Source organism: Balaenoptera musculus, chromosome 3 (genome assembly GCF_009873245.2).
Source record: "Balaenoptera musculus isolate JJ_BM4_2016_0621 chromosome 3, mBalMus1.pri.v3, whole genome shotgun sequence".
Classification (NCBI taxonomy): Eukaryota; Metazoa; Chordata; class Mammalia; order Artiodactyla; family Balaenopteridae; genus Balaenoptera; species Balaenoptera musculus.
In genome coordinates, this window is record NC_045787.1 from 111,747,521 (window position 1) to 111,891,699 (window position 144,179).

A 144,179-nucleotide genomic window follows, 5' to 3' on the forward strand; every position below is an offset into this window, starting at 1 on the left:
TTTGTCTTTGGGGTTATACAGTTTCACTGTAGTAGGTCTAAGTGTGAGTTTCTTTTCTTCTATCCTACTTGGGATTCATTGGGCTTCCTAAATCTGAGGGTTGATACCTTTTACCAATTCTGGAAAAGCATCTGCTGTTATCTATTTCCCCTCTCTCATTCTATTATCTTCAGAGAATTTGATGAGATATATAATAAATAAACTTTCTCAATCTATCTTCCATTAAATTTTGCAGGGAAGAACTTATAACAGAAACATTTACTTTTTGCTTACAGATTTGTAGGTTGGCTCTGGTGGCTCCACTCCATACTGAGGGTTGGGTTTGGGTCTGATCCACATGTTGTCATCCCAGGGATGACAGAAGGGACAGCAGTTACCTGCATGTGAGAGGCCAAGGAAAACCACAGGAGTACATTTAACCTCAGTATACATCGTGTCCACTCACATTCCATTTGCCAAAGAAAATCACATGGCTAAGCCCAAAACAGTAGGTGGGAAGTCTCATTCACTTATGGAGGGGACTAAGGAAAGGTGATTATTTGCTGAGCGATAATGCATTGTACTGCAGTCTGTCCACTTAGTCACAAATATTCACCTTAAGCCTTAAGCAAAACACACTTCCTGTCTCCCCAAGACTGTCCAACATTCTATCCAGTGATAGAATCAGGCTCAGAATCTTGTAATCTCCATCAGTTCTCTTGGCCCAGAGGCCTGTGAACTAAAGAGACAAGTATTTGCTCCCTAGCCCCACCCCCTTCCCCTGCAAAAATAAAAACTACACAATATGCAATTGAAGAATGGGGACAAAGTAACTACAATTATTATTCCCATTGAATCGGGGAAGAATGGGAGGCACAAAGCAGCGGTCCACAGTACATTCCTCCTTCTGGGAAAATACGATGAGATCCTCTTCTGCTGAGGGTAGGCAATATTCCTTCATTATTCCTTGAATATTCCTTGATTCCCTGATTCTTGGAGTAGCACCCACATCCATTGTTCTCTGTGACCCCTGGTTTCACCCCCTGGGAGTTTCTCCCTCTTCCATTGTCCTCCTTGCCTCCCTCCAAAGAAAGTGTTAAAAAATATGCCTTCCTTCACTGGCTGAGAAACTTTCTCAGCCTCCTCCCCTGTCTGTGGAAAGTTGGGGGGGCCACGGGCTTTTTTAATGGCAATATTTCTGGTAATATAATACTCTCAAATCATGTTTAAAAATGTATTTGACTTTATTATAGTTTTATTACATACCTCTAAAAATGTTTTTGAGTTCCAACTCCATATGCCACAAGCCAGTCTCACAATTCTTTTGAGGCCTGCCCCTCCCCCTCTCCTTCCCTTTCCCTCTCCCTCTTTCTCTCTCACTTTAATTATAGGTATTCTGAGTTAATCAGGCTTCCATGAGAGGAAAGCCTGACTTTGTCCTTGATCTACCGGGTATGATCTTAATCCCTTCAGATGTGAACAAATGCTGTGTGATGACCACATCTGTGGTTTGATCTCTGTTCTGAGACAGTGTCTTAAAGGCTGTGCCCTTGATTTGGTCTTTGACCTAAGACTGAGTCTTATGGCTACACCCTCAATTTGGTGGGAAAATATTTCCATTTTGCAGCTTTGCAAGTCCAGGGACTTTAGAACCCCCTCCATTCTGCTTGCAAACTGGTCAGTTCTTCCCTGAGCTCATTTCTCTCCTGTAGCACCCTATGAAATGCAGCTAGTAACATCTGACTCACCCAAGGAATCATCTTTTCTGACTCTTCTTCACTGGAAGCCATAAATACATTACGTGTATGTCCGGCTTTCCAGGTCTCATGGGCGGCAGTTTTACCACCACATAACCCAAGTGCCATTTCTCTAGCCCTGTTTAGGTTTCCTTACCACTTGCTGCCCAGTCCCAAAGCCAGTGCCACATATTTTAGGTTGTGATAGCAGCCCACTTCTAGGTACCAATTTCTGTGTTAGTTCTAGCAGCAGTAGTACTTTCTAATAACTCCAGGGCTTACAGCAAAAAAAAAAAAAAAAAAGCAACAACAACAAAACTTACTTTTTACCCAGGGATCTGCAGGGCTTCTGTTCTGCTCCAGGCTGTGGGTCAGGTTCAGGTCCACTCGACTCTGGATATTCTGGGCTCCAGGCTGAAGCACCAACCGCTATGTAGGGCATGCTCTTCTCATGGCACATCACAGAGCGTGAGCACTAGCTTATTTTTACACGTTTCTTTCATTTTCTCCCCCATCACATTCTGTCTTTGTGCCAATTTCCAAGTTGTTTCTTTAGATCTTTTCCAGCTAATTTATTCTCACGTCAGCTCTATTTAACTGTTCGTTGGGCTTCTAATTTCATTTTTCATTTCTGGAAATTCTAGTTGATTCTTTTTCAGGTATGCCTGGTCAGTTTTGAAATATTCTTTTCCCATTATGTTTAAGCTTACAGGTCTTAATTTATATTTCATATCTGCAAATTTAATATCTGGTCCTTGGGGCCCAGTTTTCCCACCGTTGTTCTTGCTGACTCTCACTCCTGGTGCCTTCCTTCTCTCCTTGGGTATTTGGTAATTTTTCATGGTGAGTTTATAGCTAACCGATTGTAATCTGCAAAATTCTTAGGGGGCCGGGGGTGAGCGTGCATCCCTTCAGAGAGATTTTGTGAAGGCTTCTTCCTGGTGCCCAGGGATGCTACCTCTCTGAAATCACTTTAAATCAATGTATCTTCCTGGAGTTTCCCAGACTGAGAAGGTGTTGTAAATTCATACCCAAACCCGAGTGAAGGCAGGCTTGGGCTATGATCTCCTATGACATGTTTCTGGGGTATTTCTCATTCAGAGCCAAGGCTCGAGATGGCCATATTTCCTGGTGGTCTCCTTTTCCAGTGACTGGATTGGAGGAGGTATATCTCTTAGAGAGCCCTGGATCCGGGCAGAGATCTCAGTTCAGACCTCCCTCTTTTGTGGGCCAAAGGCTTTATCTGTTTCTGGGATTGGCAGATGTCCCGGGGGCAGCCCATGGCTTTAGTGTTCACATGGCCTTGACCTCCTTCTAGCACTGCTGGTTTCCCATATCTGTTCCCTTCCTCTCTTCCTTCCCTCTTTGCTTCCTTTGCTTAGCCTTTACATTTAAATTTATGTTTATCATGTCTTATCCAGCCTTTCTGGATGTTTATGGTGGGAAGGTGGCCTGGCACATTGCCAGGAGCAGAAGGTCTCCCCTCCGTAGGACACTTGCTCCTGGGGTGCACAGTGGGCCCTGTTTCTCAAGAGGCCTCAGGGGGCACAGCCCTGGACTCAGCCCAGGGAACATCCAGAGGAAGGAAAAGACTCACTTTGCCCTTATGAAGTTCTTGTCCAAGGACAGGGTGGAGAGACACAAGGAGGTGGAAGAGGACTAATGACCGTGCATTTATTGAGCACCTACTGTGTGCAAGATCCTGTGTTGGTGCCTCTCCAATATACTCATATCATCTTATTTAATCCTCACGACAACCTTTTGAAAGGCTCAGAAATGGCAAGTGATGTACCCAAGGTCACACATGTAGTAGGTGGCCAGGCTGAGAAGCCAAATCCACCCCCTTTTCACTGTCCTGTGCTTCTTTAGAAAACAAGGCACAGGTGGACCTGGCTGTCAGGGACGGGCTGCAGAGGAAGCAGTGTGACCCTTCATGTACCACTGCGCAGCTGGGTCTGAGTGTGTGTGTACAAGCTGACATTGGGCACCGATGGCGGGGTGGGCCTTTCCCCCTCTTCCCTTTTCATGATGGTTGTAGAAATTCGAAAGGAACCAACAAGTCAACTTTTTAAACGAGGTGAGGGGATGCTGTGTACTGTCTGTGAGGGCAGAGGGCTGTGAGCTGGCAGGGCTGCCAAAGCACTGTCTTCTTCAAAGTCGCCACCTGGAGCCGCTGGTGACTTGAGCGTGGATGCTTCAGATCGAGAGACAGGGGTGCGTGTGGACGGGGCTTGGCCATGTGGGGCTACCTCTGCAGAAGTCCTAGTGGCCGCGTTGTTGAGTTGCTCCCGAAACATTCTCCAGCCAGGACTCATCGGGCCCAGGATCCTCAGATGTTTTATTATTTTTTTAAATCAGGGTTCATTCCCAAGGATCACAGCAGCTTTAACACACAAGTCTGGACTTAGATCTTCTCCCCCCACCCAGCAGTGTCTGCTTACACCTATGCCACCGAGAAAGTCACAGTTCGGCTCCCCTCCCTGGCACTGCGCCAGCCCCCATGCAGTCTGTTCCTCTGCATCAGGAGGTCCCTGTCACCGAGAGGTAAGGCTCCAGCAGATGTTAGTGGCAGAGCAGAAGGAAGCTAGCCCTCAGGGAATACAGGGCCCTGTGTGGCGTGTTCACTTGGGTTTTCCCGGGCCAGCAGGGGCAGGGTGCTCTGCTTGGGCAGGTGGGTGGCCTGGCGGCGCTCAGCTGCTGCACGCAGTACCCTGAGCTGGCTGTAGGTTCACAAAGGCTTCCTAGGCACAGCAGCTTGGAAGCTGGGGCCTCTGGACGGAGTTCAGCGATGGGATGGGAAACGCCAGGACAGGGAGGGAAGCAGAGTGGTTCAGAAAAGAGACTCTGGTGTCAGACCTGGATTCAAGTCCTGGCTCTGTCACTTGCTGTGTGACCTTGGGCAAGTTCCTTAACTTCTCAGTTGCCACGCCCAGCCCCCACCTTGAGAATGAGAGTCATGGTAGTGCCCCCCTCTGTGCTGCTGCTGCTGCTGCAGAGCCTTTTGCACAGGGCCTGACCCGTGCTAAGCCATCGGTAGACGCTCCCTGTTGTCGGTGTCACCATTGCAGATGTTGCGGGACCCTGGGGTCTGAGGCTCTGACTTCCATTGGCTCTGGTCTGAGTGGTAAGAGGAAAGCCCAGACCACAGAGCCCAATAATTCAGAGCACCAGTGTAGAAAGTGAGTTGCCAGTATTGGCGAGGTGGCAGCCCCCAGCTCCGGGAGGAGGGCGTCTGAAAGGCCGAGTGGGGTGAGCAGGTGGTTGAAGGGGGAGGGTCCCTCCCCGTAGTTTCTCCAAGGAGCCTGGCAGGTGAGGCCTCTGCTCCCCTCTCAGACGGGGCTGGTCTACCCCGCCTGACTCCCTGAGTCCTCCTGGGAGACCAGGGGACGAGGGCCTTTCCTAGATGAAGGCTGCGGAGAAGCCTGGGTTGCCGGGGATGGGGATCTGGAGAGAAAGGAGGCAGTCTAGGACCCCAGAGAGAATTAAGAGAAAGCCACCAAGCCTGACGATTGGAGAAGGGTAGATACTTACCCACTAGGCTGCACTATGCCTGTGACTGTGGTCGTGTCAGGGCCCGCGGGCTCAGCCAGCTGCAGAAGTAGGCATCAAACCGGGGTTCATGGGCTCCAGAGCTCCGTTCTCAACCTGTTGGCTGTGTACATCGTGTGGGAGCTGCTGTGTATAGCTGGTACAGGGGTGCTCAGAGCCCGCTCCCTGGGCCCTCTGTGACTCTGCATCCACCCCTATTTCACCCCCTGCCAGGACTTCACAGGCTCGAAAACTGATCGAAAACCAAGTGGCTGGAGCCCACATTTGGAGCTTTATTAGGTGATGCCATGAAAGATTTGAGTGGGGTATGGCAGCCAGGTGGGGGAAGGTTTGGGTTAAGTAGTGGAGGGCCCAGGTCCTAGTTCCCACAAGGGCCAAGGGCATGCCTGACCCTGGAGACAGCCCAGGCACAGGAGAGGGGGCCTTGTGCCCCCTGGGCCAGCAGAGGCCCTCAAAGTCACGTTCATCAGGTGACACCGGGAGAAAGAGCACTTTGTAGGCAAAGATGTGTATCATCTACTGGATTTCCTTCCCTCGGTGACACATAGATTCTGCTAACCCTTTTCTGATGGCGAGTGCATCTTTCCCTGTTCTTCGTGGTGTGAGGACCACTTATGCCCCAAGAGTCTATGAAGACACTGTTGTAGATAGAATAACACCTCCCAAAGATGTCCAATCCTAATCCCCTTTACATGGCACAGGAGACTTTGTAGATGTGATTAAGTTAAAGATTTTGAGATGGGGAGGTTATCTTGGATTGCACGGTTGGGTCAATGTAATAACCATAAGGGCCCTTATAAGTGAGAGAGGAAGGCAGGAGTGTCAGAGTCAGAAAAGGAGATGTGATGACAGAAGCAGAGGTCAGAGAGGGTCAGAGAGAAGTCAGAAGGTGCTACACAGCCGGCTTTGCAGATGAAAGAAGGGGCGCAAGCCAAACACTGTAGGCTGCCTCTAGGTGCTGGAAGAGGCAAAGAAACAGATTCTCGCTTCAAGCCCAGAAGGAACACAGCCTGGTGACACCTTGATTTTTAGTGCAGTGGACCTATTGTGGACTTCTGACCTATAGAACTGTAGGATAACTTGTGTTGTTTTAAGCCACTAAGTTCAAGATAATTCATTACAGCAGCAGTGGGAAACTAATACAGACACTAAGACCTGAGCTTGGGCTGAATGAGATGATGAGCAGAGGGCCTGTCCTAGATCTGCTCCAGAGCTTCTACCTGAAGTGGCCCCCAGCCACTGTTGTGCACCAGTTCTTCTGCATGGGTTTCCTGTTCTTCCCTTGCTACTACCCGACACTCCGCTGGTGTGTCTCTGTGAGCATTCTCTATCCTCTCAGTGTTCATTTCCTTCAGAGTTGCATCCAACAGCAGATTAGGAGCAAACAGAAAGAATATCAGGCCACTGAAGGAAGATCAGTCTCACTGATGTGGAATGGAGCCCCTTTTTCCACATGAGTCACAACTGTGAGCTTTGCGACAACAGTTTCTCCATCCGGCTGCATTTCTTCTACAATCTCTGGCTTTATAGCAGTGTTCCAGAGGGCAGAGCTCCCAGAAGGCTGAGTGCCAGCCAAAAGATGGGTTCCGGGTGCTTTCAGTGAACACAGGAGCACTCACTCCACTTTCTTGCACGTATAGAAAGCCAGCACAGCAGTAGAATCTGTGAGCTTTTGCAGAAATACCTTTGGCTTTGGCGTACTCAGAGAGCAAGCACTAACCCAACATCCTCACCACGGCTTAAAGAAGACAGCGTGCGGTTGGCAATTGGCTTTGTTAGAGGAACCATCAGGCTGTGTTGATGGACAGGGGGTGGGATGGGGGAGGTGCATCAACTTCGGTGTTTTGCCTTTTCTAAGGCCTCTGGAATCTTCCATGAATAGGCCAGCCTTTGCTCCTGGTGGGCCCCTTCCTAGAACCTGATTGATCTACACATTTCTGGACCTTTTAGCAACTTGGAAAAACAAATCAGCTCTTTATCCAAAGAGGAATTTAGCACAGACAATTACCATGGGATTTGGGCGTTTCAAGGCTGTTATAAAGGAGGGTGAGGCAAAGACAGAAAGGCAGACAGACCAAGACAGTGACGCTTACCTCCCCAGCACTGATGCAAAGCTGGTAACTGGGTCTTGAGTGGTCCCTCTGCACTGGGGCCTCACTTTCCCCACCTGCTATCCAGGTGTTCCCCATGGATCCAGCCACTTACTTCTGCCTTGTACCACTGGTTGATTCTAAGCCTGAGCATCGCCAGACACCTATGTTTTACCTGACTTTACACTGAGGAGGTCTTGCTCCATTCAGAAACAAGGAGAAACTATTTCGTGAATGATTCCAAGAAATTCTCCTAGAAGGTAAGAATTCCGCAAAGGTGGTTAGCAGACAGTCCTCAGAATTTGCAAAGAGATATCAATTTTCCAGGTATGTCCAGACTAGGATGTGGTGGAGAGATGCCAGCTCTTTGAGGGGGATGCCAGGCAGCCTTGACTCCTACCTGCAATCCCTCCCCACCCCTCCCACCTGAGCGCACAGCCAGAGGACTTCTGTCGGCCTGGCCTCCACGGCTGGGATGCTGCAGGGCCTGGCCTCTCGGAGCTGTGGTTAGTTAACTGCCCGTGGAGTAAGGGTTTGATTTTCTGCAGCAGATATTAAACTGGCCCCCCACACTAGACTGACTCCCTTAAGCACTGAAAACATTATAATACCACCACTACCCCCCCACCATCGCCAGCTCAAACTAAGAAACAGAATTAAACCATGGGGCTGAAATGAAAATGATTCCTTTGTAGAGTTGCTGATTACAAAATTCCAGCTAAGTTTCTTGATTTCTCACTGATTGAAGGGCCTGCTTGGCTCTCAAGCCTAGGGTGTTTTGTAGTAAAGAGTTCATGGTCGTGGCCTTCGGAGTCTGAAAGACCTGAGACTTAAACGCAGTTCTGTCTCTTTCTCCCATGGGACTTTGGGTACATCGATTAACCTTCTCACTTCCCTCGTTCTCCAGAAGGGGAGACTGGTGTCTTCCTCTCAGAGCTGTTAGGCTCTAAGCTACCATTTATGGAGTGCTTGCACCATGGCATTTAATATTCACAGCAACCTCATGGTGGGTGTGTGTGTGTTTGGGGCAGGGGGTATCACTGTTCCTATTTTAGAGATTAGTTATAGACTCAGAGAAGCTAAGTGACCCACCCAAGGTTACAGCTAATAAGTGGCACAGCTGGGACTTGAACCCAGGAATTGACTCAAATGTCTGCTTTCTTAACCACTGAGCTAATGCCCACCAAGTGCCCAGGAGGCCTTGCACACATGCAAATGCTCATGCAAATGAGTGAATAGAGAGACAGCTGTGCACATGTCTGCAAACCTGACCCAAGATGTGTCCTGTCTCAGGCGTGAAACCTTGGTTCCTGTGACCTTGGCGTGATGGCAGGCAGGCAGACGGCATCCTTGGGGATTGTTCCAGGGCGAGGCTGGGCAGGAGAAGGCCTTCTGGGATGCCCAAGCTCTCTCGTCCTCTTCCTCCTGGGCGGGCATCTCTGGAGTCTGAGGCTGGATCCTGGATCCTGGAGGCAGGCACAGGGGTGCTTAGATTTAAGGGGTAAGTTCAAAGCAGAAAGGAAGCTCTCTTAAAAGTGAAGGGCAGCATGAGTGTCAGGGCCAAAGGAGGATGGTTGAGAATTCCTAGTAAAACTTTACAGCTTCCGCATTTTCCCTCCTCTAAATCTTCTCATGAAAACCGTGCGTCTGGGGGGCCGTCTTGGCTGAGTGAGGGCAGGAGCCACCCATTAGCCCAGCCAGGGAGGGCTTTCCGGAATCACGAGTGCCCGCCCATGGTCTGGTGGACAGCGGCCTGCTAATTGGGGGCCATGCTCCAGTCCCGGAGTGAGGAGAAGCAGCCGCATTTGCCTGCAGTAGCTGGTGGCACCCATGCTACCCTCCAGCCCTGCTGGACCTCATTTGCGCAGAGGAAGCTCAGCTGTTGTCCCTTTCATGCGTATTGACTTAGTGGAGTGCAAACATGTTAAAAGTTCACTTTCTCCTTTATAGGAATCTATAAAAAGGCTCTTAAACCAGAGTCCTAGGTCTTCAGCAAGACACATGTAGGCTCGGGCCCTGGGGAGGGCATGGTCCATCGCTCGGCCTCCAGCACGGGGATGTGATCCCATTTAGGATGTTGCTTCAGCTCGAAGCCTGGAAGCCCTGGTTTAGCTGGCATGACTGCAGTGGACACATGCCAGCAGGCAGAGGGTCCCGACGCGGGGGCTGCCTGAGGCCCGCAGGCTGTTTGAGCCCAGTGCCTGGCGTTCATTTGTTCAATGGACCATAGACAAGTGACTGAAGGTGCTGGGGCTCACTCCAAGGGCCTGGCTGCCGTCACCCCGTCCTGCTCTCCGTGCCTTGGTGTGCGCCACAGCTAGGGCTTGGAGCAGGAGCACCGCCTGCTCAGAGGTGCATACACTGGGCTGTCCACCTGACACCTGGTGTCCCTTTTAACCCTGCTGACCTGACCCTGAAGAAGCCCACGCTCCCTGAAGGGGGTTGGCAGCACAGCTGGGGCCTTCATCCATGGGCTGCCCCCATGGTAGCTGGCCCTGGGTGGGCCCAGTGAGCAGGTCCCTCTAGGAACTAGGGTGGCTGATGGGGCCAGGGCAGCCCCAGTGGCCAGGAGGGGCCTTCACAAACAAGTCTGAGCTTTCCTGAGAGGAAGAAAAGTTCAGAGCTAAGTGAAAGGCAGGAAGAGAACTGGCACCTTTTGGAAAGAGCAAGCATCCCTCTGGGTGCAACTCTAGTCAAAGCACAGGAGAAGGTGTGACTGAGATCTGCACCTGAGGGGAGGCTGGCTTTGAAGTTGGAGCTAGTTTTGCCACTACACCTTGCTTGAGTTCCTGAGTCCATTTTGTCTTGAGTAAAATGGAGATATGTCACCAACTGTAGAGGATTTAGAAGGTGGGGTTAAATGTGATAATGAGTGTGAGATATGCAGCACAGTGCCTGGAACCTAGAAACGATCAGTACATGGATATTACTGTTTCCACCATGCTGATCAGTCACTGTCATTGTCATTATTGGTAACATAGAAGCATTTGCTGGTGGAAATGCCCTGGCCATGGTTTTTGCTCCATACACTAAGTTAAATGGTATGAAAACCTTGAGGTGTTGCTCAGAAGGGCTCCCTGGACTGATGTTCTAGAACAGAGCTGCCCAATGTGGTGGCTGCTGAGTACTTACAATGTGACCGTGAAAATGAGGAACTGAATTCCTAATTTTATTTAGTCTTAATTAATTTAAATTTAAATAGCCACATGTAGCTAATGGCTACTGTATTGGACAGCACAGTTCTAGAAGGTTCCCTCCAAACTGGGCATTGCCCAGCTCCTCTCTGAGCTGTGATAGCACAGGGTGGGGAAGGGCTCGCCGATGACTCCAGCCTCTCAGCCGCATACAATCAATGTTGGGTTAGAATGGTCCACGGTATTGATAACCACCCAGCCGGGTTCCCTTGAACTTGGCTCACATGGAGATGAGCTATCTGGCTACCATCAAACATTGACCATAGCCAGAGTTTGGATTCTAGCCATGACAGGTACATAGCTTCTAACCTTTATGGGAATCAGAGCAATAGCAAGAAGTAGGTCACTTTGATTAAGCACTTGTCCCTGACCACTGTGCTGCCAACTCTATTTGAACAGATGAGACCACGCCCACAAGAGGTGGGGTGACTTGTCAGCGCTTCATCCCCTAGCAGTTCCTCAGACCACAAAGATAAAGGACCAGCCAGGTTTTGTACTAACGGGACACCAAAGTACAGAGGCTCAAGGTCATGGGCTGCAGAGCAGTGCTTTCCCGGCCAGGACAAGGTGTAGCTTCCCATCGCACAGCCGTAGGGATGGAGGGTTGGAGGGGTCAAGGGACCACAGGGCGGTGGTCAGTCGCTGAAGCCAGGACGGTGCTCAGGGCCGCTGTCTCTGATCCCACTTCTCCCACCACCCAAGTCCTCCCTGCCCTGCTTCGACTTCCTGCGGCCACTCTCGGCGCCCACACACCCCCGGAGTGGACAGGCCCCACCATGGGGTCACCTCCGCGTGAACTGGAGGGTGGGCAGGGCCCGGAGTGGGGTGGTCCTGACGCGGCAGGGCGGGGTGTATCGGTGGGGGGCTGACAGCTGACAGCCTAATGGGCACATTTTCCCCTCGCAGCGAGAGCGCTGCCAGCCACTTCCTCACACACCGTGCGCTGGATGAGCTCATGTCTGGGCTGCGGGCGGTGCCGCGCGGCCGAGCTCGGCTGCAGGGAGGCCCGGCAGCCGCGAAGCCCGAGCGGCTGGGGCGGAGGAGTCGTGAAGCGGAACGCTGTAATGAGCGACGCTGGCTGGATTTATGGGGCTGCGCACGTGCGCCTGGCCTTCCTGCGAGGGCCTCGCCTGGGAACAAAGACAAGTCCTGGCCCAGGAACGGCGCGACTTGGTCTTAACTAAGCCCACTAATTACTGGAAGGCCCCGGCCGGGTCCCCAGCCTGCGGAGGAGCAGAGCTCGGTGCTGCTTCCTGCGTCAGTTCAGGCTTCGCCAGAGCCCTGGACCTCTACCCGGGAGGCCCAGGAGGACGTCCAAGGCTGGCCTCTCCCTGGCTCTGTGGCATCGTGTAAGGCGCTGATCCCCTCCTCACTTTTCCTCATCTGTGAAATGGGATAGTTTACCTTTTGCGGCCACCGGGAGGCAGTGTACTAGAATGAGCAAGAGTTGACTTCAGAGTGACTCATTCCTGGTTTTGAATCCTGTTCTGCCAGGTTCATGCTCTGTGGCCTGGCCAGGTCACTTCACCTCTCTGATCCAAGCTCTCTCACCTAGAGAGGGGATAATCATGTTCATTTTCAGGGTCATTAGGAAGGGTTGATAGAGAACGCATGCAGGCTTCTTGGCGTTCCTAGCATTCACGCCGCTCCCACTTCTCAACGCATGGTCGCGTCTCTGGCTGTGTTGTTATTGTGGTTTTCCACCTGAGTGTGGAGGTGGCAGACAGGGTCTCAAAGGTTCTACATCACTGTGATTCTGCCCTGTGCTATGGTCGTCTGGGCAGCACAGGGTCGGACACACATCCCCTCCGGGGCACGTTGGAGACTCACCAGGGCCAACATGTGCCATGTGCTTGTGATCACAGCCTCTCTCTCCCTGTGGCGGAGCCAGAATCTAGGCCTTGGACTGAGCTGGCAGCAGGACCTGGTCCTCCTGTTACGGGGCTGGGGCTGTGAGAAGCTTCCTGACTCAGACTTGTATGTCGGGTCACCAGGAAATGCTGCCAGTGGCCCATCAAGGACACCTGCCCTGGGGTTAATACCCTGGCCTGTAAAATGTGTGCCCCCAGCCTCACTGGTACACAGGCAAGGGCTCTCGGCTGCCATAATGCAGAGGTTTCTCCTGCACACATTTTCCACTATTTTCCCTTTTTATTGATACTGTGGATTTAGCATCTAGCCGGAAAGGTTCCATGTCCACACCCTTTTCAAATCAAGAGCCAGGGGAAGCGGAAGCACCAGATGCCATGAGATCCAGGCTGTGGTTAGCAGTGTGGCAAGCTGGTGCCAAGCTGAGGCTTAGTGCCAACATCAGACTTCACTCTGAAGCCTCTCTGTACCCACACGAAGCCAGAGAGCCAGCGGGTGTTACCCCTTGGCTGACTTCTACAGAACCAGAGTGTCAGGAATGGCCACGTTCGCCCCGTTCTTCCCACTGCCTCCTCTGAGTCAGGCGCTCTGCCTGATGACTGGCCTTCGAGGTCCCAGCAGGCTCGGCTTGACCAGTGATTCACGCAGCCCTGAGAGCGAGCCCCTCTTCTGTCCCAGACCCTCTGGGCGAGGCACCGAGGGTGCTGCAGGGTGCAGGGGCCCTGGTCCCTGGCCTCATGGAGGGTGGGGTCTTCTCTACTTTCTCACTGCTGTACATCCAGAGCTTAGCACAGTGTTTGGCCCAGAGGCTCAGGGGATGTGTGAGAATGAACGGCACTTGCTATCTGATGGGGAGACAGCCACGTCAGCACATGAGAGCTGTCCAGTAGGTACAGTGCTGTGACTGGTGGGTGTGCAGGCTACACTGAGGGAAGATACCTGGCTGGACAGCGGGGTCAGGGAGGGCTTCCTGGAGGCGGTGGAAGGGAGGTCTAAGAGCAGAGACCTGAAGGATTGAGCAGGATTACAAAAAGGCGGCAGTAGCGTGTTCCAGGCTGAGGAACTGACACATGCAAAATCTTGAAAGCAAGATAGGAGTGGCCTGAAACAGAGTCGGCACAGATGGGAAGGGGAGGCTGGAGAGGACGACCAGCCTTCCTCGATTCCCAGGCCTTTGTAGACTTTGAAGGCAGCTTCTAAACTTCCATGGGTCCCATTTCCTTATCCCTTTTATAAATAGAGACACTGACCATCACCCCGGGCACTGTGAGGACTGAACCAGCAGTGTGCGTGCAGGTCTTGCATGCTAGAAAGGACTGAGTGGGGTGTGGTGATGGTTTCAGCGTGCTGTCCTCTGAGAAGCCCTAGGGGTGGCTGGGGACACATAAGGCAGTGGAGGGTTCAGGAGAGGGCCCCCTGGGAAGCGAGGTCCCCGGGTGTCATCTCAAAGGATGCTGGCAGCATCCTCCCAGGTGTTTGGATTTGCCCATAATTAAATCCTGAAGGGGCCGTCAGTGGCTGTTGACACGCATATCGTACGTACTTGGCTAAGTCAAAGTTCCCTGAAGTGGGCCACCCCCTTGCCCAAGGCGACATTTCCCTCCAGAGGATGTGTAGCAGCGCCAAGTAAGTGCGTCCTCTCCTGGGGCTCGGAGGCCGCCTCAAGGTGGGAATCCGTAGCCAGGACCTGCGGGGACCCTAATAAGGAGCTGCCAGGGTTCAATTACGCGCCCGGCCCGGCTCTGCACTGTTTGACTGACAGCCCATTACCCTGCTGCCATTTTGGGGCAGTGGAATTTAATCTCCCAGATGGGAAGCAAATCAATTTGCCCATCGGCTGCAGCTGAGCCTACTTGAACTCAACTCTAATTTATTCTCCTAAGCTTAGGAAGCTTTGTCGTTTCAAGGTACAGAAATATCAGGTTTCCCAGCCAGACTGGGCATGGGGTGCATAGGTGGATGTGTCGAGAAGGTCGAGCCTGGGGACCCACCTGGGCCAGCTACGGTGGTGGCCTGCCCAAGAGCTCAGGCCTGGAAGGGACTCCTGCCAGCAAGGCACACATGACCTGCTTACATGCGTTCTAGGGCCGTGTTCCTCTGTGTAGAGGTTGTAGCTCTGGTTTCTGGGCTTTGGACACAAGAAGCTTTGGGGGGTATCATTCTGGGACTGTGAGCTTTCTACCCTCCCTGCAGTGTCGTCATAAACCCACAGCCCAGACCGTGACCTTTAACTGGTAACACCGGGACAGATTTCAGGACCATCTGTGGCCTCTTCCCCGGTGATTACGTTACCTGCGGCATGTGCTCCAGGGCACATGACGGTGTCCCCTCTGCTGTGGGTGCTGGACCCCAGCGGGCTCTGGAGGGCAGTCTGGGTGCCCCCGCTAAGCACGCTCAAGGGAGTGTTAGCGGAAGATGAACATTCAGAGGGCGAAACAGGCCAGGGAGGGCCTCTCTGAGCAGAAATTTTAGCTGTTTTACAGAAAACTGAGTCCTGGCGGATTCTGTTCAAGTTAGCTGTCTCTCTGCATGGCCCTTGATTCTGCCTCTGCTGGCACAGAGGGTCTGGAGTCTCCCTCCCTAGGTGAATGAGAGCGTGTGTGTGTGCGTGAGCGTGGGTGTGGGAGGGTGTGTGTGTGTGTGCACGTGTGAGCGTGAGTATGGGTGAGTGTGTGTGTGGATGTGGGCCAGTTTGGTGGGAGAATGGGAGTGAGGGGAAAGTGCCATCTATGGAGAGAATATTTCTGAGACTCTTTCTCTGAGTTTGACAAAGGAGCCCCTGGCTGGGTTGGTTTTTAGGGGTCAGGGAAAGGCCAGTCTATTTACACACCTTTGCTGAGGAGTATGGAGGGGCGGTGATGGGGGCCGGGATTAATGAGCAGTTTTATTGCCTTGCCTGTCAGGAGGGTCATGCGATATTATTTTGATATCGGGGCCCCCAGAAGCAAACACAACGGGCCAGGTTATAAATGGAAGAAAAGCCAAAGAAAAGGCGGCCTCACCCCTTGCCATTGAGCGTTTCCCTTTCTTCTCGGCCAGGGTTGGGCCCCAGACCTTCCTCCCGCCCCCAGTGCCTTCAGGTGGATCGCTTCAAGGCGGCACCAAGGCCAGCTCCCAAGATAACACTGGCCAGTGGCGCCTGGCCGTGAAAATTAAACATCGCATTTGCTAATGAATAAATGGGCCATGCCATCCCCCAGCCACCAGGGCCTCTGATGAGAGCTGGGCCAATCAGGGTGATTGACAATGCAGCCTGAGTGACACATAAGGAAACAAAGGGATTACCTGCCCTCCGAATTGACTGGCCCAGGCTTCCACCTTCCCCAGAAAGGCAAGACTTAAGAACAGACCTGCCCAGCCGTGGGACCTCAGGATTTCCAGGGGTTGTGAGGGGATGAGAGAGGGAAATTACTGCCCATCTCTTGTTTCCTCCCCTCCCCTTCCCTTCCCCCTCCCCTCCCCTCCCCTCCCCCTTCCCCCTCCCCTCCCCTCCCCCTTCCCCCTCCCCTCCCCCTCCCTTTCCCCCTCCCCTCCCCCTCCCTTTCCCCTCCCCTCCCCCCTTCCCCCTCCCCTCTCCTCCCCTTCCCCTTTTCTCTTCTCTTTTCTTGCTTCTTGCCCCCTTTTCTCTGTCAGGGCTAACTAGCTGTGACCAAACACAGCCACCTGACCCTGAACGGGAAGGAGGAATTCTGCCAGATAAACACATCCACAGATGGACAGCTCCACATGCCAGGGGCAGGGCTGGGGGCAGAGGCAGGGCTGACATGGCTGCCTGGCTGCAAGTGGGGTGCAGCCCTGGGCTTCCCAGCACAGGGACACAGAGAGCTTCCCCGGCTGAGGCCGAGATGCCTGTGCACCATCCTGCTACTTGTCACCTATCACCTTGCTCTCTTGGCCTAGAAGATTCCAACCTTTCCCACAAAGTCTGGCTCTAGGTTATCTGCTCCAAGAAAGCCTCCCTGAGCACTCTCAGAGTGCCCATGGGTACAGCTCCCCACACTGAGCCCCTGCCAATATAGCAGCTGAGTCTGTGGGTCACCCACTCTGCTGGACAGAAGCAGGGTCTCACCTGCCTTTGCAAGAGGCCCTGATCTGAGGCTTCATTCATAGTAGGCACCCAATAAGTCCTTTCTCGGCCACTGGATTGCTTTAAGTACTCGTTTCTATCCACCTATCATCCAACAGGTTCTGTGTATGCCCCCAGGGCCAGCTGCACAGGACCTGTCAGTGAATAGGCAAGAAGCCCTGCCTCACTGGAGCAAAATTTGTGGGTACATATACCAAAGGAGAGGTCAGTCCCAGGGGGAGAAGGGGGGGAGCTCTATTTGTAGAGTGAGACAGCTGGGTTCAAAGCCCATTCCACCACTGATAGCTGTGTGACCTTTCTAATCTGTAAAATAGGGATAGTATGGTTAACCTCATAGGGTTGTCATGAGAAGTAGATGAAATGATGGATGTAGAGGACCCGTGTACACGTACGCATGCGCCTGTGTGCACACAGACGCCGTGCGCACACACACACACAGTAGTTATTATTGTCAGTGTGGTCCCAGTTGGAGCCATGGCGCTGTGTTAGATCTCACATGTCATTTAAGGGAGCTCATGAGGCACGCTGACGAAATCGTCTGGATTTTTCAGGGCAGAGCCCAGCTGCCGAGGGCAAAGGTTGATCCTCAGAAATAAGCGGGAGGGGGTGTTTCTGCCGCTTCCACCATCACAGGCTGCATCGCGGGCCCGGAGGAGTGGCTCCGCTCCACAGCCCTCACTGCAAGCCTGCCTCTGACACAGCTCAAGGCAAAGGGGAGGGCGGGACAGCTGTTACCTCTCCAGAACCTGCAGTTTTCCCCCTTCACAGAATAATTTCACTTCTGGTAAATTTTGCTAACTGCAAACTTGTCTTCATTTGAGGTATGTGTATATTTCAAGTGGTTCCTTGCAGTTATACCTTTTTTTTTTTTTATTTTAAAGTAATGAGCTGTTTTCTTTCTTCCCTGAAAACATGAGGCTGACATCAGAGAACAATTTTTGATCCCAGTTTTAAAAACAGACTGGGTGGTTTAGAGATGGTGGGGCTCCCAGGCCGGGGGTTGGCTCTCTTTCCCTCAGTTTCATTGGAAACAATTTCTTCAGTGAGCCCACATCTCAGGGGCACAGCGCACTCTGGATTATTGAAAGTTTAGAAACATTTAGCTGATTATGGTAAATAATTCACGCAAATCCTGACAAATGCAATCTATTCTTTTGTGCAAGCTCAAGGAAGAGCAGAAACCTGCTGCCCTTTCCTCTCTTGACTTCCCAATCCTTTTAGCGACATCTAGTGGACGATCTCCACTAAACACAGGATTGGCTTCTAAGGTGTTCCTTCTCCAGAGTGAAGGAAATGAACGCCATTTACCTAGAAGCCATTTAAACCTCCGTTCCATCTGTGTTTTGGTTTCTGCGTTGGAAATGGCACCAAGGCCAAATGGACTCTCTTTGCTGCTGATTAGAGTGTGCCGTCCGGGGCCCTATCACGGTGGTCAGCATTTCTGTGTTTGAATCTGGTTGTCACATTAGCAGTGTGATCACAAGTTACTCAATCTCTGGCAGCCTCGGTGTTCTCAGCTGTAAAATGGCTCTAACAAAAGGACCCTGCCCTCCAGGGTTATCACAAGGACAGAATGAATGGTACCCACAAGAGACTCAACACAGTGCCAGGCAGACAATAAATAATCAGTATCACGAACTCACAGTAACCACAGCGTACTTCTCATCACCCTACACGCTGCAGATTCCACCTGCAGAAACAACGCTCTTGGGTGAATAGCTACTCGGTATGGTTTGTCCAGGCAGACAGTTTGCAGATATTATTTATGGAGTGATATCATTTTTAAGATGCATCTTCTTTTTCTTCTCATTGTTTTTGTTTTTATTTTCATATTGGAGTATAGTTGGCTTACAATGTTGTGTTAGTTTCAGGTGTACAGCAAAGTGATTCAGTTATACATATACACGTATCTATTCTTTTTCAGATTCTTTTCCCATTTAGGTTATTAGAGAATATTGAGTATAGTTCCCTGTGCTATACAGTAGGTCCTTTTTAATTATCTATTTTATATATAGTAGTGTGTATATGTTAATCCCAAGATGCATCTTCTTGAAAAGACAATGATAAACTTTCTCTCTTTTTGCCAAAATCTAATCAATAAGTAGGGATATGTCATCTATACCCAGTAAAGATCTTGGGAAAAAAATGTGAAGATTTTTTACACTGAAAAGATTGGTTGTGTGATGGCTTAGGAATTCTATTTTGATTTCATTAAGCACAGTTTGGAAAGGAAAAACGATCCTTTACATTCATCCGTGATGTGCAGTGTGCTGTGTATTTCCTCCTGGGTAAAGTCTGCTTTAGAATCAGGCACGTTTCTTTTTAAAGCGACAAGAGCAGTCTTCTGTGCATTTTAAGCAAATTTAGATTAAGGTGAGAAAGTACCTTCTAAAGCAAATAATGTGTGCGTTTTTCTAACAAGTTTAATTTTTATTTATTTTTGGCTGCGTTGGGTCTTTGTTGACACGCGGGGTTTCTCTAGTTGCAGCAAGCGGCTACTCTTCGTTGCGGTGCGTGCGCTTCTCATTGTGGTGGCTTCTCTTGTTGCGGAGCATGGGCTCTAGGTAAGTGGGCTTCAACAGTTGCAGCACGCGGGCTCAGTAGTTGCGGGGTGCAGGCTTCAGTAGCTGTGGCACGCGGGCTCAGTAGTTGTGGTTCACGGGCTCTAGAGCGCAGGCTCAGTAGTTGTGGCGCACGGGCTTAGTTGCTCCACGGCATGTGGGATCTTCCTGGACCAGGGCTCGAACCCGTGTCCCCTGCATTGGCAGGCGGATTCTTAACCACTGCGCCACCAGGGAAGTCCTTGCTAACAAGTTTAGGTAACCAGCATTAAGCTACTCTGGTGCAGCTGGGATCATCCCTAAACACCCACGGCTGCAAGAAGGCATGTAAAGGTGACAGCATGTCTTGGGGGCCTTGGTGGTGGCACCTTGCCTTTGGAAAGCTCCTGGCAACAGGGGCCTCACCCTGCAGGAACAATAGGCCCGACACAGCCCCAGCAGAGGGCTCAAGGCTTCTGTAGCTCCATCTGGCAAGTGGCCCAGGGGCTCTGGGTCCAGCCATGAGCCAGAGAGATCGTTGGGAGGGGGCAGACAGCAGGAGAGAGCTGGCCTAGAGATCTGGGCTGGAGTACCAGCCGCCCAGTTGCCACCCACATGGCTTTTGGTGCATCTGCTTCCTCATCCATGAAACGGGGATCACACCCTTGCCCAAGTGCTCCTTTCAGAAGGATGAAAGGAGAGACTTTATATGAACTCCCTTTATCAGGGCCTGAAGATGCTCTCCCCACCCCGGGAGTGCGATGGCCACTGTGGTGCTTCCTGGGGGTGGGCTGCCCCACCCAAGGTGCCCCATCCTGTGACGAGAGAAACCGACTTAGGACTCAAGGGCACAATAACTTGGAACACACCAGTCGCAACAGTTTAACATTTTACTAAATCAATTCACACGAATTCCAAATTGCAAATATAATTAAGGACAACAGATTCTGTTCTGCCTTTTAAATCTTTCATTTTCAAATCCATCATTAAGACAAAAAGTAAACAAAAATTAAGTCTGCTGCAAATTCATGATTTTTCTTCTTGAGGGGAAAAAAAGGAACATTATAGTAAAAAGAATGCCACTGGGTGTACAATAAAGCACCACGACACACGGTTACAAAATGGGCTTCCTGGACTCTGCCCCACGTAGAAGACACTGCTCTCCCCGCTGCTCTGCGTCAAGCAGGATTTCATTAAAATAAAACTATAAAATCTCCTAGGTTACACTAAAGTCAGACACGGTCTGGAACACAGTGCTTAACAACAGTAATGTCAACTATCAGTGCTAACGTAAAAACATTTTAGAAGGTCAAAAACAATTAAACTGGAAACCAAAACCTTATTTTCCCTAGATGAGCAAAACTGAAAAAAATGAAAGGGTTCCCGCCTCCCACTAGGAGTGGAGGGAATCTTTTTTTTTTTTTCTTTTCTTTCTTTCAAATTGGAGGCGGGGGCACGGTGCAGGCTGGTTCTGCAGTTCCTCAGCCTAGTTGGCGTCCAGCTTGGCCATTTCCTGAACGTAGATGCCTATACTCTCGCTGTCAAAAAGCACAAAATACACCGTTTTGATGGAAGAGGACATTGTTGACACGAAGTAACTGGAGATGGCCTTCAGGATCAGCTGAGCTGCCGTCTGCTTCGGAAAACCGTTCCTGCAAGAGAGAGAACGACGGCTCAGCAACTAGGGGGCCGTGGCGGCCACAGGCCCCCGTCCCCGGCCACCTCCTCCCCCCGGGAGCCCCTCGAGGCCCTCTGTGCTGCAGTGGCCTCGTGTTGGGTCAGGGTCCACAAGTGGTACTCGACCTCTGGCTGCTTGTACACAGGCGTGAGAGAGCCCAGTGCCACCAGACAGGGGAAGAACGAGGAGACAGAGAACTATGACCCGCGGGAGAACGTGCTGTGCTCTGAGAGGCGGCATGCCAGCAAGGCGACAGAATCTGTGGTTCGCGGCGTGTGGGCTGAGTGTAGTCTCCCGCAGGCAGTGTGAGCGCCCACGGTTCTTTTCCCAACATCACCGGGACTAGCACGAGGCTTGAGACACAGCCCAGGCTCCCAAAGGCCCCCCGGGGGTCTCAGCCTCAGGGACGGCTGGAGGCTGGAGCTTCTCCAGGAAGCACCAGCCTCCCTCCATGCAAGTAGAGGGTTACATCCTTCACACTGGCCTTCAGATTTCATGGGCAGCAGGAATCCACCTCCCGGCACACACCAGCTTGGACACCCCCTAGGCCCAGGCCTCGGGGAGCTGTGAGCAGCGAACGACCCTGGGACAAGTAGGCTCTTCATCTCAAGGGACAGCATCCCAGTCTCCAAGCCAAACTGGTGTGAATTCCCATACAATTCCATTTAAAGTAAACGTCACGTGGCAATTCTGGAGGCAGGGGCTCAGAACTCGGGCAAGAATCTGAAAGCGGGACTAGAAGGACGGGCGCTCCTTGCTCCATGTGTGCTGGGGCTGTTCCTGGTCAGCACTGCAGGTGCAGGAGGACCCAGGTGGCCCAGGAGGACCATGGCAGGAATGTGTCAACTTGCCTAGTCTGGGGGAAATGACATGGACTTTGGAGCCAGTGGCCCTGGATTCAAATCCCTACTGACCCCGGTTTACAGTCCAGGATACTGAGGGTGAGAGTGAGGGGCTGGTCTCCATGGGGATTTCTTTGTTCCTAAGCAGATCTAGTCTTCAGTCTGCCCTGAGCCTGCAGGTCCAGTGGAGTCCGAAGTGCTGGGTCAACCTGCCAGTTTCGGCTGGGGCTTTCCTTCGGATGGGGTACTTGCTGCCAGGTGAGAGGTTTTCAAATGTGTCAGGTGCGGGATTTCTCCTAGGCTCACTCGCTAAGTGCCATGAGTTGTGGACCACCTCAGCGGCTTCTTTTGGAGGGTCACACTTACTCTATTGTCAGCACTCAGGGCTTTTCAGAGCCTTTCAGAGCCAAGGAGAAAACCATTCTTGCGACTTGTTTTTGATCAAACAGGGCTTCAGCCAGCTTGACAATGGACCCCTAGCAACTCGTGGATGCTTTAGAAGTGAAGTTCCTTTTTAGAGGACAAGAGTGTCACCCCAGGCCGTTCCTAGCCTGTGCAGAGGAGCCTGCGGCAGTAGGTAGGGTGTGACCTGGAGTTGGGGCTCCCTCATGTGCAGGTGCCTCCCCCACCCCCAGGCACAAGGCACTCCTGCCTGGCCGCCAGCACACACGAGCCTGTGAACCAGACCAGAGTCAGAGTCTGAGAGAGCTGCAGCGGCGTTCCAGCCAGGACAGGGCTGCCGGACAGGCGGCTTCCTCCTGAGGAGACCCTGGGGCTCCGTCCACCAGCAGAGTTGGGGTGACCAAAAGGCGGGCTGGGATGGAGGGTGGTGGGGAGAGGGGCTGTGCTGGAAGTGGGGAGGGTGGGGACCCCGCAGGGCAGGTGACACCCCTCGCACCCATCCCCACTTGGGGCCTGCAGGCTCAGTCTGGGAAGAAGCTGTCCTCACAACACCTGGCTCGGCTGCCTTGACTATTTTCACAGGAGTCGAGGAGCACAAAGGCTACACTGTCCGGAACAAGACACGCGCTGGAAAGCGCTGGATGGAGTGAACCCGACCTTCTGCTTTGAGGGCCCCTCTCCAGTGAGTGTGTCGTGGGGCACTCAGCTCGCACCCTTATAGGGGCCGCCCTTCCTCCAGGCAACCCTACTCCTGAGGCAGGGGCCAGGCCAGCCATGGCGGAGCGCAGGCACAGGGTCACCCGAATGAGGGCCCATTTTAAACATCTCACAAAGAGCAAGTGTTTATTCTCCTGCTGTAAATACAGGAGCTGCCCTAAGGACTCGTTTCGTTCCTGGTGAGGAAAGCCTGAGGAGGCGGCAGCCCCTGGGCAGACAGGCGGGAGTGGGCAGGGCTGGGAGGCTACGGCAGGACAGCGGGGCCCGGCCCGCCACTGGAAGCAGCTGCGCTCAGGCCAGGGACTCCGAGGGCCGCTGACCCGGGCAGAGCTCGGCCTGCGGGCACGACCTGGCTAGGCGGGGGCTGAGAGAACTGCGAGGAGTTGCCTCTGCACTGGAAGCCCGAGACCACGCTCCACCAGCCCCAAGCTCCCCCACTAAGGGTGCCCTCCTGCACGTCTCTGCCTTGCACCTGCACAGGTGAGCTGGGCCGAGGTGAGGGCCTGTGGAACTTGCCTGAAGAGCAAGCTGTCTGTCGTGTGGCCTGATGGTCACAGCCCATCTCCTCTGGTGTTTGCCCAGCCTGAGCTGACCCTGGCCAGGGCTTCGTGAGCTGCCCTTATGCCACCCTGCGGCCGCTCTGCCCGAGCCAGGGGAGATGTGGTGCGGTGCAGAGACGCAGGGTGTGGCCGCAGGGCCTCCCTGGAGCACCCGCAGCAGGCCGGTCACTCCGCCTGTGCCCAGCGCTTTCTGACACAGACCTTCTCCCACAGCTTTCTATTCCTCTGCCTTGGACCCTTGAAAAGGGATGTGTGACTCTGACCGAAGGGACATTAGTTCCTGCTCCTCTACATCAACAGTTCTCAACATTAGCCTCTGTCAGGATTACGGAGGGCCGGCCAAAACGCAGGCTGCCAGGCTCCGCCCAGGAAATCAGATGAGGTGAGCCTGGGGACCATGCTTTGAGAACCACTGTTCTACACGCACTCAGGGTGGGCCCAAAGGTTAAGAACCTGCACTGGGAAGAAAGGTCGGGGTCAAAGGTCACAGGCCTGCAGCCCACGCCTGCATGCCCTACTGTTAAGGGAGCCTGGGCTGGTCTGGCCTTGTCCTTCAAGGTTGCTGTTGGGTGAACTGTGAATATGATTTGTTTCCAGGAAAACCTCTTGTTGACAAACCCATCCCTCTGTCTGAGGCAGTCACAGCCTAAAGAAGAGACCCAGCCATGGGACTGTGGCCACTCTGGACCACGCAAGCCACCAGGAAGGAATGGAGGAGGTGACGGCTTTCTTGACGTTTCCAGGTGGGTCCCAAAAATGTTTTCTAGTAGGCACAGTTAGAAGTATTTGTAACAAAATGGAATGTAGAAGTGGATGCTTTCACAAGCGTGCTTTACATGCAGAGGCCCTGCACCCTCAAAACAGGGGCAGCTGTGGCACACGCAGTGGCCTGGAGCCACACGGGATTTGAGTCTGGGCCCTGTCTCTGTGCCTTATTTCCCCACCTGGTGAAATGGGGTAGCTAATCAAGTATTTATTACCTGGGGAGGCTGTGTGTATGGAACAAAATACTGTACAGACAGCCCTCAATCAACAGTGTCATCTCTAAAGTGGGTAGTCTCGAAGGGTCTTTCTAAAGGCCCACACAGTGGAAAATGGCCTCCCCAACCCCAGACCCCATGATAGCTGGGACTGGGTGACTGCTGCTATCTTTGCTGCTTCCCTGTGCTGACAAAGTCAGCATCAGGCCCCCAGAGGGCTGCTGCCCGGGTCTGTGATGTCCAGTTCTCTTGGAGGGCCGTGGGCCAGGACTGCTGGCATGCTGCGGTGTGGCAGGGGCTCCGCCGGGGTCCCCTGGTGCAGTACTGACCAGCTTGAGGAGAGTTGCTTGCCTATGCGTCTCACTCATCTTGTGGCTTCTTGGCTGGCTGGCTGGGTTCTTCTGTTGAATAACCACAGCTCTTCTGAACGGCCATACCTGCTTGGCCAGGTCTTTGTGCCTTCCTCCCCATCTCAGGCTTACTGCTTCTGTGACAGTCACTCTGTTCTACCGCTGTACTGTGTCTGCCTTCTGGATGAGACCAGATGGCACCTCCTCAAGGCGCATTAGAGCAAGGGTGGATAAGGACTTCTGCACTCCAGTCAGATTCCAGTTTCAATCTTAGCTGCCCTCGGGAGCAGGCGTTCATCTCTCCTGGCATTAGTTTCCTCCACTGGAAAATAGGTACTGCTCGGCGATGGCAATGACGACAGTGGTGGTGATGCAGATGCTGCTTCCCCTGGGAGATGGGTGCCCCTCCTATTCCCATTCGGCTCCTGACCCTGCCAGCTGTGCTCATGCCAAATGTCTTAAGTTTCTCTGCGGCCAAGCGCTTCCCACCCCACATGGAGTTTATCTTAGACTTCGACCTTTTTTATTGCCTTGACCAGACTAAGAAGGTGTCTGAGCGTCCCCCTGAAGTCGCTCCAGCTGTGTCTGCAACAGCCTTTCCCAAGTGTCTTAGACCTCAGTTTCCCTGGCTGTTGCAAGGGGACCCCATGGGCTACCTCTGCCTGGTGCCCTCCTGGGTCACCTGCTCAGTGATGGCCAGGGGCTGTACACATTGGTTGCTTGTCCACTGTCCCATCTGATGGCAGAGACGTGGGTTCACAGGGCCACAACACAGAAGAGGATTTACTCCCTCCAGCTGTGCTGAGCCCCTCCTCGTGTAGGGCATCGCCAAGCGTCCCTGCTCCTGGCGAGCTCAGCCTCCAGGGGCAGGGCAGGGCAGACGCAAAGGACTCCAGGCCAGGGGCTGTGCTGAGCAGGGACCCAGAGATTGCTGTGAGGAGAGGTTGTGTCCTGGGGGCTGGAAAGCCCAGATGGGTTTTCTGGAAGAGAAAGACTAGGAGCCTGACCCTGAAGGCTAAACAGGAATTAAAGTAGATTCTAGATGGACTCTGCTTTTTTTTTGCTGGACCAGGCCACCTGTCTAATTGTCTTGGCTGTTTGGGAGATGGATAGGGCAGGGCGTCTTGGCAGCTTGGGTGACGTGGGCAAAATGTCTGTCACCCCATGTGAACCCTCCTCTGCTGGGATTAGGTTTCCCTCACACTGTGCTCCTGGACCTTCCTGTGATCTGTCTGGCTTTGAGTAACTGCCCAGCCAGAGACTACTCCATCCAGAGGTAAAGGGCAGGCTATCGAGGTCCTGAGCTGAGAGCAGTGGGTTACAAGAGGGTGAAGCTAAAACTCAGAAGGGGATGGTGATGGGCCCAATGCCTCCAAAGCTAGAGAGAGGCCAGGGCAGCACACCCCAACAGAGGCCTCTTACCTTCTCTCACTCCAGGGCTCACATGTTTTGGGTTAATAAGTAATTCTCCCCAATTCAGTTTGTCTCTGTCCTTTATATTTGTCTTCTGAGGCCCACACCGAGGGGGTAGGGAGGCCGATGGCTCTGCCTGGGCAGGTCAGGGAATTCCAAGAGGTGTTTCCAAGGTTCTCTAGAATCCACTCACACAGAGAGTGCAGAGGCAGTGGGGTGATCCTCTGGCAGGATGCTCGGAGGTGGGTCTGTTGACCAAAGGGGACAGGAGGCAGGGGTTCCACGTGCCTAATACCGAGAGCACTGAGGCCAAGGACCTCCGAGCAAATTCTGGCTCTACCAAGTACACGCTGTGTGACCTCTGGTGAGTGACTTGACCCCTCTAAGCTTCTGTTTCTTTGCCTTTGAGTGGAATTAATAGTGCTGCCCACTTTGCGGGGTTGTTGTGAGATACTGCAGATAAAGGGTTTATTAGCACAGTGCCTGGGACTCAATGAATACCCACAAGTGGTAGCTTCAAGAAAACGAACTGGCTTTCCTTTTAGGCTCATAAATCTAAGGAGAGTTTAATCAAAGACCCAAACTAGCTATTCCCTGAGTACTGCCCCTCTGGAGAGGGGTGGTCCCCTAATGTCAAACAAACAGAGCAGAGGGAGTGGGGTATCCATCAATACTGTGACCAGAATGCCCAAGGACAGGAGGTCCAGATGCCAGAGGTGGTTTCCCAAGGCCAGGGTTACACCCTGGGTCTCATTTGCCTCCAGTGGGCTTTAAGATTGGCCCCCAATCTTGCGGGCCGATGGGCTGGAGGAAGGGCGTGTAGGGCTGTGGTCATCCTCCACATGCCCAAGATGCTGGGCCTCAGCTGAGAGAAAGTGATCCCACAGCTCTTTACCAACATGTTTTGCATTTATATTGTTTTAATTCCAACATGACTTTTATGCCAGAGACACTGGATGCCACAAACAAGCTGTTTTATTTCCCCTCCTAAACCCCACTGTGATTTACTGGCCGGCTCTGGTGTAATCCCAGTCTTTGCTCATGAAAGAGAGGGCAGCTGTTTACATGGCTCTGTGGGGCAAGGTCTGCCCGACAGATGTGGGGCTGGGTGGCTATGCACATGTGCTTGACTTTGGCATTCCGCCCTCTTAAAAGCTTTCAACTGATTATTTTTTAAAACTTTTTACTCCGTGAAAAATGTAAATAAGTTTGTAATAACAGATGCTCTTTTATGGGCATGACTTTTACGCTTCAATTAAAAATTTCCCACTAGTCATATGAAAGAGCATGAAATTATTACCTCCAATAAAGGCTCCTATTGCTTCTCTCCTCAGAAGCACCTTTCATCAGAGTAGATCAAAGTGCATCCGAAACACCAATTAACTGAGCCTCAGAACCGTCTGTGAGGAAGGGCAGTCCCTTAGCCTCACTAGCTGATAAGGCAGGCCAGGGACAGAGAGGGTGATTCATTTACCAAAGGTCACACAGCAGCTCAGTGCTAAAGAATAGAACTTCCATGGGAGGTGGGGGGCTGGGAAGGTGGGAGAAGCAGGAAGTTAGCTAATTATGCTCAGATCCAAAAGCACTTTGTAAAAAAAAAAAAAAAAGGTCTTGAATTGACTCTGGGACTGAGTCGGGCACCTATACACCTCTCCACAGTTCCTGGGAAAGTTCAACCTGCTGGGTGCTTGCTGACCAGCTTATGAAGGATGCTCGTCTTCGCCAGGTGCTCTTAGAGCCGACTGAAAAAGGCTGTTAGATGCTCTAGCTCTGTCAGCTTTGCTTTCAACAGGCATTTAAATGGTACTGACTTTTAAAATGACGCTCAACAGATGCTTCTGGCAGAAGCGAACAGAATGAAGATGTATGGTGACGGGAAACATAGATGGCAGTCCAGAACAACAATCGTGTCAGCTCTGGATGTCCCTGCAGAGCTCGGCACAGGGCGGAGTGAGCGTGGGAACGCGAAGCTGGGGGCCGTGTGCGTGTTCACCTGTCCTCTGCTCAGGGTCCCTCCCCACCCCACACACCAGCTTCTCTGTGCTAGTAAGCCCCAGAAGAGAGCCCACTGTCAGTGCAGAGGACTGAGGGGTTCTCACGCAAAGGAGCACCTGGTCTGGAAAGCCTCGGCTGCCCAGAGCTGCAGGCCCAGGGCCAGGAGGGGAAGAGAGGGGAGGTGCGGCGCCCACAGCTCACCTCCAGGAGGGACTGCAGAGGAATGCTCCTTCTGTCCCAGGTGGAGGCAGGCAGTGACAGAGGCTCCAGAGGAAGATCTTTTCCCATAGCAGGTCCTCTGGTGGGTCCACCAGTCACGTGTGACTGCCGTGGCCCACAGGAAGCCCTGGGAGCCCTGGGGCACAGTGCCTGTCTGCCTGTAAGCAAGGCCTTCTGGGTACAGCGGCTAAGCGCTGCTTGAGCAGATGTGACAGGAATTCTGCCCCGGACTAGCTCTGTCACTGGCACTTGGGGTGTGGGACCCTCAGTGATGGCACTGTTCAGGGAAGCAAAATTACAAGGCCTGCCCAAGATAAAAACAGCAAAATCCACTCTCTGTCCTCCTCATGGGTTTGGCAGAGAAGTGCTTTGAGAAGAGCAGCTTTCTATACACACACGGAATAGTGCTGAGGACGGTGACTCAGGCTCGCCCGGGAGGACGGTGCAGCCTGCGGTGTCACGGGACGTCAGTGTGCTGGGACCTGTGCTGCCACTGCACAGCCCGCCTTCCTCGGGTACTGGGAGGGACTGATGGCAGAGACCCTGGAAGGCTCCCGATCTGCACGGGAAGCCCCAGGGATGACACAGAGTCCGGGGCTGCGGGAGCTCTGAAGGCCAGTTTCCCTTTGCTTCCGTGCCCCATCCAGACGGCGAGCCTTCCAGAGGCCTGCTGCTCAGACCCTTGGTAGGGAGGACCGTGGAGATGTGACAGGCAGTGAGACACAGCCTCAGAGGCAGCCCTCATATCTTCATCGTGGCAGAGAGTTCTCAAAGCATGCTCCCTTCGGAGAGCTCCTTTAATTTCCGAGCAGTCCTGAGATGCTGCGTGGCGGGGACGATCACATCTATTTTACAGAGTAGGGGGCTGGACTCAGAGTGGGGGTTAATTTGCATGCCATCACGCAGCTGGTTAGCCAGGCCCGGGCCCGAGCCCAGGGCTGCTCTGACAGGCAGGACCTGATGGGCTGTGTGCTGGCATCTGGGGCTGCACCACCCGGGAGCGGGTGTGGTTGGTTGGGGGTTGTGGCTGAATCCTGCCTGCCTCATCCGTGGGTCAAGGACTACACCCTTCCAGTGCTGGCCCTCTGGGTTGTGTGTCTGTCTTAGGGGCAGTTGTGCTGCTCCCCACAACCTCCGTGAGTCTCCCTGGGGGGATTTCAGGGCTCGGAGGTGGGGGAGGCCCAGCCCTATCTCACTCTCACGTATCTGCCCACTCAGATGCACCTCATCAGCAGGGCAGTGAGACACAGGGAGAGCAAGCAGGTTTTGGGGAGGTGGAGGATGCTTGGGAATACAAAGATAAGGGGCAGAGAGAGGGCTGTGCCCAGAGCATGCTGGGGTTCAGGGACAGAACTGTAACGCAGCTATATGGGCTGGGTCTGGGAGGGGCTCTCCCGGTCAGTATCCCTGCATTCATGCCTCCCCACCCACCTAAGGTCTTAGTGTCCTTCAAGGGTCACCTTCTGTGATGACATCTGCTGTCACGGCTCAAGTCTGAGTCTCTCCTCAGGCTTCCTGTCTCCCTACCTCTCTTCAACTGTCCCTCACAATTACTTAATGTCTATGTTCTTCCCGATTTCGAGCTTCCGGTCTCCTCAACAAAGGCAAGTGCTTGAAAGTAGCCTTAGCTGACCATGCGCACAGTCAGAGCTCCCTGCAAGCATGGGCCACATACGCAGAGGGACAGGCCGTGGGCCCTTACCTGCCGCTGCCGATGGATGGAAAGGCGATGGACTTCAGCTTCTTGTCATCTGCCAAGGCCAAGCAGTTCTTCACTGTCTTTTCCAGAAGTTCCTCACACTTGTCTGCACCCCAGACGGGACTGTTACAGTGGATCACAAACTTGGCGGGCAGGCCATGGCCTGCGCTGACAGCGGCTGGAGGGGACGAGACAGAAGCAGTGAGCTGGGTCCCCCTGCAAAGCACGCGTGCTAAGTGCCAAGCCCAGGCCGGCTCTCCAGCTCCAGTATGTCTTCCCGGGCCCGCCGACCACCTGGTTCAGGAGGGCTGCAGCTGCCTGCTGCCTTGTGATTCCCACGGAAGCTCGAGCTGGAAACTGCTTGCCCTCGGTGGCGGGGCAGGGGGGACGCCAAGCCAACCTCCACCCCTGGAAAGTTGGTGTCAGGACGCATGGCCACCAGGAACTTTAGCCAAGGTCACAGTAAACCCTCTCCCTACCCTCCCAGAAGGCCGAGCCTTAACCATCTAAATAACTTGACCAAATGTGTCAGAATGTTTGTAGCCTCCAATTAATTGCCTTTTGAGGGTCTCCAACCGCCCTTTCCTCAAGTGGATTCATGTGCATTTAATTATGATGTATCGATATCTATAAATCTCTCAGACACAGTTCGGAATAAACCTACTGGGAAAGTAACCCAAATAGCATGTCTGCTGCCCTGTTCTTCTCCCTGACTAACCGATCCTGTTAGTTCTGACAGAATTAATTGGACAGTGTTTTTAGGATGGAACTGTTTTCCTCTCCTAGAAGAGGAGCCTTTTCCCAACTACAGATCTCCATAGCAGACCTGCCTTTCCAGATTTGTTCTCATTCTCTGCCTCTTGTCAGATCTGAAGACACTGGTCTTGGGTCTGCTCCTACCAGGAAATATAACAGGCCAGCCCATGTCTCCCAGAGCATGTTCCAGGATTCCTGTCCCAAAAGTTGCAATGCAAAGAAGGTGGTTCTGGAACCAATGGGTCTGGTGAGTGCTGCCTGGTAGACTTCTATACAGGAGCACACTAACGTCTCCACCCACTGCTCCAGTAAGACACCCAAACTTTTTTCACCAAGTGTTTTCTAAACCCACTTTGTGAAGAACACCATCAGCGCTATCCAAGGAGTCTGGGTTGTTAATGGGTACAGTATGTCGCTAGCAGAACCTGGAGAAGAGTGATTTATGGGAAGTGTCTCATGCTGCAGTAGCAACCGCTCTGATCCCAGAGTCACAAGTCTGATTTTGAGTCCTGGCTCTGCTGACTGGTTCAAGAACTGTGGGCTTGAGATTGGGGGACTTAATTCACCTGCATGTCTACATGAGAAGTAACTGCTAAACTATGCATTCAAAAGAAATGTGTTAGCAGTGATTATCTTTGGACAGTGGAACAGGGATATGTTTTATTATTTCCTTTATACTTACTTAAAAAATATTTTAAAACATTTTCTAAAACAGATCTTAAAATCAAGAACGAAATGCGTTCTTGTTTTTGAAACAGGCAAACGTATCTTTAGCTGTGCTAAGTCTAACGGGTTTGTGCCAGCTGTGGCTCCGGTGTCACCAGCTAAGTTTGGTGTGTGGCAGCATCAGGGCCACCTCTCATCACACCTCCTGAGGGTCACCAAATGGGCTTTAACTGGAGTACCAACAGGAAGGACCTTGGGCTGGCACAGAGAGGTGCCAGTAAGGGGCTGAGGAAAGGCCAGGAGCCCCTGGCTGGGTAGTTTATGCTGTGTGTGTCCTCCCTGTTCAGTGTGGGCGGTTCCAGGGGGGAACTGCCTGGAAGAGCTCGGTAATTGTGCCCCCACCAACTCTCTGCAACGCCATGCCCTTTGCAGGCAAAACAGAACTGGCAGAGCAGAGGTCAAAGGCAATGCCACCCTCTTATCCCCGCCAGGACCCGTGACTAGCCCAGGATGGGAGGTCGTGCGTAGTCACTGGGGAAAGAGAGGTAAGGCCTGGGGTACCCTCAGAGAAGGCTGTGTGGCTGTCACATAGTAACTGTTGATGCCCATATTAAGATTCATTTGAAAAACAAACAGGATTTGAAAGACAGAATTGGGAACCATCTAGTAAGGAGAGAAAACTGGAGCCCAAAGGGGAGGAAGGGAGTGGCCTGTCCTCACATAGCTGGTGGGGTGAGCCAGCCTCACCCACTGTTCAGACTGCCAGGTGCTCGGGAAACCCTGTGTCCACCTAAAATCCCCAAATCCAGGCTGGCATCAGTGAGAAGTGCCCTGCCTCTAGTTCTTAGCAGTAAATTCTCCTCACATCACATTTCAAGTCATCTTCTTACCCCTCTTATCAGGAAAGGTGTAATTGGCAAATGAGAGATGTATATTTACATGTCTCCCATGAAAAACACAGACGGTTGAATGAAAATGATTCATTTGCATCTCATCAGCAATTTTGCAGATGGCTCAGTATCCCTATCTATACTTCTCAGCTCTTAGATTTGCCGAATTTGGCTTCTGTAACTGCTTAAAATTTGAGGGCTAGACATCAAACACTTAGAAGCTATTTTAAGTAATGAAGAAAAAACTTGGAAAGGCAATTTCCACAACCCTTAAGTTCCCCTGACAATTTGTATGTGATAAAAGTCTAACAGGCTTTCTTCTGCCTCCGTCTCGGAGATAGCCATGCACCTCTGAATTCTAAGTCGTCCCGTAAAACGGTTACCCTAAGGCAGCATGCACCACGCCCAGATCAGCACAGTGCCTCCCCACCTCACCTCCAGCTACTTCCAAGGGCCCGTTCTTTTTCCGGAGTTCCAGAACAGCTTCCACAAACTCCTTGCCACCCTTCTTCTCCAGCGTGTTTCCTAGACGAGGACAGGGAGAGGTCAGATTGCCATCCTTGCGTCTCAGGGCACACACAGACACTTAGCACGTCAGGTGATTACATACTAAAAATGATCTGACTGGCTAAATTTCCAGACAGCTGCAAGACAGGAACAAAGCCCTGGCTGAGTCAAAAAAGTGAAGTTTCGAAGAGATTCACCATCGGCCACAGTTACCACTCTGCATGGCTGGTCACCGAGCTCTCTTTGCTGCCTCTTATCTGGGGGTGACTCGGGGTGATCCTGGACATGCCAGAGATGCGAGGGAGATGGGAGACGCCTGTTCTCTGCAAGCACGCCTGTCCTGCGTGCTTTCCATCAGCGTGAGAAACCAGATGGTGCCGGCTTCCAAGGCTGATGCCTCCCCCTGGATTTTCTTCTCTGTCTCTGGGGAGAAGCCCCAAATAAGGAGGTTTTAGAAGAAGCATACCATGCTTCCATCAGCAGCTAGCTCTCCTCTTGGCAGCAGGCCCAGAAGAAAGCATTCAGACTTGGCCACCTTTGGGCCAGTTTTATTACCATGCTTAGTTCCTATTTTGCAGCTTTGGTGTCATATGTGAATACAAAAAAAAAAAAAAAAAAAAAAAAAGGCCTCAGACAGTATTTCCTTAATCACACAAATGATTCAGAATCGTTTTAGGTAAAGGAGAGCAACATCAGAAACAGAGCTTAAAGATGAACCTGTTGCTTAAAGGAGGATGACTAACTGTTCAGGACCAGATTAAAAAAAGAAAAAAAAAAAATCAAATGGAGGCAGGGAGCAATTCTTCTTGAATTAGGGTACTTGGTAAGTAATCAATTCTTGCTATGAAAGCCAAGCTCCCAAATAAGATTACAAACACCTATAAGGTCTGTGGGTTAAATGTCTCACGTGGGGCAGCAAGCAGCAGTCAAAATCGTCCTTTCAAGTTTGGCCAGAATGGGGTCTTACGTCTTCCATAAGCTCTGCTTCCTCAGTTGTGCACATTTTAAAGTACATTCCTCACAAGAGGATAAAATACTCCCCTTAAGATTCACCATTTGTCTTGGAAAATTCAAGGTGCCCTTGGCACATTCTGGTATGGGTCAGTGAGGGTGCACTGGGATGCACCAGCCCAGATTCTCTTTGGATTCACCCCGGAATGACCAGGTCTGATTATCTTAGAGAAACCTGCCTCATTTGCATGTTGTTCTGGTGGGGTGAACTAACCCCAGGAAGTGCCTAGAAGGAAAAGCAGACAGCCTGGGCACTGTCACAGATAAGACGGCACAGGGCTAATGGCAGGCACTGCCTATAAGCCACCCCACTCTAGGAAGTCTGGGGCCCTGAATGAACGTGAGCAGCAGGCCATCACCCACAAGGAGCTCTCAGCTAAGAGAAGGCCTGACTTTCAGACAGAGATTAACTTGGGATCCCTAAGGTGGGATCCAGCGTCCCTCCTCATTAGCCCAGACTGCCCACAAGCCTTCACCTGTCTTGGAAAGCAGTGAAGTAGGCTTTAAATGGCAGAGATGTCCAGAGGGAAAACACATCCGCTTCAGCGGTTTTTACAGGCAGTGGTGGCAGCCTCTGCGTGTTTCTGACAAAGTTCAGCATCAGAGACAGTGGCCAAATGGGCTTAAGGGAGCAGGCTTGGGCCTCGCGGCTCAACTCCACCCACCAGGAAGTGGAGAGTTTGAGGGTACAACCCAGGTGAATGAGGCCCAATTACAGGTTCACCCGAAATATCCATGCAACCGAGAAAAATGAATCCGAAGTCTGAATCCGTTGGATCCCAAATGCTGCTGCCCAGCTGTACCTGGTCTGGCCTTCCCTCCTCACCCATCCTCCAGCTTGAAGGATGGATACAAACATGCTCCAGGCAGGACTATTTCAGGTCCACATTCTCTATCCTATCTACTCTTTAGGAGAAATGGGAAATTTGGAAGGTAAAGTAAAATCAGTGTTGTATTAATACTACCAACTCCCTTCTGAAATAGAAAAATATTAAGAAAATGGGCTGATTTATAATTAAAGGTGTTTTATCTTAGGAAGAGTGTTTACTTTAAAATTTTTACTTATAATTAAATCTTGCTTTAATTAGAAGTGAAATTTGCACGTTAAATTACACTTAATGCATTTCCCAAACTTAAAAATTGAACCCTAGATTGCAGGCAATCAACCCGGTCAGGACTTGACTCCTACACACACATATGTATGCACATGTTCATGTAGACACACGTGTACTTTTTAACAAGAAACAGGCCCATTTCAACTGTATTGTCAACACTCTGAATGTAAGACTCTTGCTTTTTAGGCTTAACTTCAGGGTTAATCATAAGGCAATTGGCTTATTTGCCCCCAAGCATAAACATGTGTTACTCCCATGAGAACAAGAGCATTATTTCATGCTTAGAAAGCAGGCATAAGTATCAGTGTTCAAACCAGCCTAAGCAAAAATTTAGGCTTGGACAAACGTCAGGCTCAGCCTGTGGTCTATTTCACTGTTAGAAAGAACTTTCGATGGGTAAAAGTTAATCACTGGGGCTAAGCATTCCTGCACTCGCATTCCTTCTTCCAGCAGTCTCGGGACTCAGGAATTCACACCAAGTATGAGAAGTGGAGTGATTACATCCTCGCTTCCTCTTTTCCCCTCTCACACATCAAAGTGGGAACTGGAACCAATTGAGACCATGTGTGAATCTGGTTGATCATTGTTTTGGTATTGCAAGAGATCTGGGTTCAGTACTAGTTTGGAATGGTTCGCTGAGAAAAAGCACTGAGGTGGGCTTTGGAAGACCTGGGTTCTGGACCTGGCACCGTCTTTCCTCCTTGGCCAGTCAGGTTGTCTGGACCTGCTGTGACAGTGTCCATGAGTGATGTACGACGTAACCTTGGCCGAGCTCTTGGACCCGGGTTACTTACATGTCGCCAAGGCTACTCATGCCTAACCTGTGCATATGAGTGGGTTAAGGGCAAGCATGTCAGAGAGAAAAGCACTAGCACTGTCATTATTCCAAGGAGACCGGTTCCATTCATGGTTTAGGAAGGACTGGGCTCTTCTGGGGGCAGGGGGGGGGGACAGTTGGCTCTGCATGTTACCCCATCTGGCCCCACCCAGCCTCAAAGCCTCCAGCTCCACCTCCTGGTGTGGCTAATCCTGGGGAAACACTTTCACAGCCGCAGCAGACTGGCCCTTTCTTCCTCTCCCTGAGCCTGGGCGAGATTCTTTTGCCCAGCAAGTTTCACAATTTCCATTTCACCCAAAGTTCTGGATGGCAGGACGAACCTAGGCCTTAGTCACTCCTGGCTGAAAGATAAGCCCTCAGCTGTTCGTTTATTTAGTTTCCTCCAAATAAGTACTTCCCTCCCATCAAGTTGTCACTTGGTTAAGAAAGGAAGTATCTTTCTCTTAAGCTGCCTGACTTAGGAGCTCTTAAACTCCTCCAAAATCTTGGGAAAGGGGAGTTTATTTTAATTGCCTACAGCCTGATTTCATTTGGGCCTGGCAGGCTTGGCAAATCCTGACTTTCCATCCAGTTTGTCTTTCTATCCTTGTCCAAAATCCAAAATGCCCAGGAGAGCAATTAGCCCAAATCAAAGTGGCTGGGGCAGACTGTGAACAGCGGGCTTTGTGAGTGACACTGAACAGAGCTGGACAGCTACAGATTGCTAAGCTGTTGCACTTCCAGTGTCTGGGACACTCACGCGAATTCCCAACAGCGTCATCCTTCAAGATGACTTCACTTTTGCCCTTACTAGAAATGTATCCATTCTCTTTGGAAGTTGGTGTTTGAATCTATACTCAGAATGCTGCTCTCAGGACCAGCACACCTACTGTAAAAATCATATACGCACCTGAGAGCAGGACCTTTACGATAAGCACCTATCATGAACCAGGCATGAAGCAGGGTGCTTTGGTTACATGACTTAACATAATTCTCATCACCATTATTTTACGGATAGGGAAAACCAAGGCATTGAGGAGTTATGTGACTTGCCCAGGCCCCATAGCCAGTAAATGGTAAGGGTAGGATTCAGGATCCTTCTACCTAGCTCCAAACCTGTACTTTTTTGCCATCACACCTGGATGCCTCCTCATTATAAAAGCCCCTCAACACATTCTTAAAGCAGGGCACTATCTATGTTCGTGCAGCGGGTCTGCAGTCATAGTACTTGGCACGCCACACGCTCTCTCCGCCTCACCCCACCCTCAGCTACTCAGTGCCAGAAGCCAACTGACCATGTGTGTCAGCTGCCGAGGAGAGGAAGGAGCTTTCTGGGTCTAGGAGAGTGTTTCTCAAGAGTGATCTAGGAACAGCACATCAGAATGAGGTGGCTTTCGTACACATAAGGCCTGAGAACCCCTGAGTGGGGGAGAGTGTTCTAAAACTCCCCCCACGTGCATCTAAGGCTTGAAGGCCATCCTCAGGAATGAGCGTGCTTCTGACACAGACCCATGCATACGCATTCCTGTGTGTCTGGTCCACGGGGCGGCACAGAAGTGGTCCTGGATGCCACTCGGCCGGTCTGTCTGCATCCCGCTTGCAGCTCAAATCACGTGTGAACCCAGTCTCCCACAAAGCTGTGCCTCAGCAAGCAGTGAAGAAATGTTGCTGAACCAGTTTCCAAACCAGAAGTGTGCCCATTTGTGAGCTGCATGATGCAACCTGGCTGACAGTTAGCTGTAGTTCTCGCATTCACAACCCGGGGACAGGAGACCTGGGGAAGGTCAGGACAGCTGGAAGTGTGAAATGAATGCAGCCCTGCATAGCTGTCAAAAGGATCAAGCTGTCTGCGGCGGCTGACTGACCATGCACACACACACTCGGCAGCACCCAGCTAGGCATTACCTACTTCACCACCGGTGTAGAAGTCAGTGTTTGTCGGGTGAACGACAGCATCACTGTCGATCGAGGCAATGTCAGCCTGTACAACTTGCAACTATAACAGGTAAACAGATGTATATCAACTGTGTTGGACCGAGACCCACGCACAGGCACATTTACTAAGGCCCCAATGGCAGGGCTGGCCTACCTGGTCGATTCCAACATATGAGCCAAAAGGGCAATCAGTCCACGAAGTGTGCGCACACGTGGATGGGGGTGAGGAGAGGAGGAGGAGGAGGAGGAGGAGGAATATCAAATGTGACATGTTTAAATTAAACATTTGAATGACAAGTCCAAAAAAAGAGAAACAGACACATGAGATCATTTCCAAAGGTTAAAAGAAATAACAAAACAACGAATGCCCCACTTCACTTCGCAAAAGCCTGTAAGACTGGCACCCCACTGAGAAGGCTACTAAAACATGGCATCTGTTTTTTAAAAAACGTGAGACTATCAGGCGAACCAAAACAACAAGTTTCTCCATTTTATCAGCAGCAGTCACCTTTTAGGGTTTGATTTTTATTCCTGTGATGTTCATCATTTTGTCTACCTTCGAGGGACATCTCTTGAAAACTGAGAAAACAGTATAGGTGTGCGCAGAGGAATGCCTTTATTTTTCCCCCTCGATGTGTAAAAATATTTTTCCAGCCTACCTCTTATTCTAATCAATCTCATTTTTATGTATTTTACATATAAAATATACTATGGATAGATAGGATCCTAGCTTTTTCTAGCTTGTGAGTTTTTTGTTTTTGTTTTTGTTTTTTTAAAGAAAGTATCTGTTTAAGGTAGTTAGAAAACAAGTTCAAGCAGGGCATTTTTGAGTCCCAGTTCTCATGCCTTCAGCCCGCTACTGTACCCAGTTTGTGTGGGTCGGGCCTGGGCTCTTGCATGAGCATCTCTCCCGGTAAGGAAATCTGCCATCATACAAAGGTGGCCAAAGATGGGAACTAAAGATACACAAAACATACCTAAGTCAGCATCAGGCACAAGGCTGCCTTGATGGGCACCTGCTAGCCTGTTGCCCCTGCCAGGCTCACAGCTAAGGAGACAGGAGCCTTCACTGTGCCCTAAGCTGACAGTTCCTCTCTGTAAAGGTGAGGCCACAGAGTGGGACACCTGAGGGGTACCCCTCAGCTTGCCCTGAACCGTCCACCCTCCTGTGCAGGGAGATGCCATGGTTCTGGGGCAGTTTTCCACTGGAAGAACTCACTCAGAAAGAGACATTGCCCTTCTTTTTAATATCATACACGAGCCAAATAATTCATGAAGGTGGCACTCAGTCATATACTGTTTTCAGTTGTAGAAGAAGTCGAAGTGACAGTAGGTGGTAAATTTGGGGGAAATCAATTTGCTGGTAGATTAAAGACAACTTAATAGTATACTGATGCAGCTTAATTGTCTCCCTTCTCAAGTGTTTTCATGCTTTGTTTGTCATTTCTAATTAAGGCTTAAATGGAGAAACTATCATTTTGTAGTTACCTGAGATTTTTCAGTTCTTAAAAAAACAAAAAAAAAACAAAAAATACACAGTTTTAAAAAATCCCCCCCGAGTAACCAGCAGTCAGTGTGATCATTATGGAAGAGAATTTAGATGGCAATATATTTATAATCAAGGGGAAAGCAGCCAATCAGGCTTAATAAAACATAATCAGATCATTCCCATTTGGAATGGCTTGAAGTAAGTAGACATTCAATGTCTACCCTCAAACATTAATCTTGGTTTTGGGAATTTGGTTTGACCATCTGAAGTTTGAGAAGATGAAGAGCCTAAATTCTGGGTTCCATAACCTTTCAACTGACAGCTGATGGTGCCAAACCCCATCCCCAATTACCTAGGTCATCTTTAAGGTCAATGTCAGCATTGGTAGGATTGATTATGGCCTCCACCTCAAAGCCGGCTAAATTACTGATTTCACTGTGAATAAGGTTCAGCTGAAAAGAAAAGCATGAGGTGGGAAATAACAGGACAGCTGGGAAGTCACAGAGACGTGAGCCTTGGGATACAGATGAAGGGCAGTGGGCACTCCAGGTGCACTGGGCACAAAGGGGAAGAGGGAGTCACTGGCTAAACTGAATCCATGTCAAACGAAAGACTCAAATGCCACTCGGGATGCTAAAAAGAAGCACGCTAGGCTGAGGGTCCAGAACGTGTCTGTCTGGTGATGCCTGGGGCCAAAGGGAGGCATAAGCCACATCAGGCTGGTGGATCCACTTCCCTTGAAAAGAACTTGTGATCTGGGGGCCCAAGTACAGCAGCTATCAGGACCCAGAGTCAAGTACTCATTGCTGGGGTAGGGTGGGGTGGTATATGTGACTGTCCCCTTCTTTGAGCACTGGGATGGTGCGGAAGTCCTAGCTGGTTTGGGCAAACCCCTCGTAGCTCTACTGTTCTCTTCCAAGTGGTCATGGGTCTTTGAGGCTGTCCCCATCACCGTGACCACCAGCTGGCTGGCTCCTGTGCCCTGCTCAGGGGTGGCGAGAAGCAAGAATGGCCTGTTACTTAGTAGCATCTAATTTTACGTGCCTGTTAGTCATGTAATACTGAAGTTCTGGCCAAACCCAGGAAGAGACACAGCAGTTCTCCAGCAAGACAGCGTGTCTTTTAAACTGTTCACGTTGTTGGTGAGGCTACTCTGAGGCCCAAGGGGTAGAGCATTTTCTTTGAGTGAGCTTTATGAGTACCCTACCACCTGAGTCTTTGTAAAGAACCGCTGAATGTCCTCCCTCCCCACTATTATTCTGGTGCCATGGCAACCCTCAGTTTGAGAGGAATCCTAAGTTCTAGACTGGCTGTCAGAGGGCAGGGGGAATTAGCTGGCCCAGGATCCCCTTCCTGTTCTTAGGTCCAAGCGCCTGCAGCTAAGCACTCACACTCTCTCAGGGAAGATGGCTATTCTTCAGTGACAGACATTCCTACCAGATGCAGCAGAGAGCAATGCCCAGAGGAGCGGATGACCAAGACCAACTGCAATCCCGGCTTGGGGAGCTGACCGCACCCTCGGGGCCCAGCAGGGCAGGCGCTCACTCCCAGGAGAGGGCCGTGTGCAGACACTCGGCTGGGAAGCTCTTGGTAACTGAGCTCCAAGTCACTGAATTTCTGGGGCCAAACATTTTGTTGAAAACAAAACCAAACAAAAACCTGACGTGCTATAAGCAGTAGAAATATAAACCCACATTTCTGATTCCCAGACGCAATCAGCAGATTCTCAAAAAAGGGACCTGCTTAGACTGGAAGTTGTGGAAGTGAATTTGGTCTTATGGGCGGGGGAAGGACTCTGGCTAGGCCCTGCCACAGTGTGGTAGGCCTCATCTTTAGTTAGTGCTCGAAGAGAGAAGAGGTACAAGCTCTCTCCACTTGGACTTTCTGGGGTATGGTTCCCAGCACTGCAGGGTAATTAGGGGCCAGCCACTGGCATTCCTGAAGCTGAAGGAAGCCCCCTGGGGTGCCCTCACACAGTGAAGCTCTCAGAGCACAGGTCCTGGTGCCAGGACAGAGGCACAGAAGAGACAGCATCAGGGAGAGGGTGCTAATGGTGTTGGTTCAGGGGGAAGGGGTGTGGATGGGCACACAATGGGGGGGTCGGGGTCTCAGAGTAAGGCAAGTGAAGGTTTAGGGTTCAGGACAAGGGTGAAGGGTTTGATTATGGTATCATGTAAGTACTGCGTATGACTTCAAGCAAATGCTGTTTATAAAAACTCAAATTAAGCCAGTACTCCCTGCTCCCCACCAAAAATAAAAACCCACACTGTGTGAAGCAGCAGGAGATTGTTGGGGGAGGAAGGGAAAGGAGAAAAAAGGGAAAAGAACACTTCACTTGGTGTTATGAATGAATACACTTTAAAGACATCTAGGAGATTCCTTTTTTGTTTGTTTAAAAACCATACATGTTTAAATCTTTAAACTTCATAATATTTTTTTCTAATTGTATAGACACTTCTGGATTTGTATTCAGAAATGTCTCACCGGCAAATCAGCTACTGCCATGGGCTCTGATTCAACTAGCCGGGGAGACCCTGGTAGACTGTCTCTGTCTCTGCCTCTGCCTGGGGAGCACTCCCCCTGCTCTTTAGGGCTTTCTGGGGGAAAGTGCAGGGCTTTGTGGCCTTGCTGAAGCGAGGGAGCAGTTGCAAACAGAATTCCCAGTTGACTCGGGGCTCATCACCTTCCCTCTGAGCAGGAGCAGCCCCGCTCTTGGAAGCACTGAATCCTGCACATCAGGGCGCCACTGCCACCAGCATGGAGAAGCCCCAGCTAACCAAGTGCAGTTTCACTCTCACCCACATCATGCTCTGCTGGGTACCAGGCTCAGCAGAAGTCCTCAGGGTGAGGGGCTGAGCCACAAAACAGTATTGCTATTAAAAATGTACAATTATAGAGGACTACAAAGCATGTGCTTGGGGGAGGGGGGTGGTCTGTGTTTGTGTGTTTGGGAGAGGAATGGGGAGGGGAGAGGACAAATTGCTTCAGGCACTTTGGAAAGACAGATGGGCAATCATCTTGGCTTGGGCAGGCTGGACCAGGGGGCAGAAGCCAACAGTGATCTGATCATCTGGTCATGAAACAAGAACAGAAGCTCCCCTGGACAGGAGAAGGATGAGCAGAGGCCACGTATACACATGCCTGAAAAGGATCTCACTGTGCAGAGGACACATGCCAGCAGGCCTGGCAGGCCCAAGATAGATGCCCAGTCCTAGGAGGTCTCAGGCCCCCCTAAGCCCACCCAGGGTCAAATCCACCTGGGCCTCTTAGCCAAAGGGGCCCACAGCTGTCTGAAGCACATGGCAGAGCAGGGGTATTTGTGCGCTGGGAAATCAGATTTCTGGGAAACTGTGAAAATTCCCAAGTTTAGTCTGATTTTCTGGGAGGGAGGAGGGTCATTAATGATTTCAGAATGTGAATAAGGTGACTACTTCCTTGTCTTAACATTGGGAAAGATGGAAAACTAAGTTTTAAACCACAGAATGGTGAATTTAAAGTATCTGTGAAGATTGTTGGCCACTGGAGAGAGTGCCAGTTATAGAGCAGAAAGGGGGTCCCACTTGGCTGCAGGGTTGGGGGAAGGGGACTGAGCTAAGTGTCCTTCAAGATCTCTTCCACCACGGGGACCTGATGATGCTCATGTCAGTGGGCTCTGCTGGAGCCAGCCTCCGATGTCTACAGTGCCCAGTCTCCCCTCGAGGGGTCAGGCCCAGTTAACTCTTGTTGTCTACTCCTGACGTGAACTCGTTAGGGTACAAGCTCCTTGAAGGCAGAGTGCAGGCTGCCTCCTGCCCAAGGGCCATCCAATGCCTAAGACAGTGCTCGGGTTTCTGTACGCCCACAAACAGAGCTGGAACTGAATGTCAAACATCCAGACACAACTTTAAGATGACGTGAACAAACCGCTTCCCTGAAAGCAGGGCTAACAGAAAGGCCAGAGCTCAGGAACCGGGCCCTTGGCCTGGCTGGGACCTGAGGCGGCTCAAAGCTAACCTGGCTATCCTGGAAGGGAGGATGGCACCCACCACTGAGAGCAGGTCGGGAGGCAGCCTGCCCATGATAAGGAAGGAGCTGGTGGCTTGGGGCTACCGGATGGACATCTGGGCTGCCTTGACATGACCTCCTTGGCTACAGGAAATAGTACAATCCTTTTTTTTTTTTTTTTAACATATGTGATCAGAAATTCAATTTTAGGAAATAAACGTGATGATTAAAGATTACCTGAGTGACTTGTTAAGCCTAGCCTGTCACTGTCCAGGCTAGCCTGTTCGTATCTCTCATTCCCTCACAAGGGACAAGGAAGAAGACTTCTTCCCCTGTGCCCACCACATAAAATGCAACGCTTTTCCTGTTCCCAGAGTCCACTTTAACTGAGGAGGATGGAGAGGCGAGGTCCTCCACAGGACTGTTTCCGCTTCCTCATGGATCACCATGTGTTCCCTGTGGCCTGCTCCAGGGCCCGTTCCTGCCCTGGCCTCTGGGGTGGAGGGGCTCCTTCCTCTGTGCTATGCTGCCAGCCTGCACGCATCCCCGGCCTGAATTCCCCCAGAGGCCTCAGGCCTGGAGGTGGCATCTGGTGGGTTTCAGGCTAGAATGTGCCACACAAAGACAAGGACCCCTGTGGGCACTGCTGGAGGCCCAGAAACATGGCTTCATCAGCGTCCTAAACTGTCTCAGAAGCCAGTCGTCAGCCATAGGGTGGAAGAGGGTGGTGGGCCTTTCCTCCTCATTCCTGCTTCAAGAGCTCCCTCTCTCTTTACTGTTCCCCAGCCCCCAGGACTAGGGTGTCTGCATCTGAGGAAGAAAACCCACGGTACCTACCCCTGCCTCTAGTGGCCCACAGGGCTGCGGCTGCAATCCTGATAGTTGGGGAGGCACACACGCATGCCCTCCTGACACTGCTTTCCCAACTGCTTCTAATAATACTGGCTCTTCCAAGGAAGCCTACATCACTTACTACCACTGACACAGATTTATAGAAATACACATTGGAAGTACTTTTTTTGGACATAAAGCTTTTTAAATCTCTGAGAAGAAGCTGAGAATCTCCACTGAACCACAAAGCAAACACATTTAGTCAATTCAGATTCACAGCACTGTTTCCCTTTTGAAAATAATTCAACAATGTGTGTGGAATACTGGGTAAAATCAGAGAGCAATGAGGGCGGTTACTCCTGAGACGTCAGTATGTGTAATACATTATCAACAACAATGAGATCCCAGGCTCCTAAGCCCTGGGCCATCTTCTCCTGCAAGTAGCTTAGCAACTGTGCCTTTCAGGGCTATAGCGAGCACAGTATCACCTTTCTGACCTCAGCTTGCTTTGCACTATTCCAGCATTGGTTTCATTGTCACAGGTGGAAAGTAAGACTCATAGAACACAGGGCACCATACAGTCACCATTGTAAAGTACCCTTTCTGAAACACTTCCTAATATCCAAGTCAAAATTAATGTCTGTAATAATGACATTTTAAAACATGCTTTGTGTAAAAATTCCTATGTGTCAGTTTGACCACTCTGGCCCCTTTTGCACTAAATGCCACGACTTTCACTGGACAGACTATTTATAAAGGGCCAGAAAGTCCTGCTTCAAAATAACGCTCTCAACTATGAACACTTACTCCCTCTCATGCTGCAGGGCACAGGGTTCCAGAAAGGGTTGCTAGGACACTAGCTTCTAACAGGGTGCCCAGGCTGACTTGAGATGATGCTTTATTCTGTGACACCACTTTTGGGGAGACACAGTTTACTCTGCTAAAGGGCACCTGCAGGGCTGGATTTGGGGGTAGCTCATCCTGGATGTGTGTGTCCTGGGTCATTAAGCTGGAAGCAAAGGGCAGTCTTGTGGTAGTTTGGGGTTCTGTTCTCACCACTCACACCTGACTGTGTGATACGGGAAAGAAGGCAGGTGTTCTTTCTGGCTCTGCACTCAGCCCCTTCTCTCACAGCTGACCATGTTACACTGGGCTCCAGCTCAACCAGTCCCTTCAGGCTCTCCCTCCGAAAGTCAAGATATCAAAAAGCCACATTAGTTTCGCTGTCAAGCCTCCATCTTCCATTTTCCTCTATTTCCTAAATAATATTAGATAACATGCCTGTAAATGACTATAGAGTATCAGTGCTTCTCTATAGCTTGTTTGGACTCTCCCTCCCCAACCGTGAGTGGAGTATAGTCAGTATTAGCTGGATTTGTACTTTCTGATACTTTCCTGCCTGTGGTGCCTGGTCCTGAGGCCTGAGACCAGGCTGTACCCAAAATGGAGGAGATGGCACTGCTTGGTTGCAGAGGAGCTAGCAATGTGTCTGCAGTCTCTGTTACCTCCCTTCCCTTCCAGGGCTCGTATGCAGCAGACGAGGCCCTGATCCCAAGGCCAAGAAGGGCAAGAAGGGCATCTCCATTTGTACATGGACATTTGTATGGCTGAGTACGGCTATTCTGGAAATCCAGCAAGGGGGTGTGAGGAGTTCTGATTTGACGCTGGCTTTGAGGTAACCAGCAGGAAAGAGCAAGAAGAACACGGGGAAGGGAGAGGCCAGGGTCAGGGCACCCAAGAGCGGGGTACGGGAAGGAGTGAGGGAGAGGGTGGACCCAGGCACTGAACTGTTCTACCTGCTTAACAGGTTTCCAAGTCCTGGCTAATCGTCAGCATTAGGGATCTGAAGCACACTGGAGCTAGTCCTAAATTGCAGAGCCTTTTCGCACTTTAGTTCAAACCAAAGCAATTTGGATGACAGGTCACGTTAACTTTCAATATATTACCCAAAGGACAGGTTAAAGGGTGTGAAAGTAAACCCAGGTGGTTGCCTTCACTGCTGAGCTGAAATTTTATAAATAAAAAATATTTTAAACAAAAACTTTCAAAGCCCCAGACCTTAAGATGACAGAGTGCTGCTTATTTTTTCCTTTGAAAAATGCATACAAAATACAGATAATGGTTATAAAATGTACACTGTAATGGTTATTTGCTGGAACACAGAGTCCACCACAGGAATTGCATCATGAGAGCCTGAGTGCAATTAGTGACAGGAAGAGGGAGGGGGAGAAGGAGCACTTGCAATGACATGAGCAGGAGGACTGTGTCACTGAGATGCAAAAGGAAACTGACAGTGAGGTTTTAAAAATGATGCAGCTTCAGAACCAAGTTGTTCACCACATGCAAACTAAACGCAATTTACATGGAAGCTCAAATCCATGCCTTTAATTTTTTTTAATGTAGGATAAAAAAAAATTCAGAAAAGTAATTCCCGCTCTCTCTCCACCCCCTTTTTTGGTGTTAACAGAGAAATATGAACTCTCATTCTCAGGTCTTAAAAGCCTTTGCATCATTTTTATTTTCAACAAAAGTGAATCATTTGTTACAAAACCATGGCATCCTGGCAAATTTGCATCACTGGGGCGGCTGAAAACATATTGCCCACGGTTAAAACAAACAAACGACTGGCTTGAGGAGTCCTCAGGTGGCACAGTGTGTCTAGCAACAATCCCGCCCCCTGGATCAAGGTTCCACCTTCAGTGCCCACTGGAACACCTGGGCTGCCTGCTAGACCTTTCCCTTTCCAGGACCCAGTTTTGACTTCCAGCTGCTTTTCTGGGCAGGACTACAGGATGACCAGGTCATCCCATATACACAGCTCCTTCCACAGACTAAGCCCAGGGTGTCCCGACCCCCATAGGAGCTGCTGTCCCTCTTCTTTACCACCACCTCCTCTCCCCACCTGCCAGTCTCCCCTCAGCACCCTGTCCAGCCCTCCCTGAGTCCTCTCCTAAAGCCGCCCCAGGCCCCTCTCTCTCCTCCAGCCCATGAGGCCAGGAGTGGTCCTCAGTCAGCCTTCCTGCTGGTGGAGGCACCCATCTGTCCCAGGGCCCGCGAGCAGACCGGGGCCCGCGTTTGCCTACCTTCTGGCCGAGGAAGAGGCTCTTGGTGGAGAGCACAGTGAAGCCATCGGCGGGTGTGCCCTCGGTCGTGCTGTCGGCGCTGGCTGCCTTGCTGACTTCTCCCTGCTTCTTCTTGCACAAACAGAAGAGTCAGTATGAGGCCTGCACAGATGGAGACCACGTGAATCTGGGCTTTTCTAACAGGCAGGTGAATGCCCATAATACTCAAGAGAAAACAGGAAACTAAACCACTACTAGTTCTCAGCATTTTTCAAAGTGGGGGCTGCAGGCTTATTTTGAAGTCCAAGAGTAAAGAGTGTTAAAGTGTATTTTCATCACCTTTATAATCTTAAAAAAATAGCTACCTAAAGGCAAAACTTCACAGTGATAATTTAGAACAGAACCACTTGCATAACTGTAGACCAAGTGAATGTCTCTTAATTCAGGGTCTTCACTTTCTAGATGCCTGTACAGTATTCACGTCTGAGGGGAAAAAACAAACTGCTCTAGATCCTTAGTTCTCAAAGAGCCAAAAATCAGGCCAAGGATCATCACCCTCCAACCCTCTGAGCCCAGGAGGTAAGACTCTCCCACCCTCTTTCATTAAGACCCGCCTTGGAGAAGGATCCATATGCGGGCTGTTGGTGAGCCTCTCTGTCCCCTTGAGATGCCCCACCCCCCTGCAGTGAGCATGGATCTTGGCAGGCTCTTGGGCCTCTTTCCAGCATCATTCAGACTGAAGTATATGTCCTCTGGGGTTTCCAAGAGCCTTGCAAAGGTATGTCATGTAGAGAGGTATGATTACTTTGCAGATCCTCTGCTGCCTAATGTACTTCTTCCTGAAGTGGATCTGCCCTAAGAGTGATCTATGCTTGCAATCAAGGTTTCATGCTGGGTCTCCCTTCACAACCATTTCTCCCACTTCCCAAGAGTGAATATTAGCACCACCCTTCAAGTAGGGATACATGTCTTTCTCAGTCTTTTATTTCTGTCAAGGACGAGGCTTGTATTAGAAATGGATATTTTGGCTCATTTGGGGATTTTTTGCATTCAGATATATTGGTGAGTGAGGAAAGTGGGCACAATAGCAAGTTTTTGTTTAGGTATTTTTTCCTTCCCCCAATTATTATCAAAAAGGACATTACTCCTGAGGATGGTCCAGTGGGAGCAAATCAACAAAGTACGGGGTGAGAAATATTATAAAATATATAAAATATGATAAATGGCCATGGATTCCTGAAGGAAGGATCTGGACAGAAAACTCAGGGCAAGGCCCGTGCCCTATCCAATTTCCCTTTTAATACTCAAATTCATTAACATATTAACATTTTTACTTACACTGAAAAATAAGGTCTAATTTTACTAAGTGCTTTAACAATAAGGACTGCTTTGGCATTTAGGTTATATGGCTAACCTGGAACATTTTCCATTAATTAAATGAGCTAAATTTGATGCTCCAAGGTTTTGATATAAATGGTAAGACAGAAAGCATTTTAACAAGAAACATGGTATTAGCAAAGATATAGTAAAATTATCACTCTTTTGGTTTCCTAACACTTCAAGTGTATCAGATTTGACAGGTATAATCAACAATTACATGGTAAGTCTTAGTAAAGCCTTTTTGATATACTTTCCAGGAAACAAGAAAAGCAAAGACGGGATGACAAATCCTTTCACAAGTCAGATGTTTCTAATTCTGTGCTTTCAACAAAACTGAAGAAATACCAAATTGAGTTAACAGCTGATAGACCATTAAAGAACAGATTGATGGAGTTTAGTTAACAGTCATGTACCAATGCGGGTTTCTTAGTTGTGATGAATGTACTAGGGTTACGGAAGATGTTAACAACAGGGAAACTGGGTGAGGGATATTCAGGAACTCTCTATATGGGCTTTGTAACTTCTGTAAATCTAAAACCGTTCTAAAATAAAACATTTATTAAAACAAATTGATGACAGATTACTATGTGATTGTTGGCATGTAACTCAGAAAGAGTTCAGAGGATTGAGCGATGTTGCTATAACAAAATCCTTTCCAGTCCCATTTAATTACTTTTGTGAATAAGATTTCCCAGGCACTTATACCTATAAATAAAATATAGGATGATGACTCATTTTTACAATGAGCAACATTCATCTAGGGTACTTGAGTTAACTGAAAAAACTATCTCCATGCATCCCATGACATGATACAGTTCCAAAAAAATTTTACTTTCTCCTTAATAGTTAAAATTAAAATGTGTCAAGTATTTATCAGTTTGATCAACTGTGTATTATTAATAAATGTGATAACTATCCAATCCTGTGGAAACCATAACATTTAGTGCTTTTATGATCACAAGAAAAATTTTCAAAATGAATTTAAATTTATGTACATTATTTTTGTTGTGCAAATCACTAACATACTACAAGCAAAAAAAAATGTGTTACATTAGGATAAAAATTTGTGGGGCAAGTGAAAGGAAAATAAGGGCTCAAAGGAGTAAAATTATATAAATTTTCCAACTGTTAAAAAAGAGCCTGTTTGTGTATTTTGTAGTATATCAAATCATCACAGTAAGTAGATTTCATTGGATACATTTAAATGATGAAAGTTTTCTTTTTAAAGTTCAATATGTATTATATATCAAAATTATACCCTTTGTAGTAGATATTTAAATTTATTATGAGAAGTTTAGCTGTCAAATTTTAGATGTATGAGCTATGAAGACTTTCAAAACTGCTTTAGGAAGTATGCAAGCAAAAAAGTTTTAAAGCCACTACTCTACCCAGTGAACACCATTCATACACAAGGTGCTCAGTAAACGCTTGGGAATGAAATGCAGTTGCTAAGTAGATAAATATTTTAGTGCTTCTGCCCAAGGATACTTGGATTTTAAGAGGTCAGAAAGCCCTAAATGATAGAATTTCAGGCATCTGGGAATTGGAGCTGGTTTTACTGGGAGGAGGGGACCTGAAAGGCTCCCTGTGCCCCTGATACAAGTCAGCAGCTGCCTATGCAGCCAGGTTATAAAGCTTAACCTGTGATAATTAATACTGATAATTTTCAGCAATGATTCATTTGCATATGGTCACCTGCATTAAAGCTGTTGCCCCACATTGTAAATTGGTTCAGCCACTATGGAAAAACAGTATAGAGGTTCCTCAAAAAATAGAACTACCATGTGCTCCAGCAATTCCACTTCTGGGAATATATCCAAAGGAAATGAAAACACTATATTGAAGAGATATCTGCACCCCCATGTTCACAGCAGCATTATTTACAATAGCTCAGACATGGAAACAACCTAAGTGCCCATCAACAGATGAATAAAGAAAATGTAATACACACACACACACACACACACACACACACACACACACACACACACAATGGAATATTATTTAGCCATAAAAAAGAAGAAAATCCTGCCAGGAAGCTGAGAGTTCCAAATAAGATGAACGCAAACAAGCCCGTGCCAAGACACATTATAATTAAAGTGGCAAAAGTTAAAGACAAGGAGAGACTCTTTAAAACAGCAAGAGAAAACCTGTTACACACACACACACACAAAAACCCCATAAGACTATCAGCAGATTTTTCAGCAAAAATTTTGCAGGCCAGAATGGAGTGGCATGATTTTTCTAAATGCTAAAAGTAAAAAAAACTTCCCAATAAGAATACTCTACCTGGCAAAACTGTCCTTCAGAAGTGAAGAATACAGAAAGAGTTCTCCAGACAAACAAAAGCTAAAGGAGTTCATTACCACTAAACTGGCCTTAAAAGAAATAATAAAGGGACTTCTTTAAGATCAAAAGAAAGGGCACTAATTAGTAACAGGAAAACATATGAAAGTACAAGCACCTTTGTCACTGATAAAGGTAAATATAAAGGTGGTAGATTAATCACTTATAAAGCTAGTATAAAGGTTAAAAGACAAAAGTACTAAAAATAACTGTAACTACAATAATTAATTAAGGACTATACACAAGATAAAGAGGTGTAAAATGTGATGTCAAAAACAAAACATGGAGAGAAGAGTGAAAATACAGAGCTTTCGAATGCGATCAAACGTGTTATCAATTTTAAATAGACTGTTATAAATATAAGTTGTTATATATAAGCCTCATGATAAACACAAAGCAAAAGCCTATAGTAGATACACAAAAGAGAAACGAATGTAAGTGTACCACTAAAGAAAATCATCAAATCACAAAGGGAGAGAGCAAGAAAAGAAGAAAGGAACAGAGGAACTACTGGATTGGCCAAAAAGTGCCTTTGGTTTTTAAGTAAAAATAAAAGACACATTTTTCATTTTCACCAAAAACTTTATTGAACAACGTATTCAACCTTTTGTTCCACTACCCTCTGCCATTGTTCAGGCAACTTCATAATTCCATCTTACCAAAACTTTTTATCTTTTTTGAGCAAAGAACTGTTCCAGGTGCCTTTTACAGTCTTCCAGGGAACTGAAATTTTTTCCATTAAGAGATTTTTGTAAAGACTGAAATAAATGGAAATCTGAAGGTGCAATGTCTGGTGAATACAGTGGATGAATCAGAACTTCCCAGCCAAGCTGTAACAGTTCTTGCCCAGTCATCAAAGAAACATGCGGTCTTGCGTTATCCTGATGGAAGATTATGAGTTTTCTGATGACTAATTTTGGATGCTTTTCATCAAGTGATACTTTCAGTTGGTCTAATTGGGAGCAGTACTTGCTGAAATTAATCATCTGGTTTTCCAGAAGGCGCTCATAGTAGAGGACTCCCTTCCAATCCCACCATATACACAACACCACCTTCTCTGGATGAAGGCTGACCTCTGGTGGGTTGGTGGTGGTTCATTTCACTTGCCCCATGATCTCTTCTGTTCCACATTATTATACAGTATCCACTTTTCATCAACCATCACAATTTGTTTTAAAAACGGAACGTTTTCATTACGTTTAAGTAGACAATCACATGGGGAAATATGGTCAAGAAGGTTTCTTTTTGCCTACCTTATGTGGAACCCAAACATCAAAGTGATTAACATACCCAAGCTAGTGCAAATGATTTTCAACGCTTGATTTGGATATTTTGAGTATGTCCAGTATCTCCAGCATGGTATAATGTTGATTTTTCTCAATTAATGTCTCGATTTGATTGCTATCAACTTCAACTGGTCTACCCGACCATGGAGCCGCGTCCAGGGAGAAATCTCCAGCACGAAACTTCGCAAACCACTTTTGACACGTTTGATCAGTCACAGCACCTTCTCCATACACTGCACAAATCTTTTTTTGCGTTTCAGTTGCATTTTTACCTTTCTTGAAATAATAAAGCATAATATGCCTAAAATGTTGTTTTTTCTTCCATCTTCAATATTAAAAAGGCTACACAAAAATTCACCAATTTTGATGTCTTTTATAAAATGCATGCTGATATGACAGCTGTCACAATACAATCTAACAAAATTGTTTCAAATGAAGTTAAAGACAACTAAGTGCTACTAGAGCCATCTTATGGAAAAAACCAAGTGAACCTTTTGGCCCACCCAATACAAAACAGCCAAAAAACAATTAACAAAATGGGAATAAGTGCATACCTATCAATAGTTACTTTAAATGTAAATGCACTAAATTCTCCAATCAAAAGACACTGAGTGGCTGAGTGGATAAGTACACAACACCTATCTATATGCTGCCTACGTGAGACACGCTTCAGATGTAGGGATATATACAGACTGAAAGTAAAGGGATGGAAGAACATTTTCCATGCAAATAAAAACCAAAAGAAAGCTGCGGTAGCTATACTTATATCAGACAAAATAGACTTTAAAACAATGACTGCAATGACAATGAATGTCATTACATAATCATAAAGGAGTCAATCCAACAAAAGGATATAATATTTGTAAATATTTATGCACCCAACACAGGAGCAAATAAATATATAAAGCAAATATTAACAGACCTAAAAGAGAAACAGACAGCAACACAATAATAACAGGGGACATTAATATCCCGCTTTCATCCATGGACAGATGTTCCTTACAGAAAATCAATAAGAAAACACTGGCCTTAAACGACATGTTAAACCAGATGGATTTAAAAAATATGCACAGCATATTCCACCCAAATCAACAGAACACACATTCCTCTCAAGTACACATATAACATTTTCCAGGATAGACCACATGATAGGCCATAAAACAAGCGCTAATAAATGTAAGAAATCATGTCAAGTATCTTTTCTGACCACAGTGGTATGAAACTAGAAATCAATTACAAGAAGGAAACTGGAAAAATCACAAATATATGAAGATTAAACAACATGTTACTGAACAACCAATAGGAACGATTACTTATCTTTAGTTTATCTATTAGTTTCATTTACCTTTTCTATTGTCCTTTGAGTCTCTATTTCATTCATTTCTGCTCTGGCCTTTGTTATTTCCTTCCTTCTGCCAACTTTGGGCTTCATTTGTTCTTTTTCTAGTTCCTTCAGGTTAGGTTTTTTTATTTGAGATTTAAAAAAATTTCTGATGTAGGCATTTATTGTTATAAATTTGCCTCTTAGAACTGCTTTTGGTGCATGTCATAAGTTTTGGTAAGTTGTATTTCCATTTTCATTTGTCTGAAGGTTTTTAAAATTTTTTTTCCTCTTTTCCTCTAGCCACAGCAATTAGGCAAGGAAAAGAAAAGGCATCCAAATCAGAAAGAAAGTAAAACTGTCACTATTTGAACATGGCATGATATTATACACAGAAAACTCTAAAAACTCCACCAAAAAAATTGTTAGAATAAATGAATTCAGTAAAGTTGCAGGACACAAAATCATTACACAGATTTCTGTGGTGTTTCCATACACTAATAATGAGCTATCATAAAGAGAAATTAAGAAAACAATTTACGACCACATTAAAAGGAATAAAATACCAAGGATTATATTTAACCAAGGAGGTGGAAGTCCTGCACGGTGAAAACCGTAAGGCACTGATGAAAGAAATTAAACACACAAATAAATGGAAAGATATTCTATGCTCAAGGACTGGAAGAGTTAATACTGTTAAAAGGTCCATACTACCCAAAGCAATCTACAGATCCAATGCAATCCCTAACAAAATTCCAATGGCGAGAGATCCCCAGCCAAGACAGTGGAAGAGAAGGACCTGAGCACACCTCCTCTCACGAAAACACCAAAATCGCAAGTAACTGCTGAACAACCATCGACAAAAAAAACTAGAGCCTACCAAAAAAGATATTTTCAAAGACAAAGAAGAAGCCACCACGAGATGGTAGGAGGGGCGCTTTCATGACATCATCGAATCCCATACCCACCGGGTGGGCTTACCCACAAATTGGAAAATAACTGTCACAGATGTTCTCCCACAGGAGTGAGAGTTCTGAGCCCCACGTCAGGCTCCCAAGTCTGGTGGTCTGGCATCGGGAGGAGGAACCATCAAAGCATTTGGCTTTGAAGGCCAATGGAGCTTAAGTGCAGGGGCTCTACATAACTGGGGGAAACAGAGACTCCGCTCTTAGAGGATACACACAAGGTTTCACATACACTGGAACCCAGCACAGCAGTAACTCCACATGAGCCTCAGTTGGACCTACCTACGAGTCTTGGAGACTCTCCTAAGGAGGTGAGGGTCGGCTGTGACTCATTGGAGGGGCAAGGACACTGGTGCCAGAGGTCCCAGAGAATACTGATTGGCGTGAGCTCTCCCAGAGGTCACCATTTTGGCATCAAGACCTGGCCCTACCCGACAGCCTACAGGCTCTAGTGCTAGTACACCTCAGGCCAACCAGCAGGATAGGAACACAGCCCCACCATCAGCAGACAGGCTGCCTAAAGCTGTACTGAGCTCACAGCCACCTCTAAACACACCCATTGACACAGCCCTGCCCAGCAGAGAAACTCAACCCAGCTCCACCCACCAGAGGGCAGGCACCAGTCCCTCACACCAGGAAGCCTGCACAAGTCCAGGACCAACCTCACCCACCAGAGGGCAGACACCAGAAACAAGAGGAGCTACGGTCCTGCAGCCAGCAGGAGACCACGAAAACAGAAAGTTAGAAAAAATGAGATGGCAGAAAAATATGTTCCAAACAAAGGAACAAGATAAAAACCCACAAGAACTAAGTGAAGTGGAGATTGGCAACCTACCTGAAAAGAATTTAGAAGAATGATAGTAAAGATAAGCCAAGATCTCAGAAAAAGAATGGAGGTACAGATCGAGAAGATACGAGAGACATTTAACAAAGAACTAGAAGATATAAAGAATAAAGAAAGATGAACAATTCAATAACTGGAATGAAAAATACACTAGTAAGAATCAGTAGCAGAGTAATTGAAGCAGAAGAAGAAGTAAGTGAGCTGGAAGACAGAATGGTGGAAAGCACTGTCGCAGTACAAAGAAAAAATAATGTAAAGAAATGAGAACAGTTTAAGAGACCTCTGGGACAACATTAAATGCACCAACATTTGCATTAGAGGGGTCCCAGAAGAAGAAGAGAGAGAAATGGCCTGGGAAAATATTTGAAGAGATTATAGCCAAAGACTTCCCTAAAATGAGAAAGGAAACACTCACTCAAGTCCAGGGAATGCAGAGAGTCCCATACAGGATAAACCCAAGAAGGAACATGCTGAGACACACATTAGTCAAAGTGACAAAAATTAAAGACAAAGAAAAAATATTAAAAGCAACAAGGGAAAAGCAACAAATAACATACAAGGGAATCTCCATAAGGTTATCAGCTGATTTTTCAGCAGAAACTTTGCAGGCCAGAAGGAAGTGGCACAATATATTTAAAGTGATGAAAAGGAAAAGTATATAACCAAGAATACTGTACCCAGCAAGGCTCTTGTTCAGACTCAACAGAGAAATCAAAAGCTTTACAGATAAGCAAGACCTAAGAGAATTCAGCAGCACCAAACCAGCTTTACAACGAATGCTAAAGGAACTTTTCTAGGCATAAGATAAAAGTCCAAACTAGAATCAAGAAAATTATGAATGGGAAAGCTCACCAGTAAAGGCAAACACACAGTAAAGGTAGGAAATCATCCACACACAAGAAGAGAGTACAAATGCAGGATACAAGAAATGCATTTGAAACTGAGAGACCAGCAACTTAAAACAATCTTCTACATATACAGACTGCTATATCAAAACCTCACGGGAACCACCAACCAAGAATCTACAGTAGAGACATACACACACAAGGGAAAGCAATCCAAACACAATACTAAAGATAGTCACCAAATCACACAAGAAGAGAACAAAAGAGGAAAGGAAGAAAAAAACCTACAAAAACAATCCCAAGACAATTAACAAAATGGAAATAAGAACATACATATCGATAACTGCCTTAAATGTAAATGGATTAAATACTCCAAACAAAAGACACAGATTGGCTTAATGGATACAAAAACAAGACCTGTATATATGCTGGCTACAAGAGACCCACTTCAGATCTAGGGACACATACAGACTGAAAGTGAGGGGATGGAAAATGGTATTCCATGCAAATGGAATCAAAAGAAAGCTGGAGTAGCAATACTCATATCAGACAAATTAGACTTCAATTTTTTTTTTTTTGGCCACGCTGCACAGCATGTGGGATCTTAGTTCCCCGACCAGGGATCAAACCCTGTGCCACCCTGCATCAGAAGTGTGGAGTCTTAACCACTGGACAACCAGGGAAGTCCTCAAAATAGATTTTACAAGAATGTTACAAAGAGACAAAGAAGGATACTACATAATAATCAAGGGATCAATTCAAAAAGATATAACAATTGTAAATATATATGCACCAAATATAGGAGCACCTCAATATATAAGGCAAATGCTAACAGCCATAAAAGGAGAAATCGACAGTAACACAATAATATGGTGTTAATATAATAATATTAACACCTGACTTACATCTTTGAACAGATCATCCAGACAGAAAATCAATAAGGAAACACAGGCCTCAAATGACACATTAAACCAGATGGACTTAACTGATATTTATAGAGCATTCCATCCAAAAGCACCAGAATTCACTTTCTTCTCAAGTGCACATGGAACATTCTCCAGTATAGATCACATCTTGGGCCACAAATCAAGCCTTGGTAAATTTAAGAAAACTGAAATCATATTAAGCCTCTTTTCTGACCACAACGCTATGAGATTAGAAATCAACGACAAGGGGAAAAAAACTGTAAAAATCACAAACACGTGGAGGCTAAACAATATGCTACTAAACAACCAATGGATCACTGAAGATATCAAAGAGGAAAACAAAAAATAGCTAGAAACAAATGAAAATGAAAGCATGACAATAAAAAACCTATGGGATGCAGGAAAAGCAGTTCTAAGAGGTCAGTTCATAGCAATAAAATCTTACCTCAGGAAACAAGAAAAATCTCAAACAAACTAACCTTATGTCTAAAGCAACTAGAAAGAGAAGAACAAACAAAACCCAACGTTAGTAGAAGGAAAGAAATCACAAAGATCAGAGCAGAAAAAAATGAAATAGAGACAAAGAAAACAATAGAAAAGATCAATGAAACTAAAAGCTGGTTCTTTGAAAAGATAAACAAAAATGATAAACCTTTAGCCAGACTTATCAAGAAAAAAAGGGAGAGGGCTCAAATCAATAAAATTGGAAATGAAAAAAGAGAAGTTACTATTAACACCGCAGAAATACAAAGGATCATAAGTGACTACTACAAGCAACTATACGCCAAAAAAATGGACAACCTGGAAGAAATGGACAAATTCTTAGAAAGGTACAATCTTCCAAAACTGAACCAGGAAGAAATAGAAAATATGAACAGACCAATCACAACCACTGAAATTGAAACTGTGATTTAAAAACTCCCAACAGGGAATTCCCTGGTGGTCCAGTGGTTAGGATCAGTGCTTTCACTGCGAGGGCCCAGGTTCAATCCCTGGTTGAGGAACTAAGATCCCGCAAGCTGCAATGCAGCCAAAAACAAACAAACAAACAAAACAAAAAAATCCAAAAGAACTCCCAACAAACAAAAGTCCAGGACCAGATGGCTTCACAGGCGAATTCTATCAAACATTCAGAGAAGAGCTATCACCTATCCTTCTCAAACTCTTCCAAAAAATTATAGAGGAAGGAACACTCCCAAACTCATTCTATGAGGCCACCATCACTCAGATACTAAAAGCAGACAAAGATACCGCAAAAAAAGAAAATTACAGGCCAATATCACTGACGAATAGACAAAAATCCTCAACAAAATACTAGCAAACCGAATCCAACAGTACATTAAAAGGACTTTACACCACAATCAAGTGGGATTTATCCCGGAGATGAAAGGATTTTTCAATATCTGTATATCAATCAGTGTGATACACCACATTAACAAATTGAAGAATAAAAACCATATGATCATCTCGATGGATGCAGAGAAAGTTTTTCACAAAATTCAACACCCCTTTATGATAAAAACTCTCCAGAAAGTGAGCATAGAGGGAACATACCTCAACATAATAAAGGCTGTACATTGATATGTCAAACCCACAGCTAACATCAGAGTCAATGGTGAAAAGCTGAAAACATTTTTTCTAAGATCAGGAACAAGACAAGGATGTCCACTCTCGCCACTTTTCTTCAACATAGTTTTGGAAGTCCTAGCCATGGCAATCAGAGAAGAAAAAGAAATAAAAGGAATCCAAATTGGAATAGAAGAAGTAAAACTGTCACTGTTTGCAGATGACATGATACTATACATAGAAAATCCTAAAGATGCTACCAGAAAACTACTAGAGCTCATCAATGAATTCGGTCAAGTTGCAGGATACAAAATTAATACAAAGAAATCTGTTGCATTCCTATACACTAACAACTAAAGATCATAAAGAGAAAATAAAGAAACAATCCCACTTACCATCGCATCAAAAAGAATAAAATACCTAGGAATAAACCTATTCAAGGAGGCAAAAGACCTGTACTCTGAAAACTATAAGACGCTGATGAAAAGAATCGAAGATGACACAAACAGATGGAAAGATATAACATGTTCTTGGATTGGAAGAATCAAAATGACTGTACTACCCAAGGCAATCTACAGATTAAGTGCAATCCCTATCAAATTACCAATGGCCATTTTTTTGCAGATCTAGAACAAAAAAATCTTAAAATTTGTATGGAAACACCAAAGACCCCAAATAGCCAAAGCAATCTTGAGAAAGGAAAACGGAGCTGGAGGAATCAGGCTCCCTTACTTCACACTATACTACAAAGCTACAGTCATCAAAACAGTATGGTACTGGCACAAAAACAGAAAGAGAGATCAATGGAACAGGACAGAAAGCCCAGAAATAAACCCACGCACCTATGGTCAAGTAATCTATGACAAAGGAGGCAAGAATATACAATGGAGAAAAGACAATCTCTTCAATAACTGGTTCTGGGAAAACTGGACAGCTACAGCTAAGAGAATGAAATTAGAACATTCTCTAACAGCATACACAAAAATAAACTCAAAATGGATCAAAGACCTAAATGTAAAGCCGACAGTATAAAACTCTTAGAGGAAAACATAGGCAGAACACTCTTTGGCATAAATCGCAGCAATATCTGTTTTGATCCATCTCCTAGAGTAATGAAAACAAAAACAAACAAATGGGACCTAATTAAACTTAAAAGCTTCTGCACAGCAAAGGAAACCATAAACAAAACGAAAAGACAACACACAGAATGGGAGAAAATATTTGCAAACAATGCAACAGACAAGGGATTAATCTCCAAAATACACAAACAGCTCATGCAGCCCAACAGCAAAAAAATACACGCAACCCAATCAAAAAATGGGCAGAAGATCTAAACAGACATTTCTCCAAAGAAGACATACAGATGGCCAAAAGGCACATGGAAAGATTCTCTAATGATTAGAGAAATTCAAGTTGAAACTACAATGACGTATCACCTCACACCAGTCAGAATGGCCATTATCAAAAAGTCTACAAACAATAAATGCTGGAGAGGGTGTGAAGAAAAGGGAACCCTCCTACACTGTTGGTAGGAATGTAAATTGGTACAGCCACTATGGAGAACAATACAGAGGTTCCTCAAAAAACTAAAAATAGAGCTATCATATGATCCAGCAATCCCACTCCTGGGCATATATTCCGAGAAAACCATCCTTTGAAAGGATACATGTACCCCAATGTTCACTGCAGCACTATTTACAACAGCCAAGACATGGAAGCAACCTAAATGTCCATCAACAGAAGAATGGATAAAGAAGATGTGGTACATATATACAATGGAATATTACTCAGCCATAAAAAAGAATGAAGTAATGCCATTTGCAGCAACACAGATGGACCTAGAGATTATCATACTAAGTGAAGTAAGTCAGACAGAGAAAGACAAATATCATATGCTATCACTTGTATATGGAATCTTAAAAGTTAATACAATGAAATTATTTTCAAAACAGAAATAGACTCACAGACTTAGAAAACAAACTTATGGTTACCAAAGGGGAAGGGGGGAGGGGAAGGATAAATTAGGAGTTTGGGATTAACATACACTCTACTATATATAAAACAGATAATCAACAAGGGCCTACTGTATAGCACAGAGTACTCTACTCAATACTCTGCAATAACCTATATGTGAAAAGAATCTGAAAAAGAACAGACATATGTATATGTATAACTAAATCACTTTGCTGTACACCTGAAACTAACACAACATTGTAAACCAAATACACTCCAATATAAAATAAAATTTAAAAAATAAAATGTGCTCTTAATAAAAAAAGTATATATATGTATTACTGAATCACCTTACTGTACAGCACAAATTAACACAACATTGTAAATCAACTATACTTCAATTTAAAAAAATAGTAAAATGTGAAAAAAAATTCCAATGGCATTTTTCACAGAAATAGAATAAACAATCTTAAAATTTGTATGGAACCACAAAAGACCCCCACATACCCAAAGCAATCTTGAGAAAGAAGAACAAATCTGAAGGCATCATGCTCCCTCATTTCAAACTACATAACAAAGCTGTAGTCATGAAAACAGTATGGTACTGGCATAAAAACAGACACAAAGATCAATGGAACAGAACAGCAAGCCCAGAAATAAACCCAGGCATATATGGTCACTTAATTTACAACAAAGGAGGCAAGAATATACAATGGAGAAAGGACAGTGTCTTCAATAAATAGTGTTGGGAAAACTGGACAGCCAATGTAAACGAATAAAACTGCAACACTATCTTACACTATACAGAAAAATTAACTCAAAATGGATTAAAAACTTGAACATAAGAGCTGAAACCATAAAACTCCTAGAGGAAAACGGACAGTAAGCTCTTTGATATTAGTATTGGCAATGACTTCGGATTTGACACCAAAAGAAAAGGCAACAAAAGCAAAAATAAACAAGTAGGACTATATCAAACTAAAAGGTTTCTGCACAACAAAGGAAACAATCAACGAAGTGAAAAGGCAACCTATGGAATGGCAGAAAATATTTTTGAATCATTTATCTGACAAGGGGTTAATATCCAAAATATATACAAACTCAGACAACTCAAGAGCAAAAAACTCAAGACCATTTTTCGAAAGAAGACATACAAATGGCCAACTGGTACATGAAAAGGTGTTCAACATCGCTAATCATCAGGGAAATGCAAATCAAAACTACAATGATACAGCACCTCACACCTGTTAGAATGGCTATTATCAAAATGACAGGAAACAACAAGTGTTGGCAAGGATGTAGAGAAAAGAGAACCCTGGTACACTGTTGGTGGGAACGTAAACTGGAGCAGCTACTATGGAAAACACTATGGAGGCTCCTCAAAAAATTAAAAACAGAACTCCCACATAATTCAGCAATTCCACTTCTGGGTATTCATCCAAAGGAAACAAAAACACTCACTCAAAAGGATATATGCACCCCATGTTCATTGCAGCATTATTTATAATAGCCAAGATATGGAAATATGGAAAAAAACCTAAGTGTCCATCAATGGATGAACGGATAAAGAAAATATAATACACGTACACACACACACACACACACACACACACTTATATAAAAACAAAATGGAACATTCATCAGCCATAAAAGTGAAGGAAACTCTGCCATTTGCGACAAAATGGATGGACCTTGAGAGCACTATGCTAAGTGAAATAAGTCAGATAGAGAAATTAAAATACCATATACCACATAATCCCTCTTATATGTGGAATCTTAAAAAACAATAACAAAAAAAAACCAAACTCACAGAAAAAGAGATCAGATTTGTGGTTACCAGAGGCAGAGGGTTGGGGGATGAGGGATGATTGGAGGAAAGTGGTCAAAAGGTACAAACTTGCAGTTATCAGATAAATAAGTACTGGGAATGTAATGTACAACACGATGACTATAGTTAACACTGCTGTATGATACGTAGGAAAGTTGTTGAGAGTAGGTCCTAAGAGTTTTCATCACAAGGAAAAAACCATTTTTTTCTGTATATGAGATGATGGATATTAACTACCCTTATTGTGGTAATCATTTCATGATATATGTAAGTCAAATCATGCTGTACACCTTAAACGTATACAGTGCTTTATGTCAATTATAATTCAATACACCGAGAAGAAGAATGCTGTAGAGGGTAAGAGGTGGAAATTATAAACAGAATATATATCATGAATGCACAAACAAATTTAATGAGAGGCCAGAATGTGGTATTTAAAAAAATTATTTTAAGCTGTTGCCCCACTCACGCTGCAGTGGGTGGCTTTGCAGCCCTCTACCATCAGACCAGAGGGGATTCTACCTAGAGACGTGGTCCATAGTCACAGGGCACACAAGTAACACTATATCTGAACTCTGAAGTCCTGCATTTGAGCCCTGGTCTACTAGCTGCATAGCCTTAGGTAAACGGCTCACCTTCCCTAAGACTTAGCTTTCTCATCAGGAAAGTGAGATAAGGCAGGAGAACTGACTAAACGAGTGACCAAGGCAGAGAAGGCAGCAAACCCTGTGCAAGACCAGCTGTTCCTTCCCAGTTCTCACAGTCTGTCCACCTGGCAACCAACACCTGCCTCTTCCCTGCAAGGTGTGCACCCCGTGACATGGTGCTTCAGGTCTACACAGTTGCCTTGGGAGATATCACTATATTCCAATCATAACAAGTGTGCCCTAAGTTTTCCTAAGGTCTGTAGTCTGCGATTATGTCCCTTCCTCACTTCTTGGTATTAAAATGCCCTTTCTTATATGAAATGGTGAGAGTAGATGGTAGATTATTTTCACAACCTGGCCCAGGGAGGACAAAAGCTAGCAAGCAATACTTTGTCAATCTCCAAAATGATTGACATTTTATGGATGGCTAGTGGGAAGCTGCTGCATAGCACAGGGAGATCAACTCTGTGGTTTGTGATGACCTAGAGGGGTGGGGTAGGGAGGGTGGGAGGGAGGCTCAAGAGGGAGGGGATATGGGGATATATGTATACTTACAGCTGATTCACTTTGTTGTACCGCAGAAGCTAACACAATATTGGAAAGCAATTATACTCCAATAAAGATTTTTAAAAAATGATTGTCAGCCGCATAGCACAGGGAGATCAGCTCGGTACTTTGTGACCACCTAGAGGGGTGGGATAGGGAGGGTGGGAGGGAGACGCAAGAGGGAGGAGATATGGGGATATATGTATAGCTGATTCACTTTGTTATAAAGCAGAAACTAATACACCATTGTAAAGCAACTTTACTCCAATAAAGATGTTAAAAAAAAAAAAGATTGACATTTTAGAGATTCATATTGTTGTACAAATCCAAAAACTCCATGTATTGTGCATACACCCAGTTTTGTTTTGAGCAGCAGAAAACCTGTAAGGTCAGAGTCAGTGGGAGACGTATTTAAGAATCTGTAGAACTGAGTGTTCAAAAAGACTTGTGTGAAATTATCAACCCAAGATTACCTACGCCTAGTCTCATTTGCTCTGCTGTTTGAATCTCTGGAAATTTCATTAAAAAGTCAGCAAAATTTTGCAAGGATGGCAGCTTCTCAAAAGAACCAATCCCTTTTTTTGGCATCCCTTACCAGAACATTAATCACTCATTTGCAGTTTAAATATTTCTCAAAAAGAAAGAGGCGCTCTCCCATAATCATCTTGGGCTTTTTGCCAGGCAGTGAGGAGCAAGTCTATCTTCTTGATCAGGAAGAGTGATTCACATATGGGGGTGGAGTTCAATTGGGGTGGTAGAGCGGGTTTACGTTTGAAAAATCCTAGGTAAAATGACTATTTATCAAAACTTGGCAAAAACTGTCGTCTTGGAGATACCTTAAAGATTATCCTATGAATCTTGGTGAGCATTCTGACAGCGGTCTTAACCTTGAAGATTTAGGCATAAATGGTTTCCTTTGAATCTTCAGTATTTTATGCATTTTAAAACCTTATTTTGGACTTCCTGGTGGCGCAGTGGTTAAGAATCCGCCCGCCAATGCAATGGACATGGGTTCGAGCCCTGGTCCGGGAAGATCCCACACGCTGTGGAGCAACTAAGCCCGTGCACCACAGCTACTGAGCCTGCACTCTAGAGCCCGCAAGCCACAACTACTGAGCCCACGTGCCACAATTACTGAAGCCCAAGTGCCCTAGAGCCCGCGCGCCACAACTACCGAAGCCCAAGTGCCCTAGAGCCTGTGCTCCGCAACGAGAAGCCACCGCAATGAGAAGCCCGCACACCGCAACAAAGAGAAGCCCCCGCTCGCAACAACTAGAGAAAGCCCACGCGCAGCAACGAAGACCCAATGCAGCCAAAAAGATGAATAAAATTTAAACAAAACAAAAAAAAATCATTTGGGGCCAGCCAAATCTCTCTTAAAAAAGTAAAATTAAAAAAATAAATAAAACCTTATCTTGAGAAGGGTCCCCAGGCTTCTCTGAAACGTTGGGGACCCCACATGAAGGCCTGTCTCATTCTCTCTGGGAAGAGCCAGGCATGCTCCCCCCTGTGCCAGGAGCTCTCTCCTCTCAATCACTTAAATGCCTTGAGTGTTACCTTACCAGAGAAGCCTCCCCTGAGCACCTATGTAAGATAACACTGCCATGCCATCGCTCCACTTTATTGTGGTCGGAGCACCACTTGCCCCACCTCCCCCTGGGGCAGTGACTCTACCTCCCTCACTAGACCAGAGCTCCCTGAGCACCAAGGTGCTGTACCCTCACTACCAAGAAGGGGAACAGCACACGCAGATGTGATACATATGGATCGAATGGATGCATCTTCTTTCAACAACTCTGTGTCAAATGTGTAAGTCCGTCCACTCTTGAAATTTCTTAATGGGATAATATGCTGTATATGGGAGTAACAGCCATCAGAGTTAAAAAAAATACACTGTCTGCTTCAGTAAGTCCACCCTGAGGACTTTCTCCTACAGATACACTTGCACTTACGCAGAGAGACCCACACACAGTGATGGTCACTGCGGCACTGTGTGTCAGAATGGACACGAGGAACAATCCATAGGGAACTGGGTACGCTGCTCCTGCCTACAGTATCAGTAACTGGAGCCATACCATGAGAGACTAAAGCAGCTCCACACGCCAAGATGAGTAAGAACTGCCAAGGGAGTAACAGCAGCAGCTGACATGTGTGCCAGACGCTGCTGTAAGCATTTCACAGGAATTAATTCTCTTTTAAGCCTCCCAACCACCCTGTGTTATACCTCCATTTTACAGATGAGGAAATTGAGATACCAGAGAAATGAAGCAACTTCCCCAAGTCACACAGCCAGCAACTGGCAGAACTGGAATGTAAAGCCAGGTGAGCTGGCACCAGTAACCACTGACACCACCACACTGCCAAAACAGTGGGGAACACGATACACACACACACACACACACACACACACACACACACACACACACACACACATATTTTAAAGGCCAGTAGGATGGGGAAGACTTTATGTATCTGTATGCTTTTATGTGCTTAGACTTTCTGAAAGGGTACATGAAAACTCATTCCAGAGACTGCTCTGGGGAGAACTGGAGGACTGTGAGTGAGATTTTATTACCACACACTCTTTGTACCATCCAAACTCTCACACATATTACCTACACAAAGACATTATGCAAACGTTCACTCGAGTCAGTAAATTGTAGGGCTGGAATGGACCCCATCACTTCACGGCAGGGGGTAAACTGAGGCACAGACTTGCCTGAGGCCACCCAAGTAGAAGGAGGAACCCCAAGGCACTGCCAGGGCCCCGGATGCCCAGCCCCTGGTGGGTTCTGTCGCCTTCTCTAACAGTTTCCACTATGGCTGACTCAGCTGTCACAACTGGAGACTTTCAAAACCTTCCAATTACATAGAATTGGGGGAAAAATTATGATTTGGAATTCAAGTGTTGACACTTGAAAAATACCAACTCCCTTTCACTACAAGTGCTTTAGCATGTTACTAAGGCTTTGTCTGCATGTCTCTGGAAAGGTTATTTTCAGAACATTCCACTTAAACCTGGAGATGCAGGGTTCTCTGCTGTTTCTGGGAGCTGACACCACAATTTACATTAAACAAATGTTTTGAAAATTAGCTGTTCACGGTTCCAATTTCAGCTTCCCCCAGGGTTTAATGTTAGCCAAATACTGGTACAGTAAGCAGACAATGTGTTTTATTGTGGAGAAGAAAAACAGACCACCATAACAGACTTCCTGCTTTTGTAATCAAGGGAAAAGTTGAGTGTTTGAGTGATTATTGGCATATGGTTATTAGAAACACTGAGTTCCAAATATAGCTACTAGAAGCTAAAGACACACACACACACACACACACACACACACACACACACACCCCCTCTATATTTCAAGTCCAAAAAGAAAGAAAAAAGCATTCATAGTGTTTGGTAAGATGGGAAGTTCGGAAAGTTATGGGGCAAAAACTATGACAGAAGACTGGGGGTGACAGGGAGCGAGGTTCAACCCAGGATTGCCAGAGACACTCGGGTTGGAGAGGTGCCGCAGTTCTGCCTCTGCTGGTCCCCTGCTGGCCCCCTGCTCTGTGGGCAGCCAGCTCCCTGAGGCCCATAATCAAGAGATGATGAATTTGGCATCTTCGTCTTCTTTTTTGACATTTAAAGGGGGATGCACAGGCACTTTCCCCTGCCTTCCCTGTCCTGCACCTCCCCACAAATGCAAATGTTGTAAGGGAAAAAAGAAACAGTTCAATCTGCTAATTTTATAGTTAGCAGGAATGAGTAACAGCACTCTGTGAAATCCCCCGCCTGCCCTGAGCCTCCTCCAGGGCTTGTGAGCAAGGTGGAGTGCAGTGTCTGGAAATAACTTACAGGACACTCTTCAGTATCGGGTTTCTCTCTCAAAGAGCTGGGAGTGATTCTGAGCCTGGTGGGGTAGGGTGGGGTGGGGGGTGTCTGTTGGCAAGAGGAATTTAGATTTTGTTGTTTTCAGGGAAGTGTTTGTCCACACCCAGAAGGATGTACAAAAAATACAGCCTCTTACACCTCACCTAAAGAGAGTCCACAAACACAAACAGTGTGGGTGGGAGGTGAGAGGTCACAGAAGGTGCCCCCCATGTGGTGAAGGCCTGCCTGATGTCTGGATGAGCTCAGAGGAGGGGACATGCTGGGAGGGCGGGCTGGCATGTGGCTCCGGGTCACTGCTCCTGGACCTGTTCTGGGAAGGTGTCCTCACCAGCTCACTCTGGTGAGGGCTTTGGGCTCTAGTAAGAATGTCCTGACACTGACACCGCATTAGGCCTTGCAGGGCGTTTCCAAGGGGATATTACTGGGGGTCTTACAAAATAGGGAAGCCACCTTCTGCCAGAGATAATTTCCTCTTAGTCTGGCTAGAGGCCAGAAGGATGACTCCTGACGGGTCACCCCAGGGCAGGGCAGGGCAGGGTGGAGCAGCCTTAAGATTCCATTTTATTAAACACAGAGCTGCGCTGTGCCTAGTTTGCTGGCCCTGGAGTCTGTGACAACAGCTGAGAGGCAGGGCCCAGCGAGGAAGAAACAGAAACCATGTGTCCCAGTTACCCTGGAGTCTCCAACAGGTGAATGCAACCAGCCACAGGTGTGGACCTCCCAAGGGTGGACTAGGAAGATCCTGGCTTGGGATTAGTTGGCCTGCCCCATCCCAGAAGACATTAGGTCACGCTCACGAGAAGGTTTCGCTCCCCACAGGAAGATCAGCACCTACGACCTAGTCTCAATCCAAGCTGGGTCTGGCAGGAAGCGCCCAAATAACGCATCTATTTTCCTCCTTAACAAGGTGGTCATTTCAAAGAGCTAACCGTCTGAACCATCCCTGCTGGAACAGGCTCGGAGGAGGACATGCAGCCATGGCAACACAATGACAGTTCTGGGCACGTCAAGGGCAAGCGGGCAGCTGGCACCTCTGGGCAGGACTCGATTGCTGTCGCTCGCACAGGGAAGCTCCTGTACACACATGTCCCACCCCACGGGCGTGGGCATCTCCTGGAAGGGTGGGCACCAGGTCCTTCCAGCCTGGGGCTATCTGCCCCAGCACCTCCCCACATCCCCCTTGCCTACAGAAATCTAGTCCCCCACTTGCGTCCAGACTCTGGCCACTTGAGCTGGACTAGCCCTCTGGCACCAGCTCCATTTGTTCCATAGGCCCCCACCCGAGAGGGGAATGAGCCCTCAGTAGGAAGGGGAGCCCGCATGACCCCGCCTGCCGGCACCCGCCCGGCCTCACACTCCACACGTCCCTGCCAAATCACCTACGCACCTTGGATTTCCGGGCCCCTTTCTTGCCCCCTGCTTTCTTAGACACGGGCTTCTTCTGGGACGGAGACTTGGCCTTTTTGGCTGGGGGTGGTGTGATGATGGCTTCCAACTTCCCTTTGGATCCTCGTTTCTTCGCTAGCAACTCCGGATGGATGTTTGGTAACACTCCCCCGCTGGCGATGGTGACTCCTTTTAGCAGCTTGCAGGAAAACCAAAATAGTGGATGGTGAGCCAGACCAGCATGTCCGTGACCTTCAAGAACTCAGCCCTGCCCCCCCATGCTCTTGCTTTTGGTTGGTAGAGCTCCCTCCTCCATGGCATCTACAAGGAGGCTGGCAGGACCCTGGCTCACTACACGGGGAGCAAGTCTTCAGAGTCCCTCACTCGGGTGGAGTTTCCGAACCATCTTTCTTCCAAGGAGAGCCAAATACCTTGTTTCATTCCCCTCCCCCAAACCAATAAAGTCTTGGGGAAAAACTGCCATGGGGGGGATGGGGAAGCTGCTGACAGTCCAAAATGCAGTCCACACCCTTGACAGCCAGCCAAACAGCACCCTCCCTCTGGACAGACAACTCTCGGGCAGCAAGACTGCCTGCTGGAGTGTCTGGGTGGGGGAGGGAGAGGAGAGCCCCATACCTGATTCAGCTCTTCATCGTTGGCCACGGCCAGCAGGATATGCCGGGGCGTGACCCGGCCCTTCTTGTTGTCTCTTGCTGCATTGCCAGCCAGCTCCAGAATCTCCGCTGTGGGGAGCAGAGGGGAAGGGCATGTGGTCACGTTAAAGCATCAGAGAACCGTGTGCATCCTCCCGGATCCCCTGTTCTTGGTGCCAGGAATGGGAGCAGGCAATGGCTTCCCGAAGCAGCTACCCTGAGCTACGAAGCTGCAGGCAGTCTGCCTGGCAACACCTGGAGCCAAGTCACAGAGGTGTTGAGAGGCAAAGCTGAGTGGGACTAGGAAGACCCCTGGTCCAACCCCTTTGTTGTGGCCATGAAGACACTGAAGCTTAGAGAGGAGAAAGGACCACCAGCTGAAGGCCCTCAGTGAGAAGTGGTAGAGCTGAGATTTGAAGCCCTTTCCCAGAACGGGCTGCCCACAGTCAGCACTCCAGACGTCACCAGCACCAACCCCGTGGAGCCAGCAGTGTGGCCCTGAGACTGAACTGTGCATCTTGAACACGGGTCATGCGTGGGTTTACAGGACTTCAGGGGGTGGTGGCATATTACCTAGTAAATTTCTGTTAATGGAACCAATGTTGAACACCTGCACACTCAGATTCAAAACTAGAAGGATATGACTGGACCCTTTACAAAGTCAACGTCACAAAACATAAAACAAAAAAGGTGGGATGTAGTAGATTAAAAGAGGCTACACAGCCACAAGAGCCAAATACATATAGTGTCAATCCTTGATGGGATCCTGATTGCAAAAAAAGCTATAAAAGTCATTCTGGAGACAACTGAGGAGATTTGAATGTAGACCAGATATTAGACGCAAAGGAATTATTGGTTTTCTTGGGTGTGATAATGGTATTACCACTCTGAAGGGAACATCTTGTCCTTAGGAGATACATGCTGATGTATTTAGGGGTGAAGGGCCTTGGCGTCTGCAACTTACTCAAATAATCCTGAAAAAGTCTACAGAGGAAAACAAATGTGGTGAAATACTAACACTTGTTAAATCCAGGAGTGATGTAAGAGAGTAAGACGTCAGAGAGTTCCTCTCTCAGCTTTCTGTATATTTGACTTTTTCCACAAAATAATAAAAAACCTAGAAGGATATGAGCCTGACTTAGAGTTCGTGCTAAGTTAGAGTTTATTGACCAGTCCTTTGGGGCAGGGTTCGCCAGACAAGAAGACAGGTTCTTCCACAGCACCAAAGATGGGGAAAATTAGGAAGTACCCTTTGGCAAGAGATTTTTTTTCTCCTTGGTGGCCCAGTTCTCTTTGTAAGTGTCAACCTCATCACTTTCACCTCATTTTCTTAATGAGAAATGCAGACTGTCCCAAAATGTATCTTACACCCTCACTTCTGCAATTCTGTCCATGCCACAGCCCTGCCTGTAATATCCATCTAGCCCTCCCTTCTAGGCTCAGCTCAAGTCTGACCTCTTCCTGGTACTAAAGGATTTTTAATATTCGAAGTTATGTTGCAAACACTAGATGTCTCCAGCAAAGCCAAAACTCGGAATCATTATAAAATAACTAGGGAAAAAATTCTAGCTACATTAAAACCACGTATTTAAAATTTACAATATTACATGGTTTATGTTGTTAAGGGGTACTAACGGCTGAACCCAATGCAAAAACTAGTCTGTGTGTCAAGCTGAAAAGCTTCTTGGATACTCACACCTGGATCACATGGATTCAATGCCTAAATCCAAGGCAGGAGTTCATTTACTCAATAATCACTGCACTGATGATACTTGGACACCAGAGGCAACTGAGGCCCCTGCCTGCTTGATGCTCCCAGGCCACAGGGGTCCCTCGCCTTGAACGTCACATGAGCAAGTCACTAGAGTGAGGCCCAGGGAAGAAGGGGAGATAATCAGTACACTTCCCACCCTCAGCCATTAGTCTCCACAGGGCTGTTCCCCATACAGCCTGAGTACAGGCCCACCTGTCAATTTCACAGAAGCTTCCCTATAATTGATGGTGACTGTGTGTCCCGAAGCCCAGAGGAGATGACCCTGTCATGGCCAAGAAAGAAAGGGTGCTTGGGATGCCTAAGTGACCTGATGCCCATGTGCAGAAATGAGCCCAGCTTGGCCTCCGTTCTCCCACGTTCATGCAGGAGGCAGCACATCTGCAACGCTATTGTCCAACTCACTGCCTGTGAGGAAGTGAGGCCGGAGCCTGACGCAACAGGAGCCTGACCCTGGGAGTAAGGGCACAGGAAGGAGAGCCAGCCCAAGGGGCAGGAAGGCTGGAGAGGGCACCTGGCACTGCTGAGCTGTAGCCCACTTGGCTGGCTTCCTGGCCTCCACCACCCCCTCACCTCCCCAGCCTTCCTCCACTTTGAGGCCACAGGAAACACGGGGTCATCAGTTTCTACAAAGCCAGAATATACAGGAGGAGGCTGGGGGATTACAACCTTCTCCTCATAATGTGCGAAGAATGCTTTACCTGGCCCTCATTTAAAAAGAGAGAGAAAAAGAGGAGGAGGAGAGAGAAACCCACAATAGTGTCCTAAGCCCATCCATTTGGCAAGAAGATCATTTGAAATTATGGTTTCTCGGGAAAGTGGAAGTGGCCTGTTTCCTCTTCCTGCCCAGAGTATTGGTGCAGGCTCTCCCCAAGAGAAGGCACAGTGGCCGCTGGTGGAGGGTGGGGGGGAAGAGGCAGGTGGTCTTTTTATTTTTGGCATCACTATTTTTTGTGCGGGGAAGGTGCAGATGATGAATGCAAAGACCTGGAGGGTGGAGAGGGATCACCACAACTCCAAGTGTGTTTGGGCCCCTGATTTGGGTGAGGGACAGGCAGTATGTAACACAAGCAAGTAAAGCAGTGCACTGAGCTCTAAGCAGCACCCACAGCTGAGAAACAGGACGATCAATTCTCCAGGAACTCCCCTGGGCTACCACTAGCTCCCCCTCCACCGCCTCTCTCACATTGTGTCTGCAATCGCAAATAGCCTGAGTTTCTCCACTTGGGAAATTTCAAGGACTGTGCTCACTTACTGCTAATTCAGCCTGGACTCAGGGATGCCAGACTGGATCCACCTGAGAGTAACAACAAGGTGGACATGGAGGGGCTGGAGAGGTGTGTGGAGTGGGGTGAGGAGTGTTCTAGCTCCTCAGAAAGAGCTGGGCTGGGGTGTCCTTCCTGTCATCCCTCTGACTTCTTCACCAAGGAGCCAGAAAATCCAGGACTCCTTCCTTTCTGCAAAACCCCAGCTCACTTCTGATCTGCGAAGACCAAGATAACTGGCCCTCCCACTCCCTATCTTCAAAGAGAGGACCCTCAGCCCTGTGGGGAGGGAGGGAGCTGCGTCAAATGGGGTAACAAAGAGGGGCAGAGATTCACATCTTGGCTGGTTGCGCAAGAGCTTTATCTTCTGTTTACTCCTGCATGTTTTCCAGTTGGATAGTTACCACAGCAGCAGCTTCGGCAAGGGACACACAAGAGGGAGCACCTCAGAGACACACCTTTTATGAGAAGTGTGTTCCCCGCTCCGCCCCAGGCAGAGGGCTGGGGCAGCTGACAACAGCCCAGAAAGATGGAGGACGCACTCTTGCTGCGCATAAAAGTAGGAACCCAGAGCACAAACTCGCCCCTTGCCAAGTATTCAGTAATACCAACCCCCCTTCATCCTCAGCCCAGTGTTAGAAACGGCCATCATAAAGGGTTTTCCTGGCTAAGAGAGGGCTGCCTGCTGCAGTGGGAGAGGAGAGGTGCAAACTGCCAGCAACTCAACAAGATGGATCAGTTCCCATCTGCTCTCCAGGGCATGTTTGTGGGAGGGCAGGAGAGAGGGTGGTGAGTGCCGAGGAATTGGGGCAGGGCACACGCCACCAAAGGTGATTTCCTGATTAAGTTTCCTTCCTAGTAAGTGATCCTCGGCTTTGCAAATGATAGCAAGGGCAAATTCATGGAAGCCCTAGGCTCAGGGCGGTGCCTGGGTTCCTGCCACTATACCCACTGCCCGCGGGGATGGGCCCCTCACCCCCACCAGCAAGGGGGCCGCCTCCTGGGCTAGGCCGGAGCCAGCTTCAGCTCTGCCTCGACTTGAATGGAGCCCGTGCCTCCCTACCAGGGAGGGTTTCCTGCACGTGATTAATCTTGCATTTTGGAAGGCTTTGTCCATCTCTAAATTTTTTTGCCTCTGGCTGTTTTAAGAGAAAAAGGATTCCGAAAAAGAGAACCAGGAAAGCACCACATCTATAGACGCAAATTCTTTTCTCCACGGTTTCCAGAGCTCCATGCTTGGATCCCACCTCGGAAGGAGGTTCAGGAGCCACAGCCCTGAGGTTGTAACCCAAACAAATGGAACCCGTTAAGAAACCATGGGAGGAACCTGGCAAAGAGCAGTAACGGGGAGAAGAAACAAACCCCTGACCAGGTCCTCCACCCCATCAAGCCAAGTCTTCCTGCCCAGTGACAGTCTAATTTTGATACCGCCGACCAGCACTGGGACTGGTTTGGGGCTCAGAGCACGTGGGGTCACTCTGGGGAGGACCCTCAGTGTGGTGAGGTTCCCCAGTTATAAACACTGCAAAGGGGACAGGTTGAATGATGAGCTACACCGGCCACCTTGGGAGGTAGTTTCTTGTTTTAAGATCTTTTTGTTTAAGATCTAATTGGCAAAACACTGGAGTGTCTCTGGCTCCGACTCCCGGCCAGGGCGGGTCCCCGGCGAGCGGCGAGTCGCTGGCTCCATCATATGCAGCGGCCTGGCCCAGCGACAGGACCTTATTCTCTCCTCAGAGCAGCAGGCACGGCAGAGGCACCCCTGGGCCCGCCATTCCCCAGCCGCGTGGAACGCGATTGTTTTAAGGCCACTTGACGAAATTCCCACAGCCTTGAGTAACAGCATTATTTGGCAGCCTTCTCAGCTACAGCCCAGCTGTCTGAACATGAATACCTCTGACAGGTCTACTTTCCAAGTTCACCCAGAGACCAAAGGCTTAGAGTCTTTCCCCCCCCCCCCCTCCCCAAACGCCTGAACTGAGCCCTATCTGTTGTACTGAAGCATTCCGTCTATCTCCCTTCAGGGAGCTGAAGTCATGGTTGGCAGAGTTTGACTCCTAACAGCTAACAGGTGATGTGTGGAGGCCGCACCAACGGCTAAACACAGACCTTGCAAAGGAAAGAGTCGGGGGCTTCTACAGAACTGCTTGAAGCGTCTCCTCTCACAAAAGCAATACTGAAAAGAACAACCAGAAATCAAAGGAAAGCAAATGTTCACGTAATCCCAAGGAGAAAACAGGTATCTGCTACAAAGCCAACAGCATGACAAGGAATCTGTTTATCGTATTTCCTTCCATTCATCAGGCTGCCATCAGCAGTTCATTGAGTTCAGAACTGTTTTACGCCATTCTGGAAGGCCTTAACCCAATCAACCCCAATCGGAGAGCGACTGCTAAGCGTTTCCTGCGTCCTGACTGCACCACAGTTTCCTCCAATTCCCTCGGCAGCCCAGAATCCACCGGCCTACATCCCACCTTTTCGGGAGATGAGTGGCAGGGGCTGAAGCCCGCTGAGCCGTCAGCTTGGAGCACCGGGGTCTTGCCTGTGGGCCAGAGCAAAGCTCTCTAGTCTGCCTGTCCCAGGGGCCTCCGAGGAAACAGGGGTTCCACAGAGAAAATAAAACCTACAGCAGTAATTGAAGGTGGTATGTTCTGTGCAGAAAACAAGGTATTTTGTAAGAATGAACCATTCTGTTGTTTTTCTGCAGATGTTCCGAATCTCATACAAGCTTGTCCACTGCTGTTAAACCCAAATGACAGATCCACTCCTCAGGGCCCATGAGCCAAGGGTCCAGGAGGCAGCATCTGGTCCAGTCTCCCACCTTCCCCACAAAGTCTCCCAGTAAGAAAGAAACACAGCTTAATATGAGAGTTTCTAAAGTAAGCTAATTGTTTTTGGTATTTCAAAATAAAAAATTAGTAATTTTGCATTATTCACATTAACAAAAAAGAGATTATGATTCTTGGCAAATATTACCTTCATCTAAACCGCCAGCCCAGCCTGGTGTGTGAATATCTTGCCTTTCAGGAAAGTCTCGCTCTCCCCTCCCCAAGTCTCTAGCGATTCTGTGTAAGCTCACCTCCTAGGTCTGTCTTCAGTGGAGGCAGCCGCCCCGAACAGCACCATGCTGAAGCCGGGGGCGCGCTGTCAAACAGCCTGGGTGTGAACCACAGCTCCTGCACTTAGCTGTGAGAGTTGCCAAGACACACCTGTGCCTCAGTTTCTCATTCTACAAAAGGGGATGATAATTGAGGTCACCTCTAGGCTTGTGAGGATTAATGAGTTACCAAACGACATGCTTAGAACACTTGGTAAACGTAAGCTCCAAATACTGATGCTACAACCACACACCTTATCTTTTAAAATAGTATAACAGGCTTGATTTCTATGGGAAGGAAACTATACTTTCTTTTCCTCAGTTTCCTCTATCAAAATAACTGGCTGGCTGGCTGGCTGGCTGGCTAGGTGGATAGATGGGATGTACGTGAGAGCCAAGAGGAGGAGGAGAGAAGCAATATGGAAAACCTGGTGTTTCCTCCCCTGATAGTTTACCCTTTGCTGTTACACTTAACAGTTTACATATGTTTGAAAAATGCACTTGAACCCGCTTAACCTCGGTGCTGCCAGACTTGCCTTGATATTACGCAGCACCCAGGGTGGCCCCACAGGCATCCTCTGCCTAAGGATGGGGTCTGGGGCTTTTGTCTGACTCAGCAGGGGGTAGCGTGGCAAGGGCAGGACCAAAGCCAGCTGCTGAGGCAGCACAAGTCAAGGCCCCAGAAGGAAGGCGGAAGGACGAGGTGGCTGGGGAAGGCCAGAGGAACCTGCTCTAACCCAGGGCCTGGCTGACAGCCGGGCAGGGCCCTCTCCCCACCGCTCATTGCTTTCAAGGACTCGAAATTAATTTACAAGGAAATGGTTAATATGTATGTTTGTTTTGATATGGAAAATCACAGCCATTTGTTCTTAATTCATCTCAGGAAGGGGTGAACAATCAGAGACGTCTGCTAACATGAAATGATTTGAAGAGTGTAATGTAAAGAGGAAACTCATTTAAAGAGCCCTGACATGGTGCCATTTCCCAGATGGACTTTTAAAGGGGAAACAAGGAGCAGAGCAGGGCTTTGGTAGGCTGCCATCCTCTGGGGGGCAGAGGCCATGCCTGTCGCCCGCGCTTAAGCCCGCGCTGACACGTGTTCTTGGAGATGTGGCACAGCTTTGCCTCCTGGGAGTGGAATCGGCGACCAGATCCGAGGGAGACATTTTTTTCTAGCCTTTTGGCGCTGAGTTTATCTTGTGCACCATTTATCTTTTCAAAATGTAAAAAGTAAATTGAAAACACAGCATAAATGAGAAATGGCAACTATGCTATATGCCACCCCACTGGCCTTGGCAACTGCGTGTCGTAAGCACCCTCCTGCCTTGACGTCTGTCCCAGCCTGCTTAATCCTGCTTGTGGAAAAAAAGATCTGACCACATGAAGACTTTTTAGGTTCTTTCATAACTGACTGTTTTTAGAGCGATATGAGTGTGTCATAGTAGGGGAGGCCCCAAAAGGGGCTGCCGCTCCTGGGGTCACCTTTACTAGCCCAGCTCTGTCTGCCCAAACAGATTCCCAATGCTGAGGGCCACTTGTCTAAGGATTTGCCTAAGCTGTGTCGCCCAGGATTCCACCTCCCCTTCACTAAGAGGACAATGAAGGGACATCGGGCAAAACCCTTTGGCCCTTCAGTCCACCCTCAGTGCTGCTGAGTGCTACAGCCTCCCCACACCCGACTGGGCACTGCCCTCTGCTCTCCTCAGGGTGGCCGTCTGGTGCTTCTCCCCCAGGACCTCTGTGTCCCACTACAGGCAGCACCTCCCGCACTGACCAGACTGCCCCTTCCCCATAGCCCAGCACACGTCCCTCCAATGGTCATCACCCCTCTTGTGCTCATGCACCTCCTTCCTACAAGCCCGCGACTTTCCTCCTTCCTGTCAGGGACTACTCGTCCTTCCAGGCCCATCCCGCAGGACCCCTGTCCCGTTTGCCCACGGCAGGCCACAGGGCTGTCTCCCGCCTGGCACACCCACACCACGTGCCCTTTGGCAATCACCTGTGACTGCGCAGGGCCCGCCCCTCCCGTGAGTCCACATCTGCCTCCTGGGTCAGGCTGCTGCTCTGGGGAGGACAGGAGCCAGCCGTGGAGGCCTGGGCGTATCCCGTCCTCCTGAGATGTCCACTAAAGGCAGAGGAGACGCGAAGTGCACTGACTAACCCCAAGTCCCAGGGCTCTCCTTTCACTGCTAAGGTTTCAGCTCCATTGAGAGCCTACAGAAGTGCTCTTCTAGAGATGAGTCATTGTGCTGAGTGACCTTGGAGAAGTTATTTAAACTCCTCGAGCCTCAATTTCCTCCTAAGCAAAATAGGTGGTTTGAGGATTCAGTGAGTTACCAGATGTAAAGCACTTAGCCAATGCCTGACACATAGTAAATGCTCAATGTATGGCAGGCGTTTTATTACCTAAACCGTCCCGCCTTTGCCTGCGTGCAAAGCACTGCCCTCTGTGCCCCAAAACTCACATTTTGACAAGCCACAATTTTAATCTGGAAGGGAGACTGCCAGGGCCTGGGGCAGAGGTGGGAGAGCAAAGAAAACAATGCTACTGGAGTTAAAGACCTTCATTTTCTGAATGAACAGCAGATATTGACTTGCAGCGGTCAATATCCAGATTTACAGAGACAACAGAGAAATGCTAACCAAAGACTACCTCAGTTACCCATTACCCCAGGGAGCATCAATCAGGATATTGATGGCAAAGGAAGCCGATAGATTAGCCTTTTCCAGAGGCCCTGGATTTCCACATGGTTCTCACAGTTCTGCAGGCAAGAAATGTGGGCTCTGGCAGAGAAGGAGCCTCCTTCTATAAGGAGGACATACGTAAATGTCTTCTATCAAGGCCATTCGACACATGTCCCCATGTAGACCCCACAGGCCTCTTGAAGTACCAGGGAACACGTGTTTTCTGGCCACTAGATGGAGGGCACTTGTCTAAAAAGGAAGAAGGTGGGGTGGAAGATAAAGGAAGAGAGAGGGAGGGAGGGAAGGTGGAGGCAGGGTCAGAGCTGTAGGCTGGCTGAGCAGCCTGGCAAATCCGAGGAGAGTGCGTATCATCCTCTTGGCAACCAGAACTGGAGGGGGTGGTGGGAAGAGGGAGAGAGAGAGAGGCTGACTGTGGTTAGTATCCTTTGGGTTTGTCTTCTTGCTAGAACTTATTTATAGTTCTGAGGAGTGGCTTTTTGCTCTCATGGTATTTTATTCTGGGTTGACTAGACAGAGAAGCCCTCAGGCAGGGAAAGAAAGTAAGAGGGCTATAAATATATTTTATTAGTTGCTGATATTTTAATGAGAAGATATTGAGAGAAGAGATATTTGTAGAATTCTTACCTACTTCCTCCTCCTCTCGGTAAGTAAGTAGTTCTTTTAAAGCCATTCTTGATGGTCATCACAGGGGGACCCAGGGGGACCTCGAGCACCTCTCCTGGGATGCTGCTACTTTAATCAGTTGGGCAGCTCCTGGCTTCCTCTGCTATTTGAGGTGCAGCTAGAGACATCCTTTTGTGGCAGGAGTGAGAGATCAACTCTTGAAACACTCCCAATGCCTTCCTATTTGCCACCAACAGTTGCCCTGCCACTTGCCTCTCCTCAGGCAGGTCTGGTCCACGACGCCCTGGTGTTAATCCTAATTATGCATCATTTAAAAAATCCAGGGGTCTAGTTCAACTCTCATCCTTACCAATTTCCTGGCAGCATCTGACATTACCTACATTCCCCCCTCCAGAAATTCATCCTTCCTCTAACTAGTCTTCTTACCCTTCAACAAAAACCTATGTGCTGAGCAGCTGAGTACATGGTGATGAGGGAGGGGTAGGGAAGGCACAGTCCCAGCCTTGGGGGTCACTAATATGTCCTCAGGGATGTCTGGCCCATCACAAGCACTCAGTACAAATCTGTTGAAATCAACAGTGATTCTTCGGACCCCCAGCACCCAGCTCGGCACCTTGTACCTGGTCAGAGCTTGGTAACTCTTTCACAAATAGGTCATTACAGATGAATTACTAAACCAGTGAACAAGCACTGCAGCATTCAGGCGGTGATGCAGGATGGAAGTGCAGGGATGTTCTCCAAGGCACTGTCCTGGTTTCATGGATTAGAACAAACACTCAGGATCCATGGCAGGCCGTGTGAACTACAAAGCTGTCATCCCGGGGGAAAGCAGCCCCAGGGTGGCCCAGGATCCAGGCAGGCCGTCCCTCTCAGTCTCAAATCAGGACTCAAGGTTGGCTGAGGGGACCAGGGATGTTGGGGCAGGTTAGAGGCAGATCAACCACCCTCAGATTTTGGCTCAAATATAAATGTCAGTCTCTGTATATCACATGCACCCATTACATTTTCTATATTTATTCTGAAATGAAAAGGGAGGAGAATATATTTAGAAACATATACAACATATATAAGAAACTGATAACACTGATTGTCTCCTGAGAGGAGAACTGGGTGTGCAAAAGAGTAGGGAGAGAAATGCATGTCTCACTGTATGTCCTTTGGGAACGTGAATTTTATCATTGGTATGTGTTACTTATTAAAGGAAATAATTACTTTTTGTAAAAATAAAAAGACAGGAAAGACCTACCAGATATGAGAAACATATTATAAAGTATATAACTAGATAAACATACCAATGAAACAGAAAAGAAAGTCGAGAAGTAGCCCTAATTATATCTAGAAATTTCATGTATGGTAAAAGCAGCATCTCAGATCACCAGGGAAAAGACGGAATATCCAATTAATTGTGTTGAGACAGATGGGTAACCATCTGGAACAAAATTAAGTTGATCCCTCTCCCACACTATATATCAGGATAAATTCCAAATGGGTCAAAGTAAAAATGTAAAAAATTAAACCATAAAAATACTAAGCAAGAGCATGAGGGAATTCCTCTGCAGCCTTGGAGAGAGGTAGGCTTTCTGAACAATGACTGAAAATCCAGCAAAAACAGACTCATAAAGACTTCAGATACTAGAATTATTCAGATAAACTGGGTAATCATTTCATTTATGTTAAGGCATCACATTGTACACTTTAAATATATACAATTATATTTGTCAGTTATTCCTTAATAAAGCTGGGGGAAAAATAATTATTCAGAAAAATATATGAGAACTGTGTATAATATATATTTAAAGAAAATTCTGAAAATGAAGAGAAAACAAGGTATTATAAAGAATAACCAAGCAGATTCACAAAAGAACCAAACAACTTCTAGAGTAAAAAATATCAAAACTGAAATTAAAAGTTCAGTGACTGAATTAAATAGCAGATAAGACACAGCTGAAGAGAGAATTAGTAAACTGGGAGATAGTTCTACAAGATAGACCAGAAGTAATTATCCAGAAAGTAATCTAGAGAGACAGAAATGAAAAATACGAGTGAGATGAACAGATATGGAACTTAGATAAAAGACCAATGAATGTTTAATTTGTGTTCCATAAGGAGAAAGAGACTAGAATAGAGACACTGAAGAAACAACAGCTAAAAACTTTATGGATGAGATAAAGACATGTTCAAAATCAGAGCCTGAGAAAGCTTACGACCAGAAGACCTCACTAAATGAAATTCTAAAGGATGTATATAAAGTGAGCCCAGATGGAAGGTCTGAACGAAAGACGCACGCACAGTTTGGGTCACACATTTTTCCTTGCCTAAATCCAGAATCAGTTTTGTAGTGTTTTGTGCCTTCCCATTGGCCCAAGCAAAAACAGAACCTCTGGTGGGAACTCAGCTATGCATATGCTGACCCCAATGACAGAAATGAAAGTTGCATATAGCCCTTCAAAGGGAAATCATGAAGCAACAATGAGAATCCTTGACCACTGAGGTTTCCTAGGCACCGTGGCTTATCTTCAAGAAAGCAGAGAGGTTTACAACAAATGGTGCTGGAACAATTGGACATCCACATGCAAAAAACTGAATCTAGACAAAGACCTAACACCCTCTGCAAAAATTAACACAAAATGGATCAGAGACCTAAATGTAAAATACAAAACTATAAAACTCCTAGAAGATAACATAGGAGGAAATTTAGATGACCTCAAGGTTTGGTGATGACTTTTTAGATACAACATCAACGGCACAATACATGAAAAAAAGAATTGAAAGTTTTTTAAAATAAAAAAAAATTCTGCTCTGTGAAAGACAGTGTTGAGAGAATATGAAGTCACAGAGCAGGAGAAAATACTTGCAAATGAAAGCAATGAGACCTTTCCTTTCTCTGATCCAAGTGATGTGGTCCAAGCCCCAGGGCCAGGAGTGCAGGGGACATGGGTCCACTGTTTTGTGAAGGGGGCCCAGGTCACACTTACACTCTCCTGGACAACCTCATGGCCTCTTTAGAAGGACTGAATGAAGGACCAGATAAAAATTCAGTTTTTGAGCTCTGCAGCAGATTCAAGTGGCCCTGGGAGAAGCACGTCCTCAAGCCGTGCTGCCGCCTCCACACCTTGGATGGGGAAGTGAAGCACTGGGGAAACTCCACCCCTCAGTGGTTTCTATGTCTGGCCTCAGCCCCGAGGTCTGACTCACCTGGGTCTGCTAACAGGCTGGCCACCTGACAACAAGTCATCAGGGAAATGTCAAAGGCACACTGTGCTAAAGTGCTGCTTTTTTCAAGCGCCCCTTGAATGTTCATCCACCACGGAATCATCTATTCCTCCTGGGAGACTGAGGAGGACTGACAATGTAGCTCTCCCTTAATGACTTCATGATTTGCTTTGTATGATCATGTACAGTGATCATCAATAGCAGATATTAATAAAAACAAACAGACTAAAATCTAACTCCCTTTCATGCATGTACACATACACACAAAAGGCATTCAGTGCCAGCGGCTATCTCTGGGCAGTGGGATTATGAGTGAGTTTTCCCTTCTTAAATTTTCAAACATAAATTACTCACATAACTGGAAAAGGGAACATACATTTAAATATAGGCTGCCACTACACTGGAGTTTCAACTTCTGTGTTTCCAATTTTTTTCTAGTCGCAACCCTCTGGCTCATTAAAATCTAGTCCTCCCTTTCAGCTGCTGAAGGGCTTTGCAGAACAGTGAGTGCTGTGGGGTTCTGGGAGCTCCAGGGAAGCATGAAGTCACTGGCAAGAGTTAGCTGGGTCCTGGCCTTAAGTGTAAGTCTAAGGTAGGGTGGTCATGCAAACAAGCAAGAGACACAGGAATTCAGAGAGCCTCTGAGCATCACGGAGCCCGCCTGTCCTCTTCTCCCTGCCCTATTTTTAGCTGTTTGAGTACAGGACACAGTTGGCTGTTCCGGATAGGAAAGCGGTAAAGAGGCCAGGTAAGTGACAGAGACAACTGCAGGCTCTGCCTACCCTCATCTTCCAAGCTTATCGGATCCTTTCTTTCCCAGGCCAGAAATGCCAAGTGGATGGATGTTTGTTGAAATGAGTATCTGTGTAACAGGACACACTGCTGACAGAGGAGGCCTCTCCCTACTATACTTACAAGAGATGGGGGCAGGGATGGAGTGCAGACAGTGACTAGCACCAAAGGGCTATGCAACACCTGACCTGAGCTATAGATTAGAAATCAAACAAGCTGAAATTTGGGATGAGGATGATCACTTTACTAGCCAAAACCAGATAGCAAGATGTATTTTTAACAACCATCCCTTTTCCCTGGGGTTTTACTACAGGATGCAGTCAGGCACAAGGGCTAGGACTCATCCAGTCTGTAAAGTAGCCATAAGGGTCCCCTGGGTGAACCCTGTTCGTTCCCCAGGTCAGGAGCTGGCCCTGTAAACTTCCCCATGGTTAGCGAAGTACCCACAGGCAGTTTCAGACTGGAGTGCCTGCTGTGAGCGATGCCAGGTGCCTGCTAGAAGAGCGGGGAGGTCCTGGTCACTGACAAGAAACAGGAGAGGGAAGACCGAGGTCTGAAACACAGGGCATGGGGAGGGACAGGGCATGGGGAAATGGAAAAGGAGTAGGGGGTTAAGAATATGCAAATCTGGATATCTTCATCATTTTGTAGATTAGAGCCAAAGAAGACAGGAAAAAGAAATTCTAGCCACGGCCTTATCCTATGAGAGGTGGAAATACAATACTACAACAGTAGGTTTTTAAACAGACCAGAGCTGGGGTATCTAAATCAGCAGAACTCTCACAGTGGTCCCCTGGTGGGGGGGGGGGGTCTACACTTATTACGAAGTGTCAACATTCAGTCTTGAGAGCTGGCAGCCAGGGCTTCCCATCCTCCTTACTGTTGAGAAATCCTCTGAGAACAGATTTGATTTTTGCAAACAGGCTTACATCCTAGGAGGCAGGTTGGCAGAATAAGCTATGTGATCAGGCTATGTAACAGGGTTTCTGGACCAGAAAAAGATGTCATCAGACATCTTTTTGGATTTGATGACCAGGAACCAGGCCTGTTCTCTCAGGCGTTGGGTGAGTGACTCCAAAGGCACTTCCCTCCAGGGTAAGTCCCACGGGCAGGGACTTTTCTCTGGCATCTCAGTGACTAGCACAGCCCTGAAGAGTGGTGGGCCCTCCCTGAGTCAGTGCATGAGTGGCTCAGCTTAGCAGAATAACTGCACAGCTTCCCCAAGTCATAGCCTCCCTGTGTGAATGCTGAAGCACCTTCTAATATGTTGAGCCCTGTATGGAGGAGGCAGACCTAGGTCTCCTTATCTATCAGCCAAGTTCTGCGCCTCAATGCCATGAGCCAGACCAAAATGCATCCTTCATGGTGGCCTTCAGCTTTGTTTCTTCAGTTGGCACTCTTCATTTCTCATGGACCATTTCTCATGGGCCTAACCCATAAGTGTCCCCACACGGTATGGTGCAAGGTGTTTACAGGTGTTCCTTGAAAGGCTTTCTGATAAAAGTTTGGGAACCACTACATATCACAGTTCCCTCCCTTGGGGATTCATGGGACACCAGTATATTAAAGGCTCTGAAAAGTCCTGCAGTAAAGAGAGCGGTTTCTCAGTGGTTCCCAAACTAAAACCAGTTCCTTTACTCAGGAACTCAACAAAGGTATTCACATATCCATCTCAAAAGAGGGAATGTGAATCTAGCCATCTCCTGATTTCACCCATAGAGCCTTATGTTTCGGTGGACTACCTCTTAAATTTCACGAAACACCTCGGTTCTGCTGAACACAGTCTGAGCAATGCTGACCCAGAGTGCTTTGCATCCATCGAATCATAGCATGGTTGCTTTTTGCTCTTCCACACACTTCTCATTCCCCCTGCTACCCCCACTGTAGGACTCCAGTGCTTTTAACTTGTCCCTTAGACCTGCCCTATTCCCCTACTGGTCTGTGGGCTTGTGTGTCCCCAACATCAAGGGAAGTTCCACTAGGGCAAAAGCCATGTCACGTGTTCCTTATTTCATGTCTCCTACACCTTCCAGCACTGAGCAGTGCTGTGCTGAGCAGAGGGAAGAAACTCCAAAGATGCTTTCTGAGCTGAACTAAATTCAAGTTCCCTTTAAATATCATTTAAGAAAAAAGTACCACAGTAATATGGGGACAAAGATGATGCCTCAAAGAAACTACCTCAGTTTCCCCATGATAATATTTATTTTTATCCATCATTTATTGAGTGTTTGGTAGGAATGCTGGCTAAAGTCATAAGATGCAATATCAATCTTCAAAGCAACCCCAAGAGGTGGGGCTACTATCATCACCTAGGCTGGAAGGTCAAGGGCCAACGGGTGGAGAATGGACTGTCCTGGGGCACTGGGAAGACCAGCAAACAGCATCACATTCCTCGGGACGAGCTCTGGGAAGAGTCAGAAGGGCTGCCAGGCACACAGAGGTGTGCAGAAGGAGCTGTCTGGTCGCCAGACTCAAGCTTGTTCCAGATGTTGCCTTTTCCTTTTAAGTTTGGCAGATGATTGGGCTCTGCACCCAAGAGGAGAAACAGACGCCAGCTTCAAGTTTCACAGCAAGACGCAAGGCCACATCCTCCTCCCACATCCACCCCAGCCTTGAACAGACCCTAAGGAGGAGTACTTACCCACGAAGTACTCCATGAGTGAGCATGGTCCCTCACCCCCGAAGACATGCTCTTCACAGGAGATCATCTATCTGGGCCCTGACGGCCCCTGGCCTGCTGGGGGGCTGCCTGTCCAGATGCTCTAATGCTGATCTGGCCTCAGCTCCGGCCTAACACAGGCCCAGGGCTGGGCATGATCAGCTCCTAGTTAACCAGAAAACCCTTCAAGGTTTTCATGAGTGTGCCACGAGCTCAGGACAGAAGTGGCCTTCAATACCAGACAGAAGAGTTTGGTTAACAGGGCACCTTGGTGTTGAGGGTGCTTCAGGCTTGAGGAGGGGTCAAATGGCAGCTTGAAATAAACCAGAGCGAGTAGGTCTGAAACAGCCAAGATGTTCTACAGGTGCCTGATGAAAGGACACCACGCACGAGTGGGCAGTGACAGCCCCCAACGCCATCCCTAAAGGAAGTGGGCAACCCTCAGTCACCTCAGCAGCCAGAGCAGGATTACTGGGGACTCCTCCCTCTGCTTTTACGCTACCAGTTAGCATTTGGGCACCTACACTGTGCAGGCACAGAAAAGCACTTCACGTGCATTCTCTCATTTCCACCTCATAATAACTCTATGACACAGTTGCTGTAACCCCCATTTCACAGATAATAAAACTGCAGCTTGGGGATGTGAGTGACCTGCCTAAGACCACAGTGAAGAAACGGCAGCTCTGACACCAAGGTCCACACTCTTAACCACCTGGCTCTGCTGCCTCTACCCGATTCTACTGAACATCGTGGCACCCCAAGTGGTGCCCCTGGCTGGCCACCAAGGAGATGTCAGCTCCCTGCTCCAGAGCTACCTGTTCCTAGGTGGGCCCTGCAGCTAGCTCAGCAACTCGTGAGCATCCAGACCCCTCCTCATCTCTCCACCGGGGCCTTCTCACAGGAGGAGGCCTGGCCCAGCCATTTCAAAAGAGCATTGTGTGGCACCGCATCACCATGCCTGCAATTGTGTACGCCACCTGTAAGAGAAGAAAACAATCCCTCCATAGGGCCCTTCAGGTGACAACTAGACAAGCAGGGCAGCTCTGGTCAACTGGTTAACAAGCATCCTCCAGGAAACGTTTTCTGAAACCTACTCCCAGCACATGCGGTCCTACATCATCACCGCCTTTTTCTTGCCTGTACCTGCCTCTGGACAAAGCTCTTTGGGCTGGGGGGAGGTCTTGTTCTGGCTTATATCTCAGCACCGGACACACCGTAGCTCTCAATGAGGACCTGCGGAACGGGTGGTACTTCCTTCAGATGCCTTGTGTTGGAGCATGATGTCTGGGCCACATCCTTGACTCGGCCCTAAGCTGCGTGAGTGCTGCTCTCCTGGCTTCTCCCAGCTCTGGGAAGAGGCTGGCACCCAGTAGGTGCATTGTGCGCAGGTGAGTGGGTGGCAGGGCCCCTTTCCCAGCCCTCGCAGGGCTGGTCGGCACCGTCTCCTTCTCCAGGTCTCAGCTGATGTCTCCTCCTCAACGAAGCCCTCCTGGGCCACATCACCACCTGGGTCCCTTTGTCCCGTTTACAGCCTCCACAGCACTCAGCACAGTCAGTAACCATCTGGGTTGGTTGGTTCTTTCTCCCAGACTAGACTGTGAGAGCTCCACGGAGCAGAGACCATTTCTTCCCCAATCATTCCTGTGCACTCGTACAGAGCCTAGCATGGTGCCAGGCACACAGCAGGTGCTCAGTGAGTATGTGGAATGGGTGGGAAAGGGTCTTCAGTGAAACTAAAGAAAAGAGCAGAAAGCGAGCTGGTCCACCTTTACTTCTCTCTCAGGGACCAAAACCAAAGTTCTGAGCAGGCAGATGCCCGGGACTTCCCAATACCCACGTGCTCCCACATCCCAGCCCGAGGGGCTCAGGGCAGATCACCGCCTGACAGCAGTGAGGGTGGGTGTACAGAACTGTCCTGATGGGTGGGATGGAGCAATGTTTCACTGGACGTGGCCCCAGAACTCAGCTCCTGTCCCATCAGGCAACCGGACACAAGTGACCACCAACAGTGATGGAGTACAGTGCTCAGGACGTCCCTCAAGGCCCCACCACACAGACCAGGCACCCAGTCGGGGGCAGGCACTGGGCAACAGTCACGTCAATGACTCAGCACTGCGTGTAGGCAGAGGAAGTGGCTCAGATTCAGCTAACAGCTCTGCTGGAAGGACATGGTAAAATTTAAAAATATATATTACTCTTTAATATACAGGGGTTAGGGGCTTCCCTGGTGGCGCAGTGGTTGAGAATCTGCCTGCTAATGCAGGGGACACGGGTTCGAGCCCTGGTCTGGGAAGATCCCACATGCCACGGATCAGCTGGGCCCGTGAGCCACAACTACTGAGCCTGCGCGTCTGGAGCCTGTGCCCCGCAACGGGAGGGGCCGCGATAGTGAAAGGCCCGCGCACCGCGATGAAGAGCGATCCCCGCACCGCGATGAAGAGTGGCCCCCACTTGCCTCAACTAGAGAAAGCCCTCGCATGAACCGAAGACCCAACACAGCCAAAAATAAAATAAAATAAATAAATAAAGTAGCTATAAAAAAAAAAAAAAAAAAAAAATACAGGGGTTAACATGGCTAACGCCAGAGAAAGGATTTGCCTTGAGCAACTTGGCCAGCTCTAGGGCTGGGCTGCCCTGACCATTCCCACCCCTCTTTGGGACCACTACTGCACCTATGACAGCCAGAGACAGGCACAGTTGGTGGGGAGGGTGCAGGGTCAAGGTGCCTGGACCCCATGAGAACGGACCTGCTGACCTGGCCTTCATGAGCACTGCACTCAGTTTCAGAGCCAGCCAGGCATAGACAAGGAAGACGTACAGATTTTCTGTGTGGCACAGACAGTAGTTGCCTCAGACATGATGGAGAAGTGGTATCCCCCCACCAACGCCCTGCTAACTGAAAAGAGGAAGCTTGACAGAAGAAATGAAACTGCTATTGTACTTGACCTAACGAATGTGTCTGTGAGCACCCCAGTGTCACTCCAGTGCCAGGGGCATCACAGCATTCGGGAACCAGGAAACACCGGCTGGCTGGGTTTGCACATCATGTCAGCTTACCATTATACTCAAACAAAGCCCCTCTCATAGCAGCCTGGAGTTGGTGAAGCAGGAACTGCTGTCTCCATTTGATTTGTAAGGAAATTGGGGTCCAGAGAGGTTAAGTGACTCTCTCTGGGTCACAAAGCATGTAAACTGCCGGGCCAGACCTTAAAAATGTTCTCTGAGTCCTATCTAGTGACTTCTCTCCTGGTCTCCCTGGCTGACTGCCAGTGTTATACATGGTTTTCCTGGATGTGACACATAAATTCTGGGCCTCTGTTTCCTCATCTGCATAGTGAGAAGAATGAGGCCTACTTCATGCTACCAGCCATGCCACCTATGAGTCTCTGACAAGCAGAGGGTCCAAGTTCCAAATATGTGCAAAGGCCTCACAACTATAACCCCAATTACTTTTTACGCCTAGACTCTTTTAACAGAACACAAAAAAACTCTATAACCCTCATGACTGTGTTCTCTGTGGGGGAAACCTTGGTCTTGTCTTATTGAGAGGCCTGGGATAGCAGGAAGTGACCCAGCTCTTCTACTGCCTGACCACTTCCCTTAGGAAGAGGCGCCTTGTCTTTTTGAGTCTCTCCTTTCTGGCTCTAGAGAGACAGCTGTCGCTGCCTGCCACCTACCCTGATGGTGTATGGAAGCAAAAAGTGGTAAAAGCATTACAAAAGGAGAGCAGGATGTGCATCCCTTCTCAAGCACTTCCTGGTTATATGTGACCCTAGGCAAATCTTTTTATGCCCAGAGGTTGGTTTTCTCATTACTAAAAATGCGGGGTGGTAACCCTGCCCAGCTGGCCTCCCACAGTTGCTATGGAGCCACCAATAAGACCAATAACATTATATCTGGGAAAAGGACCAAGGACGCCCCTGAAGAGATGGCTGATTCCAAGACTAGGGCAGGAGAAGGTCAGGGGGAGATGAGACTTTCTCATTATGTTGGAAAGCAAGGAAATGTACAGAAACTGATGGAGAGGGGGCAGAAGGACATAAAAACCAGCTTGAAGGTCAAATTTGAGACAATGTGACCATCATAACGAGTAATGACATGATAGTGTATAACACACTAAATTTTAAAAATCCGTGAACCAACACTGATAGAACAAAAAATAAAAAGAAGGGAAGGGCAGAAGGAAAGCTTTTCTTAACAGAAGAATGCCGACTAACAAACGTAGGAAAAATAACAGAAATAGAAAAATCACTATTTTATAACCACCATAGTGATAACAGATCCAGGTAAGATCATCAAGGAATGCTAAAGCCAATGGGTGACAGATTGTGATCCAGGATGTGCAGAAATGCACAGATACCACCTTGATCGAATGACCAAAGCAAAGATCACTAATGACAGGACAAACCCACAGCAGGCGCCTTCTGACATGATGCCAGAGAAGGACTCAACATCGCTTATGGAATTCTCCTACCAAAACATTTAACCTAAATCCAAACCTTAGGCCAACCCAGATTAAAGGACATTCTGCAAAACAACTGGACTGGGCTCTCCAGAAACGTCCAAGTGCACACACAAACACACACACACATACACAGGGTGGAGGGAGATAAAGCAAGTGGGGCAACATGTTAACAACTGTTGAATCTAGGTAAAAATGTTCACTGTACTGTTCTCGTAACTTTTCTGTAGGTTTGAAACATTTCAAAATAAAAGAAATGAACAAGGTCCTACCAATCCTTGGAAAGCTGTGGTGTCTGCAGTGACTCGGGCACACTCACCTGTCAGGTACTCCAGGACGGCGGCCATGTACACGGGCGCGCCCACTCCGATCCTGTACTTGGGGTGGCCTTTCTTGATGTACCGCAGCATCCGGCCCACAGGGAAGATGACTCCTGCCTTGGCGGACCGGGAGGTTTTGGTGGACTTCTTCTTCCCACCCCGGCTGGACATGGCGGTGGTCCTGGAGATGGATCAGTAAACACACTGTGGAGGCAAGAGACACACGGGTCAGGATTACTGGGGACAGTGCATCTCCCCTTCCCCCATGCCTTCTGGCCCCTGGAAGAAACGGGTTGTGCCAGCAGATGCCACTGCCTGCAGCCGCTGAGCCCCACGAGCCCAGTTTCTGCATTCTGCCGGTGTGCTTCAGCCCTGGAAAAGAGAACGGCTTCGCTTTTCACATTTTATACCATGACATCAATTTTATCGGCCACTTCCATTTAAACGTTACGCTGACAATGACTGCTCTTAAGTGCCTCACCTTTATGCCACATGATGCAAAAGAAAATGGGATTTCTTGGCTACCATCTATACGCTTGTTTAATAATTGTATTTCCATACACTTGAGACCTGGGCTGATAAATTTGCCAAAGCCTTCATAAAAGAAAAGAAAACTATGTCACCTGCCCCTAGAATGAAGATGTAAGGCATATACCTAGGTTCTCTGATGAAAGCAGCATCTCTACCTTAAGGTCCTTTACCTGTGAGAGGCAAGAACAGCTCACAGGAGTTCAGTGGGCAGCCAGGTTGGAGTAAGAGGCCCTCTGAGCACTTCCAGACTGCTAGACAGGCCTGTCCTTAGAGAAGAGGGAGGAGAGTTCTTCCTTCCTTGGCCCCCACCCACCCCCATCCAAAATGCCCCCCAGTCCGAAGGATCCCCCCTCTTCAACACCTACTGTGGGGTCCTCTTTTTTCCACCCCGACTGTGCCCGGATCCAGGTCACCACTATCTTAACCAAATGATCACAAACATCTCCTGAAAAGGACTTCTCACCACAGGCCACACTCTAATCTACCTGCCCTCCACTGGCTGGGCTATCTCCGGACACACAAATCTGAATACGCCATGGCCCAGGTTTTAAAGTTTTCCCTGCTGCCACAATTCCCAAGATAAAATCAGGGCCCTCGGCCTGTCACAAAACGCCCTAGAAATCTAGGCCTGGCACACCCATCTAGTTTTACCTGTGCTTCCTTAGGTCTAAACACAAACACAGGCAGTCCCCCCAAGTGCCCTCCTCCACAGTGGCTGTGCCCGTTAACCAGGACCTCCTTTATCCTTCAGGCTTTTCTGCCCTCTGCCAACCCCTCCCTGAGTGCTCCATCCTCTGGGCTCCTATGTGCTTCACACCACAGCACTGACGTGCACACGCCCCCGCCCCACCCCGCCATCTCTCCCATCACACTGCAAGGTCTCAGAGGGCTGCCCCCGACTGTATTCCTAGCGTAGCACCACACAGTAAGGTCACAAATGTTTACTAAGAGCATTCAAGTCATTCATGCATTCACTTCAGGAATTATGCTGGGGAATGGAGACAGCAGTGCACGAGACAGATGTGGTTCCTGTTCTCCCAGAGCTGGTGGGGAAGAGAAACAATAAATAACCCTACAGTCATTTAAATGGTAACTGTGAAAGGCCAGTGCAGGGTGCTGGGAGAGGGGCTATGCAGAGCCCTCAGCCTGTTCTGGGGCGTCAGACAAGCCTTCCCTAGAAGTCACTGATGCTCAGACCACTGAATAAAATGGGCAGGTGTCTCATCTTCTCGTAAACTGAGGTCAGGCTCCACGGTGTGTGGGCCCCTCCAGTTGCCACAGTCCATGTCTCTATGACCATGGAAGCCACAAAGTTAGGAGTCCTTGTTACTCTGACACCCGACCCTAACCCCAAGATCATCTCAGATCACCTGCCTGACAGAGAGATGGCCAAAACAGCAGAGAGCAGAATTCCTGGACACTCTGGGGCAGCTGTGCTGACTGGCTCACCAGAATTAAGGGGGCTCAAGGCCTCTGTGATGAGAACCCTGTATTTCACCCTGTCAAGGGGGGCACCAAGTCTTAATTGATCACCGAGTGCTAAAGAGAGTCCCAGAAGGGTCTGGTTTTTCTGAAACAATTAGTTGGCTCCATTTCTTCTGTAATGAGCTCTATTTGAAAACATTCCCTGCAAACAGGTGCCCATGCTCACTCTGAGCAGGAAATGGTATGTGCACACGTGTGTGCATGTGTGTTTGCAGGGAAAAGCTGTAACTGGGCTCCTAGCAGTCTTCTGCTTTAATGCAAATGTGTTTCACAGACCAACCCCATGCCTTTGGACTAAGAGCTTTTACATCTGAATGCTTCCCCCCTTCCAGAAGGAGAAGCCTGTTCTTCTTGGAGCACAGACTCCAGCTCTGTCTACAGGCAGACCTGTCTGGGTATGTTTGGGGCTGCCTTTGTGGGAATGGGACAATGTCCTGTCCCAGAGAGGAGCCACTACCATTGAGGGAACTGATGGGCCCTAGACACGCTTATTCTTCACAAGTAATGCTCCTGGGGTTTCCCTCTGACTTGAGTCAAGAGTCTTAGTCGACATGCTGGTGACTCCCAGGTCCCTAAGCCGGTGCACACCTGGTTGCTGAGCTCCAGAGCTGTTCTGACTGCCTGCGGCAGGGCCCACTTGTTAAGTCCCACAGGCAGGTGAACTCCTCTGGGTTTCTCAGCCCCAGCGGTGGCAAAACCATGCATCAAGCTGCCAGGCGGGAGTCACCCTGTCCCTATTTCTCTGCCCACCTCCGCAGCTCCCAGTCATTAGTAAGGTTCAACAGAGGCTTCCCTAACTTCTCAAGCCTCTTCCCTTCTTTTCGCCCTCCCTGCCTTGGTTCAGCTCCCACTATTTCTCACCTGTTCTCCCCAGCACCAGTCTCTCTCCATGGACACCAGAGGATCTCCGCCCACTTTGCTGGTTCCCCATCACCCTGAGCCAGCCACAAACAGCATCCTTCAACTACTTCTGCAGCACTGCTTCCTGCCACCCCTGCCTAGGCTGATGTCCCAGGCTGCCCCTGAATTCCTGACCTGTGAAGCTGTGTCCAGAATGTTTTTATATAGGCTGCTTCCCCTGCCTGAAACACCCTCTGTCCTCTTGCCAACCTGCTGAACTGACGCTCACATGACCCCTCTCCTCGGTCCTGACCATGGAATTGCTCACTGCTCTGTGTTCCCACAGCACATACCCCGGCATATATCTGTGTGCCTGTCTCCCCAACTCGACTCAACCTGGAGCTACTCCATGCCAGGTGCTGTAAGTCAACTCATCTGTAGCTCCCCAGGTCCCAGGAAAGATCTTAAACATCACTGCCACTCTGCTGATAGAAGAACATCTTCACGTCTTATTTGGAGTCAGGCTCCTCTCTGATAGAGCAGCCCGAGTCTTCATCCCCTCCCCAAGGGGCCTGTCCTCAAGGGATTCTGTTCCTCACCCCTCCTCATGTTCTTCCTGCACTTCTAACTATAAATCCCCAAGCTGCAGCCACAGCTCTGAAAGAATTCTGACTGAGCCATGCAGCCTCATGACATCCAGTAACCTGTGGTGATTTTTAAAACATCATTTGGAAAATGATGTGCAATCTCCAGATCAACCAATCAACGAACATGCTGGGTCCATCCTGCTCTTCAGAGGTCTACGGGATGTGGGCAGCTATGGCCAGGCACCAACGTGGGGGGAGAGAGTGGCTGTGACAGAAGTGGCTGTTGAGCACTGTGGTTAATAACTCGAATTCCAAAGTCAGACTGACCTGATTCAAGTCACAGCCCTACCACTGAAAGCCTATGTGTCCTAGGTTAGCTGCTGTAACAAATAAGCGCCCCCCCCCCAGCTTATTTCTCACTTGTGAAAAGTCCAAAGTGGCTTCCATGACTGGCTGGTGCTTCTCTGCAGGATGATTTGTGGATCCAGACTCCTCCCACCCTTCAATGCACAATTCAGGGTTACTACTGGAGGGAAAGGGCCATGGAGGACAACACATGGGGGCTTTCAGAGGCCAGGCCTGGAAGTGGGGCACATCACCCCTGTGATCCACTGACTAGAACGTGGTCACGTGGCCACACCTAATTGCAAGAGAGATTGGGAAATGTCCTCCAGCTATGTGCTCCGAAGAAAAGAAGAAACAGCCAGTCTCTGTAACCTGACAGACCAACTTGAAAGCTGACCCTGAAACCAGGGTCTGAGTGACCAGTCAAAGCCTACTTTGACCCATGTCCTACGTCTAGCCTTTTCTGAGAGACGGACAGTCCTACGTCATGGAGAAAGTGGCTTCTTCTGCATTCACCTTCTCTTCAGGGCACTGAGCTTGCCCACAGGAGAAACAGCAATAATACCTTATCGAACTAACAAAGCTGTGTCCTTCCTTCCTGGACTCGTCCACCAGGGGGGCACCCTGTTCAGCAAACCAGAAGCCCTGAGCCCTGTAGAGGGCCCCACAGGCTTTGAAGACAGTGATAGGTCTTCAGGCAATCCTGGCATCTGTTCGTTACTGAACATTAGCTTGGCGGTCCTTTTGACTGTTATCAGGCCAGGAAATGAAAATTCTGTGGTTGGTCCTGAAGGGATCTCTGTGGTCTTTATCTCTGCAACTCCTCCAACAATAAATCATTCACAATAGACATGAACCTCGTTTGCAGAAACCCAAAGTTCACACAGAGACACACTGGTGGAGGGGGCTGTAGGGGGAAGAGCCAGGCTCGAGTGAGAAGCAGGTCTTTGATGACAAGCCCCTCAGCGATCGAGATGAGACCGCTACAACGTGATCTGTCCTCAAAGCACAGGACAAATGAGAAGCCTGGCTGTGAGGATTCCATGAATAAGACGGACACAAAAACAAGGAGGAGGGGCAACAGAGTTCAGGAGGGCAAACGGCCATCCTACCACACCCTTCTATTCCTCACCAACAGGGCACCCTAACTGGTTCCTCAGTGCGCTGCAAACCACCTTCATTCCCACTTCTACCCTTCGGCACATGCCACTCGCTCAGTCTGGAACGCTCTCTCCAGCCCTCAGTCTGGGGCAATCCTACCTAGTGTTCCCAACATGTCCTCTGGCGATGGAGGCCCATTCCTGCAGTGGCTGTGCCGTGTGGCCCCCAGTCCCAGTCTAGTGTGGAGCAGCCCCACGCCCAGACTCTAGCTTTACACGCAAGGTCCTGCTGACCTCCGGCTCATCTCTCCCTATTTCCAGCAATGAGGGCTCCACCAGGCTGAATCACTCTGTTTCCTCAGTAGACACTCCTGCGGTGGCCCCTGAGCCCAGCGAAAAATCCCTTATAATGCACCTCAGCGACCATGGAAATATGTTCAATTGCTTTTCTCAGTCTTATATAAAGTGCTTTGCAAGTGCAGTTTCCAGCCCCTCCCTCCAACATGATTGCCACTGGGGATCCAATTTATATAAACATTCTAAAGCCAACTATCCCACTCTTAGCACTTGTTACACTGTATCACCACTGCCTGTTTCCTTGTCTGTCTTGATGGGATGGACCAGGCTGCTCTGTTCACCACTGTATCTCTAAGAACCTACCACCCTGCCTCGTTCCTGAGAGGCCCTCAAATGCTGGCTGGGTTGGGACTGATTAGTTACAGTGGATGGGGTTCTCCTGACAAAAATGAGGGCAGCATTTCCAAAGGCCACAGGACTCAGAGATGTGGTAAGTGAGACACCAGTCCGGGACCTTCTTTGGGACCATTCGTGTGGAAGCCCAGACCCTCAAAATTCAGGGAGCTTGTGGAGCTACCTGGGGGATTCCCAGGAGGGGAACGCTGCAATTTCCCTGATGGCTGAGGCTGGAGCCTGCAGAGGCCTTCTGACTCCCTGACCATTCTATGGCTCCAGCAATCTCTCTTCTTGCCGTAAGACGGGCGCAGTAACACAGACCAGAGGAGAGTACTGGCCTTCCTCATATCTATAAGACGCTGACCTCTGTAAAAGATGCAGCATCGAAAACTCTTAAATAATCAGGACACTCACAAAACCACTGGAACGGTCAACGGTGAAGTCTTTTATTATCTAAGCAATGAATGTGTGCATATTGATCTTGAGCAAAACATTGATTAGAACTGCTGGGGGGCTGCGAGTAAGACAGCCCTATCTCCAGCACCCAAGGATGGAGGAATCTGAGCTATCAGCGCTCAAGTCGCTGTTACAGAGCGAGGACTGCCCCATCCATTCCCTGCAGCTGGATAAATGCCCACGTGTCCACATGCATTTGTCACCTTCCCATCAACTCCAATCACGAAGGCAAACCCGAGACACTTAATTCTGAAGCGCAGGACACTAATCCTGTTTACTGCATTCTCTTCCGTTTACTCCTATCGTACCAAATGATTAACGGTGTCGTTGCTGTCATGTCCCCAGAGGCATGCGGATATACTACACAACTATCACTCACAGAGCAGGGGTTCACAAGCTGCACTCTGATTGGCTCAGAACAGAGACTTGGTCTGGTACTCTGGCCAATCAGGAAAAACATCTCTCTCCATTCATAAAACACTACACCATAAAATGAGGCGGATGGTTAAAGAACTTACAGTCCACCCTCAGTGAACCAAGGGACTGCAAACAAGGAGAGAAGGATAAATTGAGACAGTAAGTAAACCCTAAACCACACATTTTGTTCCAGCAGATACTACTCTCCTCACGTGTTAGGTTTTTAATGGCGGGAAAAAAACAAAAGCTGAACACAAGTGTTACTCACTACAAGCAGGAACAGTTAGCAGGAAGCTAGGCTGGGATTAAAATTTCACCTCTGCAAACCCACTCCGTGGTGTGCTTCCTGAGCGACACTAAAGGAACCAGCACTATTCTTCAGTAACAGTAAGGCACTGTCTGCCTGCTTCATAAGGACATTTTCCTTCAAACCTCCTCTCCCTTTTAAAGGTTGTGCGAAACTCAGAGAGAATCACTCCAATGGAAGGCCATCAGAGGAAAATGTGAGCTTCAGTAGGGCAAGACCCTGGGGAGGCTTGGCATCTAGAGGCTACTCAATATTTGCTGAACTGATGAAGCATTCCCAATAAAGGACATCTGACCACATCTTCCTCCTACTCAAGCCTTCCTCCTACTCAGAGCTTGTTACTGCTCTTAGGAAGAAGTTTAAATCCTTCAGTGTGTTTCTGATCAGGATCCTCTGTGATTTGGTCTGTTTGGCCCCCTGGCTTCACCTGACTCCCCTCTAGAATCCAGCCATCCTGAGCCTCTGGTAGTTCCCCCATATGACCTGTTCTCATTGTTCTCAGACTCTGCACATGTGGGGCAGGTCTCAAACACTTGTCCCCACCTGCCCTCCTTTGCCCAGCCAACTCTTACTTGGCCTTTCCGTGCCTGGTAAGGGCTTGCTCCTGAATAGGTTACTGTCTGGGAGCTGCTATGGGATCTACTGTGGTCTCCGGTACTGATCCTGCAATGGCTGCCTGCCTGCCTTCTCCTCCTCATATCAGCTTCCCAAGGATAAGAACTGGGCATTTCTTTTTTTTTTTTTTCTTTACTAGATTACCAGTTTATTATAAAAGGATATGACTTGGAACAGCCTGATGGAAGAGATACATAGGGCAAGGTCTGGGGAAGGGCATGGAGCTTCCATGCCCTCTCCAAGTGTGCCACTCTCTCCAAATCTCCATTTGTTCACCAACCTAGATGCTCTCTGAACCCTGTCCTTTGTGGGTTTTATGGAGGCTTCATTACATAGGAGGCACGACTGACCAAATTACTGGCCACTGGTGATTGATTCAACCTCCAGCCCTCTCCCCTCCTGGGAGGTGGAGGGACATGGCAAGACTGGACATTTCTTGATCAGGTTCTGTCCCTAGTGCCTGACCCTCAAGAAAATGATTCTCAAGAAGTATTTACTGAAAGCTGCAAGACACTGATCTGGAAGGCTTGATCCAAGTTAACAAGCTTTACAACTCTTTGGAATGAAGAGCTGGCCCACTTGGGCTCACTCATAAGAGCTGGGGTGGGGCCCAATGTATTTCTAAACTTACAGAACTCGGGAAGGACCCATAAGCCAGGTATGGGCCCCACTGAGCCCTGCCCCTTCCCAGTCCATGCGCCAAGAATGGGGCTCTGAAAAAGCTGACATAAATCCAAAGGCACACTCAAATGAGAGCTAGAGGCTGCTGAAATTCTGATGAACACCACATATAGATTCTTGTTGGGTTTTGTCAGGTTGGGTTTTCAGTTTATGCTTCTGTTTATTTAAATAAAGCTCCTTTAAATGGCTTGGGGTGCCATTAACTCTGAAGCTATTAGAGGCAGGTCTGAGAATACATGTATGTAGTCCAAGTCTCTCTTGGAAGGAAGGGATGAGGGATCTTCCAGAGATCTGCTGTCTGGAGGACCAGAAGAAATGGCAGATTGAGACGTACCCCTCCCTGATCTTGGCCCATTTGGCATAGACCAAGCTAGTGACTTATAGTTGTGTAAAGTGTAGAGTGTCGTGTGTGATGTTCCAGACAACTCTTAAAGTTTAATAAAATGTGAGCCATCCCTTCCTCATTCTAAAGGCCCTCCCTGCCTCAAACAATTTTCATATACTTTAACCCCTTCCCTCCTACTAAACGCCTTTATCTAGGGATCAGCATTAACAATGGTAAGAGATTAAAACAATAACAAAGTGGAAAGATTTCCCACTCTCCTCCTAAAACTAGAGTAAAGAAGAATTTAATGTCTTGAGGATTTAAAAAAAGAAAGAAAGAAAGAAAAATAGGTTAAAAACACATTTATCCTCATCGGGTAGCCTCTTGTGCAAGACTGAGATGCTACTGCCCAGCTTTGGTTAGTTGTGTACAAGGGGTATTAATTCCAGTTGCAGGCATGAGGTGTCCATTTCAGAGCTAATAACTCCTCTGAAAGACTAGTAACCGAAACGTGGCCTGGAGTACGCGGATTCCATCTAATTCACAACTAGAGTGTCCCACTCAAACCTAAAACTGTTCAAAATTCCCTGAGTCCCTAGAGCAGGAAGCCTTGTAACAAAGCACTTTCCCCCCTCCTTAATGACAAAACCTCAAGCCACAAGGGTAGAAGAGAGAAGCTAGCAGGAGTGCCCCTCTAATTGTCTATTCTTATATGCTGTTTATTGGATCATTAAAGTCTTACAAGGACTTCGTGGTAATTGTAATTATTGAATTTAAGGCTTGTCTCAGCTGTTTGTATCAATACATAAGTCTCTTACTTTCAAACTCAGGAATATTCTTCCCTAACATCTTGTCTAAAAGAACCTTCCAAGCAATCTACTGACAAGATCCTTGAGTGATCTGTGGTCCCTGCAGGAGTGGACGTGGGGCGCGCCATTCCGCACACCTGTTGTCAGGTGGCATGGCCAACAGCATCCTGCACACTCACCTCCTCACTCCACCCCACCCCCAGCGAGTCTCTTCCCTCCCGGCCTTCTCCACCCGAGGAACCTACAGCCTTCCTACAGCCTTCCGGAGTTACCTTACAAAAAAAACTCCCAACCACAAAGCAAACAAAAGGCCGGTCAGAAGACGAGCGAAAGCAGCGGGGGTTCCCGTGGCCCCTCTCCAGGCAGTCCCTGGACAAACTCCTCCCCGCGCCTGCCTGGCTGCAGTCCCGCAAGTATCCCCCAACCCCCCACCCCACCCTCCCAGCAGATACCAGCCAGACGCCGACACCAGGCCACCTGGGGCTCGGGCCCCACTTATTGTGCCGGGGACGGCAACTCGCCGGCGGACGGGCGCCTCACCAAGTACAACTCCGCGCACAACAGCTCCCGGGCGTCCAGGCCCAGGCCGGCCGGCCAGCTCCCCGCCGCCTCCCCCGGCCTCGAGTCCAGCCCGCCCGCCCCGGGAAGGGTCGCCGGGGGACGGGCCAGGGCTGTCTCCTGCCCACAAAAGCGCCCAGGCGCAGGCAGGAGGACGCGGTTCTAAGAGAAGTTGGCTTCCGGGTTTGCTTTTTGAACAAAACCAGAGGGACTCCCGCGCGGCCGGGGCAGGGCCTGGGAGGGCGCCGTGCGCGCGCGAGGCCCCGGCGTGGGCCGCGCTGAGCCCGGCGGCCCGAGCGCGGCCGTGCGCCGCCCGGTACGCGCCAGGCCCGGAGGCTCCCAGGCACCCTCGGCCGGAAGAGCGAGGCGGCCGGACCCGGGCGGCGGGGACGGGGCGCGCGGCGAGGGGGCCCGCGCGGCACTTACGGGGCGGCTCGGCGGCGGCAGCGGCAGCAGCAGCAAGGTGTCTGGCCTGTGCCCTCTCGGCCGCTCGCGCCTTTTCTCTCCGCGCTCCTGGCTGGCCCGCCCGCCTCCTCGCTTCCCGCCCGCGCGCCCCGCGCTCGCCCCCTCCGCCCGGCTCCGCTGCTGAGTGAACTGGAACCAGTAGCCGCGGCCCCGGGATTCCCACAATGCACAGCGCGCCGCTCGTCACATCCCATCCCGTCCCCGCGCGTCCGGCCACCCCTCCCGCGCCACCCGGGCGCCCCGGCCTTGACCCCAAGCCCGCGGCTGCGCGCGCGGGATCCTCCGCGCTGTACCGCCTGTACGTCGGTGGGTCAGTCCCCTGGCCGCATCGCGGCCCTGGCTCTGGCCCTCAGCCCTCGGTCAGCCCGCCAGGACACTGAACGCTGGGTCCCGCCCGAGCCGGGGACTCGCCCTGAGTTTAGTCCTGGGAAAGGGTCGGGACCCCGGCAGAGGCGCTTCTCCAGCGCGCGTCCCGGCCTGTGCGTCTCGAGTGACACTTATTGAGCGCCTACTGAGGGGGGCTTTTGCTGCCCATCCCTAGAAACCTTCCCATTAACGCAGGGAGGGAGGCACGATTGCTGTTACCAGCAAGCACTTTTCCCTCCCCAACCAATGCAAACCTCCCGCGCACCTCAGAACCTCCCGCTGTCTTTAGACACAAGCCCCCATCAAACCTGGTCTTCCCCGCGACCAACTAATGCGCACCCCTGAGGTTCTTCATAGTGACCCCTAGAAGTCTGGATCTGCATTGTTGCATGGAAGGCGTTTACTTCGATTCAGCAAATGTTCACTCTTGGACCCAAGTTGAGATTTACTGAGACAAACAGTGATTCTTTATCATCACACACATTTTTTTTTTTAAACTGCAGACAAGCAGAAAGAGGGGCCGATGCAAAACTTATCTTGTATTCCTAAATTGGTTTTTGGCCTGAAGGCGTTAGTGACCCATCCCAAGGACTTAAATAGGTGCCTTCCCTCTCCTTCTCTCCTCTCCCTCCACCAAAGCCACCTCAGCACCCAGCTGTGGACCAACTTTAGATAACAATACATACCCTCCGCAGAGTTGTTCTGTGGCTGCTGGAGTTGGTGATGGGAGATTATGAGTCATTAAAGACCCCTCCCTTCCCTCAAGCTGCCCCTGTAGCAGCGGTGGTAACCTCCTCCCCTCACCATGATGCTTTACACTATACTTTAAAAGTGTGCAGGCCGTTATAATGAGAGGCCCGCGCACCGCGATGAAGAGTGGCCCCCGCTTGCCACAACTAGAGAAAGCCCTCGCACAGAAACGAAGACCCAACACAGCCATAAATAAATAAATAAATAAATACTTTAAATAAATAAATAAATAAATAAATTTTTTAAAAAGTGTGCAAGGCAGTGTCCAAAACATGCCATTCACACATCCATTAATTCAGTTAACTACTGTGGTCATACTTTGTGCCATGCTCCAATTTGGGTGATGAAAATGAAGCAGTGAACAGAACATGCAAAAATCCCTGACCTCCTGAAGTTTGCAGTGTAGTAGGGAAAGAAAGGTTATAGGCAAAAGAGATGATGTGCCAGATGGTGTAAAGGCTATAGAGAAAAATAAAGCTGTAATAGGGAAGAAATTTTGTATCCTACTACAAGTTAATCACTAAAAGGGTGTTTCCTATAAGCTTAAATTATATATAATGGCTCATCTCTGCAAACCCTGCCTCCCAGGTAATGAGCATGAAACTAAAATACCTTTGGTTAGCTCACAGGAACCATCCTGACCAGGCCCACCTGTGAATGACTGCAGGGAGGAAGAAATTAACACATCCCCTCCAGAGGCTGACCAGAACCAGCAAATGTTTGACTCTACTCCCTCCCCTTTTAGTATAAAAGAAGCCTGAAATCTAACTCAGGCAAGATGGTTCTTTGGGGCACAAGTCCACCATCTTCTTGGTTTGCTGGCTTTCTGAATAAAGTCATTATTCCTTGGCCCAACAACTCGTCTCTTGATTTATTGGCCTGTCGTGCGGCAAGGAGTACAAGCTTGGGCTCAGTAACAAAGCAAGGAAGGGGGATAGGAGGTATGAGTTGGGGTGGGGTTTCAAACTTTAGAGAAGGCCTCCATGAGAAGGTGACATTTAAGCAAAGACGTGAATGAATTGAGGGAGCAAGCCAAGTGGATATCTGGGGGAAGAGTATTCCAAGCAGCAGGGACAGCAAATGCAAAGACCCTGAGGCAGAAGCGTCTCTGAAATCGTCAAGGTATAGTGAGTGTGTTCTTACCATAAAAAAAGATAATGTGTGACATGACAGAGGTGTTAACTAGTGCCAAGGTGGTAGTCACATGGCAATATATAAATATATCAAATCAACAGGTTGTACACCTTAAACTCACACAATGTTATATGTCAATAATATCTCAATTTTTAAGAAAGGAAGAGTGAGTGTGAGGCTAAAGTGGAATGAGTGAAGGGGAAAATTACAGGAGGTGAAACTGGAGAAATGATATTTCTTTGGGTCCAAAAACAAAGCATTAAGGATGTGTGAGGACTCCCCCAGGGAAGCTCCAGAGAGGTGCCTGGAAAGGGACAGAGATCACCCCCCACCCCAGTTGCTCTGTCCTTCCCTGCTCCTTAGGGAGGTCCCTCAGTTCTGCAGGGGCCACCCACCAGGTGAGGCTTCTGTAGGCCACAGCAAGTCGGGAGGATGCCAGACTTCAATAATTCACTCAACAAATACTTGCTGAGCACCTGCTGTGGACCAGGCTCCTTCCAGGAGAAAAACCCTCTAGGTGCGTTGCCACAATGCCCAGGCTCTGGTCCGAAACATAAGCAGTACTCCTAGAAACCTTAACAAGAGAGAACAGCTGGGCTGTAGGGAAGGCCAGGCACGTCTGGAGAGGGGGAGATGCCTGCAGCCTGCTGGTGCCCTGGCTGTTTACAGACCTGAGGCTTCCTCTTCCCCAGGTCGTTAGTGATGGCTAAGACCAGACACAGAGCATGATTGTCTAAGAGATCCCAATCTGCAACCCTAGGGCGCCAAGAAGTAATTCACTCACCTCCACACCAGCTTTGGTTTCTAAGTTGATTTCCCTGATGACATGGAAGTGGGTCATGCCTACAAGGCTATTTTTTCTTTCCATCTTATTGCACACTCACTATGTGTCAAATCATATGTATCCCATCATTTTCATTTCACATCAGCCCTAGCAGGCACACTATTTCTGGGACATTTCTATCCCCAGTTTACAGATGAAGACACTATAGATTCGGAAAGCTAAGAAATATGCTGGAGATCAAAGAGCAGGTAGGCTGGTGCTGGCATTCAAATCCAAGTTCTTCTGGGACCTGAGTTCTCATGGCTCAGTCCTGAAGAGAGCCCTTCTAGGGGCTTGGTTTCCTCTGCACCCAGCATCTATCCTCTGCATCCTCCCCCGCCATTCAGAATGGGTCTTTTTGTCCCCACTGAGTCATGCACTGTTGTCCTTGGGTTGGAGTCTATACCCCTCCAAGAGGCGGTCTTAGTGCCATCCCCCTCACACTCCCCCCCCCACCGCAGTGTGCCATTCTCATAGAACTCACTAGGAATATTGTCCCTGGGAGCAGTTCAAGATGCCCTCTCTCCACCTCTCTCCAAAAGGCTCCACCCCCCTTTCTCTTCCCCTCTAACTTGTGTGCCCTGTTCTTCCACCTCAGTGACATGCACTCTCCCCTAATCTGGCTCAGAGGGTTCCACCAGCTTTTTTTTCCCTCCAATTGCAAAATAAATGCATGCTCACTATGTAAAACTTGGAAAATAAAAATGCTCAAAAAAATCACCCTAAGTATACCACTGGGAGAGAACCACTGCTTCCCTTTCAGCCCTTGTATCCATATCTACTTAATATTAAATGTATTTGGGTTCCTATTGCATCTAGGGCTTGTTACCTGCTTTTTAAACTTAATGGTCCTTTATGAACATTTAACCAGGTATTCTACAACAGCAGTTCTCAAACTATTTGAATTCAAAATGCCTTTAGCTTCTTAAATTACTGACTGCAAAGAGCTCTTGTTTATGTGGGTTATATCTGTCAATATTTGTTCTATCAGAAATTAAAACAGAAAGATCTTAAATATCAATTTATTCATTTTTTAAATGTTAATATGTAAACAAGTTACACATTAATATAAATAATGTATTTGTATGAAAAATAACTATATTCTCCAAACAAACAAAATTTAGTGAGAAGAGTGTCATTGCCTTGCAACTTTGCACATTTCTTTAATGCCTGGTTTAATAGAAGATAGCTAGATTCTCATGTCTCCTGTATTTGGTCGTTGCTATCTATTGTTTTAAGTATAAAAAAATCCAGCCTACATTAAAAAAAAAACAGATATGTGTTTGAGAAAAGATAGAAGATTTTAATATCTTTTTCAGATACTTTTGGATGTTCTTCTTTGATACCATACCAAAACCCAAAAAGTAGTAGTTTCTTAAAGGTTAATAGCAGTGTAGAATCTGAAACCAATGGATAAATTTTTGAATTTGGTAACATAAAAATCCTTTAATCTACTTTTGTATTATTTTGAATGGATTTATTAATCTATCTTATTTTAGGGGGGGAATGAGCAGAATTCTTAAATTTTATTTTACATTTAAAATGTCTGCATTAGGACAGGAATAAAGACGCAGATGTAGAGAATGGATTTGAGGACACGGGGAGGGGGAAGGGTAAGCTGGGATGAAGTGAGAGGGTGGCATGGACATATATACACTACCAAACGTTAAATAGATAGCTAGTGGGAAGCAGCCGCATCACACAGGGAGATCTGCTCGGTGCTTTGTGACCACCTAGAGGGGTGGGATAGGGAGGGGATATGGGAATATATGTATACATATAGCTGATTCTCTTTGTTATACAGCAGAAACTAACAAAACATTGTAAAACAATTATACTCCAATAAAGATGTTAAAAAAATAAATAAATAAAATAAAAAATAAATTAAAAGTCTGCGTTAAAAAAAAAAAACCCACCATAAATCAAGTCCAAGTAGAAATGATAAGCTAGGGAAACATTATTTGTAACTCACACCACAGGCAAAGGGCTAATTTCCTTAATAGTCTATCTTATTTTTTTATCCATTATTTTGATGGATCTTTTAGCCATGCATGATTTGGTATAATCACTCATTGGTCATTTGGAAAACAGTGGTTCACTGAGTTATACAGATCTCCCAGTCTTCCAAATGCGAATTCCTTTCATGGTACAATCAGAAGATCACATTCCTTAATATCACCGCTGATATCAACAGAAGGTTTTTAAGTACTGAGAAGATTTCAAGCTCATGGTGGCAGATACAAATTTCCCAATATTGTAATTTTTGCTTGTAAGTTCAAATTTACCGTTGGCAACATAATGTCACAATTACCTTTCTTGAGGTGACAAGTTCATTTTATTCGTTTTCAAGAAAATGTCCACCATATACACAGGGCTGCATTATGAATTTCCTGGGCCTTAGGCACCTTTACCTTCTTGGGCTCCCTTCCTCCATTTAAAAACAGAAACAAAAACAAACAAAAAACCCCAGCACTGGTGTAAAGACAAATATATTAACATGATATATTACAACTATGCCTCATGGAGAATTCAGCCTTGCACACACCCGAGTCTGAACAACCACAGTTCATCTGTCAGTCAGGCCCACTTTCTCCATTAGGAACAGAGCCCAGGCCCACATGACTTTATGGGCCCATGAAAATGTTTCAACTTCTTTAAAATCAGAAGAAGAAAATGAAGGTTACTTCTTTTAGATCGAATAAAATATTTTAAAATATAACATTAATATATTTGTCTTTATACCAACGTAGTCATAAAATATAATTTTTATATTTCTTTATAGAGGAAGGGGCCCACAAAAGCAAAAGTGCCTGGAGCCCATGAAAATATTAATGTAGCCCTGCTGTCCGTCATCGTCGTTTCAAATAAAAATGGCGTTTCATGAAAAAAGCAGCTAGTTTAGCCCACAACTCAGTCACACAAATGCTTTTTCCTCAAGGCAACCATCCTAGTTTGTTATACAGCAGAAGTACTTCACAAATACTTCCCATGTGGTCACAGAGAACATTTTAAAATGTAAAATGTGACCTGAGGGGTCAAGAGCAATAAAATTAGTGATTTTTACTGCTTCATCAAGGACATTCTTAAGTGAAACTGTTGGGATTTTTTTTTCTGTGAGTGTTTGGCAATAAAGGATAAAATGATGATTAGTACAGTTTGGTGTCATTGCTGATATGTGCTAAGTCACCAGCAGTTGTACCCACGATTGTTTTTGCACCATTGGTGCAAAGACCAAGACAGTGAAAAAGTTAAATAATGTCTGAGCATTATCATGAAAAGTCTGGGGTCTCAGTGACCTTCGGGGATCTGCAGACCCCATTTTGGGAACCACTGTCCCAAACATCCTGGGCTGTACCATTATTTAGTTAACCAATTATTATTGGTTATTGTTGTTGTTACTGTTTTTCTTTCAGGCAATTTCCCACTCTATTAGAAAGACCTGATGAATGTCCTTAGAGATACATCTTTGTGCACATCTGACTGTTGAGGATAAGTTCTTAGAAGCGGAACTGCTGGATCAAAGAGCCATAGTTTACAAGCTTTAACACAGGTAGCCAAATGGCCCTCCAGAGATCTTGGGACAGGGCAGGCAATGGGCAGGATTGAGCATTCGTGCATTTCCCCAGCACCTCCTGGCCCCACCCTGACTGTTCTCCAAGACCTTTGATGATCTGAGAGTCAAACGGTGGGGTGTCACCATTTCCCTGGTTTAGCTTGACCTGATTTGTGGAAGGGCAGGGAGTGGGTCTCTAGTTAGTTCCTAAGCTTTTCATCACACACTCAAGCAAAGAGAAGTGAGTGTGAGTGCTCGAGGGAGTGGAGGAATCCCAGGAAAGAAATAAACCTCTCCCCACCGTCCTCTGCCCCCCGCAAGCAAACAGATGTGGTCTTTTCCATGGAGCAGATGCACCACCGTCTCGTCTCTTCCATTGGAGCCTTTCTTCCTTACTTCATTACTGCAGAGGTAAGTTCTCTCTCTTTGATCTGTAATTGGCGGTAACGTCTGACTCCTTCCCATGTTTTCAATAATCCCCACCCCCTCCTGTCTTTGTAAGCAGTTAATGCCCTTCTCTAAGAGAAGTACAGATGAATATTTACCCTTAATTGGGAACAACAAAGGAACTAAGGAAAACCATCAGGGCTACATTACCTTTTTCCAGGCCTAGAGGCATCTCTAGATTTAAATATTTTCCCCCCTGAGGTTAGAGCTGGATTGAAAATACGGTTTAAAGGATTTAGGCTACCTGTAGAGCAGTGGTGCTCAAAGGGACCACTGCAGGGTCCCTGAGACTCTTTACTGGGGTCTGTGGGTCGAGACTACGTTCATAATTAATTGTAAGGCCTTATTTGCCTTTTTCACTGTATTGACATTTGCACTGATATTACAAAAGCACTGGTGGGTAAAACTGTGTCTTAGCATAAATCAAGGCAGTGGCCCCAAACTGTTAGCAGTCATGGAATTCTTCAACACACACACACAGTTTCACTTAAGAATTAAAAGTGTCTTTAATGAGCAGATTTAAAAATTTTTTAAAGCCTGTGTCTGCCACCATGAGCTTGACAGTTGACAGCTTCCCAAAACTTAAAAACTTTTCTGATGATATTGGTGACGGTATTAACTAATATAATTTTTTGATGTTATATAATACAAATCTGTCAACATTTGGAAAGATCTTAAATATCTTAGTAATATATAAGATAGTATAACTTAGTGAACTTATATTTTCCAAATGCATGATGTTACAACATCATGCATTGGTTGAAAAAAAATTCATTCGAAGTGAAAGAAAAACCAATGGATTTAATGTCACAAAGTATGAAAAGTCCAGTGATATGTTTTAATATTCTACATAACTACTAACCGTTAGGAAACTACCACTTAATAAGTTTGGGTGTAGAATCAGAGAACAATATCCACAATTATCTGAAAAGGTTATTATAATACTTCTCTCTTGACTACATTAAAAAACAAAACAAAACTTTTCCATGGAAAAAGAAAACCACCATAAGAAAGTCAAAAGACAAATGACAGGGCTTCCCTGGTGGCACAGTGGTTGAGAGTCTACCTACCAGTGCAGGGGACACGGGTTCAAGCCCTGGTCTGGGAGGATCCCACATGCTGCGGAGCAACTAAGCCCGTAAGCCACAACTACTGAGCCTGCGCATCTGGAGTCTGTGCTCCGCAGCAGGAGAGGCCGCGATAATGAGAGGCCCGCGCACCGCGATGAAGAGTGGCCCCCACTTGCCGCAACTGGAGAAAGCCCTCGCACAGAAACGAAGATCCAGCACAGCCATAAATTAATTAATTAATTAATTTAAAAAAAAAAAGACAAATGACAAACTGGAAGAAAATACTGGCAAAATATAACACAGGTAAAAGTTATTGTCCTTGTCTTAATCTGCTTAGGTTGCCATAACAAAATACCATAGACTGGGTGGCTTAAATAATAGAATTTCCTCACAGTTCTGGAGGCTGGAAAGTCCAAGATCAAGGTTCTGGTACAGTTCAGTTTCTGGTAAAAGCTCTCTTCCAGAGCACACGGCCACTTGTCTTCACATGACCTTTCCTCTGTACACGTGTACAGGGAGAGAGAGAAATAGAAGAGATTATTCTCTGGTGTCTCCTCTTATAAGGACACTAATCCTTTTGGATTAGAGCCCCATCCTTATGACCTCATATAACCTTAATTACCTCCTAAAGGCCCTATTTCCAAATATAGTCACATTGGGGTTAGAGCCTCAATATGAATTCTGGGGGGACACAATTCAGTCCACAGCAGTCATATAAATATATCTTCTGAAAACTGGGGGGGAGATTTAAAATTCTATGGAAAAAATGCTCAGGGACTTCCCTGGTGGCGCAATGGTTAAGAATCTGCCTGCCAATGCGAGGGACACAGGTTCCATCCCTGGTCTGGGAAGATCCCACATGCCACGGAGCAACTAAGCCCATGCGCCACAACTACTGAGCCTGTGTGCCTAGAGCCCATGCTCCATAACAAGAGAAGCCACCTCAATGAGAAGGCCGAGCACCACAACGAAGAGTAGCCCCCGCTCGCCACAACTAGAGAAAGCCCATGCCCAGCAATGAAGACCCAACGCGGCCAAAAGAAAAAAATGCTCAAATGATACAAACGATTAACAAAAGAGATATAAAAATGGTGCTTAAAATATGAAAAGATGTTCAACTTCACTCATAAGAAAAATGTAAATAAAAATACACCTAGGTATCATTTCTCACTTATCAGACTGGCAAAAGTTCAAAAGCTTGAAACTACACCCTGTTGGCACAGCTGTAGGAAACAGGATCTCATATATTGCTGGTAGGAATACAAACTATTACAGACTTATGGAGGGGAATTTCACAGTATTTAATAAAATTATCTTTGTATGTACCCTTAACCAAGCAATTCTGCTTTTAGAATTTACCCTGAAAATGCACCCCAATGACACGAAAATACAGGCCTTCAAGATTATTCATTGCTTCACTATTTGTAATTGCAAAATATTGACAAATACTTAAATATCCAAGCATATAAGATTGGTTGAATAAACTCTGATACATACACACAGTATATACTACACACTGTAAAAAGAAAGGATGAAGATCTCTATGAACTGATTATGGAGTGATTTCCAGGAGATATTGTTAAATGAAAAAAGCAAAGTGCAAATGAGCATATATAGTGTGCTACATTTTATATAAGAAAGAAGGCAAAATAAGAAAATATACATATATCTCTACAAATAGAAACACAGGAAGGATAAACCAGAAAACAATGAACATAGTTAACTAGAAGGGGTAAGGGGCAGAAAGCAAGGGAGACAGTAACATTCTTCTGAGTATATTTTGCACACTTTTGGCTTTTGGAAGTATGTTAGAGTTCCACATATTCAAAAACTAAAATTGCATCTGTAAGAATGAACAGGGAGAACATTTCTAAAACTGAAATCAAACTAAAACCAGTGAACCCAATTTATTTCAAATGAATACCATAACCCTACTGAATGCAGGGGTGGGCAAAGAAGCAGTTGACTTTACTTATGAATACAGTATTTGATACTTTGTCTGGGGTGAGGAAGGAAGGCAAGGAAGAGTTACAAACAAATCCTGAACCGTTTTTATTGTTTGCTTTTTTTTTGCAATGCTATAGGAAAATCAATTCTAAAACAATTTTTTGGGGGGGTAGGCTGCTTTGGGTCTTTGTTGCTGCGCGGGCTTTCTCTAGTTGCGTGGAGCGGGGGCTACTCTTCGCTGCGGTGCGCGGTCTTGTCATGGCGGTGGCTTCTCTTGTTGCGGAGCACGGGCTCTAGGCGCGCAGGCTTCAGTAATTGTGGCTCGCGGGCTCTAGAGCGGAGGCTCAGTAGTTGTGGTGCAAGGGCTTAGTTGCTCCGCGACATGTGGGATCTTCCCGGACGAGGGCTCGAACCCTTGTGCCCTGCATTGGCAGGCGGATTCTTAACCACTGCGCCACCAGGGAAGTCCTCTAAAATAGTTTTGGATCTATTATAGGTTTTAGAAAAAAGAGTAAATGTGTTGATATTATTGGAAGCCAGGGTTCTCACCATGGGGAAAAGGGATGTAGAAATATGGAATGGAGGAAGGCAAGGAAGAGCCCTATGGGGATGAATTGGGACTGGAGGTACTGGTGTGAACTCATTTCTAAAATAGGTATATATAAATATATATGTGTACATGTCTGTATATGTTCACACACATATATTTGTGTGTGCATATATATATGTGTGTGTTTATTATACACGCATGTATTTCCTAGCTCTAGCTGCTGTAAAGGCCAAGAACAAAAGACACCCCTGTAGCAATATGGATATCTAATACCCAGATCTTGATTTTTAATACCATTTCCTACTAAAAGGAGTCTAGGGCTCCTTGGAGAAATGGCTCATTCTAGGGCTAGGGCAGGAAATATATAAGACTGGAATATCTTGCTATGCTAGGAAGTAGGGAAATACACATGCACAGACACACACACTCACAAAATGATGGGAGCCAGTTAAAGAGGCTCAACAATGAACCAGTTTAACAGGCTCCCATGGGCCAAATCTGGGACAATCTGACAGATTTATGAGTCCATACTGATTATAAAAAGATAATATATGTACATATATAATATATACTTATACATATAGTATATTGCATATAAATATATATTTAATAGATACTTATACATATAATATTTATTTATTTATATAGAAAGGGGGAAAAAGTTCTGTTCCTTTAGTAGAATGACAAGTGGCAACTAGAAAATGTAGAGGGAGTGCTGGAGTTGGAAAATCAGCATTGTGCAACCATCAAAGTAAGGATTAGTTTTGGCAAAAATTATTAGTGGATACTACATTAGTTTCCTATTACTACTGTAATAAATTACCACATATATTACAAGACATCTGCTTGATATTTTACCAAAAAATTATTTTTCCTATCTTCCCAATAATTTCAACACCTTAGAATATTTTAACTTAGAATACTTTTAACTCTCTCAACTTTTCATTATTCTCATGAATCTTCCACATATATTTTAAACTCCATATTATTAGGATTATTCTGTATAGTTACATTAATTTATGTTCATCCACATATTTATCCCTTCTGGTGCTCTTCAGTCTCTCTTGTATATCTATGTTTCCATGTGGATCATTTTTATTGCTTTTTTTAAATTGAAATTATTTATTTTAAAAAATTTTTATTTTATATTGGAGTGTATTTGATTTACAATGTTGTTAGTTTCAGGTGTACAGCAAAGTGATTTAGTTATACATATACATATATCTATTCTTTTTCAGATTCTTTTTCATTTTTATTTCTTGAAAAAACTACCATTAGTGTTTCTTTTAATAAAGACTTGCTGGCAACTAATTCTCTTCATTCTTTCTTCTTTAAAGAAATTTTAAAACTTCTTTATTTCACCTTCATTAACAAATTCTATTATGGAAAAATTCACATTTACAAAGTAAGGAGGAGAGTATTATTAACGCCAGTATATTCATCACCTAGCTACAACAATTATCAAATTCTGCCATTCTTGCATCCATTATACTCCCCCGAACTCCCCTACCTGATGATGATTTTTAACAGTTCTTTCATTTTAAGGTAAAATATACATGCATGGAAGTGCACACATTTTAGCTTTACGATTCTGACAAATGGATATATCACTTAATTGCCTCCTTTATCATGACACATAACATTTTCATCACCTTAGAAAGTTCCCTTGAGTCCCTTCCCAGTTAATCTCTACCCCCAGAGGCAACCAACGTTTTGATGTTTTTCACCTCGGATTGGTTTTGACTGTTTAAGAACTTCATAAAAATGGAATTATAGAGTATGTCTCTTTTGTCTTCAGTTGTTTTTGTTTGGGATATCAATCCATGTTGCTGTGTGCACTGATTGTTTTTATTGTTGAATAGCACTACATTGTATAAATACATTGCGATTTGTTTATCCACTCTCCTGTTGATGAATATTTGGGTTTGGGTTTTTTTTCCAATTTTTTTTGTTATTGTGAAAAAAGGTGTGTGGAGCATTCTTGTGTAAGTTGGTTTTTGTACCTCCTGGATAAATAACTAGGATTGGAATTGCTAAGTCAAAGCGTAAGTGCATGTTTAACTTGCTAAGAAATTGCCAAGAACTTTTGCCAAAATGGTTGTACTCTTTTATGTTCCTACCAGTAATAGAGTTTGGGTTGCTCTACATCCTGCCACTTTCCTAATGCCTTGTAATGTTGAGCACTTTTTCACAAACTTATTAGCCATTCAAAAATCTTCCTTTGTGAAACGTCTGTCAAGTTTTTTGCTTATTTTTATGGGGTTGTTTTTCCTATAAATTATTAAGTTGTAGGAGTTTTTATGTATTCTGAACATAAGTTCTTTCTCAGTTATCTATCTTGTCAATATTTTCTTTCAGTCTGGGGCTTGCCTGTTTATTTTCTTGATGGTATTGTATCTTTTGATGAACAGACATTTTTACTTTTGATAAGTTCCACTCAATGATTTCTTTTACAGTTATATCTTTCTAGTTCTGAGAAATCTTTGCCTACCCCAGATCATGAAGATATTTTCCTTACTATCTTTACAGTTATAGCTTTTACATTTAGGTTTATGATCCATGGCAAATTAAATCCTACATATAGTGTGAGGTAGGGAGGTCAAGTTTCATTTGATCTCATATGGATATTCAGTTGTTCCAGCACCTTTTGATGAAAAGACTTATCTTTCCCCACTGGTCTGATTTGGCATCTTTACTGAAAATGAATCGACCATATAAATGTCCCCTGAAAATAATGTGTATTCTGCACTCATTTGGTAAAAAGTTCTCCCCTCAATGAAATCTTATCCTTTAATCTCCATTGCCTCAGTAGTTCTCTGATGCTTTTGAATATATGATTTTTATAAGTTGTCTGTGTTTCCAGGGTTTTTTTTTTAGTGGGAGCATTGCCTTGCCACAAACCACTTCATGCACCTGGAAGTGGACCTCTTTGGGTTGAATATGCTGTTGATATTCTAACTTCCTGGAGATAGATGCTCTTTCCTCTTTTCTCTTACATGAATTCCAGGTTATAAATTTCCTTCCAGGTCCAGGTCCATTGTGACTATATGTCCACAATATCTTAGTCATTCCATAACAAATTCTATAGCCTGGATGGCTTAAACAACAGACTTTTATTTCTCATAATTCTGGAGGGGGAAAATTCCAAGATCAGGTGTCAACAGATTTAACACCTGGTGAGGGCCCTTTTCCTGATCTGCACACCTTCTTGCTGTATCCTCAATGGTGAAAACAGAGAAGGTTCTTGTCTCTTCCTCTTCTCCTATGGGTACCAATCTCACCATAGGAGCTCCATTCATGTCACCTCGTCTAAACCTAATTACCTCCCAAAGGCCCTACCTCCGATACCATCACACTGGGGAATAGGGCTTCAACACATGCATCTGGAGGAGACACAAACATTCAGTCCACAGCTCACAAGTTTTCCTATGTTGTATTTTCATTATTATGCAGATAGTTTCTCCTCTCTATTGTGATATTCTTTGATCCATGATTTATTTAGAAGTATATTGCTTAATTTCCAAACATCTGAGTATTTTCTAGTTTGTTGTTATTGATTTTTAGCTTAATTCTACTGTGGTTAGAGAACATCTTCTGTATGATTTCAGTTCTTCGAAATTTGCTTTATGGCTCAACATATGTTCAATTTTGGCAAGTGCTCATATACACTTGAAAAGAAGGTACAGTCAACCCTTGAACAACCAGGGGGTTAGGAGCACCGACTCCGCATGCAGTCAAAAATCCAAGTATAACTTTACAGTCAGCCCTCCATATTCACAGTTCTACATCCTTGGATTCAACCAACCGTGGATTGTGTAGTACTGTACTATACAGTTGGTGAAAAAAATCCACATATAAGTGGACCCACGCAGTTCAAACCATGTTGTTCAAAGATCAATTGTATACTCAATCTCTCACTGTTTAGAGGTGGTAGTATGTATGTTATAGGTCAACTTTTTTTATATTATAGCTCGATTCTTTTAAATCCTGATTTTTTTCCTGCTTGTTCTATCAGTTGCTGAGAGAAGTGTATTTAAGTCCCCCACTGTAGTTGTAGATCTGTCTTTTTCCTTTTTAGTTTTATCTAATTTTGTTGTTTATATTTTGAGCCTCTGTTATGAAGTACATACAAATTTGGAATTGTTATATATTTCTGGTGGATTGACTCTTTTAATATACATGATTCCTCTTTATCTCCGATAATGCTTTGTTTTGAAGTCTACTTAGCTACACCAGTTTTCTTTTAGTTACTGCTTGAATTGAATGTCTTTTTCCATCTCTATTTTTTAATAATTTTGTATGCTTATAATTAAAGCATATTATTTAAAGAAACATTTGCATAATGTTGTTGTTTCTAAATCTCCTCTTAGACTTTTAATTGGAGCATTTTCTTCATTCATACTTAATGTTATAACTGATACTTAGGTTTCAGCATTACAACTTACTATTTATCTTCTATTTGTCCTACCTCTTTTATGTTCAATTTCCTTTCTTACTCTTTCATATTAAGTATTTTTATTATTCTATTTTTCTTCTCTATTGGTTGCTAAGTTACGCATTCAGTTTCTATTCTGTTGGTGATGAAACTAGAGATTCAACATGCATTTTTGATTTATTAAAATCTAATATAAATGAATATTTTAACAATTTCCCAGACAATACAAGGATTTTAGAACATCTTAACTCCATGTATCCCCATCCTTCTGCCTTTGAGCTATTGCTGTGTGTTTTAATTATGTATGTGTTTTAATTATGTATGTAATATAATTATATGTGTTTATGTTTATTAATATTTAATATGTATATGATTTAATTATAAGTGATGTTAAATACACATTTATAATCCCACAAGACATTATTATTATTATTCACATTTTCACCAGAGAAAATTCATTTGGTTTAACCTACCTATTTACTCTTTTTTTTAAAATAAAATTGTATTTTAGAATAGTTTAGATTTACAGAAAGTTGCAAAGATAGTACAGAGAGTTCCATATACCTTGCAACCCACTTTTCCCTACTGGTAACAATTTACATTACTAAGGTACATTTGTAACAATTAGGAGCCAACATTGGCACATAACTATTAACTAAACTGCATACTTTATTTGGTTTCCATAAGTTTTTTCCCTAATGTTCCTATTCTGTTCCAGGATACCACTTCATATTTAGTCATCACGTCTCATCTGGTCTGTAACAGTATCAGATTTTCCTTGTTTTCGACGACATTGAGGGTTTTGAGAACTGGTGCTTTGTAGAATTCAGTACACCTCCCTTACACACGTTCTCCCTTCTGCTCTGCCCCACTCCCTTTCTTCCTCACTCCAGCTTCCCTGCAAGTGTGTTTCCTGGCAAAGTGGCAGCATGCAAGCTTTTGCCTCTGGCTCTGTCTTCCAGGAAATCTGGCCTAAGACCCTCTTATCCTAGGTAGTAGATCTTTGAGATCCCCACTGAAAACCTGGGCCATTCATCATATCCTCTCCTGATTGGCAGGTCTCCGACTCTAATTTTGTTCCTGCAACCTGGTGAGAGGCTGTCAAAAGTTCTTACTCAGCTTCTCAGCTGCCACTTTCTGATCAGCGCTTCAATCAAAAGTCCAGGGACTTCCCCGGCAGTCCAGTGGTTAAGACTCTGTGCTCCCAATACAGGGGGCACAGGTTCGATTCCTGGTCAGGGAACTAAGATCCCACACGCTGCACGGTACGGCAAAAAAAAAAAAAAAAAAAAAAAAGGTCCAAACTTCTCAAGGAAAAAAGGGATGCCAAATATTGGGCTTAGACTCCTGGCTGCCCCTTCTCTCTGAGATCTTGCTTCTAGCGATCTTTGGTTGCTCTTTAATGCCATCGAACAGTTTAAAAGATACATATATATATTTCTGTCTTCTTTTCTAGTTATTTTCAGCTAGAAGCTTGGTCTGGAAAAAAGCTAGACCCCACCTCATCCTCCACCCATTCCAGGAAGCAGAACTCACAACCTTGGGTTTTAATAAGAAACCACAGGGTATTGCTAGAGAAACTGCTGTTTCCTTATAAACTTCTGCAGGCCCCAGGCCCAAGAGAAAACAAAATGGGACTCTGTCTCCTCATGTGCTTCTCCTTTTATATCTATTTTTTTTCCCTCAGTGTCTCTTTTCTAACAGCTCTGCACATTTGTATGTTTTGGTGGAAGGTAGCTTCAGCACAGTTTTTCCTTACCTCGTGCAACAGGATATTTCAGCTAGAGAATTTTCAGACATGCAGGAAAATTACAGGCAGAGTTGGTCCTTAGAACAATTGCAAAGGAGATGGAGGTCGGGGGCACGTATCTGGAAGAAACTTTCCTCACTGTCCCCCACTCCATCACGCAGAGACCTTCCACAATCCTGGTGTCAGCCTCCTGCCCCTTTCCATAGTTTCTGACTCCATTTCTCCCTTTCATGAGGATTCAGTTATCTTATGTGCATCAGCCATTATATAGTATTGCCCTCTGGTGGTACAGGACTGTTAGCCCTGTATTGAATGTGTCCGGAATGCTGCTGTTCTGAGCACTTTGTTAACAAAGAAGGAGACAGAACAATTAAAAAAAAAAAAAGGACTGACAACTCTCATATCTTATAATGAGTCTCCCCACCTTGACCTCTTGCCCTAACTCACCTGGGAAGCTGGTAAATGGTACCTATTACAACTGTTTCTGAATTAAAAGTCAATCGGTAACAGGCAAGAGGGCACTTTGGCTTCTCAGATTTTAAAAATTCTTTGGGGCTGGCTCTACGTTGAGAAAATAGGGGTGATTTGGAGACCAGGATTTGCCTAATTTCAAAATGATTCTTGTATTATTCAGGGTAGGCTAACTGCTGTAACAAACAAGCTATGCATTTCAATACTTTACACAATAAAGTTTATTTCTTGCTTGTGCAATGTCCCATCATAGGTTTTCCTGATCAGGCATCTTTTCTACATGGCTCTCCTCCCCATGATGTCCCAGGGACCTGGGATCCTTCTGTCTTACAGCTCTGCCCTCTTCTAGGACCTCAGAGAACTCTCCAGTTAGCCAGTAGATAGGAAAAGGTAATCAAGGGTTGTACATGGGAGGGTTTATGGGCCAAACATGGAATCTGTATCCATTACTTCTACCCACTCTGGGTATTCCACTGGCCAGAATCCAGTCACATGGCTGCCCTTACCTGCAAGGGAGGCTGGGAAGTACAGCCCAGTGCTTGCCCAAGAGGAAGAGGTAAATAATTTGTGAACAGCTACAAGTCTCTGTCACAAGTCTCACTTGTATGTGTATGTGTGTGTTTCTGCTTTCTGAAGAAAAAGTAAAAGGAATGTCTTTGCTTTTGCCAAAGAGCCCCTAAACCTTCTTGACTATTTCACTCCTCAGTTTTCTCAAACCCTGAGTTGACAGCAGCACTGGATATGGTTTGTTCAGGCTCTTAAGACTAGAAGGAAAATACTTTTCAGTGAAAACATGGACATTTTCCTGGTACTGAGGGAAGTCTAATCAGCCACCATGATTTTTATTTATTTCTTATTGAGGTAACATTGGTTTATAACATAAGTTTCAGGTGTACAACACTGTACTCTACTTCTGTGTACCCTACAGTGTACTTACCACCAAAAATTTAGTTTCCATCCATCACCAAACAGTTGATCCCCTTTACTGATTTCCCCCCCTCCCTCTGTACCTGTTCCTCCGGTAACCACTACTCTATTCTCTGTATCTACGTGTTGTTTTTGCTTGGTTTGGTTTGTTCATTTATTTTGGTTTTTTGTTTGTTTTTTAGATTCCACGTATAAGTGAAATAATGCAGTATTTGTCTTTCTCCATCTGACTTATTTCACTAAGCATAATACTCTCTGGGTTCATCCATGTTGTTGCAAATCAGCCCACATTATTTTTAAGTAAGCTTTTTATTGAAATTTGATGTAATATAAAAAATGAAAAAAAAAACCCATAAGTAATCAGCTCAATGAATTTTCACAGCGTCAATATAGCCATATGACTATCACCCAGATCAAGAAATAAAACATGAACATGACCACTATCTCAGAAGCTAACAAGTAAGGGTTGGGGGGGATTTCTTAGTGATGAAGGAATTCTAGGGGCACTGAGTTTGGGCTATGACGCCTCCTCCTTTAAATGTAAGCTCCAAAGTTGAGGAGAAGATGAAGCAGCCTGGGTTCTGCTCCTACCCCCTTGATTCTAGCCATCTAAATTACCCTTGGCAGGTCACTTCCTCTCTCACAATCTCTTTCTCTATGCATACAATGCAAGGCTTAACTAGCAAGCCATGAAGGTCTCTCAAGCTGGAACAATGAGGTTTTAGGACTTGCCAAAAATCCCAAGTGATGGGGTATGGTGGGGGAAATGCATGATGGACCTGGAAAGAATCCCTGGGGTAGAGAGATGCCCTACAAGCTGTCCCCAGGCCTGCTGGAAGCCACCTGCACTGAGTTCTCCAGACTGGCGTCCTGGGAGCTGGTCACCACTGCTCTGTTACAAGCAGTGTCCACCCAGCTGGTATTCAATCTTTTTGCCTTAATCCAGCTGTGTGTGTGTGCTGTGAGGGGCTGCCAGACCTTGGAGGGCCAGGGAGGTGTACATACACATAACCAGGGGCTAAGGATTTCAGAATACAGACTTAGACAGACTTGGGTGCCAACTCTGACTTTACCACAGACTGACTGTGACCTCGGATGAGGCATTTAACCTCCCTGAGACTCAATCTCCCTATCTATGAAATTCAAAGGAGACAGTCACCTACCTCAAAAGTTCTTGTGCAGATGAAATGAGCTAATCTTTGTAAATATGCTTGGCATCATGCCTGGCATCTACGTGCTAGCGTTAGTTGTGAGAACTGCCCTTCCATGCTAACCCTTCAACAAGGGTGCTGTAAATCTCCCCAGGCTGCAATGGCAGGGAGTGAGGAACCTGTAGCCTGGAACAGAGATCTAGAAGGATATAGGTTTGCTCTGCAGCTAAGTCCAGACTAGTCACATTTACTTTCTCTTAACCACTTCCTCGGAATGCTCTCTCCACTGATACTTGAACAATTCATTTCTCATGACTTCCAGAGTAATTTTATCCATAATAGTCTCCTGGCAATTTAATCTGAGATCTATAATAACCACCAATGTAATTATAATTAATAGGAATGCTTAGAATATGTAGAGTGCTTTTTCTCCTATATTCCCCAGAAAGCAGTGGGTAAGAACAGGCTTCATAGTCCTGCAATCTTAGGCTTAAGTAATGGCTCTACTACCTACTAGCTGTGTGACCTTGTACAACTGACTTAACCTCTCTGGACACAACTGAAAAATGAGGAGGTGAGGCACCCTTATTCTCAATTCAACCCTCCTTCCTTGGAGAGCCTGGAAAGCTCCCCAGACGCCCTTGCAACTAGAGTTCTGGATGGGAAGTAAGTCCCACTAGCTGGTGGTTCTCATGGGAGGTTTGGAGCTGAGGGAGGCCTCTTCCTCCTGCTGAGGCAAGCTTGGCTGTTGTGAGTTTAGAGGTGTTCAAGAAAGAGGGTCACCAGCTTCAGGCTGGGAGAGGTCATGTGACAGTAGCCATGGTGGCAGCTATAGCAGCTTCCTGATGTCTCAGCCATTAATGGGTCCTTATAAACAGCAGCTTATTATCACCCCTTTGCATATGCAGCTCCTACCACAATCTGGTTGGCATATGATTCCCAATACAAAAATCCCCTTTTGCTCGAAATACCTAGAATAACCTGTTTCTTACACTGAACCTGGGATGATGATACTGTTTAGCTGTTAAAATTTGGGGGAAATCAATTCTGTAAATTGCATCTTGCTGCCCACTGGTGTTAGCAGGATTCCCCGCCCTCCTCCCCTCTTCTTTTTCCAAGCAGTCAGCAGGCATCTATAACAAGAGGAAAAGGATCCTTGGCTAATGTTGCTTTCCCCTTATGTTCTTGCCAACAATTCATGTTGCCTTAAGAGATTAGGCCTTTTTATTGCTTGCCTCATTGCCCTGCTGTCTGCACCAAAGTTACGTCTTGGCTGGCTGGGCGTGTCCTTCTGATGGAGTCCAGGCCTGCTGCACAGAGAGCAAGGGGGTTATTTGATCTCCTGACTGTGGCTCTTACAAGTCCCATTGAGAGTGTGCTTACCCACAGAGCTCTGCTATGCTAATTGGCCCAGTGTAGTCCAAGAAGCAGAATTCCACCTAAAGCAGTGAGTGTTTTTTCTGGCAGGATGTGGCATTTGGGAGAGGGCAGCCTCTATGGGGCTCAGGGGTCAGCACTTCCCAGACACTCAGAACCCCCACTGGGCAGCAGCTTCTCAATGAGGGTGATGGGGCGGGGGGCGGTATTGAGGGGCATCCCCTGACTCTGGAGAGATTTTCACACAGCCTGGACTAAAGTCCTAGAAAACAAGAAAACCTCTCTGATCGGATATGTCTCAAGATGGATCCAGAGCCTGATATCTTGCCCACTGAGCGCTGTTGCACAGACACTGCTGGTGGGAAGGCAGAGGAGTTAGTCTCTCCACCCATGACTCACATGGTTTTTTTAATTAAAAAGCTGGACGGCGCTTTTCCCACTGTTCATTCTCATTACAGCTCTTCCTAAAAGGTACAGTTATCCTACAAAGTCAACACATGAAATCATTAGACCCTGGAGAGAGGCTCAGACGCAATCCCTTCCACTGCTAAGAGCTTCATGAGAGTGGGGGACTTCAGGTTTCCACGGTTCCATCGTCACTAATCCTGCACCTCTGCCCCCAGCTCAGTCACTATCTGCCCAGTCTTCTTAGATCTCAGCCCTGCCCTCCCAACTCCCAAACGCTTCAAACTTGCTTCAGGACTATAAGGTGCTCTTGATGGGCCACTGAATTCAGCACTAGGAACCAGTGTTTGTTTAAGACAACAAAAAAGAAAAATCTCTTTCTTTGAAAAATGACAAAAATCCCCTTCCCTTTACCTGAGTCCTTATCTCTCTGTTGAAAGTTCTGTCTCCTTTTTAAACAGTACAGTTCTCCAGCTTTAGTATGCATGAGAATTACCAGAAGAAAACCACAATGAGATACCAATTCGCATCTACTAGGATGGTTATAATAAAAAAAACATGGAAAATAACAAGTGTTGTTGAGAATGGGGATGGAACCCTCGTGCACGGGAATGTAAAATGGAGCAGCTGGTGGAAAACACTTTGGCATTCCTCAAAAAGTTCAACATAAAATTATCTTATGACCCAGCAATTCTACTACTAAGTATATACACCAAAAAATTTAAAACAGGGACTTGAACAGATACTCAAAGACCAATGTTCACAGCAGCATTATTCACAAAAGCCAAAAGATGGAGTGTCTGTCAATCAATAGGAGAATGAGTGGGTAAACAACATGTGATATAGCCATGCAATGGAATATTATTTAGCCATAAAAATGAAGTTAGGGTACATGCTACAGCATGAATGAAACCGGAAAATATTTTCGCTAAGTGAAACAAGCCAAATACAAAAGGACACATATTGTATGATTTCACTTACATGAACTACCTAGAATAGGCTAATTCATAGAGACAGGGAGTGGATTAGAAGTTACCAGAAGCTGGCGGAAATGGGGAATTACTGCTTAATGGGTACAGAGCTTCCGTTTGGGGTGATAGAAAAGTTCTGGAAACAGATAGTGGTGATGATTGCTTGTGATGTTGTGTTGATGTGATTAATGCCTGCCACTGAATTATACATTTAAAAATGGTTTCATGTTATATTTTATGTTATATATATTTTACCACAGTTTAAAAAAAAAAAAGAATTACCTGAAGAGCTTGCTGAAATGCAGATTCCTAAAATCCACTCCGAGAATTGATTCAATAAGTCCAGGTTGGGCCCCAAGCTGTGCCTTCTTAACTGCGTCCCCTCTTCCGAGTACCGTAACCGCATCTTGTATCTTTGCCGTAAACTCCTTCCCGCAAGCAGTTTTACCGCACCGCTTGGCCATAAGGCACTTCTGCCGTAAAAGATAAAGTAACTGGGTGACAGTTTGCTTTCAAGGCCATAAAAGATAGTATAAAAGAGGCAGCTAGTGATTCACAACACTCTTCGAGAGCATTAATTATCAATTCTTTGGCTAATTTAGATCCAAATTGTTCTCTAATGCCACTTTACCAAATTTATCATTGCAATATTAGAAGTTGGAGGCAAAAAAAGAATCAGCACTTCCTATCCCCCCCTCCCTCGGCCAAATAAATGGTTACATGATTCCTGATGAGTATAAGTTTCTTGAAAACGGTGAAAAAAATTTTGCTATTTGATAGTGGGTAACATGATGGAGACAGAATTTTGGTATTTGGCACAGAATTTGGCTTAGATGATTTGGTGAAATTTTAAAACTGGGCATGTGATGGAGCATTTAAATGTAGTCCAGATGTGTACTACCAGTTATATGGGCTACATATATTGGTAAGAAATATCAGCTTTACTTCCAGGGAAATCTGAAGAGACTTACAGCAGATTTTTTTAATATTGTAAAGAACTTATGTACGCCTGACATTAGATCCTAAACCCTTAATGATCGACTTTGAGAAAGGAAGATCTCTAAGATATATCCAGATACAACTGTAATCATGAATCTACACACATTTTAAATGTATTCAAATAGTTTCTGTATTTTCATTTTCCACAATAAAATTTTTTTAAAATTTTGTTGTTGATTTTCATGTTTCATTATGTCCTTTTTAATGTCCTCTTTTATTTTCACTATTTTATCTTTTATGTTATTTCAGTTGGTCTTATGGCCAATTCGTTGTGCGGCAAAACAGCCAGCAGCAAAGATTCTTAGGAATTCTTAGGTGAAAGAAGACAGCATGACCAACTACAGGAGGGGATTGGAACCCAAATCACCCCCTGCTCCTGGCTTTTGTCAGACCGAGCAGAAGAGTCTGTCTGGGGAAGTGCAGGCTGGAGAAGGATGCAAGACAAGGCTCTAAGTGCTTGTATGACACTTTTAAGTATGGACTATTTCTAGGCAGTAGGGAATACCAGAATATTCTGAGCAGGAGAACAATGTGGTCACATTTGCAGTGTTTGTTTTTTTTGTTTTTTTGTTTTTTTAAATTTATTTATTTATTTATTTTTGGCTGTGTTGGGTCTTTGTTTCCGTGCGAGGGCCTTCTCTAGTTGCGGCAAGCGGGGGCCACTCTTCAATGCGGTGCGCGGGCCTCTCACTATCGCGGCCTCTCCCGTTGCGGAGCACAGGCTCCAGACGCGCAGGCTCAGTAGTTGTGGCTCACGGGATTAGTCACTCCGCGGCATGTGGGATCTTCCCAGACCAGGGCTCGAACCCGTGTCCCCTGCATCGGCAGGCAGACTCTCAACCACTGCGCCTCCAGGGAAGCCCTTTTTTTTTTAATGTATGAAAAATTTCGTAAAAAGTGGAGAGAACAGTATAATGAACTCCCCATGAACCCATACTGAAACTGAACATTTTTTTTACACAACTACAGTGCCATCATCACATCTCCCATAGTTTCTTAATATCTAATACCAAGTTCATATTCAAATTTCCAAGATTGTCCCCAAAATATTTTTGTTTTAAGGTTGATTTGTGTGAATCAGGATTCAAATCAAGTCTACCATATTGTATTTGTGATTTTGTTTCAGAAAGATCACCAAAGAAGGTGAAGTGAGGAAGGCTCAAGTGTCCTGGCTTGGGAGAGAGGCCAAGCTGCCTTGTTTTGGTTGAAAATATAGGTCTGGAGTTCAGGAGAGCAGGCTGGGCTGGGATCATCTCTGTGTTTGTGGGTGAGAAAGGGTGGGGTCCAAGCCCTGGGGAGGACCAGCCCTAAGGAGTGGCAGGTGCGAGAGTCTTAGGCAATCTTCTAAGAGAGATGGGGGAGGGGTGCCTGTGGCCAATGTGTCTGAGGGTTAGGTGGCCAAGCACTGAAAAACAACCTTGATGTTTGGTTCAAGGGGGGACCTGTAGTAACTCTGACGATAGTCTCAGTGGGGTGGGAGTCCTTCTGTGGTGCCCAGAGCAGTGGGTGGAGAGAAGGACGAGGGATGTGGACACCTCCTTCAGGAAGCTCTGCTGAGAAAGCATGAGAAAATGGGCCACAGGGAGAGAGGGAGTCTTGGGCAAAGAAGATATCTTTAGGAATGGGAGGTCCATGAGCCTCTAAAGGTTGAGGCCAGAGCTTGTCACTAGAGAAGGAGGGGGAAGGATCGGGATGCTGTGGGTGAACAGAAACCACTTTCTGAAAGACAGACTAGCAATACATATCAAGCTCTGCAAAGTGGCCATAACACGGAGCTTGCCCACGGAAACTGATACAAAGGACATACTCAGAGGCGCACGGCATGATTTATCTAGGAAGTTTGCTGTTGCCTTATTAATAACATTAATTATTATTATTATTAATTATTTACAGGGATTCTCAGCCTCAGCACTGTTGACGTTCGAGGTCAAACAATTCTTTGCTGTAGGGGCTGTCCTCTTTAACAGCATCCCTGACCTACTAGATGCCAGCAGCCACCACGCCCCCCAAGTTGTGACAACCGAAAATGTCTTCACACGTTGCAAAATGCTCCCTGAGGAGGGGCAAAATCAGCTGAGGTTGAGAACCACTAGGTTAAAGCATGGTATGTCCCTATGGTGGCATGTTACAGAGTCATAAGGATAGTTTTCAAGAGGCATTAAGGACGTGTGCACAAATCCTTACAATATCATACTGAGACAACAGAAGTCACACAGGCACTTTTAAGTTCAAAAATACGACTAAATGTATAAAATACACACACATTATACATGGCAAAAGGTGGGAAGGAAATAGACTAAAAAATAAAAAGAAGTAACTTAGGATGGAAGGATGAGGGATCTGTTTCCAAGTTTCTACGTTAAAAAAACCATTTTCTACACTGAGCATGAATGTTTTATATTTGTTTTTAACACAGTGTTGCCAAGGACCTGGCAATTTATTTTAAGGAAATGTATTGTGAAATAGAACAAAAGACACAGAAACGTGCCAGAATCATGAGTGTACGGCTCAGTGGATTGTCACTGAGTGAACACACCTGTGTAACCAGTCCCCAGATCAAGAAACAGAGCATCAGCGGCCCTTCAGAAGTTCCCCTGTCTTCCCTTCCAGTCGCTACCGCCCTCAAGGATGACCTGCTTCTGAGTTAAACACCACAGATTCCATTTCCTATTTTAAAACCTTATATAAATGGAATCATGCAGTGTGAACTCTCTTTCTGTCTGGTTGCTTTTGCTCAAAGTTGTTGATGCGATTCACCCACATTATGGTGTGTAGTTGTAGTATATTATAATGAGCATATATAGTTTTTAAATCATAAAACTATTTTTAAAAAGATGGCGAAAAAAAAAAAAAAAAAAAGATGGCGGATGGCAGCTGTCAAAAACCTGGATGTTTTCCACTTCCCAATGAGGGCTCTACAGTGCTTCTGCTGGGGAGTTGGTTATGGCCTCCTGCCCCCAGCCCTCTGTCCTGAAGTTTCTCTCTCCCAGTTGCTTCTCCAGGTCTCGGATGGATTTGTGCCAATCCCACCATCCCTTGGCTCACCTGCCATCACCAATGACACATATTGGTGAATGAACCCCTCAAAGAAGAAACCAGTCAGACAGGGTGGGAAGGGGGCATGTGCATCTTGCCAAAGGCTGAACGAGACCGGAAGCGGGGATGTGGGTGTCTAGGATGGGGTCAAGTCCTCCTGAAGGGCGAGTCTTCACCTCCGTTCCTGTGGTGACCATGGCTGACATGCCACTGACAGAAAATCAGAAGTTTCCTGGCAAAAGTAGCCTCATCTGGTCTCCTGGCTTGTCACATTCCTCAGCATAAAGCACCTCATGGACATTCTTTTATTTCTCACACCAACCTTATAAAGGTGGGGCTATCATGATTTCGCATTTTATCACCATGAGACTGAAACTGAGAGAACTGAGCTTGTGTAAGGGCACAGTTTGGGCTTTGAGCCCAGGTCTGTTGTGGACCCCAGGATCACCCCCTCAAGGCCGCTTCCCTGCCCTTTTCATGGCTAGCTGAGACGGGAAGATGGGAGTCATGACTCAGTCTCCAGTGATGGACTGAGTCTGGTGGACTGGTCCCAGCCAGCTGCATGGTCAGGCAAGCCATTGTCTCTGACGATGCTTTGGTTGGTTTAACCATACAACAGGTAGCTCAATATCTCTTTTCTTGTTCCAAGCCCTACCTCCTCCAGCCGGCAGGAATCTCTGGAAAAAATATTCTGGAAAAATGGAGGCATTTTTACAACTCTCTCCTCACCTAAACCTGCTGGGCCAGGACAGAGCACAGACCCTTGGGCCCTGACCATTATCCTACACTTTGGACCCGGGCTGCCCCCCGGCTTTGATGTTGTCTTGGTAAATGTCCCTGAATCACCGGTGGGATCTGATCTCTCCAGCACCTAATAATTCAAACAACCTGGGGCAGTGAGCAGCTAATCAGCTGGGCAGCCCTTGCAGCTGCACAATAAAGTGGAGGGGAAAGGGAGTGCTTTCATTCTTAGGGTCTCTTTTCATGACCTGATGGCCAAGGCTGACACCCCTGTCCGCTGGCCCAGGGGCGAGGTTAATTCCCGCAAGGACCGGGCAGGGATCTGCCTGGCCGTGGTGGCGGTTACACGGTTTGAATCATGGCTGTCCTGGCCAGGCCATCAGGTGGGAATTAAAATTTAATTTAGAGAGTCCTGTCTCTGCGGCCCTGGTGGCCGTCGTCTGGGTGATTGACTGGCTGGTTTCTTTCACCTTTGCACGCCTTGGGTTTTTACTGGCGGAGGAAATGAAGGCTGAACTGGGGCAGGAAATTCCATGTACACAGGTGTTTCTGGTTAGCCCCATGCTCCTCGCCCAGGGGCACAACTGGAGGCCAGAGATGCCTGTGTGAGCCCGGCGCCTCTCTGGCCCGGCAGCTGCGGCAGCTTTGCATCTAGAGAAGGCTGGGCAGGGCGCTCAGGCTGCCGCAGGGCAGAGAGAGGTACCCACGAATGGTCCCCTGCCAGGTCCTGGGAGCCCAGTGACCGCCTGCCAGTGATGTGAGACCATACAGGCAACTGGGTGAGAGCCACACCGGCCTCTGTGCCTGCAATGGGCAGCTGGTGGCACCAGGCCCTGACCTGGGAGATCAGCAGCGCCCTGAAGTGGTGTTTACACATTGCAGCCAGCACTTCATGTGGCTGACCCGCCCCCATTTTCACATCTTCTGAAGGGCTTAGAGATCCAAAAAGCATGCCCTCCCTGGCTTAAAGGGTCCTTGGAGGGACTGAGGAGGGCAGTCTTGGGCTTGGTCAGAGACAGCCATCTGCAGGCTTCTTTCAGAGGTTGAAGAAGCGACATTCTTCATCCTATAATTATCTCCATGCTGCCATCCGGGCATTTCCACTGTTACTCATTCACAGCCTTGGGCAAAGACACTCAGGTCTCCTTTTAAACCCAGAGTGCATCGGGAGGGAGGAGGTCACATGCCAAGAAATGGCACAGGGAGATATCCACTCCACCCACCTCAGTTTTCTCATCTGTAAAATGGGAATCAGGAATGCACTATGCTTGGTTGGCACATGGATAAGTGAGAGGCCATTCATAGAACATGAAGCCCACAGAGAATCTTCACACAGCTCTCAACTGGGCATCCAGCTCCTGGGAACATCTCCAAGGGAATAGCTCAAAAGGAAAATTATTTTATAAATAGTTTAGGGTGTTACTTTGAACACAGTAAAAAAAAAAAATGTAACCAGTGAAAATGCCCATCGATTGGTTATACACTGAGGTGTGTCATTGATGCCATTAGTGAATAGCCAATAAGATCAATATGACAAGTGTGAAGCCATGTCAAATGCCCAGGAAATAACTGAAGAAAGCAAGTTTACGCACCCTGATTATGACTGTGGGAAAATGCATACCCTGAAAAAGAAAGACTGGAGGGAGAAGTAATTGCTTATTTAAATATATTTAAGTCATTCAATATTTAAATGCATAATAAAAATGAAAATTAAATGAGAATGGAGATTGATATGAATGTGCCTAGGTTATCAAGTTCCTGCTAGGATGAGAGCCCATGTCATCAGTCCAGGACAAGATGTATGTGGTCACAAAGGCTGGAGAAAAGCCTGCAGCTGGGGCCCTGCCCATGCAGAGACCATAGAAGCAGGGTCATCAGAATGAGTGTGGCCACCTGCATGAAGTTCCAAGGTTGGGCAGGGTGTCCTGGGGGAAATGGGGCTGAGCCCCCATCACAGTCAGCTTCCTTTCACAGCCCAGGACCCCACATACACCCCCTGCCCCTGTCACTTGGAGAGGGACCTTGGCCCCTGAGGAGGGCTGGGAGTGTCCTCAGGGCTCTGACCGGCGCACGGCTTCCCCTAGCGGTAGGGTGAGGGAACTGCCTTTTCTTTGCCGTTAGGAGTTCTAAAGCTGGGCAGCACTATGGAGGGGACCTCCTGTTCTGAGTGAAGCAGAAATGAATGGCTGTTGTGTGTGACCGAGTGCATTGGAAGATGGAGGGAGCCTAAAACCGAGACCCCTGAGAGCAGGCTTCCTTATCTTCGGACCCCTGCCTGGTGAGCAGCAAGGCATAGATTGTGGGTGTCTCTCTCCCTCAACAGACTTCTCATCGTTCAAGGCACAGCTTTGTCCTCCTCCTACCGGAATCCTCTCCTGACCAGCCCAGCCCTTGCCGCCTGAGCTCAGAGCCCTTCTAGAATCTGGATGTAGTCCTGGGTCCCTCACCCTTGCTCTGCTGCACCTCCCTCTCCCCCCAGGCTTTCAGAACGGACCTCAATTCCTTCTTACTGAATTGCCACGGATGCAAAATAACAGTTGGAATAGCAGCAATGATTTGTGAATTTCAATTCCTCTTCTAAAACCACTTGTAGATATTTTTGCAGTTTCTCCCCTCCCCCCTCCCTCCCTCCTCTTCCTCCCCACCCCACCCCTCAGACAGGAATTATGAGACAGTAACTCATATCCCCTCCCTTTGCATCTCCTGTTCCTCTTGTGGTTATCAGGATGGTTACTGCAGGGAGCAAGCCTGGCTGTGATCTACCTCCCCGTGCCAGACCCCACAAGCACCATCAGATAGGGGTCTTGTCCTCTTGGAAGGAAGGGCAAAAAAGATAACTTCCAAATGTTGAGCCCTTGCTGTAGGTCAAGCATTGTACTAAGTGCTGCACGTGCATCAGTCCATTTCAACCTCCCAAACACCCTAGGAGACATGCATTTCTGCTTTACAGATGGAAGAAACTGAGGCTGGGAGAGGTCGTAAGTGATAGAGCTGGGATCCAGACGTTGACTGTCTGACTCCAAAGTCTAGGCTTTTCTTTGTTCTAAATCCCTCCATTGAACTTCTCTTTTGTGTGCGGAATTCTAGGAAGTGTCGGTTCTGTTTCTCATCAGCGGGGCCTCCTGCTCCCCATGGAGCAGGGCCTCTGGGCGTTTGCACATCATCCCTAGAGGGGAACCTTGGGTGTGCAGAGCCTCATCTCAGGGTCCAGGATGTCCAGAACCAGCTGGAATCAGAGGCCTTCTGGCCCCTTTCCCCGCCACATGGAAATGTCATTTATAGTCAGCCGGCTGTACTTGGAGAACTGCCTTTTAGGTGCAGTGAGTCAAAGGACCACATGGAAACACTTTAGCCTGAGCCGGCACTGGAGAAGCCCTGGCTCAAAGCCATGAATGGCGGCAGGTCCAATAATGCTGAGCTCCAGGCATGCATGTTGCCAAGAAGCCAGAGGGGTCTGGAGACTGACCAGCTCCCTCAGCTCACGCCAAGGCCCTGCACAGTGCTGGGCTTGTGGGCGCTCAGGAAAGTAGCTTCCTGTTCTCTGTGAGAGAAGGGCCTCAGTCCTGTGGGCTGAGTGTCTTGATGATGAAATGCTCTGTTCTAGGGCCATCCTGGGGGGAAGGGGGTCTAAATCAGGGGACAATGAGGTTGTACGGAGGTTTATGTATGTTCCAGTGTCTGAAGAGGAGCCACAGCTTTCTTGGCATTTTCGGAGGCATCCAAGACGCACAAGAGGCCAAAGATCACACTATCCAAGAGACTAGAGTAGGAACAAGGGGATTACACCATTCAGCATGCCCAAACATACAAGCCCACCCCTGGGGCTGCTGGTGGGGGGATGATGTGCCAAGCTGGTGCAAGTATGTGAGGATGGGGAATGGCTACCCAGGTCAGGTTGGCTCTCTGAGCAGAATGGAGCTCCTCATGACTGCCTTCCCACTCGGACCACACAGGCTGCAGAGAGCATCCCCCGCTCTCACCCCGGCCTTTGGGGAAGATGGCCTCCCCCACCATCATCTGTGAACCTCACCTCCAAGCTTAGAGCTTCCTCCCCAGGTGGGGTTGCCCCCTCTCTGAGCTCCAATTTCCCCATCAGCCTGGGGCTGTATATCTTCTCCTCCTTTCTCCTGGCTGCTTTATAGCTTGCTGGATAACACCTTCCCTTAGCACTTCGAAATGTATCGCTTGAAAGCATCTTAATGTTAACCAATGTGATTCTTTTTTAATTTGAAGGGGCTTATTTCTCCGAATGGCTTTCCTGATCATATAGGAGGGCATGCTCCCTAATATTAAACTTTTTCTTCATAAAGAGCAAAAAAATGACTCACATCTGTTTGATATTTAATTCAAATTGAATGGCAGGACAGGAACAAAATTACACTGCAAAAGGCCATAAAGCGTGATGTTTAAAAGAGCCAAGCATACCAAATCTACATGTCAGAAAATTTGAAATGACACAGGATTGAGGGGACACGGCCTGGGCAATGGGGTGTCTCTTACCCAAAAGCCAGAGGGGTAGTAGCCAAGTTGGGAGAACGTGAGAGGTAGGAGAGGGGCTCACTTTGCCCTGGAGGAGGGATGGGTTTCTGCCACATGTGAGTTTGGGGTCTGGGATCCAAGCCTCAAGTGAGGGTCTTGATGCCTTCTGGAATCCAATGCCAGTTGCCCTGGGTTGGGGGGTAGCCTGTCTGGAGCCTCCCAAGGGGCTGCTGGGTAATGCTCACACACTGCCTGGGTGGCCAACCAGGCACTGCCCTGTTGTCAGTGTCCAGCAGGCCTTGGGGTTTGGCTACAGCTCAGAGACTGAGTTGAAAGCCCCTCTGCTTCCTGCTGATCAGTAAACCAGAGACTCCAATATCCTTTGTCTAAGAGGGATGAGAGGTGGGGTGAGGCCCAGAGAGCTGTGCTTTCCTTCCTCTAAATGCCAGGCAATCTGTCACTGCCCCGAACTCTAAAAGAGTTCCCAGGAAAGAAGGGAGTGTGGTCTCTTACTTAATACCCCCGTTGCATGTTTTAAGCCAGATGACTGATTCCAGAGCCCTAGCACAAGCACTGCCATTGTAAACCATATCTGGTGACATCTGCTAGACGGGCATGACAATGTGACTCTGCAACCCAAGCTCGACCTGAGCTGATCAGCTGCCCTTCACTGAGTGTGCATGGAGGAAGGGGCTGAGGAGAAGAGCAAGGATCTAGAAGAAATCAGATACTGGCTCTCCCACTGACCTGCTGAGTGAATTTGGGCATTCATCCCCTCTCTGAGCCTTAGTTTCTTCTTCTGTTGCATGGGATGGTTTAACATCTTCATAAGGTTATTTTGAATATCCAATGTTCTAAATCTAAACACACATTCACTTTTAAATAGCAAAGCATTATACAGGTTTCTTAGGATAGTTACTCTGACTCCTCTAGGGCTTCTGTGTACTAGCATCTTTCTTTCCAAGGCATTTTCGCATTGGTTATTTTGTGTCTCTGGCCCACAGTTGGGCACAAGGGGCTGGCACTTTTTCCATACAGTGGCGTCCTGGAGCTGTCTCATGCTGTCTTGTAAGAGACGACTGTTAAGCCACTATTAAAAATTAAATTGTATGAACTCACAGTTAAATAAACTATATTAAATACAAAGTTAGTAAATAATCAAAACACAGCTTCCTAATTATTTTACTGTATTTTACTGTAACTATGCTCTTGTAAATTGTGTCTGTATGGCGGAAATGCTATGAAAAGCTGTGCTCACTGTGCATCTCTTTCCAAATCCAAGTTCAGTGATGTCATCTTGATACGTTGAAATTGACCACAGTTGGAGAATTTACACCATGGAAATCGGAGATGGGTCAACACTACAACCAGACTTCACGCACCACCCAGAGAGCCGGTTGTTAAACATTAACCAGCACATCCCTGATTGTTGAGATTGGCAAAGTGAGGCATGCGGAGCTTTTGGCGACTTTCTCAGTCTCACGGCCATGATGAATGTCTTTCTCTCAACCTGCTGCTCTCTCCATCAGAGTTAGCTGTTCAGCATTCCCAGGACCTCATGTCCAGGGTGTATTACATTTCGTTATCCAGAACACTCTGGCCTTTTCTGAATGCTCCTTGCCATTCCTCTAATGAGATCTCCTTGGCTTCTGTTTTTTCCTCTGAGCTGAGCCAAAATATTCACTCTGGTTTGTAAAGCATGCTGAGAATCTTAAGTGGAGGTATTTTCTCTTTCTTTAACTGCAAGGAGCAAAACTCACAGCTCATCATTACCCCATGGTTTTCTAACCAACACTTTACCTGGGGTGCTTGACAAAGCCCAGAGGCAGGCGTGTGCGTGTGAGTGTGTGTGCTGGGGAAGAAGTCAGACCGCATGAGTCTTTCCTGATGTTGCAGCTTGAAGTCTGCACAGCAACCGCAGGCCCCGGGGAAGAGGAATGTAAAACCGAAAGACGAAAGACGGAGCCCCCTGATGATTAGCTTCCCTCTCTGGCCTCCAGCGAGTGCCACAGGGGACTATGTGTTCCTCAGTAATGAGGCCCAGCACTTGTGCTGGAAGCCTCCGACGTCCGGCGTCCAGCCTGCCTGCCTCCAGGGCTCTCAGGCCAGAGCTCCAGCGTGGGAGCCCTGTGCCTCGTGCGTGTGTTTCCAAGAGGTGAAGGGCTGGGTGGTTCACGGAGACGGGACTCATCTAGAAACAGAAAAACCTGATGGCCTCTTCTCATTCCGATCAATTAGTTTTTTAAAGGGCACGTTAACCTTTTAACCAGCATCTTTGTTGTGGTTTGCTGTGCTTCTCAAAGCCTCATTCCCTAAAGGTCTGCTTTCACCCCCTCCAAATTCTTCCTCGCAGGCAATAGACACTTACTGAGGACCTACTGTGTGCCAGGTGGTTGTTCGATCTGCAGACAGTTTCCGCCACCCCCAGGGCTCTGCTGGGGGGCAGCGCTGGCATGCTGCAGAGCACACAGCAAGTACACATATGCCCAGCTGAGGACACACCTTTTGTTCCATGGATCATGCCTGAAAATCCTCTCTGAGTGTCCCAACACTGGTTTGGAGGTAGGAAGGAGCTAGCTCTTTGTGGGAAAAAGTCAAGGAAGCTTTCCGGAGGGAGGAACATTTGGGGATGGGTGGTGGTTCATGTTTAATAAGAAATGGCTGGCATTTATTGAGCATTTCCAAGGTAGGTGCTGAGATCCCGTATAGGTTGTGTGTTTCAGTCTTCACAGAGGTGGGGTAGGTACTAATAGTATCCCCACTATATACACGAAGAAAAGAGGCTTGGGAAATGAAGTTTCAGGGTCAGTAAGTGAAGGGCAGGGGGGATTTGGACCCTGCTCTGCTGCCCTGCCTCTCAGGCGGGAGGGGAGGTCTGCGGAATCAAAGCAGACATCCTTGCAGGACTGTGTGGGCCAGGCCAGGCCGCGTCTGTACCTCACTGTCCTGCACTCGTCCTTTGTGCCCTCTCCCTTCCTTTCTTACAGATGCTGAAGGTCATACAGGCTGGGGTGACAGTGGCAGAGGGGGATTTGTGTTTGCCTATGGCTTCAGGAGACCCCTGAGCAGTGGAGCCCTCTGTGCTGTGTGTCCCTCTCCCATCTCCTCTCCATTCTTGGCGGCCACCCCAGGGCTTCAGGCTGGGACTGAGGGCACTGAGCTGGGCACACTCCCTGTGCTGGGTTTGACGGTTTGCCCTCTGTACTTCGGGGAGTCGTCCCTGCAGGCTGCATATCCTAGGCTGCTCATCAGCTGCCTTTGGCTGGCTTCGGCCACTGGGGGCCAGGAAAGGGGAGAAGCCAGGATATTTCGCCCTCTCTCTCAGCACCTTGGGGAGAGTCTGGCAGCAGCTGCGTCTCTTCTGTGGCTCCAGCTCCCGCTGGATGGCCTCTGCCTCCAAGGTCCCAGCTTCACGGGTAGCTCTAGCTCTGTGCCGCACAGCACCCGCTCTGGCAACACGGTCTCTGCAGGTGCCCCTGCAGCCCCAGGGGTGGGAGCTAGCTGTGGTAGCACTTCTTGTTCTTGCTGAACTCTGAATTGCATTGCCTGCGTGGCTTTTTGGCGATTCTATCACCTGTATACCCAATTCACTGAATCAAATTGTTGAAATACTTAAGAGTGGTTGTTTTTTTTTTTTCCTGACTGATATACTCCCGGCCACCGTCACCCCACCTGTCCCACAAGCAAGGTGACCTAATAGGGTCCATCTTCCTAGCCCATCTGCAGCAAGCTGCAGGTGAATGAAAGAGTGATATCATGGCATCCCCATCCCTCAGAGAAGCAATTATGGAAACCCCATGGCTGGCTGCCTGGCTGAGCTCTCCCTCCAAAGGCCCCTGTCTCTGCTTTATTCTGAAGATTCCCCACCCCCTCCCCCCGACGTACACATCTTTAAAGGAAAGTGAGGCAGACATCCCAGCTGGGGCTCCTTCCAGCAGTTAAAGTGCTTGGCTCAGAGCCTGGGGCGTCCTGATGGCTTTGCCCAGTACCTGCTCTATGTAAGCTCTGTGTTAGGTAACGCAGAGAGGATCAGAGAACAGGGGGGAAGGAAAGCCCCCTCCAGAACCCCAGACCCCACGGTTTCTCCCTCCTCCCTGGACTGTAATTTGGTTTTGATTCACATCTGCCCTTTCTCAGACTCCTTCTTTCTTGTTCCCAAATGTCTGGAGCTGCGCACTCTGGTGATGGTGGCCCTTAAAGAAGTGGGCGTCACGGGGAAGTGGAAGCAGAGATAGAAACAGCTCAAGGACGCTGACATTACTACGGGGCACACATTTTTGTGGTGCGAGCCCCCTGCCAAATGGCACCTAAAGCCCTTTCCACTCATGTGCCTAAAGAAGAAAATAATGAACGTCTTCTGTTGAGGATCACCTGGCTCCCCACATCCACTCACTTAGGCTGTTTTGTTCCCACTGGAGCGTATGATTGGAAAACAAAGGTAAATGAGAGCAATTTATTCCCGGATCATTTTTTTTCCCCCAGCAGGATTAAAGCTGCCTCAGCCATAAAGAGTTTACAAACTCTAAAGAAAGATAACTTCCCTTCTCACGGCCCGGTCATGGGGAGGTAATGCATGTTTCCAATCAGCTGAGAACGTAACTCAAATGGTAGATTTTATTTCACTTTAATCCGCCTGTGAGTTCACTTTCAAGGTAAGAGGGACCACAACCTGCAACATGAATAGAGTTTATTAACTCCAAAATCTCCTCCTAAAGGTGGAGGAGCTGGCTTAGCTCCTCCTTGTCTGGCTTCAGGGCCTGGTGTGGTAGTGCGTGACGGGCACGGGGTGCAGGGAGAGCTGCCTCAGTGAGGGGAGGTTGCCTTAGTGATTCAGAGACCAGCTAACCTGCTGGAGGCACCAGTACCAGCAGATGCCATGGAGCGGAAGCAGAGGAAGAATGGGACACAGAGCAAAGCTGGAGAAACAAACTCACGCCGCAGATACGGCAGGAGGCAGGTCTCCCGGCCCAGTCTGGCGGCGGGAGGAGGTTATGGAGGTGGCAGCGAACCATTCACCTGGCGTGGGGCTCCCTTGCTTTTGCACATCTCTTTGCTGACTGCAGCCTGGCCGCTCAGTGGGCTGCTGGGAAAGAATCCCTTCTCAGTTCCTGTCTCAGCTCTCTTTGGTCACAGGGCAACCTTGAGCTAGCCTCTTAACTCTGTCTTACTTCACGTGTACGAAGTAACCGTCGATTTGAGGGGAAAGGGAAAATGTTTCCTTTGTCAGCCTACTGTGAAAACTTTAGTGTCACTCTTTCCACTGGGTAAGCATTGCCCTCTCCAATCCTTTCTTTGAAAATGCAGATGCCTCTAGCAGGGCGAGATCTTAGCATCCTGCACCACAGGAAATCTCTTTAAGAGACAGTCTTGTTTCAGGGAGGCTGTGTGCTCCTAGTGTGTGTTTGGGGTAGGTGGTCTCTGTGGCCCACAGGCCCAGACTCAACCCAGCCAGCCCAACCCCTGATTGCCGTGGCTGGGGGCCCTCCCAGGGTCTGCTGGGGACACCTCCGTGCCTCTGTTTGGGGCAGGAAGTGCTGGCTGAGAGCTATCTCTTTGTATGTGGGACCCTGTCAAATCTGTCAACCTGCCTCAGTAGTCATCACACCGAGTTCCAAAAACCCAGAATTCGGGTTGAGTTTGGGCTGCAGAGTCTCAAGAACTAGGCAGAAGAACCAGCCTTGTTCTGCCCCAGCCAGAGGCTCTGGGCTGCCCCAACAGAAGCCTACGGCAGGTAAGACTTACTGTCTGCCCTCAGCTTCGCGGCCTTGTTGCCCCAGAGGGCCGGCCTGCTTCTTGCCCCCCACTGCAGGCCTTGGCCCGGCCCTTGCCTGCCCCAAGAAGCCTGGCTCAAGCCTTAGCACCGCCAAGGTGACTGCTTCCCTGACCACGCGTGCCTGTCTGTCTGTCCCGGCTCTGCCCAGCTCTGTGATGGCTGTCGGGAATACAACAGCAAACCACCCAGGGTCCTTGTCTGTGTGGATCTTGGGGTCTCACAGGGAGAGAGACATGGAAACCGTGGGTGCAGCGTTCCGATGCCGGGAGAGAATGGCCGTGCACGGCTGTGGCCAGGACTGCGCTGTCTGATGCGTCTGCCGCCACGACCTGACGGCGTTTCTTTGTGCCTCAGAGCCCCACGCTGGGGTTGTTGATGGAGCATTCTCGTGTCTCCCTCAGCACGGGGCTCAAGCAAATGCAGTGACTCACAGACAAGTCGGGGAGACTCCCATTCTTAGAAGAGCAGAGGAATGTGGGGTTATAATGCCTGAAAGGGCACAGGGAATGATTTCTAAATTTCCAGATGTCCTCTCAGAGAGTTGTAGCGCTCTGGGGTATGCCTGAATGTAATTGATGTAGCTCTTTGTAGCAGATGTGTGTGTGTGCATGTGTGTGTGTGTGTATAAGCTGAGTCCATGTGTCTATATGCATTCAATTCATTCCACTAAATCAAACAATGAAAGCGACCCTATTGAGCACTTCCTGTGTGCCAGACACTGCACCAGGTTCTTTATAGGCAGTGCCTCATTTTACCTTCTCAAAGCTGTTATTTTCCCCATTTCCCAGAAGAAGAAACTGAGGTACAGGGAATTTCAGTCACTTGTCCAAGATCCCAGAACTAGTAAGTGTGGAGCAAGAATTCTAACCCAGGCAGCAGCCTGACTGCAGAGCCCCAGCTTGGAGCCACAACAGCATGTGTGCGTGTGCGCGTGCGTGTGTGTGTGTGTGTGCGTGCGCGCGTGAGTGCACGCGTGCGTGTGCACGCGCATGCTCATGTACACCCCTCAGCCACATAGGCTGCCCTGTGTATGGGAGCTGAGGGAATGCAGAGGACATTGTTGAGAGGGACTCACCGCCCTGCTCAGTCTGTCTGAGCAGCAAAGGAAAGGGGTATCAAGTTCATGGACCAGGGCCTGAGGCCAACCTGATAATTCTAACTGCTGGGCGAGAATTGGGGGGTGGGTGTTGGGGTCTGGTGATTTAAATGGTTTTCTACCCAAGAAAAATGGAGCCTTGCATGGAGTGGAGCTTTGCTGTTTAGGAAACGTGTATGAGGCAGGCAGTGAGTTTCCGGAGGGGACTTCATGAACAGGTAGAGTCTGAAACAACAAGCTGGGTGTTTCTTGGCTCCCTTCTGCCCTGGCTCTGGTCTGCCCTCCTCCCGCGTGCTGCACAGTCCATCCTGGGGCCCAGAGGGCCTCCCAGACTTCACCCCAAGTCAGAGTCCCCCCCAGGGAGGAGGCGGGCTGTTTCCTCTCATAGGCCCCCAGCTGGGTTGGGTTTGCTCCTTCCTGGAAGGAAGAGGACTCTCGGTCTATGGCAGAGGTTCCCTGGTGGAGCAGGGGAGCTGCACCCTGGGGACTCTGGGGAGCCACCAGCCAGCTTCCTCTCTTCAGCCTTTGATGTTCAGGTTTAGTCTCCGGGCAGTGGCTTCTCAGTTCTGCATGCAAAGGACTGCTGCTCCCTAATGCATAGTTTGGGGAGCACTTCGGTCTGGGGAGGGATCACTGTGTGAAAAACAAAGGCCGTCCCAAAACATGGGCTTCATCAGACCACACCACACAGGGCTTCTGCTGCTCACCCGCCCTGACCGTGTGTCTCCCATTCTACGAACCCTGAATATCGGGCCTTCTGGTGCCAACGTTCACAATAATAAACCCCCTCCTGACTGCCCACCAGGTCCATGGCTAAGACAAAATTCTTCATCAGGGAATCACAGAGTGTGGATGAGCCCTCAGGCTCTGGAGCCATCCCGCCAGGCTCCCAACCTTCTCTCACTCCATATTCCTGTCTAAGGTGAGCCCTTGGGTCAGGACCTGTATGTTTCCCTCTCTCAGGTCTCGCGATAGTAGCTAACGCTTACTGAGTGGCCGCTGTGTGCCAGGTGCTGTAAGTGCTTTATATGTGCCACCTCCTAAAACCCTCACGGCCCACTGGCTGGCTCCAGTGGGGAGCCCAGCGGGCTCCAGCAGGGAGGTGCTATCATCTTGCCCATTTTCCAGAAGGAGGAATGGAGACCAAAGCAGCCTAAGTCACTTGCCCAAGATCACACAGCTAGTGAGTGGTGTGACGTTGGGCAAGATACTTCACTTTTCTGACCCTCAATTTCCTCATCTGTACAATGTGGTTAATACCATTGTCTATCTGGGCATTGTGGAGATTAAATGGGGGAATGTACACTGCACCTAGCAGAGCGTGGAGTACATAGTAAGCACTCACCAGACACGGCCACTTAATAGTAGAGCTGAGGTTAACACCAGCATGAAGAGAGAGAAAATAATGTCTCTAGCACTGCCCACAGTGATCATCTCCTGAAAGCATGTCTTTCCTGAGTCCCAAGTAAGCTCCCTGAGGGCAGGGCCTTAGTCAACCTGTTCACTGCTGGTTCCCCGGGCTTTGCACAGCATCTGGTACAAGGTGGGTGCTTGGTGAAAGTTGAGTGAAGGACTGCTCTGGCGGCCCCATGGGCCATTCACAGCTTTGGACAGTCCCTTCTTCTCACATCCCTTGCCCTCCTCTGCTTTGTGGCTGTGACCTGAGTGTATCTGCCTCATTCCCTATCGGATGGAATCTTCCCAAGTGTGGGCAGCCTGGGTCCTGCCCACTGCTACCTTCCCCAAGGAGAAGATGCTCAGGCCTGGCAGTGCGGTTGAACTTCCTTGCAGCCTACGCTGGGTGCAAAAGGATCTCTCTTCTTGGGCGGGAAGTGAGGAGTGTTGGAAGCCTTGCTGGAGGTGGTCACAGACCTGGGGATGTGAACCAGCTCGTGGGCAGCTTCAGTGCCTTGGATATCGTAGAGCAGGGTCAAGGCTGATGGCAACTATCTGGGTCTGAGGTCCCTCCCTGCATGACACAGGTGAACACGGTTTCTAAACCACAGTCCCCCTCCCCAGGACGGCACGGAGCGTGGCTGCTTGTGCTCTGCCCCCCAGCACATACCTCCCAACAGGCACTGAGAAAATGAGCCCACTCTTGATCCCCTAGTAGTCCACCCCTATTGGCATACGACCCACCCTTGAGTGAAATAACTGCTGAACTGTGTTCTGTCACAACCTCCCACCCCGCCCTCTCATAGAATTAGTCCTGGAAGAGCCCATTGCTCTGGGAAGCTACCTTCCCCTGAAGACCTTTGCCCTCTGGTCAGCCAAGGCTTTGATCCAGAAGTGAGAGTGGGGGGGGCATGAGGATGAAGAGGATGACAGTGGCAATGCATTCCCGGGCAGGCCCAGCCCCCAGCTCCCCATCCGCAGGAAGCCCTCCGCTCTACCTTCATCCTTTCCAGAACTGTGAGCCCCCGCCTTGCCAATTTCCTCTTACACCTCTTCTCTATTTCCCGCCCCTGCCTCTGCATGAGGATGTGGCGTGCAGGCGGCCCATCTGGGGATCAGGGAATCCTACTGGGTATGCCAGCTTAATGAAATACTTGCAGTTTATTAAACACAGGCTTCCCTAAGCCCCGAGTGCCTGTGGGTATTTGAAAGCCCAAGGTAACCCCAAGCTACCACAAACGTAATTGTTACATGTGTCCATGCATTCCTGGTGCAACCTCAAACTCCAGCTCTTAAGCAGCACACAAAATTAGCAACATAAAGTAACTCCTAGTCAGATGAGAGGGGGAAATGTGGGGAAACACTGAGAGAGGCTCCCAGAACCCCTCAGGGCCTCTAAAAGTATATGAAGTTCCTGTTACCTTGCATAGCTATGGATGCGGAGGGCACCCCCCTCACCCCTGGTGGTTCATGCTTGCAGAATAGGTTCATTATTACGCGGCAGGCCTGGCTTGTCAACCTTGCATGATGTAGCTTGACTATTTCAAGTCCCATTTCAGCTAAGGCTTGCTCCGGGGTGGCCGGCGGGGCTCGCAGAGCGCACTGTCTGGGGGCTCCCTCTGGAGCTGTATTTCTGGTGCTCCTCCAGGGCTGGGCTGGGAAGGGCTGTCGAGAAACCCCAGGTGACCCCGAGCCTGCTGCCCTGAACCTGAGGGAGGCTGCTCCTGGGGGATGATTTCCCATTCGTCGGTCTCCTCAGCCTGGAGCCTGTAAATCAGGGGCGAGGGGCTGAGTTGGAAGCAGCAGACAAAGGCCTCCAGGGAGGTGCCTCCCTCGATGTGGACCACCATCTGCATGCCAGAGAAGGCGACCCTGTTGACGGTGCTCAGGGGCACCTGCTCCAGGAACCTCAGCGTCAGCCCGTTGACCCACACGCAGCCCTTGCGGCTCAGAGCCTTCAAGTTGAAGGCCAGCCGGGCACTGCCCTTCTCCAGGTAGGGTTCCAGTGACAAGTGCTGGCGGGAGAGGCGAGGGAGCTGCAGCCGGAGGTGGGCACCCAGGCCCCGGCCCACCAGCAGTGGGCTGGTGTCGTGCTCTAGCTGCGGAGGGACATTGGCAAAGGTGTCAGGGCCTGGCATGGGGTGGTGCAGGCTCACCCGCAGGACCGTGAGGGGCCTCTCCATGGACGATAGCCTAAGAAAGACGGAGCACAGACACACAGGCGTGGGTGGAGGCAGACACTCCTCTGTGATTCCCTGAGCCCGGACATTCTTGCCCACCTCAGGGGCTCCCAGCCACCTCCGGCCAAGCAGGGCCGGGCACTGGACGTCGATGCAGTCATTCTGCTCCAGCCAGGCTGCAGCCACGGCCAGAGCTGGTATGAAAGCTCAGGCCCGCTGCTTCTAGCCTCAGCTTCATCCCTAACACACTCTGAGTGAGGCATGTTGCTCAATCTCCAAATTTTAGTTCTCTCTTCTGTAACGTAGGTATGTTGATCCTTGTCTGTGCAAGGTCCAAGGCATACCAGCCTGTGTGGTGGGGTTTGCATGGCCTGTTGGCATTTGGGGACAATTTGCCCTGCCTCATGGAAAGGGAAGGACAGAAGGTAGGATCCACCTTCCTTGTATCCGCCAGTCACACAGCAAATGCTTGCCGCGCCCTCCTCTGAGCCAGGCGCTGACCAGTGGCTGGGGATGAGCTGATCAACAGGAACACCAGCTGGGAAAGGAGAAGGGGTTTCTAGCTCCCGGCGTTGTGGAATGACACAGAAAAGGGGACCCCCGCCTGCTCCTGGGGGATCAGAAAGGCTGCCTGGACACCCCAAGGAAGAACAAAAACATCTAGCACATTCTAAGTGCTCCTATGCGCGCGAATGCCACAGGCATCCCCTCTTCACTGTCTGGGGCAGAAGACAGATCCCGGCGATGAATTTGGAAAGAGCTGAGATCTCTCTCAGAACTGATGGGGCTCCATGGAGGTCAACTGGCCATACATATCTGCCAGTGTGCAATGCACATGTCACTTGCCTCTGTAACTCCGTCTCTAGAAATTTGTCCTTTAGAATCTCACTGGCACATGCAGGAAGCCTCTGTTCCTGCATGGATTTGAGGAACATAAACTCTCTGGCACATGTACCAACCCCATAGGGCCCAGGACATGCCACCACCTTCTACAGGAACCAAGGACTGAGTGGATCTGAATAACTAAATGTACACTTCCCCAGCACCAGGCTTTTGCTTACAGTATTTTCTCTCCTGAGAATGCATCTTCCATCCCAAACTGCTCAAGGCCCGGTTCAAACGTGACCTCTTCCATGAAGCCCTTTTCCTCTCTCTGCACTCAGACCCTCACAACAAGGAGGGTCCCCCCGGGGCTGCTCCATTCAGTCCCTTTTGCATTATGTGTCAGTTCTGTGGGTCCTTGCCCCATCTGCCCTGTGCTCCTCTCTTCCTGTCGTCCCTGAGGCCTCCCGAGGGCAGAGCTGCCTCGATGCCCCGTGTCCCACTGCCCGGTCCAGACGGGGCCTGGCCACAGCAAGTGTCTGGGGGCACACCTGCCAAATGGCTAAATGAGAAGAGGCTCACACATGTGAAAATCATGTGAGATCAAGTCCAGAGAGACCCCACATGAGAGTCTGGTCCTTAAAGGCTGTGGGACAGGCTCCAGGTCCCTCCAGACCCTGGACTCCGTATCTTTTGGGTGAAGTAATGGTGAGAACCTCCCAATCTGACAGTGAGTGCAGAGCCCTTAGGGCACACCCTTTTCCCTCATGCACACACACATGCAGCCCCACACAGACACACCACAACCACACCCCGCTTCTTGCCCCAGCCTGCAGAAAGCCTCTCCCTGAGGTGTGCGTAAACCAGGCCAGGACAGCTGAGCTGGACAGCCAAGTCCTCAGGCCCGGCCTGGAGCTCAGAGTTCACTTCCAGGAACCAATCCCATGGCCCAGGGACCCTAAGAGAATCCCTCAGAAAAAAGGGTTCAACACTGCTCTTGTGACCTTACTCTCTGCTCTGCTGAATCCTCCAGAGCTCATAGAAATCCCCCTGCCGGGGCAGAGCCCCTGCAGA

General features: G+C 47.6%; 2 protein-coding genes across 5 annotated transcripts in view; both read right to left on the reverse strand.

The window, feature by feature from the left end:
• Nucleotides 1-19,919: 19,919 nt before the first annotated feature.
• Nucleotides 19,920-100,649, reverse strand: LOC118891861 (core histone macro-H2A.1). 4 transcript variants are annotated; one of them, XM_036845656.1, is made up of 9 exons: nucleotides 100,419-100,645; nucleotides 90,243-90,447; nucleotides 69,318-69,424; nucleotides 68,683-68,880; nucleotides 46,984-47,091; nucleotides 39,438-39,537; nucleotides 32,647-32,736; nucleotides 29,903-30,077; nucleotides 19,920-20,696 (listed from the first exon to the last, which is right to left on the reverse strand). In XM_036845656.1, exons 2-9 carry the CDS (start codon nucleotides 90,412-90,414, stop codon nucleotides 20,531-20,533), a joined length of 1,116 nt encoding a protein of 371 aa, XP_036701551.1. In that variant the 5' UTR covers nucleotides 90,415-90,447; nucleotides 100,419-100,645; the 3' UTR covers nucleotides 19,920-20,530. The 4 variants fall into 4 exon arrangements, with proteins under 4 accessions (XP_036701551.1, XP_036701554.1, XP_036701550.1 ...); XM_036845659.1 differs by lacking the exon at nucleotides 39,438-39,537 and adding an exon at nucleotides 37,567-37,657 and having other exon boundaries at nucleotides 100,419-100,644; XM_036845655.1 differs by having other exon boundaries at nucleotides 19,921-20,696; nucleotides 46,984-47,094; nucleotides 100,419-100,649.
• Nucleotides 100,650-141,245: 40,596 nt separating this feature from the next.
• The window catches only part of TIFAB (TIFA inhibitor), a 3,218-nt gene continuing 284 nt past the window's right edge, over nucleotides 141,246-144,179 (reverse strand). Inside the window, exon 2 of the mRNA XM_036845485.1 lies at nucleotides 141,246-142,296. Within this exon, the coding sequence (XP_036701380.1) occupies nucleotides 141,663-142,286 (624 nt within the window). The 5' untranslated portion in view covers nucleotides 142,287-142,296 and the 3' untranslated portion in view covers nucleotides 141,246-141,662. The remainder of the gene's footprint in view (nucleotides 142,297-144,179) is intronic.

Bases quoted from the DNA above. Each gene is read 5' to 3' on its own strand.
- LOC118891861 (XM_036845655.1), bottom strand. From the start codon at position 90,414: ATGTCCAGCCGGGGTGGGAAGAAGAAGTCCACCAAAACCTCCCGGTCC. The intron at 47,095-68,682 runs GTGCGTAGGTGA...TGTTTGTGCAAG, and splicing joins AAGGGGCCCGGAAATCCAAG to AAGAAGCAGGGAGAAGTCAG. The intron at 32,737-39,437 runs GTAATTGGGGAT...GTCCTCGTCTAG, and splicing joins TGACCTTAAAGATGACCTAG to GAAACACGCTGGAGAAGAAG.